The following is a 144179-nucleotide window of genomic DNA, read 5'->3' on the forward strand; positions in this document are numbered from 1 at the left end:
ACTCAATCCCTTGCTTTTGTTGATCAAGAGCAACACACAAATATCCCTCATTTGAATAAAATACTACATGCATTTGAATTATCTAGGTATTACTAATGTAAAACTTTCTTTAAACAATTTGGCCCCCTTCTGGTGGCTAATTTAACACCATTACATGGTTTTTTTCTTTGTCAGACAAATCCATACTTGACAACTCCTTGAAGAGCTTGGATAGGACAGAAGTAGAGACAGCCATTCCCATCTATAAACATTCTAGCCACCTGGAAGGGAGGCATCTGGCCCAGGGCAGAGTAGGACTCTCACCATGGCCTCCTAAAGGCAAGACTGGCTGAAGGCAAGGGAAGCTCTTATACAAACCCTTCCCTGCAAACTAGCAGGGGATGAACAAATACCAACCCCCCACCCCCAGAGCAACACCCGCATGATTCTGTTTACATAACCCACCTGAAACAGACATTGCAAGACTTATGTTGTCTTACCTACTTCTGAGCCACCATTCATTCTTTCTTGCTTCTTCGGTCTATTTTGGAGATACTAGTTAACTCATTGAAGAAGCCAATTAGATTTTTCTATTATTCAGCTTATACTCTTGGGATATCTCTTACAGGAGACTCAGTCACATTTGTATTGCATAAAAAAATGGATGTGTTTTTCTGTTCTTATATCAAAGTTACTCTTATGGACATTATCTTTCCTAGTTAGAGGCACTGATGTGTTTGTCAAAACAGTTTTGGATGCTGAGGTGACACCATGGCACTGCTAGGAAAGTAAACTGGGATGAATTATCCTATCTCTCTAATTCAGGAATGAAGGGAACAGAGCTGAGTTGGTATTAAGACAATAAGCAAGATCAATTACAGCTAAGTCTAGAAAAGAGTTGGAGCTACTTCTGAGCCAGAGATTTTTTTCACCAAACAGTAACTTAAAAGGAAAGTGTCAGAATTGACTTGTTTTAATACCCTCTTTGTCGCTGAACTGTAGAATTCGGTTTTAGTAAACCTAAGAGAAAAATGCAGTGGGGTTCATTTTTTCTTTAATGTTTTCATTAATTAAGTGATGTATTGTAGGCAGATCTCTACCATCTTCAGCTATGGTAATCCTGTCGAGGAAACAGCATTGAGACTATAGCCCTGATTCTGCAAGAATTTAGGCACTTGCTTAACTTTACACGTGGAGTAGTTCCATTGAACCCACGCTCCCAAGATTTAACCCAAAAGTGCACTCCTAAAATACTATTTGTGGAAGCATTTTGTTTCCATTGACTTCAACTGATCTCATGTGTAATGACAATTACAATTCAACTATTTTTACAGGAATTGAATATGTGAATTTCAGCCTTAGCAGTGAATGAGATGGACAATTCAAGTCCTGTGCTGATGGTGGGCTGCATGAGAATTAGCCCTAACCCACCACCAGCCATGAAGGCAGGATACAGAAACTCCATGGATGTGAAGAATCTCTAGGGACTCCATGAGTGCAGAATAGACAACAATTCAGAGAGGGGGAGTTTGGAAGAACGGCTGAAATTCTGTCTTCTCTTGACTGTATTCAAGGAGCTCTTGTGCCAAGGTGCTGCCAGGGCCTCCCCTGAGGTGCTACTAGACCCATCATAATGTTGCGTGTGATTTGGATGTGGTAGCAGGCAGCCTACATCTTTGAACAGACATATCTCTGTTATTGAAATAAATGGATGAAATAGAGAAATTGTGATTTGTAGGGCCATCAATCCAGTACCTTTGACAAAGATTAAATCCATTTACATAGATCAACAAACCTTAGGCCCTAGACACATTCTCTCCTGTTTGAATCTCATTCCTCTCTGATGTGTTGAAATCTGCTTTCTATCACCTAGCCAAAGCACCAATAGTACTTAGAAGCACTGTATAATATGTTCTCTTCACTACTTCTTGAGGCATTCTGTCTGCATCCACCCTGGGCAGAAAGAGTGTCCTAAACCCAAACTCAACCAGTACACCTCTGTAACCATGTTAGTGCTATGCAGACTGCTATTACAGCAATAATTTTAATCAGCACTCCTGTGGAAGGCAGTAAATGAGATGGTTGTCTAAAGTGATTGTCTATGAACTACATGGCTTGCAGGAAATATCTGGCGTAACCCCATACAATATGAGGTCGAAGAAATGTTAAAGACTAATTACTGGTTCTTCAGCATAGGAAGGAAATTTAAACCTATGTGAATGAATCTACTAATCACGAGGAAACATTCACAGTTTAAGGAGCAATGGTATAAGCACAAAGGCCTCTGTGACATCTGAGATAACAGATTTGTTGGAGTAAATCTGAAGCCATTTTACAAAGACATAACCTTGCTGCTGTTGAGCCCATAGAAGTTAAACTAAGAAAAACAGTAGCACATAAGTCACCCAGTGTCTCAGAAGTGACCAAGGAGGGCAGTGATAAACTATTGTTGAAATGTTTGTTCGAACACAGGAGTCCTTTTGTGAAATTGTAACGGAATATCATTTTAAAATTCTGCCTGTTTAAAAACTCTCTTATACTGGTCTCTCTGCTTCTTGTTACAATTGTTTGTTCAGAATTCAAAAGCCACTGGTATGGAACAATACATGCTATATAAATGGACTGTAATATATTTTTTCTAGTCTAAATATATCTCTAGATACTGTAGCAGGGATTTTGACCTTTGGCAAATAATTCAATAGTTAACGATCAATTTTCTGGCTTTGACAAAGTATATAGAAATAATGGGAATACAAACTCTGTGTATACACAGAAGATATGATTTAGGAAATACCCCACCTACAGGGATGCTAAATATCACCTATTTATTTTCATCCTTATATTACACATCTTGGAAACATTGATGGCTAATACTTGATTTAATTCCCAGATTAGATCCATATCCCCAAACTGTAATTTTGCTTCCATAAATTCAGCTGCTTAAGAAAATGAAGGTGGAAAGGCTGGTTGGCTGGTGATGTAATTTCAAGAATGAAATTATACGAATGATGAGAAGGCTCCTGAAAAAAACCTCCAAAAACAAATACAAATAATTTCCCCTCCTATTGACTTCTCTCCTCCTGCTCTGGGGTAGGAACTGGAACAGGCAGGAGCCTATCCATCTTATTTAGGTATTTATTATGAAAGCACTCTCATGTACTAGGTCCTCATCACCATAGTAACCAAGCCCCTCTATGCCTGGGTATGCACTTTTGATACCTGAAGTTTACTGGATTGAGTTAGCTTGTAACCAATCATAGTAATCAAATCACATCAATTATGACTGAACACAAATTTAATTATTTTTCTTCCTTAATACAATATTTTGTTGTTTGTTCAAAGTGAATTGGCTCAGTTTGCACAATACTAGGCCTTTAAAATTGCTCTCATCCTGCAGAGTAAGTGCTGTTACATAACACTTGGTTCCCTAAAAAAGGAACTTGCAGGATACGAGAAATTATGAAGAACTAGGATTTTCTTTCATTCAAAGTCTATAAAATACCATATTACTGTATCCCTCGCTAGTGCAACCACTCTTCCAAGCCATGCCCCAGACCCTGCAAAGAAAAAGATGTGCTTAACTTTAAGCATGCAAGTAATCCCATTGACTTCAATCCGAGTAGCTCACAGTATGTAGATCAAGCACATGCTTAAATTTTGGTAGGATAGGGATTTAAGGAGAAAGATTTTTCAGAGGTACAAATGAAAGTTGGGCACTCAACTTCCATTAAAAGTCCTGAAGAAGATCTCTCTGTAAGTTCCAAAGCTGGTCTCTCTCTCAGCGACAATAAAAAGATATTACCTCACCATCCTTGTCCCATTAAAAGTTAATGGCAGTTGAACACCTTTGTGCCTTTGAGAAAAGCTACATGACAAGACTTTAAACAAAAGCTTTTTTATTTTTTTGCACAAACACAGTTTGTACCTATAATTGAAATCAGAAGTACAAATTCCCAGATTTGCCTCTGCAATTCATAGGTTGGCTGGGTCCCAGCCCTTCTGAAAGTTTATCCTGTAATCTGAAAAATGTTGTACTTAATGAACTGACCACAGAAGGATTTACATTTACTTTCTAAGATGACTCATCGCTTAGGAGGGGGTGTATATATACAGAAGCATTATATACACTTTAAAGTGTGTGTGTGTGTAAGTGAAGAAATGGGTTTAAAAAGATAGGGCATAGAATTTGAGTGCCCTACTCACTTCCAATATCTGGCACTCCTTTCTCTACATCCACTCATGCTACTGTATTATCTGTAAAGGACAGTGAGTTTGCAGACTTCAGCCTCCTTCAGTCAGTTTTAATCATCAACCAACCTAATCTTCCCCTATTGCAGCATAAGTATGGGAAATGTTTTAAGAAGGTTTTCAATGTAGACAGTCTGTGGAAGAGAAATTCAGGCATTTGAACTGCAAAGCAGAAGAAAGGATTTGTTCTTTGTTTCCTGGGATGGTAAATGACCTTCTCATCTGTAATACAGGTGCACATTGCAGCAAGGAAGTGAATTGGCTTATGGGTAAATCTGATGAGGGTAAGGAGAATGGTGTTTCATAAACTCTTTTAAAATCACCCTTTTTTAATCCATTGGAGACTGAACTGGAAAGTGGGAAAGTGTACATTTCTGTCCAAAGATGCCACCATGCACCATGGGAACTGTAGAAAGTTAATGTATAGGGCCTCATGCATATTTTTTTTAAAAAAAAAAGACACAGGGAGATTTTCAAAAGCACCTAAGGGATTAAGGAGCACAAGTCATAGTATGACAGTAATAGAGCTAGTCAAGATGTTCCTTATGGGATAGACTGTGAATAATTTACTCATGGTAGTGAGCAGTTACTCACTCAACCAGTTCCACTGAGCTCAAAGGGACTACTCATGTAATATGAGTAAGGGATTTGCAATCTGACCTTATGAATGTAGATCCTTCTCTTCCTCTCCCCCATTAGTAATAGTATATAAACTGATCCTCATTTTCTTCAGAGATATTCATTATTTGAAATATTGGCCAAATAGCTTGGATGAATGATTTTCAGATTATGGTGGGATACAAGTTCACATTAGTTTGTGAATTGATCCCATAATGTTGGATGTATGTTACTTTAGCGTATATTTGTTTTAAAAAAAAGTAGGGGCAGGTTGGATTAAAATAATGGGGCTTATGCTCCTAAACCATTTAAGAGGCTTTTGAAAACCCAGCCGTTTGTGGAAGAAAAAACTAGAAAGTCTACATTAAAAGAATATATATCCAACATTAAGGGAGCCCTGGGCAATCTGTTCAAAATATATTAATAAGCAAACAGACCTGTCATGTAAGTTCTTTGGGATGGGGATTGTCTCTGTACTGAGGTCAGTATAACGAGGCCCCCACACTATCCAGGCTTTTGGGATTTCCCATAATGTAATTGTTCAGTAAAAACAACAAAGTAATATTACATTAATGTACTCCACAGAACCCCCACTGAACTCTTACAACACCGTTACCCGTAGCAAACTTAATTCACTTTTATTATTTGTTGAAATAGCCATGAGTCAGGATGTGTTTTTATTATGGAACCAAATAAACTAGAACAAGATCTTTATCCAATAAGAAAAGAGGTAGTGACTATACCTCTAAGACAGGCTAGCACTGAAAGCCAATTGTTCTTTGTGTCCTCCAGCATCTGCCAAGTGCCTGACCTCCTAAAGGCATTCCAGGCGGATATTCTTGGAAATGGTAAGAGATAATAGCTCTCCAAGAGATAATAGCTCAACTGGGAAGACATAATAGAGTGGCAGATAATCAGGGTTTAGAAGGATCTCAGTGTCATTTCTGGAAATACATGTTTTACATGGTCGTGCAAACAAATCAAACCAAAACCAAACCAACCAAAATGACAAAGTGAACAGGGGTGAAACTTATTCAATTTGAAAGTTCTATAGCAGGGGTGGCAAACAAACGGTGGCTCTTTTACAGTTAAAGTGTGACGTGCAGAGCCCCCAACGCCCCCCCCCCCCCCCCCCCCCCCATTCTCTGACTTTCAGATTGGGGTGGGAAGTTCAAGGCTTCTACCATGCAGTGGGTGGTGGGGATAGAAGTGTCTGCCAGAAGGGAGGGGGTCTGAGGCTTCAGCCCCATGGGGCACATCTGTCAGAGCTTGGGACTTCAGCCCCATGGTGGGGTGATCGGGCTAGACGCTTCTGCTGAGCCTACGGGCTTCTGCTATGTGGCACAGTGGTGGTGGTGGTTGGGGCTTCTGCCCCAAGGGACACACCTGCCATGCCCCAAGCCCCATCACCACCCCACAAGGCTGATGCGTGGATGCTCCCTGGCTCTCGAACTTCTGAAGGTTGTTGCATGTGGATCCAAGAGTCAGTAAGTTTGGCCACCCCTGCTCTATAATCTGGTTACTAAAAATGCCCAGTCTCCCTTCTCACTCCCAAATAAATCCCCTTTTAGGAACACACACACACTTCGCCAGAATGGTTCGCTTAATAATCTGCATTACATACCTAGGAAAAGAATGATTACTCTCTATCCAATTAAACTGAATACAAAAAGCTATATAGTACAACCAGTGGAGTGTTGTTCAAACAAAATATAAGCTTCCAGATGATTTCACTGATGATCAGTAATCAGACATACCATGTTTCTTACTGTTTTAATTAAAAGTGATTTGGTTAAGTTACTGGTTCAATGTAAATAAATTTAATTTGTTTCATAGGAGTGTCTTGGATGAGATCTTAAAAACCACAGGTCCTGTCATCTCTGTGTGGGTGCTAAAGATCCTGTATCAAAAGGCATAAGCTTAGAGTTTTCAGTAGTGCCTTGTATTTCCCTTCCCCCACTGTGGTCAAATGTGCCATGTGCCTACAAGCTGTTGCTCTCCAGCCTACAGTTGGGAGCATTTCACTGTTGCTGTGTATATAACAGTTTTTCCATCCTGGGCCCTTCAAGATGAAAGGTGCAATTGAATAAAGTATTAAATATGCCCTTTGAGGCTCACAATATATAGTTTTCAAAGAGGGAGTCATGTTCATACATTCTCCAGATTTGCATGAAATGGATCTCAATTATAAATCCCAAATTGCAGGGAGCAGGAAGGAGCCTAGGAGATCTGGATCCTTACTTCTGACTCTACCTCAGACTTCCCGTGTGGACTAGGCAAGTCACTTAACCTAAGATTTTCAATTAATGAAGTGGTGGTAATAATACATGTTTCTTTCAAGGGAGCTGGGAAGCAGAGTTCATTGAGGTTTGTAAAGCTTGTTGAGATCCTTGGATGGGCAGGTTATACAAGTGCAATCCATTTTTACTCTTGTGGGCTAATCAGCAAATAATAATTATTAACAAACTGTATTCTCAGTAATTCCAGTAAGACTTGTGGGTGGAATTAGAGAATTCAACTTTGCTTTTTAAATGGAAATAATGTACAGTGATGAAAGAGTACTAAGGCCCAGATTCTGCTTAGTCATTTTGCACAAGTGGCAGCCAGGCCTATGTTGTCAGGCTACCCAGGTCAGTTCTCCACAGATTAATTTATATTAGCTGAACCCAGCTCCCTCCATTTTGCCAACTCTCATGATTTTATCAAGTACTTGGTATTTTCCTGAAAGCCCCAGGCCCTGGAGTCATATAAGAATCTCGCCTTTCATTTTTAAAAAAGAAGAAATTGCTAGCCCTCATGGGTGTGGAACAGAGTTTGAAAATATGAAACTTTAAAGACCTCCAAACCCATCAGGCAAATACAAATATCCAAAGCATGTGGTTTTAGTGAAGTCTCATGACCTTTTGTGACCCAGCTCATATTTTAACATTTGCGGTTGGCAATGTTGCAGCTTGAATTTTCTTTTTATAACTATTTATTCAGTTCAACTATAAATCCTCTGTAATTTGATTTTTCAACCCCTATAGCGGTCATCTTCAAGCCCTTTCTGCCAGGAAATGGAAGAGCAGCTTTCTCCTAGATATTGACTAATCAGGCAAACAGTGGGTGTCAAAGTGGTCAAGGCCACTTCCTAGGTCACTAAAAGTTTGCTGTCTAATGTAGCCAGCTGAAAAATGTGCCAGAGGGACTGAAGGATCCTGCAGAAAATCAATGGCACCTCCGTTAAAGTGTTGTTTCTTGCAGTGAAGGATTTGTAAAACCTGCAGGGAAGCAACTTTTTCTATCACAGGCAGTTTCTAGTCTTTAGCAACAGAGAACTGTATAGCCCTCATATACATATCTGATATCACCTTCTGTTTTACAAGGCTGGTATTTATTTTCCCCAGATGCTTATACTATCTATAGTGACAAAGTATAACCAGGCTACACATACTGCTGTCCTGAATGAAGTCTCTAGTGTTTCCTTCTTCATAGTGTTGTTCCACAGGACAGAACCTTCTCATTCGGCACAGGCTTCTTGACAGATGAGGCCTCTCTACTTCTTTAGTTGTTCCCTCCCTCTGCTAAGGTAGGTGGTGAATTCATGAAAGACAGCTTTGTCCTGTGATTTGAGCAATGGACTTAGAGCGAGAAACTACCAAATTCTGATCCTAGCTCTATCTAGAATGTGAGCAGCCTCAGACAAGTCTATTAACTTCTGCTAGCTAAACCTGCCCTCAACTGCTCCTGTGTCAATCCAGAGTAACTTCTGTCACTCAACAGAATTAAGGTGAATCTTAGTGTAGCGAAGACTGAGCAGTTGTTTTAGTGAGTTACCCAAGAGGTAACAACATTCAAAGTTTTAAAGCATATTGTACAGGTGCTCCGGCACGTGAGCAATGGGTGCCCTAACATTAATTAAACAAATGAATAAAGTTCAGCAAGAAGTCAAGGGAAAAGTCATTTAACTAATTTACCTAAATTAATGAACAATGTTATCAGTATTAAAAATAAAATCGTTACATATTCTGCAAACTTAGATACAAAACTTCTGGTTTCACAGATGCCCAACTTAAAATTCACAATGTACAGTTTGTGCATGTGGTAAAATTGCTAAGAGGTCTGAACTTCTTGTGAAACCAGAGGAGGCAGACAACATCACTTATTGCATGCTACACCAGCTCTTTCACCCAGCTCTAACAATGAAAAGAAATTCAATGTTAATGGTTTTCCAGGAACAAAGAATTATTAGAAAAATCCAAATCTCTCCCCACCCAAAATAGCTATTCTCCCAAGAAAGTATGACTGTATTTAGACATGATATGCAGTAAATATCATCTAATTTAGCCATTTGACTGGGTTGGGGAGAGATGAGCCATGGCAAATACAACCAATTGGACAATGCTGATAATTATTCAGCATGAGCCAAACTAACCAGATGGGCACTTTGAACTGGTTACAAGGACAGGCTGTCATAGTGTATTCATATAACCACCCTCAAAGCACTACATCCAAAGAAGGGTGCCAACTGATATTGCATTATTATAAGAAAGCCCACTTACAGAGGGATTCATTCTGCCAGCCTTACACATGCTTAGTAGCACTCATTCATAAAGGGTATGAAGAGTCCAGCAGGAGGTAGTGTCCACTAACAAGTACAGCTAATGAGGTGGCATGTACTGGCTCAGCAGGAGGGTGGGTAGGGAAATAACTTGTAGCAGCTTACCTCAAGGCCTGAAAATAACCTCCGGCTCATTGAACCTAATGTATCTTTGACCTAAAAGTACTCAGCCCCCATACACAACAGTATAACCATTCACAACTTCACAGCATTTGTCTCAACAGGAGAAATTTAATCTCCAACCTTTATTTACGTTTCTCCCAATTCCCCAAACAATCAGGCTGCAACTAGAACAGGGAGGTATTGACAGAGGTTGATTTCTATTCCCAAACAATGGAGAGTCTGTCACTCCTCCTCCTTGTTGGTATATCGACATCAGGGTGGAATTACAAGGTCATGCTGATTTGCATCCTCATGGGGGTTACAGAAGCCACAATCATCTGTCATAGCCCTCAGCATTCCATTAGAAGCTTAGTGATCTATTTCCAAATTTCCTAGTATGGCGAACATCTGTAGAGTAATCTCATTGCCCACAACAACAGAGAGACAGACACAGAGAGAGAGACTGCGTGGTACACACCAAAATAAATTAAATTTTTAAGAGACATGAGGAGATATCAAGTTATCGCTTGTGATCTGCTTGATGAGAGGAATTCTGTCATACCCTCACTTTTTGTTTAATTTTCTAAAGACAATCTGAGGATTCTTTATGGTACTCAGCTAGAAGTTGGAAAGTGACACATATTTGAGAATAGGTTGGTAAATTAAGGTACTTTTGAGGTTCACCAATCCCACAGTCATAGGACACAGCTGTGATGGATTAGGAATCTATTTAAACTTGGTTTAAAAAGGAAATAAGAGTGCCTACACAACCCTTGCACCAGTTTAAATCAGCTGAAGTTAAAGCAGTGCAATTTCTGCACTTAGACAAGGCTGTGAGTGATAATGTTCAATGAGAAGTGTGGTGTAATAGATTAAGCACCATGTACAGTCCTGGAAACCAGGCACTCCTGAATTTTAATCCAGCTCTGCTGCCCACTCAGTGTTTGGACGTTGGCAGATCATGCCCTGAACCTCTCTGCCTTCATTTCTTCATCTGTAAAATGGGGCTAGTAATTTAACCTTCATTATAGAGAAGTTTTCAGGATTCATTATTTAATGTTTGGACAGGACTTTGACAATGCATTTCACTAAACATGGTTCTAGTTTATAAACTGCAGAACAGTTTGCCCAGTGAGGTAATTAGCAGAGTAACAACATGTGTAACTACTGGATCCCATTATATAGAGAGCAGTAAAAACGAGAGAGACAAACTGAAGGGAAATGAGAGTCAAAGCTAATGTAGAAAGGTAAGTGATACTATCACCAGCTGATCTTTAAAGAAAAAAATGGACTTACGGACCAATCCTGTAACGGACTCCATGCAGGAGCAGGGCGCTACCACGCGGCTGCAGTTGCAATACTCCACAAGGTTTTCAGCCTGGGCTATGTTAGGCAGGGAGTTTTCAGACGAGGCTACCTGAGGCAGGGAGCTGCCTGGCCTGCTGTTTGGGTGACTGTCATTCTCAGGTGCCCATCTCCTCCCTCAGCCCTTATTTTAGCTTTGCCTGGCTATCCTCTCGACACACTTTAAAAATGCTGGCAGCCTGGAAGAGAAAGAAAGAGACAACGAGAGTAAAAATGGTGGGGGCAGTGTTATGTTCACGGCATGCACAGAAGAATAGAAGAAAAACACGAATAGACTTCCTGGAAGGTTGCAATGTATCATTATTTAGGCTGCTCCCCCTAAGACAGAGCGGCACAGCTCAGCCCACCTTGCTCCAGGCAGTCTCTTTTCAGTCTGCCCTAAGGGATCCAGATCATGCTGCTTCCCTCAGAGTTTGCTAGTCTGCAAACGAGACTGGGAAACCCCTTATAATTTAAAGGTGTAGCAGGTAATTTTAAACACGGTTTTCAATACACCACAGAAAGGAAGGGAATGGAGGCAAACAACACCTGGCAGAGGTGTGAATGCAGCATTCGACCAGCTCCCATACTGAAAGAGGGTCATAAATCTTAAAAGAAGGAAGGAAAAAAATCTGGTTTTACTGAAATCAGACACTTTTAACATATGGAAGAATTTGAGGTCCCCTCCTGAAGGCAAAAGGAATTTTGGGGAAACCAAAGGGAATTTTCCACGCATTGGGAGTACAAGATGTGGCCTATAAACAGTTATGGTCACGTAATAGACCAAGTGAACTGAGATAGAAAGAGAAGGTCAAATATAGCAAAGGAAACTGTTAATAATGATATGATCAAACCGAGATAAGAGATCACGAACAGTCTGTGTATAGAAGAGAAAAATTCCAGTTACTCTAAATGACTACAACTCAAGAAAGGTGCCCTGACGTATAAGAGAGCTATTTACTTCTAAAATGCTTGAGGAGGGGAGCGGGGGAAATCACCGCTGTACAGGAGAAGAGGCAGTTATGATGGAACATGTAGGTACAAAGTGACCTTAGGGAATAAAGATTAGATACTTATAGGGAGAAGGAAGCTGTGTCTATATCAAGGAATGACATGCCCAGTTTAACAATCACAGCATAGACCTACTGACAGGAAATAAGCCACATATGATAAATAAGATAGATGGAAAACTTCCAAGGTTTAGTGATCAAGATAACATTAGCTTTAAAACTTTCCTGAGGGTATTATTTCAAAGAAAGCCATTTAAACATTTTTTTTAAAACTGGAGTTTAAAGGAGTGTGAATTGAAGGAAACTGATTGTACTCAATTATTGTCTACAACACTTGGGAGTGTAAAAGTGGAAAGCATTTAAGTCCTGGTTAAAGAGTATGCACTACACTCAGCCACGTAACATCAGCTGAGTAATTTCAAATAGGCCAAATCATGCAGCCATTCAGGCACAACTCAGGCTGAAATTGCTGGGGTTTGGGTTTAGGATCTTGGGAAGAATATACTAAGCATCACAAACCAGCACAGACAGCAATGATGAAATGAGTGTTTGAGTGAAGAGATTAACAAAATTCATGTATTTGAAGGCATTGACTAGGCCAAGATGAGATAAAATAGCAATGTGCTGAAGAAATGAGTAATGAACATTAAATAATAGAGCATCCTGACTATGGGCTAAATTTGAGTTTGTTTGTTTAAGCTTATACTCACTATTCTTTTTCCTTGCATAAAGACTAATTTACATTAACACCCTCGGGCAGCATTAAGGAGCCTTACATTCACACCTATGTTAAGGCCCCTTTACTGCCAGAGCAGGCAGACGCACTGTCTGATTTTATGCTCAGGGTGGGATTCTGGGAAAATAGTGGTCCATTCACTCAGTGACATCAGCTGCAATTTGCAAGATGATCCTGAAGAAACCGAGCTTGTCATCGTTTGATTCAATTCCAGGATATCATCACCCGTAAAATGGGGTAATACTTCATTTCTCCTAACACTTTGTCCATCTGGTCTACCTATATCTTTATGCTGGAAGGAATTTAGGATTCTAGGTTTGCAAATGAGTTCAATGATCATAATGAAATATGGCAAAATATCAATAGTTCACGTGCTGTGACACTACAAGGATTCACAGTGAATGGTGCCATGATCAGTAAAAGAAAATTCTGCTTCAACTTTTATTTGGAGTTTAATTGTCACCAGAGTAACTTAACTGTTTTCAAAATTTAATTTTCTCTTACTAGTAAAGTACAATGTAAGAATGTGTGGGATCCAGCTGCACAAAGTCTTAGTTACATGAATAATCATTACTCATGTAAGATGGTCCTCAGCTTAATACAGCTATTTGACTCACAGGAATAATCTTTACTCTGGAAAGGTCTGCATGATTTGGTCCCATATCTTCTAATCATGTGCTATGGTGACCACAAAGAAGTAGGATCAGTTTCTACAGTGTCCATTGCCTCTGAAAAGGTGAAATTCACCCTTTTGCAGAGGGCCAGTGCAACACCTATGCACCACTGAACAGACCTTGCATTGGTCGTCTGTACAGGGATGAATTTCACCATAATGGAGCCCAAAAGGGCTCATCAGGCAATAAGTGACTAGCACTGCAAGGAACATAAATGTAATGTTAATCTAGAAGCCTTCAACATGGGCAATGGCACAGTTCATTCAAAGTTACCAGCAATGACTTTAACCTACTCTAGATGGTCCAATCTTTCAAGTGGAGAGAGATAGTTTAGATTACATGCTCATTTATATCTGGGCCTCTCCTGCGAGCAGCTTGTGCCAAATTGAATATGGTGCTTTTGTGTAATGGGATTACAGTCAAAAGAATTAAGGAGGAACTACCTAATTAATTTCCGCTAATTTTATTAAAAGACTGATGACTGTATGTGAACCAGCCTCCCAGAGGTGAAAGTGTACAGCAGTATTTCATTCACAAAGCCAGCCAGCCTTCATAACACATTATAATTAATAGAAATGTTACCAGGGCAGCAGATATGTATTTGCATATCTAAATAGCAAACATGGATATTCCATCCTCTCTTTTAGTGCAGAACTTCAGAGCAAACACTGCTGTCTAGTCAAAATGCTGTGGACCACCCAATCTATGTTGGGGTGAAATAACCTTTATATGTTTGATTGTTTTCATTTGGCTGTAACTGTAGACTAAAAAAATCCCATTTTCCAATATCATTGTGATAGAGCTATTGTAATTTTGTGTCTAACTACACTGAGTAAGGAGGTAACACTTTGTGGTGAGGCTCCATTTATAACTATGACACTTTATAAGAGCTAAGAGACAGTCATGGCATGTAGCATGAGCAAACAGGCTGTATGTGGATTATTACTTGGAGGCGAGGGATGGTCTGAACTTTATTCTCCTAGCTAGAGGCACAGCGCTGAGCATCTGCACATCCCCTTCATGGCTGCTATCAGACTCCAACAGTGCCCAATCTACAGCCACTACATACACGGTTAAGCCCCAGGGATAATATACGTATGTGCAGACCCACTGGCCCTTCCTGCATCCATCAAGCTCTGCCCACAGCCTGCCAGTGCCATGCCCTCAAAAGTCACTTCTGAAGGTCTGCTAATGAGATCTTTGTGATCCTGCTAATGAGATCCTTTGTGATCTTTTGCTGTCCAAAACCTGCCCTGCCCCATGCTGTGAAATTCTAGTGATTCTACTATGGACAGGTCTTACCACAGCCCTTACTGAACCACGTCTACTACGGGTAGTTCAGCACTGGAACAAAGTACATAGCGAGGTTCTGGAATCTCTGTCCTTGGAGGTTTTTAAGAACAGGTTAGACAAACACCTGTCAGGGATGGTCCACTCTAGATAACACTTAGCCCTGCCTCAGTGCAAGGGACTAGACTAAATGACTTATCAAAATCCCTTTCAGTCCTACATTTCTATGATTCTATGTGCTACCCCTACAAACACTGATGCACATGCTTAACTTTAGATGTGGAAGAAGTCAAGGTATACATTGAAGTCTGTTGGACTATTCACAGTGTGGAAGGTTAAGCATGTATGTAAGTGTTTGCAGGACTGGAGCCTCAGGAGTGCTTTTTACAATATTCTGTTTGACCAAATGGCCAGAGTAAACACAAAGTCGAACAACTGTTGGTGGGGCCCATTCTCATTTGCTCTTCCCCAAATCTGGCCTCCCTGCCATTTTCCATCCCTCATTGTGGCACTTTTCCGTCCAGCAGGGAAAGCAGAATTTAAATGAGATTGGTGTCAACGCTAGAAGTCAGATTTTTTTTAAGATGGGATAAAGTTATTATGAAAGGTGCTGTGCAAAATAATAAAGGGAGCCATGTTCAACTACTGAACAAGATCACCTACAGAAACTGATGTACGTGTTAGCATTATTTCTGCATATACCAGTGGTTCTTTTGGCATAAAAATACCCTTTGCAGAAATTCAGCTCAGTGCAATCTTCCCGAAGGTTAGAAAGTAAGCCAGTTCAGAGACATCAGGATTATTAGTTAAAATGCCAACTAAACCATACCACAACACTCATGGAGTTATTTATAATACTTTTAGTTCAGGTCTGCCAAGAGCCTTGATCTGCTATCACAAGTCGTCATCATTCTACTCTTAACAAACCAAGTTCCAAACTTGTAGTGAGCTGTTGGGTTAAGCCTTCTCACAACCAATCTGTAAGTACTGTATAGAAGAACAGCACGAATGGGTCTATAAATGTCATGCCTAAAGCAGATCAGTAAAATTCACTTTGAGAAGAGTAGAGCCTTCCCAGTGCTGTTTATGTACATGCAGATGGTCAGTCCTGTCTCAATTTGCTCAGCTAGATTAGAAACCTAATACCAATGTTTTAAACTGACAAGCCTAAAAAGTGTTTCCTTTTTCTTTTACTCAAGTACAGCATGAGGTTTTACTGGCCAGTGATTCCTGTTGCAGGGTACAGTATCTAAGGACTTGGGTATGCAAGAAGGTTACATTGGTATAAGTGAAGGTTAAAATTTAAATCAATAGAATCAAATTTGGGAAAATCTCGGTGTGAACACTCATATTTCAACATCAGACTGAATTATTTTGGTTTAGCTCAAGTAAATTAGAAGCAAGTTTAACGAAATCAAAATAAGTCATTCTTAAATCAAACTAAGTGCGTCTACGGAGCCTTTTGCACCAGTTTAACTATATTGGCTTAAAAGCCAATTAACGTTATACCAATGCAATTTTCTCATGCAGAACAGCCATAAGAAAAAAGGAATATGGTTGTACAACAAAATGTATTAAAAATACACAGACAAATGCAAACATTCCCACTCATGGCTTTATACATTGAAATATGTACTATAAAATGAGTAAGTTTTTTGTAATTAGTAACTGCTCAGGAACAGTTGACCTCAGAATACCTGCAAGGTAAATAGCTTATCATTTATAACCATAACAATTTTTTTAGTGCATATTCAGTATGCTATATCCTATAGGGTCAACTAAAACTGAGTGAAAATGGAAAACAAAATGTGAAACTTCCCTGGTGTGGCTATGAGTTTTTTCTGAAATCCTTTAGAGATTTTCCATTTTCACACAGTTTTAGTTAACCCTCTAGTATATACTCTTACACTATATGCACTAAGGAAATTCTATGCATTACCCCAGGTGAGGATCTGGCCCTATGTTTTCCTCTTTTAGAAGATACTAGAAAGGCAATTATATAGAATTCAATATAATTTCTAATCATCGTCTCTGCTTCACAGCTTGGAAATATCTTCATCACAGAAGCAGAGGGGGAGAATCTGGCCCTCAAGGAAGGAATGCAGTTTATCAAATAGAACATCTTAATCTCTGAAAAAGAAAAGAAAAGCTCTAAGCAGCTCTATTTGATACAAACATTTAAAAGCTATTTGATGTTAAAACTCATAAAAAATTCTGTGTATATTTTCTAAATGTCCCTATCTGTCACAATCACTGAATGATAAGCATAGGTGTTCTCTCACCTGGAGTCTGACATGCATCTGTCAGCAGAGGCTGGGTAGAGAAGAGGATTGGGATGAATAAATATTACTTAAAATGTATTGCATGATTGATCTCTCTCTCTCTCTCTTCCCCTCCCCTCAGCCCTTCTTACTCCAGATAACTTTGTTGTTATCATCAAAACCTGAACACACTCAGACATGTTTGACTACTATAGATTATACATGTATCATATGGCCATATTAGCATCTGCAGTATATCATAGATCTTATAAACAGACAGAACCTCTTTTTTGTTTATCATAGTCTCTTTGGAGCAGAGAATGTCATATACGATATGCTTGCATTGTGCCTAGCACAATAGGATCTCTACTGTTTGAAGTCTCCATAGACTAGTGCAATATAAACATAGAATAATATACAAATAATGCTCTCAAGTGTAATATAATTCTGTAATATCAGAAGAACTCCAGCAGGTGGCAGCAAAGGGAGACCTGACCCAGGGCCATATCACAAAACTGGGTTCCAGTCCCTTTCCAGTCCCTAGAGAGAACTGGGAGATGGGACAGATGAAGAGTACCAGGTGAGATCAGAGGCATGAGTTAGGGCTAAATTGTGCTTATCTTCCTTACATTGTTGGTGTGCAGTTAGAAGAGAAAGAGTTTCACAAGCTTATGCCTGCAGAAATTAAATTTGTTAGTCTTTAAAGTGCTGCAGGACTCTCGTTTTCACAATATAGATTTTAGGCTCTCTCTTTTTAAAAAAATAATGGGTACCTTAAAAAATAGCAACTAACTTTTTCTGTTGAGAAAGGATTAGGAAAGCGAGGCAACAGGCATTTGCTTAATTGCTGTTTTCTTGCAAATTTCTGCCTTCCATCTGTTTCAGTCTGGCACTATTTGCACCACCTTCTGATTTGCAGTTTCGGAAAAGGTAGTCGCTTGACCTCTGGGATGCATAATGTCAGAATAAATATAGATTTTTTGCTTTAGATAGTAATTAGGAATTGCTAAATTTGCATCAGAATATTGCCTCTTATCAATTAGATTGAATGTTAAACATTCACTTCCCAAAGTTTCACAAAACCGAACTGCATCTACCTTTTACTCTGCATGAATAATAAGGTCACATTTTAAAAGTCAGTTGCACATACTGTGTAGTAACAGATAAAAATGTCTTCATCTGAATTGTGATAAGGTTATAGTGCCGTTCCCTCAATTAAGGGTTTTTAATTTCTCCAAAAACATGTTGTATATAAATTCAAACCAAGGAATTATTACTGTGCCACATCTGTTATTTATAAAACTTACACAGAAGAGCCAGAGAGTGTATTATAGTTTATTGTTGTTTTAAGCCTACTGTCATCTACAAAATGGGATCAGTTATTGTGGTGGCTTTAAGTACTTAATGCGAAAAGCAATTTTTCTTTGTCAAATGCTTTATATGATATGAGGAGATATTAGGCACATAGACAGAGCACTTTCCTTAGCAATTCAGCCACGCATGTGTCTTTCTCCCACTCTCCCCCGCAGACTTATGTTATGAAAAGATTCATATATTGAAACAAGTCATTTTCTCCGCACATGAAGAACAAAAAAGAAGTTGGAGACATAAGAGGTGGTGAGGAAAATAGAACAGCTGTATATAATTTGAATCCCAAAATATATTTAAAAGGCAAGTCCAACATATGTTTCAATTGTTGTGATAGAACATATTGAGCTTATCAAGAAGCAGTGTTTGGATGACAGTTTGTATGTGGCTTGAAGATAAGGGAACAAAGCCATTTTCTAGCATTCTCCAATCCTTCAAGTGGCCAAGTTTAAAATCCCCATAAATAAAGGATGACATTATGATCAGAAATAAGGTATATTTGGTTATTTTTGCTCCTAATTTTATTCAAAGAATTTAGGAAAGCGGTATGCTCAAATACTGTCAGAACTACAGGGTCCAGTGCTTATTACCAGAAGTAGTTAGATTCCCTTCAAGGGGGGACTCCCAGCAGTAACAACTACACTTGATAGTTCCAGAGGGGTAGCCATGTTAGTCTGTATACAGCAAAAACAATGATAGTCCTGTAGCACTTTAAAGACTAACAAATTTAATTTCTGCAGGCATAAGCTTTCATGGGCTGCAACCCACTTTGTCAGATGCAAGAAATAGAAATTAGATAGGAGGTATACATCCAAGGGTAGGGAACAACAATAATAGGGAGGGTAGGAGTTAGCAAAGTCCATTCAGTTAGAGTAGTTGAGGCCTATTCACAACCATTGATTAGAAGGTGAGTATGTGTGAACAGTGACAATTACTTCTTGTAATGAGATAACCATTCCAAGTCCCTATTCAGACCCAGTTGATAGTGTTTGCAAGATTGGATCTTAAATGACTGCTGCTTAAATGCAGCTTAGAACTATACACATTAAAGTTTTAAGTTTAATAAAATGCAAAGTATTCTTACTTTCATGTCTAATGTGTCCATCACCATAATAACAGGGGACTCTTATGTAAATACAGATGATGCTGAGAAGTTTGGAGAGAAAAAACACTTCTTCCCTTCCCTCCCTCCCCCCACCAACTACTAACATTGCCATCTTCCCAACACCAAGCGACACAGAGGGGAAAATTCCAGCATATTAAGTTACAAGACAACTACTATAGGCCTCAGTCAACCAAGACACATACGTGCATAACTTCAAGCACATGAATAGTCCCACTGATGTCACACGCTTAAGTGTTTTACTCCGTTAGGGTCTTACATCCATATCTAAAGACCATTTCAGTCAATGGGAATCTTTCCATTGATGTCAGAAGGCTTTTGATCAGGCCCTTAGTGCATAGTTCTTCACCCATTAAATTGATGGCAAATCTCTCATGGAGTTTAATGAGAGCAGGATTGGGCTCTTAATCCTTGCACTCTTCATATCATCATTAGCAAACCAACATTATTGCTGCATGTGCAGAAGTACACCACCAGAAATCCAGGAATATTAAAAGGTAATGACATCAATTAGTGTTTCTCTGAGAGTTGGCCAAATTCAGATCGAGTGTAAGAAAATGCAACTCAGTTGACGTCAGCAGAATAGTGCTGGGATTGAATTTAAACCATGTACTCTCTTGATTGATTTTAATCACATTTAATAAAACCTAAATTAATATAAAAGTAACAACTGTTCTAATATCCTTAAAAGATAGTTTTCTTTCTACCAATTAAGCTCATTTATGCATTTTAGCACAGGTTCTTCTAAAAAAAATAATATTTTCTCACTGGAAAATAGTGTAATATTTATAAGAATTCAAACAATATTTTACAGAGATAACGATTCATTATTTCTGAATACTCTGGAGGCAATGCAGAGATTTGAAATAAAAAAGCAGAAGAAATATGAACACCAAATATTAATGTGCCTGTTTCATCTACCGTGTAACATTTTAGCTGGCCAGATTCTTTGTCTGAAATTCAGCTAGAATTTGATGATTACAAGTGAAATGGCTATTTTTGATCCACCATGCTTATTATCAGTAATAAAAAGACAGAAATTAATAAGTAGATGCTACTGTTATTATTAGATAGTGCTTAAACAATTCTGCAACTTAAAAACAAACAGGGGCCATCTTTGAAATTTCATATTCCTTCAGCAGAGGTTTTCAGAAAGCTGAGTTTTTCAATTATTCCGCATGATGTGCTGCATTCTGGTTTGGATCACTTATGCCACATTATGATGCATTCTCTGCAGAGTCCCACAAGGACTTTTATGTTTTACAGAATGCTTTTTAATTTATTCTGAAATGGCTTCAGAACTCAGGTCACAAATGTAGCTTTCTGACTGGTTATCACTGATTTCAAACAAATGTCAGTAGTGCCCAGAATGGCTTTTTTCTTATCTTTGTTTTATAAATTCCGTTACATAACAGAAGTGGACATTCTAGACAGTGCATTTCTAAGGGACTATTGCCACGGAAGGGGAAACTAGTTCAGGTAAATTATGAACTGACTGTAAATTTTATCCGGGCCCCTAAACCCAAACAAAATACTTCAGGTTCAGATAAACTTCTCTCCTCCCACCTGCACTTTCTATTCCATTTCTCACTCAGAATAAAAATTTAAAAATTCTGTTTGGGTTGAGAAAAGTCCACTGCTGCTCTGTTCGAGAGCAGAGATTTGAACTGGGATCTCCCACTTTCCAGATGAGTACCCTGACCATTGGGCTAAAGATTATAAAGGTGTGGAGGAGGATGGGAAGGCAAAGGAAGGAGAAAAAATGGCAACACCATATCCACCTCCTCCTTTGTGAATGGCCAGAACTATTTGTGTCAAATTTATAAAGAGGAACAGTTTTGGACCAACCAAAATTGCATTTTTCAGCAAATAAACTATTTTAAAAATTTCACCCAGATCCATTCTCACCTGACACCCCCAATTCAATCAGCATCCCCTCCGCACCATTCACACCCCATGCAATCTCTCACATACCTCATTGTTCCTATTTTATATTCCAGTTAAACCAACACTTGGTTCCTCCTTGTCATTCCAATATCCCACCAATTCAACCAGCCTGGGGCGGGGGGGTACTGGCTGGGCCCTCCTCCTCGGAGCCACCCCCTGCTGTCGCAGGCAGCCAACATCCCCAGCAGCCGTGCCAACCCCAGCTCAGGCCTGCCAGTAGCAGAGGGCTCCCGCTGCAGTACTGGACCCAGGACAGATCTCTGTGGAACCCCACTAAATACATGCTCCCAGCATGACAACAAACCATTGATAGTGTCTCCTGGAGTACAGTCTTTCAACCACGGTGCACCCAGTTTATAGTAATTTTACCTAGACCACACCTCCCTACTATGCTTGAGAATATGCACCTATATGAAACATTTCATGACTGCATACAAAAACTTACCGGGAACACTTAATGAAAGATATGCACAACTATTCATTTATAGCCATCAAAATCAGTATATCCTAAGAAGCAGCTTGGTTCACCAAATGATCATTTGTAACTTATCTACCAAGGTTTGTCTTTGCCCTGGGACTCATTTTTTGAAAAAGGAAAAACCATTTATATAGCTGGTCATATTTTGTCTCTCTCTCTGAATCTCTCAATTCTCTTTCCCCCATAACTCTAACTTAACCGAGAAGGTCTCTAACACGTACAGACATTATTTCAGCTTCAGAACTCTGTTTAATCACACACTACATAACATAGCCCACTTGTGTAAGTTATGCAAAAATTCCAGATACAGGCTCAATATGGCCCTAGATTAGTCTGTTGTGCAGCCTGTTGCCTAAAAAACATGCCACAGTCACTGACTATACTTTGAAAATAAGTCAACTGAATTTGAATGATAGACATTATAATCAGAAGCATGTTTCTGTCAGAGACACTAATCTGAAAATGTACTTAAGTCAGACCATCAGTGACCTAGCCCTCTTTGCATACACCCTGTAAAATGTATCCTCCCTCTGGTGTGTATTCCATTATCCAATGCGTAGAGCACTGATTCTATACTTTTACATTTTCCATTGTCTCTCTTTTATGTCATGATTTAAAACACTGCTGTTAACAAACTGGATTAATAAAGTTTATGCTTCCAGACAGGTAAAATCTTAACAGCATAAAATGTAACAAATTATTATGTTTACTCTGTGGTAAGATATTATGTACTGTACACCCTGATGAGGAATTTGAATTGACAGGTACTAAAATCAATATGGATGGCAACAGCTTGAAAGAAAAGGAAAAATCATCCAGAGATTTAGCTTCAAACCTTTTTGAAGCCACTTGATGACAGTTATAACTCAAAACAATTGTATGAGATGCAGGTACTTGGGGAAAAGCATTTAAATGGCAAAACAAATGGTGCTTCAGCCGACTTCCAAGCTCTCTGGAGAAACTAAGTAAATAATATGCCAACTACACACCCAAGTAAGGCAATAATAGACCAGTTCTCTTAGGATTTGATCTGTAATCATAATGCAGATGTGAAAATTGTCATCACAAACAATCCCTATTAATCTTACTTTAGCCATTCCATCAAATAGGTAGGAGAAACTTAAATATTGCATTATGTATATTAACTATATATGCTAGTATTATGTATGTATTAAAATGTAAATTTAGCATAGAAGGAAACAAAGTTTGTGTTTTGAATGCTGGCCACTAGGATACTACTATACTGTAGAGAGAGATTTTTATGGTCACCAGAGGTGCTCAATTGCAAGTGAAGCAGGCTTAGCACAGTTTATGCTGGTTCCCCTGCTACTGAAGGGGGTGATTTTACCCTCCTTAAAAGGTGCAAAGCATATATGAGAGAGTTGGCAGAGTCATGCTGTCGAGCAGACCATTCAAGAAGTTCCTTTCCTATCCAAAGCATTAGGACCTAGGAGTGCAAACACTCAAGCAGGTAGGGTCTGTGACAGACTGACAGAATGATGCTGTATCCTAGATAAACTTTATGGAATTAAGTTTAACCCAGTTGAATTAGGTTCAATTCCTTTGGGTCCATTGTATTAAAAATGCAATTATTTATGTTATTGTAGGATTTTATGCAACTTTTCTAGGGACTTGACTAACATAACTATTAGGAACTTCAACGGACATTTTGAGGCAATTAGTGTAAAGTGGATTTCCTAGGAAATACCAGGAGGGAAAGGGGAGTGCAAGTGACCCACTTCAAATCCACCCTTTTGAAGCTACGCCCTTGGGAGGAAAACCATTGCCTACTAATTACCTGCTCCTGGAAACTCCAGATCAAAGACCCCTGCAGGGTATAAAAGGTAATCTAAATGTTTTATGACTGTGCAAGTTCTAAGATGAGGCTCTGATGAATTTGTAACCTCAAGGAAGTCCCTTGGGTGAGGATTTGAAGGACCTCTCCTGCAAGAATCCATGGGAGGGTTGGGGTGAATACTGGTAGGCTTATTAGCACACGTGTAGATTCTTTTATTGTTTTCTACTATGTATTCTCTGTAGTGATTGTACCCTAAGAATAAAATAGGCTTGCATAGAAAGTAGTGTATGGTCACTTGTAACTATAGCACTTACACCTGCTAAACTCTCTGAAGAGAAAGCCGGCAAGTGTCTTTGGGGAACCTACCTGTGATGGGAATAACAAAGTTAAAAGCAGGGAACTGTGCAGCCTGGAAGTACCCCAGTCAGAAGGGAGAGATGTGGGTCTCCACCCAGAAGTTCAATGGCTAAGGTGCTAGAAGCCTGTTGCTGGGTGCCTTTGCTGGATCACTAAAGGGAAATACAGGTGCAGTGGCCCTGAACTGTGACAGGCTCTACTCACACAAGTATTTCCACAGACTTCAATGGCACTACTGCCCTAAATAATGGTTTGTAATATCAGTCCTCAGGGTGCTGTTCACAATACAAGTTAGAGCACTTCACCCATGAGGGTGGGGTGGGGGGAAGGAAGAAAGTGAGTGTGGATTATCCCTCTCTCTGCTGATTAGGTGCTGAGCCTTTGCTAAAGATGCGCGACACATTTCAAGGGAAAAGCAAGCTATGTAACTGTGGGCATGTCCACCTAGCAATTAGACACCTGCGGCTGGCCTGTGGCAGCTGATTCACGTTCATGGGGCTGTTAAATTGCAGTACAGATGTTTGGGCTCGGGCTGGAGCCCAGGCTCTAGGATCCAGCAAATTGGGAGGGGCCCAGAGCTCAGGCTGCAGCCCCAGCCCAAGCATCTACACGCCACTAAATAGGCTCTTAGCCTGAGCCCTGCAAGCCCGAGTCAGCTGACATGGGCCAGTCCCGGGTGTCTAATCGCTGGGTAGACAAAATCTGTGTGTCTGCAGGTACATGCCCCAAAGCCCGACATTCCTCACCTAGAAAGGAATGACCCTGGTTTCTCTTCTGCGTTGAGGATGCGTTAGGAATAAGAAAACCTCCTCCTTTAGATTCATCAGGGCAAAGGGACATTTTACATTAATTTTATTGCAAGTTCTAGGTGTATCATTTTCCCTTGGGAATGGTTTTTAAACTGGTAATTGAAAAAGCTCATGGTTGGGGTAGGGTGAAATCAGAATTCCGAAGCTGATTGGAAACGCAGACAATTTGCCCTGCTTTCAAAATATCCGGACAGATTTTACTTAAATTGGTGAGCCAGTGCATCTGTTTATGAACTCAGTGACACTGCAGCATGCTTGGTCCTTTTGAATAGCTGCAGGTTCTTAATATGGATGAAGACATCCTGGCCCCTGCTACCATCAGGAGTAACTTCATTAACTAAATCAGGCCCTGGGCTTTGCACCTCACAAAGCCACTGCTATATGCAGCACAACTTGAGCCCCACTCTCAGTCCTCTCTGCTTAAGCAGCACAGAACAACTAAGAGCTACCCTCATGAGTGCAGCTGGGGAATCTCTTGCTATAAGGCAACCCTTAAGTGGAACAATGCTGGCACAGCCAGCTCTACACCCCCTGCTCTCTAGCAAAGGGGGAAACCCAGGGCACAGGAGGGTGCATGGATGGAGGATGGCTCAGTTTGGTCATCCCTCAGGAGCAGAACAGGCCCTTGTGGGCTGTTCCTGGCTTTGCCCAACACTAGAAAGGCTGTGTTGGTGTCACTGTGCAGGTATAGCTATACCTGCACACCCTCCTAGCATAGGCATAACTAATACCGGCAATAGAGCTTTTTCTGATATAGCTTTTATACCAGTATCCTGAACAAAACAAACTCCCTCAGCAAAAGCCCTTTTGTCAGTATAACTACATCTACACTAGGGCTTGTGTTGGTATAAAAGTGTCATACTCCTCTCTCTCCCCCCAAACACACCTCTAACTGACGTTACTGCATTGGCAAACAGTTTTAAATGCAGAGCCAGCCTTAGAGGAGTCCCCATTGGCAGGCTGGCTCCCTTCTCTTGGGTTACTGCTGAGAAATGGTACAGATTGGAAAGAGACATTCACTGCTGCACAGCTAAGTGTGAATGGCAAAGGGGTTCTGCTGGCATCATCTTAATACCAAGAGCAAAGTGAAAGTGGTCTGTGATGTCATCAACAACCTAATCTAGACAGAGTTTGAATAGTTGGTAGATCACACAAGACATAATAAGACTAGCATTAAAATCATCCAACAAAGACACTGCTGCATTATGGGACCAGCTATTCTATTCTATAACTCCCTGGACTTCACCCAAAGGATAAGCATCAAGGATACACATTTATTTGTAGAGCCACACTGTCCGATGCAGGAATAATAATACAGTGCCCCCGGGGGGGCCTGAGCTCAAAGGTTATGCAGAATGAAAGTTGTGAAAGTATAGAGGGAAAAAATAGAGGCTACTCCTCAAGTTGCTGTGTGCAATCACTTCCCACTTACTTCATAGGCAGTCGAGGGCATCTTCCATTATTGAGTCCCCTATTGTAGACATTGCTCTGTAATTCATGCAGATGTTTGTGATGAAATGCTTAGGTCCCCATCTCATTTGTTCATTCATAGGGTGACAGTATGATTTGTTACCTAAAGTATATTTCATTCTCCAAACATTCCTATCATGGTAATGGGATATGATATTGACTTCCAGGTCACTCATTATTATTCAGAACCTGCTATGATAAAGGTATGCATTTAATTATCCAAAGTGCCTCCGGACATTTAGGAAGTCTCCTGTGTTGTATGCACAAGTCCTAGAGAGCAGAGAAGGTACATTGGGAATATATATGGATGAAAAAAAAAAGAAAAGCAATGTCAGATTAAAGGACATAAACCAAAAATCCACATTTTTTAATTTCCTCTGCTCATCCTCACCCCATAATTTAGGCATATACAGTTTTCATCTTGTAAATCTTAAATCTCCACTGTATTGAATCAATTGTCAGAAATCACATTCGGAAGACATTACCTCTCCCCAAATAGTGCGTGGTATCTGCAGAACGTATTTTTAATTATACAACACTGTGGATTTGTAAGTGGGAAAGTCTTCAATTGCACAATAATGTTGTACAATGTTTAGTAATTGAGTGAGAAGACAATTCATTAGTACACTGTATGTGCAAATCAGACTACAGTAGATTATAATTTTCTTCTTGAATACTAATTCAGAAATGAGCCAAATTTCAGGGGCCTGATTTTCCTCTCAAATCAGATTTACACCACTGCAACTTGATTAACTTCAATGGAGTTGTTGCTGATTACACCAGTTTAACCCAAAGGAGAGTCAGGCCCCAAGAATATTATCCTAAATATGCAGGTTACCATGTGAGAGAGTCTAAGATCAGAAGATATCCTGTATATTTAGAATAAGGGCTCTATTGCTTGTAACAACTGAGACTACTTTGGGTGAAGGGTTGAGAATACAGCACTGCAAGCATCCATGGAGAACTGTTGTTTTAAAAAGTCACACAAAATGGAAGGTTCTTATACAGACAGAAAGTAAGAACCCAGTCCTGCAAAACCTTATTGGCATGAGTAGCCCCTACCCAGTGCAATGGACTGTGGGTGTAGGTAGGGTCTACTCACATGAGTCAGTGTTTGCAGGATTGGGTCTCTTTCCTCAAAGAAGAAACAATTCGTGTTTTCACTGCTACCTGGATTGTCCTGTTCTTCAATACTGCAGTGCCTATGGTGAGTTATATAACATCAGGCACTTATTTCTAGGTCCAATCCTCTAACCTTTGCTCACGTGAGTAGTCCCAGTGAGATCCAGGGGAATATTCCCATTAGAATCCATGATGGGAGTGAGCTGATGCTTTCTTCTGCCTAGGCAAAATGGGTCAAATTAAAGCAATTATGAAGTCCTAGTAATAAAGTGCACTGGCTGCTTGCCTTTAGAAAGCAAGGTTCATATTCTGAGATACATTAAGTGGAAATGCCCCACTGCACAATCTGACACCTCTGACATTCTCTGCTAAAGAAAGGCCCTGAACTAGAATAGCAGGATTCAATTATTACCTTTGATTTAAGAACAGATTATTCCATTTCAGGGAATAGCACTTTTTTGCCACCGAAATATTAAAGCAGGAGCAAAAAGGTGACTGCTAACGTTAAGACTGCAAAACAGCTTCAGAGGCTCTTGGTTTAAAAATAAAATAGACTACTAGCATACAATTCACCTGAGAATCAGGTCTAGAAGTTTCTTGCTCAGAATGGAGCAGATTTGGGTGAGTAAAACTGAGCCTGGGTACAATTCTCCACTGTGTTAGCTGGTATGACTCCATTTTGAAAAGGCTTTAGACATCACAGGGCCAAATAATCATTGGTGTAAATAGGCACAGCTCCACTGAAGTCAACAGAACTGCATCAATTAACAGCAGAGGGCTTGGCCTATTGTTTGGTTTTGTTATGGCCATGATTTCTATAAAATCTTATGTACTACAGCTTTCATTCCCTGAGCTGAAGTTTAAGTTTGTTCCCCATTTCTCCACTGTTTCTCTAATTCAAATTGAAAAGGACTGGCAACACCCCTTTCACCATCACTAGGCCTGTCTGAGGGGCTGAGTTGTGCGCAAAAGCTTCCGTTACTGCAGGCAATGTCCTGTCATTCTACGATAGCTGCCTGCACTTTACTTGACCTTAGCAGTGCTGGTTCTCTCTCCTATTGCTTACAGTTTGGTTTTGATGTTATTTAAACAGTATGTGGAAGCCACCACTCTGAATTGTCTTGCTTTTTATAGGTTAGGTCAGATTCTTGATGCTGTAAAGAAATTAGTTATATTAATACGAGAAAAAATTAAGTAGTTATGTCACCATAGCCCCATAGTGTTCCATTCAGACATCCAGCATAATCAGGAAGATTAGAACTAATTTTTTTTATTATTATTTACCAATCTGCAGGGTTTCAATGCCACACAGAGTTAGCAGAGCTTTCCAAATTAATTATTCAAATCTTTACAGTTCATCCAAGAACACCACAGCTAGAAGAGACGATGAATGTACAAAACATAGCGGTTACTAATGACAAAAGCTACTCTATTTTGTCCCAGGTTTCAATATTTTAGCTGGCTCAGTGGCATCCTGCCAAATCCAGTCCTCAGGATCAGTCAATGTATAAATTTAGATCAATTATAACATTATAGCATTTCATATCTGCTCAACCCCTCCCCTGCATCTGTAATTAGCATTAGAGTCTCTGCCTACCCTCAGGCACTAGGAAATAGTATCAGTAACATCAAGCAAGCATGTCAGAGAAGGAATGTCAAAATTGCCAAGTGGATCAGACAACTAGCCCATTTAGGGCAGTATTCTGTCTCTGAAAGTGGCCATTTCCAGCTGCTTAAAGGAAGATTCAAGAAACCCTGAAATAAGCAGTTATGGGGAAACCTGTCCCTAGAGAAAGTCTTTTTCTAACCTCCCCATATTTAGAGGTTGGCTTATGCCCTCAAGCCAAAGGGGTTTTATCTTTTCCCAAACTCTTGTGTGTTGATCATTTACTATTAAAGCTCTGGATATCTGCGTTAGCTACATAAAAGTCCAATTCCTTTACAAACCCTGCTAAGCCCTTTGCTTTTAGATATATCATGGAGCAAGGAGTTCAGCAGGCTAATTGTGCATTATTGCATGGAAAAAAGTGGCATGCACAAGACACCCACTCCACCTGCAGTCTCCATGAAGTGGTTTATTATTTTTCCCTAACTAAGATGAACACTAGTACTAATGTGGACTTCTACTCGTTTGCCAGCAGGCCCAGGTTTTGGCAGGTTGCTTGTAGCACCTTGATCTTGTGCCGTACTTGAGCCTCTGAGCACCCCTTGATAAGCCAGTCGTCGAGGTAGGGTTGATCCCCCTCAGATTCTGAGGCCAGATGGGATCATGCTGATCATCTTGTCTGACCTTCTGTGTATCATAAGCCGCAGAACTTCCCCAATGTAATTCCTAGGGCAGAGCTTTTAGAAAATCAGCCCATCTTGACTTAAATATTATCAGTGATGGAGAACCCACCATGACCCTTGGTAAATTGTTCCAATGATTACCCTCACCATTAAAAATTTACACCTCATTTCCAGTCTGAATTAGTCTAGTTTCAGCTTCCAGCCATTGGACTGTGTTATACTTTTCTCAGGTAGACTGAAGAACCAATTAGTAAATATTTGCTCCCCATAGATTAATCAAGTCACCCAGAACCTTCTCTTTGTTAAACTACATACATTGAACTTTCTGAGTCTATCACTATAAGGCATATTTTCTAATCCTTTAATCATTCTCATGGCTTTTCTCTGAACCTTCTCCAATTTATCAACATCCTTGAATTCTGGTCACTGGAATCAGATACAATACTCCAGCAGTGGTCCCACCAGATGTAAAATAACTTCTTTACTCCTACTCAGGACTCCCATTAATGCATCCCAGAATCCCATTAGCTTTTTTGGCCACAGTGTCACACCAGAAGCTCTTGTTCAGCTGATTACGCGCAATGACCCCTTAATCTTTTTCAGTCACTGCTTCCCAGAATAGAGTCCTCCATATCCTGTAAGTTTGGCCTACATTCTTTGTTCCTAGCTGTATACATTAGGATTTAACCGTGTTAAAATGCATATTGTTTGCTTGCACCCAGTTTACCAACTGATCCAAACCAATTAATGGCCCAGCAAGCTCCTGAGACAGTTCTTTTAAAAGTTACCTGAGTCTGCTGATTTTAAAGAGGCTAAGTTTAGTAATCTCTGTTTAACACTTTCCAGTTATACTAGTGGAATGGGAAGAGTTATCACCATATGATGAGACTTTATCATCTGTTTTCCCCCACCAAATACAGAAGAGGAATACTTATTGAATGCTTCTGCCTTTTCTGCAGTTGCTAATTTTACAATTTCCATTTAGTAATGAACCAATGCCATTGTCAGGATTCTTTTGGTTTCTAATATATTTTAAAACACTCATTCTTATTGTCCTTAATTCTGCTGGCCATAGATTTCTCCTTGTGTTCTTTGGCTTCCCTCATCAATTCCTAACTTCTGATTTATATTCATTATTATTAACTTCCCCTTTCTTCCATTCGTTTTTATATATATGAACACACACTTTACAGATGCCTTCACTTCCCCTCTAAGCCACATCAGTTTCTTCAACAGTAAAGACTTCTTCCCCAATTGTGGCTTTTGGGGCATCTAGTAAGGTGTTTTTAAAACGATTCCCAATCATCATTCACATTTTTTCTGGTTAAGTTATTCCTTCCAGCTGATCTGGCTCATGAAATGTTTTCAGTGTTGTGAAATTGGCCCTATTAAAGCACTGAGCATATATATTTTTGGTCTGGAATTTATTCTGCTTGCAGATTATAAATGTGATCAAGTCACAATCACTTGTATCTAAGCAAATCATTTATTTTTAGGTCTGTGATCACAGTTTCTCTTTGGAAATTCACAGGAAAAGGTCTAGTAAAGAATACCTCTGTGTTTGCTGCAACACTTTTTGAGTGAGGAAATTGTCATCCATAATGTTTAGAAATTCCAAAGATGCTTTAGTACTGGCCACATGAGATCTCCAACATGTCATAGAATCATAGAATATTAGAGTTGGAAGGGTGAAGTTCATTCTCTTTGTAGCCATTACACATGTGGCAACCTCCATGGTCTAGGGAACGGTAATGGGATGGGGAAGAGGAGAGCGAGCTCACTTGCTCAAAAGGTAGATGACAGTGTCCATCTTCAACAATTCCCAGGAATGGTCCATGCAATGCAGAGCCCAGTTACGCGGTAACAACAGGGCTGTGTCTCTTTATTCTTGCATAAGGGCCCTGGGATGCAGCTCCCATTGATTTAGTTTTTAAAGGATCAATTCCTTAGACAGGGCTAGGATTTGGTTCTCAGTGGCAATAAGAGTTCTAAATAAGGTATCTGGACATCCTATGTAGGCATGCACATTTGACCAATGACTAGGCTAGAGATTGGTGAATAGCTTCTCCCGTTGCCTCCTGCAGTTCGAGATACATGAAAATGGACCTTCAGGCTCAGATTTTCAAGTGTACTATGGAGAATTAGGTACCCACATCCCATAGATTTCAATGAGAATTGGGTGCCTAACTTCCATAGGCTCTGTTGAAAATCCCAGCCTGGAGGTCCGTTCTTTTTTGTATCTCAAACTGCAGGAGGTGACAGCTGAGGCAACCACCAAAAAGTAGTTTCCTAATGGATTATAAATTATAGAAGGAACATTCTTTGCTATGTAATTAATGGAAATTTACCATTTTTAAGCTTCCTGCAGGAAATTTTCCATGTCAAATCAATTTGCAGATGGGACCCAAGAGGCAGAAAAATCACAACTGCTTCAGTACGCTTCTTCATTAGATTGTTGCTGCGGGTTTAATTTTCAGTCACGTTCTTTGATGACTTTGATCTTTGATGACAGTGTTAACTCTATTTGGTCCTCAGTACCACATTGATCTTTAAGCAGTCTTTTGAGATACCCTCACTAATTATTTTGCTGGAAGCTTAATTAAATCTTGTCACACAGGAATAAGCTTCCCCCTCACTCCTCTTTGGAATTGCTGCTAAACATTGTAAGGCATGTAATCAGAGAAAAAGGTGGATGGATAACTATAGCTAGACATACATGCACAGGAGGAAATAAAGCAGAATGCAAAGCACCAGTTTCAATGCAGGCATCTACTAGCCTTCTCAGCATCCATTGTCCAACACACAACAGACTTCATGCCTTTTTGAGGGCAAAAAGGGCTTTTGAAAAATTTGGATTTGTTCTGTTTTCAGTATAAATAGTTCTGTATAAGACATTTCTATTTGAATCAGACATTTATACATAACACTGGCGCTGCTGGAATTTTATGGATTTTTGATAAGTTTGTGTTAAATTTCAAATCTGATGATTACAATGGATGTAAAAATATCTTAATTACATTTTGATATTTACGGACTGAAAATTGCAGGCTACTCTGCTTACATTTATTTTTTATGAAAAAAGGGAAGAAATATTACAAGTGTTTCTTTAGAAATATACAATTCTTTTGTCTGCAGTTTGTGTGTCTTGGGCTGTAAGTAACATATATACTTTTCTAGTCGAGTCCTGGGGGTTTAGAAGGCTAGATCATACCAGAGATCAATTGTTCCTCAACTCCTCCTAGCCATGCATTCTGGGGTGGGTGAAAAGTGTTTTTCATTTTTAGGGATTCCTCCCCTTTTCATTTATTCCTTCTCATCTTCCATCCTCCAATAGCAAAATGAATGAATTGTTCACCACAAGTAACTCACCCAGCTGTAACTGGCAAACTGCTGTCTCAAAGGTGCAAAACTTACATCCAGAGAACATTATGCATGCACACGTCATATGTAAAATTATATACACACATTTTTCATGCTGAATTAACTGATACCTGCTTAGGACTCCAGTTAGCATGCTCCTATATTCAAAGGATAGGCAAAACATTGTCTAGGTCAGACACCTCTTTCGTTGTCATCTAGCATATGCTCTAATATTAATAGTACAAAAAGAGGCATTCATATATAAGTAGCTCAATGTGCAGCGGCAGTCAAAACAGCTAACAGAATGTTAGAAACCATTAGGAAAGGGAAATAATAAGACAGGAAATATCATAATGCCCCTATATAAATCCACGATACGCCCACACCTTGAATTCTGTGTGCAGGTCACCCCATTTAAAAAAGATATATTAGAATTGGAAAAAGTACAGAGAAGGGCAACAAAAGTGATTAGGGATAAGGAGCAGCTTCCATATGAGGAGAGATTAAAAAGAGCGTGACTTTTCAGTTTGGAACAGAGATGACTAAGAGGGAATGAGATAGAGGTCTATAAAATCTTGACTGATGTGAAGAAAGTGAATAGGGAAATGTTATTTACTCCTCATAATACAAAAACTAGCGGTCACCCAATGAAATTAATAGGCAGCAGGTTTAAAAAAAAAAAAAAAAAAAGGATGTACTTTGCACAATGCACAATGAACTTGTAGAACTCGTAGCTAGGGGATGTTGGGAAGGCCAAAACTATAACAAGGTTAAAAAAGAACTAATAAGTTCATCAAGGATTGGTCCATCAATGGCTATTGGCCAGGATGGTCAGGGATGCAACATCATGTGTCCCTAGTCTCTGTTCTCTAGAATCTGGGAGTGGACGACAGGGAATGGATCATTCAACAATTGCCTGTTCTGTTCATTCCCTCTGAAGCATCTGGTATTGGCTGCTGTCACATGACAGGATCCTGGGCTGGATGGACCATTGGTCTGACCCAGTATGGCCGTTCTTATGTCTAACAAGTGTGTAAAAAGCATAATTGAAGCTTAATGACAGGTGAAATGAAGTAGTGAAATATATTCAAGTTCTAATCTGAATTTCAATTCAGTAGAATTTACTCCACACACACTCACAGATGCAATTCCATTGGCTTCAACGGCACTACATAAGGATTTGCAGGATTGGACATTAAATTAGCAAAGGCTCCATTTTACTCAATCCCAAGGATCATATGTGGTGAGTTCAAATGATCAAGGTAGACTTAATACAAGGAAAGTGAATAGGACCTTTGCTAGGGAAGCGCAAGGAGGAAAGGAAGTATCTCCACAGAAGCTGTACCAATGGTGGTGTTTTGTGATGGAGATGAGTTGAATAGAAAAGACCGGCCTTGGTTTGCACTATCTCAAAATAAGCATGGGTGCCAAGGCAATGAGCTATAGGCTCTCATGGGGACTTAGCTCTTCATGTCACAAAACTAACACATCCAATTCAACAGCACACACTAAATACAACTGGTTCAGGAAAAGGACAATTATTTCTGAGACCTTGAAAGAATGACCTTGTTTAGTTGAGCGCAGAACTCCTCATCCAGACAAGTTGGAAACACACTAAATTCAGGTACAGCTGTCAGTAAATAACACAAACTCAGACCCTAATACTTCAGCCTTAAATCAGTGGTTTTCAACTCAACCTTAAGACCCTGGGGGGAGGGGGGAGACTATGTCTCAGCTTTCCAAAGGGGTCAGCACCTCCATTTGAAAATTTTTTAAGGATCTGCAAATGAAAAGAGGTTGAAAACCACTGGTCTAAAATCTTACAGGAGAGACAGCACCAGCACCCATTCTCAATATGGCAGAGTCATGCTTAGTGCAGGATCCTAGGAATAGGGGAAAAATGGCTCTGCATACCTTTTGTGGCTCCCTGGTTGGGGATCCATCCCCTTGTTCAATTTTCCCTTGGCTTCTCAAGTGATCGTTCTGGCATAACAAACACAACTCTTACACAGAGATCTGATTATTGCTGCATTTTATTTGCAAGAGAACAAGCACTACTATTAGCTTCTGTTTAAAAAACATCATTTGCACTCAAGTTCTCCAGTGAAATTTCTTTCCATTTTTAAAAGATCTATTATTGAAATGTGATTCTACTCACTCCCTATGAAAAAAATCCTGTAAAATGTATTAAGAAAATAATCTTTTTATGGGTTATTTTAAAGATAGTCTAATACATTTAATAGGGAATGTATCCCTGGTATAAGATGATTAAAAACCACAATAGAAAGGTTGCAATTCTCCATCAAATTCCACCAAACTCTACTGAATTTTTTTTGGAACCTGATCAGTTTCTTCCATATTAAATGCTACAAGATTTTTCCGCATGTGCAATGAACTTTCACTTTCCTCATCTTTTGTGTACAATCCTGTGTTCTTACAACAGACCCTTTTTAGCATCATGGAAGATCCCAAAGAAACCCAAACTCCTTGCAGTTTGAATGCAACCCAGCAAATTTAAACACATCTTCTTGAATCTCAAATCAGTCACCATGCTCTAAAATAGCATCTGTGCTCATTTTGTCACGTATTTGTCACATTTTGTTCATGGTATAATCATTATTGCATCAAATGAAACTACTGCTATGCTGCAAGCTGTGGTTAAAAAAACTGCAGGGGAGGGATTATCCCTTGCTATAATTTATATACAGTATCTAAAATAATGGGGCCCCAATCTCAGTTGAGGCTACTGTAATACAGATAACTGACTATGCAAGGAGAAACAGTTAACTACATTGAAGGAAAACCAAAAATATTAGCAAAACACCCGTTTTCTCCTTTGTTCAGGGAGAGTAATATTGGGTGGTAGCTCATAAATATAGCACATTTTCAGGTGTGTGTGATCATCAAGTGGATGGTGTCTCTAATAGTGGGGAAACTCAGGTAAGTTGATACTAAATAGTTACTGGTTCAGGGTTTCTCGTGCTCTTGCTAGAGCAATTTCTAGAACAGTGCATGATATAGAAGAATTATTGAAATGAAGCTGGATGTCGGGAAAACTGATAGAAGGCCAGCATGCAAAAACCCCATTGAGCTCATGCATGTGATTAAAATGCATGAAATAAACTAAAAAACAGTTCCTATGGTGGTGCGAGTGCTTCGCTTGAAACCAGACAAGCACTATGATCCTTCTATCTTGCACAAGGTGAGTGCAGAAAACCCTTTTTCAATGGCATATTCTTGATCACTATTACAAATGGAATAAATGCCACCTTCAGTATCTGTCCCTGACTTGTAGAAGAGTATGGAGTATTGTGCAGTGATGCAAATATAATTCTGAGAAAATAGACTTTACTTCCCAGTGACTCCGGTTGAAGAAAAAACTGCACCAGCTCCTCGCAACAGCCTCTCCTGGCTGGCCATCGATCCACAGAGTAATTTCTAATGGGAATCTAATGCAAACCTGAGGAAGAATAATTTCCCAGAGAGCTGGGAACATCATGGGAGCTTTCAGCAGAGAACTTTGAAATCAGCTCAGCACATCAGTTCCCAGCATACACCACTGTAACATTTTTACATGACTAAGTTACAAAGAAACTTGTCACAGTGAAGTGATTTAATCAACCTTGGCATTTCAAGTGCAGAATATTTATGTCTGACACAGTGTAAGCCCATCTCCAAATGCTGTTGCCATCTATTTTATTTCTGTAGGCAGAATACTGACCCTGCCCTGGCCCTAGAACCAGCAGAGGAATGACTCTAGTCCAGGGTGTTCACATCTCTAATTTTAGCAGGTTTTTCCAATCGAGAGTATTTTGAGACTCCCCAAGCAGCCTCACCTTTGCAGAGTGTTTCTGTGTAACTAGGTTATTGGAAATATTGCATAGGCCTTTTAGCAGCATTCCAGGGTTTGTATCTTCACACATTGGCAAACACTAGTGAGTCAACATGGCTAAATGGAAGTGATATTTGCACCTGCCAGTCACACTTCTTGTCAGAACTGAAAGTCACTTTGAAACTGCTGGAGGGTCAACGAGGAAGAATTCAGGCTAATTAGCACACAAGTTATCTGGTCCAATTATGCAACATACAGAACAGCCGCAGAAGAAGAAACAGCACCAATCTCAGCTGCTAGAATGTACAGCAATATTGTTCCTGTACTGCCTTAGGAGCACAATACAGCTGGAAACCCTATGGTTCTAGTCTCTCAAATTAAGATCTGTAAGCTTTTTAAAATAAACCATTGTTATCAGAAGAAAATAAATAAAGTTACCCCCCAAGGAAACAGTTAAATCAAATCTGCTATCTTAACAAAAAATCTGAAAATATCTACCAGAGACACAGATTGATGGCAGATTTTTCAGAGACTGTTGAATGTTTAAGAAAGTCCCCCATTTTGATCAGAGTGGGAGAAAATATAGATCTCTGTAGAAATTTGATTAGAATGGATTTTCTTCCCCAGCTTCAGTTCAGTAAAATATATATACCCATCATAGGATTTATTTTTTGTTTTCTACAACACATGAGCCCAGCTCAGTTTCAGACCTCATTGTTAGACAATGCGAGACATTCAGAACATATTCAGCAACCTGTTAAAGTCAGCAAGAATTAACAGTCACAGAGAGAGTAGAAATTTGTTCCAAGTCAGCTAAATCTGTCTACCTCTCCAAAATTTCAGCATACTAGGGATTTGAGCAAAAAGGGTCCACAAATAGCTCTTCTTTTTCCAGGATATTTGTGAAGAATACAAATTAAGCAAATATCGGAGATATTTTGGTAGCCAGTTTCATCAATAACTAAACTTAAACACATGTAATAGAAACTGTTCAGCCAAGTCTTAGCTCTTTTCTCCAAACATTTTTAAGATTCAAAAGTGGTAGCATCTTCCATCAGCTGCCTATATCCGTGCCTTTATGAATATTCCATTCTTTGGGCTGGGTTCTCTGCTCTGTCCGTTTCTGCAGGGCACAGGCTCACTACTGATCAGCAAGGCCCAGATCTTCCCCATAATCCTTTCAAGCCTTGTGAGTTCAGGGTACACAGCCCTTGGATCATAGGTGCACCCAACAATGCACTGGGGTTTGACAGGCCAAACATTTTGGCATGAAGTGCATTCCTGTAGCAGTGAGAACAGGCAGGGCCACACAAAGAATTAAGAAAGCCTCCATTTACAACTTAAATCTAGATATTCTTAAATGTTAACCTTTTTTCAAGGTGATCCAGCATGGAAACAGATAAAGGTAGATTAGGAAGAACCACTCCATGGGCAGATAGGATAGCACACCCACGTTACTCCAATTGTCACTGACTAGGCAATGAAGTGATAACATCTAACACTTTTAGATAGCACTCTTCAACTGGCAATATCAGAGCACTCTGCAAAGGAGGGGAAATATCAGTGCTACCTTCCTGTCACGGCTCCTGCAGGGCACCAGTTTCAGGGTCCTAAGAAATCATATGACTCCAAGGGCCAGAGTACCTCTGAAAACTTTCTCTACATCAGCATAGGATTTAAAAGCAGAAATCACTGAGGGGATTAAAATGAAATAAACTTCAATATGCAAAACAGCACAGTGGGATGGGGGAGAGTAACAGTCCAAGCTTTAAGAATGTATATATTTTATATAGTCTTAAAGTTCCTCCAAATAACCTGCATGTCTCATTGATCACATTGATCGCAGACTGAGGCCCCAGTTCTGAGCTGCGGTCATCCTGAGTTGGGCACTGTCTAAGAAAGGATGGGCTTTATGCCAACTTTGCACCTCCTCAGTTCAGGAGATGGCAGGAGCTGGACCAGCCCTCAGTGTAAATTAGAACAACCCCGGAGATTGCTTATATTTACATTCTGATTGCAATGGTCCTCAAAGGTTCATCAGCAAAAGCTGGCACAGAGAATGCTCTAGATATGCCCCTTCTATCCCTGGGGCAAGCCCCCAGCACACTCCTGCAGTCAGGCTCTGTGAGGAAGGCTGCCTTAGGGCTAGTTGACCCTCGTATCTCCAGGGAGACTGTCTTATACCTGGGCTATTACCAGAATGAGAGGATCCAGCTGCCTTCTGCCTCCTTTAAACCACTAGTAGAGTGGAAAGAGGCCAGGACGCAGCCTGAAACCAAATCACTGCTCTTCAAATTAAGTAAAATTAAATCTGCATAGAAACTAACCCTCCTGCTCTCATCCTCCAGGGCCCAAAAATCAGAGGGGAGAAAAAACAAACAAAAATTACCTCCCAAGCCAAACCCAGAGCACACTGCCTGGTCCTCAGAAAACACATTCCTGCAGGGACTGCACAGTCCCAAACTAGTGATTGTTATCCTTATTTACATTACAGGGAAACTGAAGCACAGAGAATTTAAGGCCAAAAGAAGAGATTTTTTTAAAAAAATGCCTCCTAAAGGATTAAAGAGCACAAGTTCTCACTGACTTTTATATAGGACTGGTGCACCAAAATCCCTTTAGCACTTTTGAAATACTCTCCGCCAAATTTTCAGGTGTCCACTAATTTTGAGTGCCCAGCTTGAGACACATAGCGCCTGGTTTGCAAAGACTGCACAGCTCCAGCTTAGACGTCTCCCTGCCAGGAAGCACACTTTTTTGGTTTTTGTGTTTGGGAAGAAAAAAAAAAAAGTGTGTGTCAGAAAACTCATCACATTGACTGTCAAGATGCATTGACAGGATAAGAGATTAAAAGAAAAGAGGGGAAATAGAAGCAATTCAAGGGAGTTTGTATTAGTTTTACAATACTTCTAAATAAAGTGACTTCTCAGTTTTAGACTAGGTGTTTTCAGTCTCTCCCCACCTTTATGCTTTTCATCTAATGTTGTATCTATAGCCATCTCTCTGCCCCTTTAGCATTAAGTGCATCTGACAGTCTCCTGATTGTCATATGTAACTAATAAAGAGATGCTAAGATGAAGTGGCAAAGATCAGGGACAATGAAAAAATGAGAGGAGACATTTGGGAGAGGAATTAAAAAGAGGAAGATGAAAAGAGCAGTCAATGGGACTACTCTTCTGCTTAAAACTAAACATGTGCATAAGTACTTTGCTAGATTGGAGTCAGAGAGCTCAGCACTGCACAGGATCAAGCCCTTAAATCATGAGGCAAAGCTCACTGAAGTCAGTGAAAGTCTGTGACATTGATAAGTTTTGGATCAGGCCCTCAAACTACACTCCTCCTCATCACCTATAGGAGGAGTGGAAGCAGCTTCTTCTCCTCCAGCAGGGCTGTGCCATTCCACAACCAGCTATTAGGAGACTAGACAGAGTAAATCAAGTTTGATATAGTGAAGACTTGACCCTCTTAACATCCATATTTTGCTTTGTAGCACCTAATACCCAACACTGTTTGTGGTTTGGGTATTTTAACTATGTCTCAAACTTTGATTTGTCATTAAGCCAATATGTCAAGAGCATTCACATTTTTGTTTGATTGCAAATATGTTTAATCCTTGGTCTATTGGAGCATTAAGAAAGCTCACCAAAGCATATAATTCAGAAAGAAGCAAGTCTGCCTAGCAGAACTGTTAATCTTCAGACAGTCTGTGGAATTCTAGAATTAAAGACAAACACGTTTTTCATATTGGCCAGTTATATTGTTTACACGTCTTCCTGCAGCCTTGTTGAAACAGCAGCTAATGATCCTTCTCTTTTCAGTAATCTACCCCATGATGCTTGAAGTAGTTTTTTATTTGGGGGGGGCGGGTAGTGGGGAAAGAAAAACTGGAATAACCTGAGCATCTTGAAAGAGTGTGATATAACACCAGGGGATGGGAAAAAGAACCAATATACCAGTCACCTACACCAGGGAATAGAACATTTGATTTCTACTTAAAGACTCTGGTAATATAATCCTATAAACACAGCTGACCCTGAAAAAGCACATTTAAGAGCATATTTCAACTATTAATTTCCCTGCTTACTAGCATATAAAGGTATCTTGAATCTAGCTCTGCCTTCCTAGTGAATTCCAGGAGATTAATGACGTGACGATCACAAAAAATACCCAACCCTTTAACAGGTGAACATGAGTATTATTTAGCACTGTACATAGAACTGGAGTTAGAACTCTTCCCTGCCTCAAAGAGTTGAATAAGATACAATAAAAGATGAGAGAGAAGTTTTAGGGATTACTAATTGTAAGTGATAATGAGAGGGAAGAGGCAGCTTTCCCCCAGAGGTGGTTTTTAAGAAAGGTTTTGAAGGCTGGTTGCTGGCCACCTGGAAGGCTAAAGTTCAAGGCCTACAGCTTCCAGGAACTTCTTGGTCCTGGAGGATAAATATATTAGCAGACTGTGAAGTACTTTGAGATGTACTGTATAAGAGAGGTATTAATTATTATTATTATTATTTTTAAAATATTAAATGGATTTGGGTCTCTGGAAAGGAAAAGTCCAAGGAAAATTCTTTCCAGGACCATTATTTTGCAAGGGGAGTTTTGTGGTAGGACATTGTGACCTGTTTGTACGTAGATTCTATGATGATGAACGAATTAGAAATACTTTAAAGAGACAGGTAGGTATTCCAATTTATTTTTTTTCAAACTTCTGACTAACCATAATCACTATTAATTGAGACACTGATTTTACATAAGAAAAATATGGCAGCCTATACAGCCGTGTATATTTCATTCATAACCATGTGGCTAGTTTGGACAATCAGAAATAAGGATTTTGAAAAAATACCTATTTGATAATGATAGAATAGGACAGCAATTGCTTTATCATCATATTCATTGTGTTTCAATTTGAACCTCAAGGTATGCTGAACGGAGAGAAGCTTTATGTGAAATCAATGCACATTGTGTACACACAGCCTGTTTCAAGTATTAATGTGCAGGCTGGTCTGTGTTTTAATGGAAATATCATCTGCTGTAAGTAGCCAGTTGTGATACCACTGAAAGATGTGTTTATATTGGCATGGCTAATAGTGTTATGATATTGCAAGTATTTTTGATGTTCCTGTAAACCTGGAGCTATAATGACCTGTGGAGAACTTCTCATACAAATCAAGTTACAGTGGATTGATAGCATAACACAGAGTTACATTTAAACAATAATTAAAGAACAATATTTGGACATAATGTTTGAGTCCATTCTTTGGAACACGTTTAATTCTCCACTTGGCTCAGCAGAGTTTGGAATGGGAGTAAGGATGATTTTGGGATTATGGCACTGGACTCAGAAGACCTAGGTTCAGTTCTCAACCCTGCCAGAGACTGCCAAGCGACCTTGAGGAAATCACTTCTCATATGTATAGTGTGGGTAACAGCAGTGCTTAATTTGCAATGAAAGAGATGCCAGGGCTCAAGAATTTTTTTTACTTTCATAACTGACATGGAAAGCCTAGAAGTGCCTGGGCAAGCCCTGGCACTAATTAAGCATTGGATAACAGTATTTCCTTCCTTCCTCCTTTTGTCTATAAACCCGTGTGTTCAGACTGTGGGCTCTTGTGGACAGAGCGCCTTGTTGCTGCTGTAATGCAGTCAACAAGAACACAAAACACACATTTCCTGCCTTATTGTGAATGACAGAAGACAGGGAGGATGGGCACAATCAGTAGCTTATTGGCCAAATTGCTGGAACTTAAAGCAACAAATGACAACCTGTCCTGGCAAGAGAAGACAATGGTTATGCTCAAGCTGTCACCCTTAGAACTGGGCAAATAACCAACTTTTCGATGATTCAGTGGCCAGACTGAAACATAAGAGGAAAACATGTTTCAGGATTGAATCAAAACTCTTCAAAGAAAAGAGAAAAAAGGTTTTGGGTCCAATTAAACTTTTTTTGGGGGGGATGGAGGGTTAATATGTTTTTAATTTAATAAAACTGGGAAATTTCAAAACAATGTCTTTCTGAAACAAAATAGTCAAAACATTTTGTTTTGGAAACGCTAAAGAAAACCATTTTGACATTTCCAACTTTTTTTTTTAAACCAAGTCCTAGTCAGTTGACCTGAATCTGCATTTTTCTGGTGAAACAAAACAGAAGTACCACTTCCATGAAAAATTTCCCCCAGCTCTAGTCACCTGCCCAAATCCTGAGGATGTCAGCTGCTCAACACCTAGCCAGCCTGCTTAAGACTTAGGCTCAAATGTACCCAAGCACTTCCAAGGCCAATTCCAGGTCTACTACCCCATGCAGGTTCCTAGATGAGGAAACTCCAAACACCAGAACAAGAGATTAGGCATTCCTGCAGATCCCACCCCCTTTGTTACTGAAGGTGAGTAGATGCCCACTTCACAAAAAGGGCATTATCCCCATCTCTCATTATCTGCAGGGGAGAAGCCCCAACCACATCCCTCCTCGCAATTAATTACAAACCCACAAAAGGGAGCTAAGCCTTATTTCTGGGACAAACCACCATTGGTACTGCTAGTCTTGAATCCAGCTGGCACACACTACCAGAAAGCCCGGTTATCAGCTTTTGAGTTGTGCAAGTGCATCCATCTCTCAGAGCTGAGAAGTGCACACCATCTGGATGAGAGAGAGAGAGTCAAGGTCTTTCATAAGCAGCACCCTCATGCCTCAGCATCTGGCTTCCAGTGAAATGTATGACAACCCTCACTGGCCTGTTCATATCCTTCCGTGGAAGATCTATTGCCACCGATTTGCAAATGTCTCTCCAAGTTTGCTGGAGCAGCAGCTTAGACTTATATTAACATGGTAGGCAACAACAACTGCCTTATTGCAGTCTCACGCGCAGCTGCTAGAGAAACCCAGCAGAGAAACCTTTGATGAGTTGCTACATGTGAGCACACTGAGGGTATGTCTACATTGATGGCGGCACTGTCAGCGTTGCCAGATCGATTCTGCGGGAATCGATTGAGCGGCAGTGGAGACCCACTCAATCGATCCAGAAGTCGGTCCACCACCACAAAATGATTAATGCTGCATCAACAGGAGGGCATTTGCCACCGGCACAGCGTAGTGGAGACGGCGTGCTTATGCAGAAGTTAGGAAATCGACAGGAGATACTACACTGTGTAGCTTGTGTATCTCCCGTTGACTGCTGCTGAATTTCGGCGGCAGTATAGATCAAGCCTATGACATGCTGTGGTCTAGAATCCAGATCACCAGAGATGCCCCTCAGGCACTTCCTGCCACATCTGCGTGTGAAACTAAGAGAACAGATAAAGCTGTGCAGCTGGATATCAACAAGTGAAACATCAAAAAGAAAGGGCATGATGTATGAACCTCCTGGTAACCTCCTAGGGAATAGAGAATAAGGGACAGATCGGGAATACACTTTGCCTGCTAACTGCTCTTTGCTCTCCAGAGAGTTGCTATGATGGCAGATGTAGGAGCCACAATCCAGAATGAGAGAGCCAGGCGTAGAGCAGGTTGAAGTTCTGTTGACCAAACATTTTTCTTAATTAAAAAATGTGGCTTCAATGACAAATATTGCACAGAAAATTTTGTTTTCACTTTGTTTTTCCCCAATAAGATTTCAAAATAAAGAATCTCTCTTCCCCTCCCCCCCCAGCCCGCCCCCACAACATTGCAAAAACCAAACATTTAATCTGAAACAAATAAAAAGTTTCCTCCAAACAATTAAGAAAAACACTTCACTGTTTTCAACAACAACTCTAGGCAGCAACAGTGTTAGCAATGCCAGCTAAAGGCTTACCTCTCAAAAATTAATTCTGAGCAGCCCAGGACACAAACCCAACCCCAGGTGGGTGAGTGTGAGGGGGTTAACTGGACAATTGAAAATCAACTATGTACCCCACAGCTTGATTATCTATGCAAAAATTAACTGCCTTGTCCCATAGCGCCTCACCCAGGAAAGAAAACAAGGAAGGTAATATCTGCATTGAGCTCTTCAGCTAGGTACTGCTCCAGTCACCACTGGAAACACCAGACACTAGTGTACTAACCTATGAATTTTTGGCATCCATCCAATACAACTGAATATATCTAGATACATATACCAGTTGCCATGACATAGGCACAAGTAGAATAGGTTCTTGCTAAGGGATAGGCACTTGTAGACGGTGCATCTACTTGTTCTACAGACCAATGTGAGAAAGGCCCAAAGCTTTTATTAATCATCTTTTCTAGCACTTGAGTGCCTAACCCTAATTCCCTCATGTGAGACATTTTACTTAGGGGAAGTGTAACACACAGGCCACCTTGTCCCACTCACTGCCCAAGGTGGTCAGACTGTGACTGAGCCTTCAATGGAAGCTGAGGGAACTCAACAGCCCTCAGTAGATGCTTGGCACCTTAGGTCCTCATTCAGAGAAACGTGCTTAAACACCATGAACGTCAACTACACTTAAACGTGCTTAAAGTTAAGCATGTTGACATGTGCTGGTTCATCTCCAGCCCACTCAAGGACCCACTGCCACACCAGAGTCTCTTAGCAGACACAGCTCTGTTTCCCAACCACAGGCAAACAAACCCACAATCAGTTCCTCAGCCCCTGGGCTACAGTCCCCAGAGGATTTTCCCCTTTGCCTTTCAGTCCTTCTTGCTTCAGGGACTATGCCAGGATTTTTCTGTGCTCTTTTAATTGAGCACCACCTCCCAGGGCTTTTTCCCTAGAGATCCCTCTTTCCCTATCTGGTTTCCTCTACCTCCTCTTCCAAGGGGCTCTAGCAGTCTCTCCCCAGGGACTACCTTCTGTTCCCCCTTCCTTACTGACAGTCAGGCTCTTTATAGCTCCATGTGCTGCCCCACAGTCCTAATTGCCCCAACCGGGAACACCAGTTCTAGCACAAGGGAGCTGGATTTGCTTCCAGCCATCAGGACACTTGTGTTTAAGTGGTTTGCTGAGTTGGAGCCTTAATGAGCAGATTCAGATATCTGATCATTTACAGTGTTCGATTTCCCCATTCGTTTGGGAAAGCAAAACATATATATTAGTAGCTGGAAAACCATGCTGTTGCACAAGTGCATTTTGTAAAGTTATAGGTGTAAAAAAAGCTGAAAATGGCTGAGAATTTAAAAATTGGAGAGTAACAGATTGTGGATCCCAGTGAGGACTGAACCTGGTGATATTCTACATCAAAAGAGTCCTCAGCCATGCTTGCAGCTGTTTCCATCACTTCACACAGACTCAGCTGACTTTTCTGGCTCCAGAGTGATATCTGGGGTTATTGTGTGGGGTTATTGTGTTATTGATTTGCATGTGGGTTGTATGGTACTGAGAGAGTTGTGTGGATTTGTGTGTGGTGTGTGCTGGGGTGAGGGACTACATGTGTTAGGAGTTATTCGGTGTGCTGGTTGTGGTGTTGTGTGGATAGTTGTGTTGATCTGTGTCTAAGGGGGAGCTGTGCTGGGAGATGTGTGTCAATTTGTGCAGATGGCAGTTGGGCCAAGAAGACTACTATATGTGCAGTCACCTCATACAACAAATGAAACTGTTGTCTGCAAATCAGCTGTAGAGTAAGGGTGGTGACTGGTTGAGATACTTCTGATATCACAATAGTCTCGAATTCTTGGGATGGCACAGATACCTTACTGCGTCTGTACGCCACATGGGGTACAATTTGTAAAGTCAAAATGGCTGAGAACTTAAAAATTGGACAGTAACAGACAATTGAACCCCAGTGACAATTCAACCTGGTGATATTCTGAACAAAAAGAGCTTGTAGGTACTTCCATCACTTCACACTGCCTCAGACATTTTAGGTTTGAGGGACATTCCTGGAATGCACTAATCTATCTATGGAAGTAGGCCCTGTGGAGTGCTGAGAGCTCTGAATCGCTGCTGAAGTCAAGGAGGATCAAGGGAGATCAGCACTTCAACAAAGTCAGGCCGCACATGCACAGCCTACGTGGAGTACAGTATTTCTCTTGTTTTGGACAAACCTCCATGTGATTTAGATTAACAGGGGTCGAACAAAACAGATTCACTGAGCAGAACATAGATTCTCATACTACTGTTTCTCTGTCTAGTTTACTTATTTGGGGGTATGCTTAACCATAATTAAATTATACTGATGCACTGTTTAAACAATTTCTGCATGAATTTGCCCATCAGGGCTGCCTGCAAACTCTCTCTTCTCATTCAAATGAACAATGCAAGAGTTTTCATCAGAGACATTTTATAGCACTCTTTAATGATAAAATAATGATTATTTTATTGTTGTAGTTTCTATTTGAAATGGGATGGCTGTGATTTATGTTGCGGATTTCCTGAAATAGACTCTATTCTAATCTGCTGGTGTTGTAAATAGTTATTTTTCTATTATTTTGGATGTTTTTGGTTATTATACAATGATCAGATAGTTTTATGACCTCAACATCAAATAGGCAAAGCAGCAAAGGAACTAAACAGTAAGGTAGATGGCTAGTCTGAATCAAAAACAACATAATTTTCAAATCTCCTTTTCAGAACAATTTAGCAAATATATATTTGCATCCTGGACAAAGAGAGAGAGACTATGTAGTTTTAAAATGTATGCTACAGTGTGATCAGAAAGGTTGCCCTGAATAATTTGATACCTTGATGTATTTGGGTTACTTATCTTGAAATTTTAGCATTTGGCCAAAAGACAAACAGTATAATTCTAGAATTAAAATACATAGATTTGGTAGCCACCTGGATAAACCATATAGCCAATGTAAATCTGTTAATTTTTGGAAACTGGTAAATTCGACACACTGAGTTTATTCTTGAAAAATTAATCAAATTCTAACAAGTCTACAGAAATATGTATACAAGTTTGTCAGTAATTAATGAAAATGGAGATTATTAATAACTGTGACATTGGGGTCACACATCAAACCCCAAACTTTCACTGAAAATCTGAGGAAAATTATCTTTCAAGTACCATATAGCAGAACCTTCAATTCACCGATAGTAGTTTGCTTCCAATTCATTATATATTAAAAGAACTAGATTACATGTGAGACTTATTTTTTTTCCCCAAACACTGATGTAGATTTTGACATTCTATATAATTCTGCACTATGCTGTATCTTGTTCAGTTATCCCCTACATCTATTCATTACCATTTTAAAGTACTGGAAAAGATGGTTAACCCTAGTGGTTCCCTTCCTCTCTTCTCAGTGCTCCACTATGCATCTTATATCCCCAAGTACCATTTTCTATCCAGAAACAAGAGAGACTATCGAAATACACAACACAGGAAATTGTTTAGGGATAAGGGGATGTAGAAGGATTCTATGAATGAGGTGTGCTTTATCGTAGTTAAAGCTGATGGCATCTTTTTTGGAAGGGATATAAAATCTCAAATGGTGTGGACACGAAATAGGGCTTTCGCTGAAGTCCTTTCAGAATGTCCAGTTCCTTTGGCACTGCTGGATTTTCATTCAGTGCTAAGATTCTTGGGCCAGATTTTTAAAGGTATTTAGGTGTAGATAGGTAGGTACCTACTGGGATTTTCAAAAATGTCAAATGTAATGGGAGTTAGAGGCTTAGTTGCTTTCAAAAATTCCATTAGGTGCCTATCTGCATCTTTAGGCACCTAAATACCTTGAAAACATGGCCCTTGATGCTTGCTCTACACCTGCACAGCAAGTAACAGGGCTCCCTGTGATTTCTTTCTCCCCATGGGGAGTCAGAATATGGTCTTTGCATACTTACAGGGTTGTTGGGGTTTTTTGATACTCATAATACTGCTTTGCATATGCAAACGATCACTTAAGTATTTCAGCATCTCACTGCTCAACTTACTTACACAAATGCTATTTGTATATGCTACTTGAAGGGACTGGGTGCCCCAGAACTTGCATACCTAACGCTGGGCATCCGTCTGGGCATCTAAATTAGCTGTTTATTTAATACCATTTGGAAAAATTGGCCTGCGGTCTTAATTAACAAAAAGAGCTCATCGTTATTTAGTGTCTGTATCTACCCAGGATAGTAATTACAGAATTGTGCATTATAATCCTTCTTCTAGTAATTGTTTAAACTAGAAGCCATACACGTCTGAATGGTGCTGCTTTTACAAAGTCACTGAATCAAGACGCCAAGCCTTAACTTTTTCCTTAACCTTTATTATAGCACCATGACAGTACACCCATCAACACCACTAGAAACAGATTCAATGCTCTCTCCTCTCCCATGCCCAGTCTTGCATTGTTTCAGTTCACATCAAAATAATAATAATAATAATAATCTCTGAAAATGACTTTGCAGTGAACACCACACACTGTAAATAGCAGTTCTCTTTCTCTTACTACTGGTAAAGAGCAGCAATGTGGAAAATTTAAAATTCCCTGCTTTGATCAAACATACAGTAATTCAAAGCAAACAGGATAAAGACAAGTTTAGTCTCAGCCTGTGTAAAACAGTTGCATAAAAATGTGATTCAACAATGTTTCAATGAAGAGCCCCTCGTATTAATTATTATTGTTAAAGTTATTTTTCTCCTGGTATGTTTAGTGTGCACAAGATACTGATCCAGTCTTATCACCATCGCTACCAGGTATAGGCCCAGATCTTTTAAAGATATGTAGGCATTGCTGCACTCATCACTGCAACACCTAATGATTTAGGAGCCTAATCTCATTTTCAAAAGGGGTTTAGGCATTTGGAAGCCTGAAGTCAATGTTACTAGCACTGGGGTTAGTGGGCCAGATCCTGTAGCATGCTATGGGCGTGGGTTTAAGTAACAGGTTTAGGCATGATGGGGCGGGCACAGCTCACCCTCTGCTGCTAAAATCTGAGGTAGAGCTCCCCCTTTTCTCCTTGGCAGGTGTAAACTGTACTTCCCACAGTTCCCATCCTTGGCTGGTGCAGTGAGATCTCCACACAGTTCCCATCCTTTAACCACTGGCTATAATCACTGTGCACTGCCAGAGTAGTACAAAGGCTACGTCTACACTATGAGCTAGGGGTGTGATTCCCTGGCTCGCAATCACATACTCACAGTGGTGTGCACTGAGCTAGGAGGAGTGTAAAACCAGTGTAGCTGTGATAGCAGCAGCAGAGGCTTAGCCATGACAAGTACAAACCTGCCTGGAACCTATGTGCCGCTCTTGCTACCTTTGCTGCTATTTATGTATGTGAGCAGGGTAATAGTGCTCTGAGTTCATAGTACTCAGCACAATGGGCAATAAAGCAGCCCTAAAACAGGCTACGCAGGCACAACACTCTCCCCCTCTCAGCACAGGGGGTGTGTCGTGCAGGAGGAACATGGCTAAACACCTACTGATATTCACTCTCAAGCTACTGGCACAGTTACCTCTTCCTCCCTCCCAGCTCCTGCCACCTTTCCAACATTATATTCAATGTCCTTATGAAAGGCTAGCAGCGGAATTGTCTGCTCCTTCTTGGGCTGGATGGCTTCCTCTTCAAATCCTTGGTGTCCTTGGGGAGGAGGGGAGGGTGCTCCCTGCAGCCATGTCTTTGGGAATCACTCAGTAGGAGACACTAACTGCCGGACCTCTAACTACCTTTCTCCTTCCCTTCCATAAAGTAGAAGAGCACGGGAACTACTCCTTCTGGAAGGACACAGCACTCCATAATCCCCAGGAGATGCCCCATAATCCCGAGTGCAGTGATGGTAGAAATTATACAGTACTAGCTGCTATTGGCCCCAGAGATCCAGCAGATACAATAGGAAAGCAAGTAGTTCATACTGTATATATGAAATGAACTCCACTGGCTTTAGTTATAAAGGGAGTGACACAGAAGTGCTGCTAAGAGGTGGATTGTTAAATCCCACTCCCAGGACGTGGGAAAGCATTACAAAATATTGACCACTGCTATGTTGTGGTGGGCTACCATACACTAATTCCACCAACCACTGTACACTGGTCAGTGGAAGAGTGGAAAAGTCCATTTTCAGTCTGATCTATAGCAGTTGTCCTATCCAGAACATGTGATTATGATGGTTGTAGAGGGAGGACAATTTAAAAGAAGAGAGGTGGGAATCCTAAGGAACCCATCTAGTTTGGCCTTGTAGTTAAGGTAGTAATGCAGAGGAAGGCTAACAAACAAGGTACTGCAAAAGCAGAAATCTAACATGTTTTCTTCTAAAAGGAAGATAAAACACATTGCTTTTTCTAGTGGCCTTTAATTTTATGAACAGCATCTGCAAAGAGCACCTAATAATCATACAGTATGCCAGCAGGGTTTTGCACCTATTTACATATAAATAGTTCTGATGAGAGCTGACTACCAACAATGGTTAATTTAATGTATTGTCCTTTGGCAAATGAATAGTCATTGGTATCCTAGCACTTTTAACCTTGGCAAACCCTTGGGAAATAAAAATTAGATTGAGAGAAAATTACTAGTGGTGGGGAACAGTATAAAAGTGACAGTAGCATATATAAACCTCAGGCAGCAGTGGAATAAAGTGTCATATTATTGTATGTTGTCTTCTAAAGTTCAATATTGCTTTCTTGATTTACACTTTTGTAATTTTTCCTCAGTAATTTTTCTTGCTTTGGGGATTCTTGCACCTAACTTTATTATTCTTAGCTGGGAGGAAGGATTAACCTACTTAGAATGAAAATCTATCAGAATCCATACGAGTAAGATAGCAATGTGCAACAATAGCTAACCAACGTGACAGTTACTGACCATTACTGACTAAACATTACACTGGGAATATTTGCTCACCACTCCCATATTGCTTGCATGGTAATAAAACATGAAGAGTGGGATCTCAGCTTCTGGAGCCTTGTGAGAAAACACTACACCCAGAGGCATGTCTTTCCTTTTGGAACATGTACAGCTGTCTCCTCACTTTCACTTCAAATTCAAAATGCTTGTTAATTTACTATTGACATTGTTGTATCAATGCAGTGAAGTAAAGGTTCAGATAATTTATATAACAAAGATCATGAATCTAATAATAAAGACTGACAATTTTGCAGTTTGCTGGGAGTGCTAATAATTTGACAGGCTTTTTAAAATACAAAGATGTTCAATGTGATTCTTTGTAACAAAAGAGAAAAGAAAACAAGTCACATGAATATTTCCAGTGAGCCAAACATTAGTCACACACTGAACTCAGAGAAAGGTTTGCCATTGGAGAGAGAGGATGGGCTTGTGGGTAAAGAACTGGCCCAGGGACCTGGGTTCAATTCCCATCTTAAATTGAACTTTTTTTCTACTTGCACTGTTGGAAAACTTAAGAGACCTCAGTCATGGATCAGGATCCCATTATGCCAGGCACTGTACAAACACAGAAGAAAGATGTCACAGACTCCTATTTAACCTTGGGCAAGTCATTTAATCTCTGGATCTCAGTTCCCCACTGGTAATAACAATTCCTTTCTCCCACCCTGCGTCTGCCTTGTCCATTTAGATTGTCAGTGTTGTCTATTTCTGTTCATGCAATGCCTAACACAAGAGAGCTCTAATCTGGATGGGGCTTTTAGATGCTATCACACCCCCCCCCCCTCCCTCCGCACAAAGAATAATGATGACTTCAATCAGGTCAAAATCTGGCCCTATACTTCCACAGTCAAGTTGCTGTTGTACTACTGTCAAATAAAAGTTCTGTTCATTGAGAGTGAAAAGGACGCTGGTACAGCAAGGCTTTTGGACCCCGGGTTTCCAATTAAATCTTAAAACCTCGATATAGGGTTTAACAAGGATTAAGTCATGCCTAGGCCTTGAACAGAGGTCATCTTCACACTTAAAATGACAGTTTTCAAAAAGATCGGTTCTGTCCACTAGTGAGTTATTGGAGAGGGGAAGTTTGTCATCTCTCACTTGATATATATTGTTCATTGCCAGAGGCATGTCTTACTGTTCTCATGTGCTAGGTGTTTCCTAAACCATAGTTTCTCAACCTGTGGTACGCGAGAAACAGGCAGGAAAAAAAAGAGTGAAGGGGAGGCGGGAGGCAGCTGCCAACTTCTGGGGAAGCCGGGCAGCAGCCACCCACTTCCCGCCCTGTCACAGCTCCCAGCTGGAAGGCAGGCGGCAGCTGCCACAGTCCTGGGAAGCCGGGTTGCAGCCACCCGATTCCCACCCGGTCCCAGCTGGGAGGCAGGCGACAACCTCCAGCTTTTGGGGAAGACGTGTGGTAGCCCCCAGCTTCCTGCCTGGTCCCAGCTCCCAGCTAGGGGCAAGCGTCAGTCACTAGCTTCTGGAGGACGCATGCAGCAGCCCCCCGCTTTCCGCCAGGTCCCAGCTCCCAGGTGGGAGCCCAGTTGCAGCCTCCTGTGTCTCGTGAGTTGGGTTCGCTGCTGGGTGGCAGCCACCCGCGCCCGGCTCTGAGTCAAGGGACAGCCTCCCGCTCCCCAGCTTGAAGACAGGCAGCAGCTGCCTGCCCACATCCCTGGGTGTCAGCTGGCGTGGAGGCCTCCTCTGCCCTAGCTTGGATTGGGTGGCAGTCACCCACCTCCCAGGCTGCCCAGGTTGCAGCCCCCCTCCTTGCTTCAAAGCCCAGTGCCCAGAAAACTTGTCAGTTTCACTGCTCTATGACAGCCCCAGATTTTACCAGTTACCCTCTTTTCCTATCTCTCTTGCTCACCTTCTTCCTCTCAAATCTATGGCAAAAAATGTGGCATGGTGCTTTATATTCCCCAGCATTGGCATGCCACTCAAAGCCTCCTAGCTCTGGCCAGCATCACTTCTAGCCGAGGTATATACTTGAGTTGTGCACCTCTGGTGTAAAGGTGGTAACCCTACCCACACTAGATCTGTCATATCAAGGCCTTATATACTCAGCCCTTCTTCCAACATATGGCTCACATTCGTCTGTAAATATAAAATCCCATGGAAAATTGAGTGGTGGGGTACTTATTAAAATGTTCAGAAGTTAGGGGGTACTTGCTTCCTAAAAGGTTGAGAAACATTGTCGTAAGCCATTCCCAGCTCCTCTATCCCTTTCCAATATTATGCTTATTGGTCTATTTTCCCCCCCTCAGTATTTAAGTTGGATCAGCCCTCTGCTTTCCACATCATACTATATTTCATTATTAGATTTTGTCTCATCTCCCCCGCTGGGGTCTGTGGAGGAGAGGGTGTCCTGGACAATGCTTTAGTTTTACACATAAATCTTAAGAGTTACCGTGAAGCAACTGTAACTACAGGATATGGCTTGACTGAAAATGCAAGTAGATTTTTTTTTGCAATTGCTCTAAAGTACAATTACATTGTAAATCTACCTGCTGAAGTTGCCTTATTGCAATGACAGATCACCAGGGGGTTTCTGTGCGGCCACGAGGCACCTGGGGAAGGAGGGGCAAGGATCCACCTAGCCCAGCCAGTCAGGACTTGTTTGGAGCAGCCCCCGCAGGGTGAATAACCCCTTCCACACCGCCGGACTGCAGTGCCAAGGTAAGTGACCCCCCTCGTGTCTGCCTTGGGGTCCGCACCCCTCCCTGCCAGCCACTGGCTGTCCGCCAGTGCCTGGGGTTCAGACACCCACTGCCTTCTCTCCCTGCCTTTCCGGCACCCATCCCCCTTTCCTCCCTCCCTGCCAGCCACTCAATTGCCTCCAGGGTCCTTGCATTCACCCACTCATTCCCCCCTCCCTACAACTGTGCAAGTGACCCCCAGCAGCCCCCCCCCCCCCCCAAGCTGCAGTTCTTGCCCCCATAGCAGCCCTCTCCCTGCCTCCTGCCAGGTAGCTCAGGGCAGTTGCTGCGCATGTAGCCAGATTGGCTGCTCTGCAGGGAAGAACAAGCATCTCCCTCCAGCCACCTGGCAGAAGCTGCAGTTCTTCATGCACCCCACTCACCTGAAAGATGAGCGGGGCAAGTGAGGCAGCCTTTTCATTCAAAGAGCTCCTGAACTTTTGCTAATATTCTGATCCACACAATTGGTGCATCAAAACTCAGAACTTATTATTTGGACATGTATATGTGCACATTTATTTGATTTTCCTAATGTTAACTGAGTATATTAGGAAAAATTGTCAATGCGGCCACCAGCAAGAGTTGAGGGCCACACGCTGAGGCCACCAATAAAATTACCAATAAAAACTACTGAACTACAGCTACACAGAAATAACATGTATCAAAAAGGCACGTTGTAAACTGAAGAATTTGGTAATGTAAAGATGTGACATCCCTAAATCCAGCCACATACACAAAGAGTTAGCCCTTTAAGTGGTCCTGTGTAACGCTGTCCTAGTGTTTTTGAAAGATATAAAAAAATAAACCTACTTAAAGTCCAATTCCTCAGCCTAAGTTAACTTTCTTTTGAGCTCCTCCAGCAGTGTGAAAGGGGCTTTAAACTGATTGGCATGAACAGGGACAGAGTTCCCAGCTTGGATGAGTGTGAACTGGCTGAAAATTCCAAACAAGAAGGTGGCAATACTGGTATGAAAGGAGAAACCTCAGGTGGGATGAGTTATTTCCTCTCTTGCTGAGTTTGTCAAGGAAGTCCACAATCTAGTAGATGCTTCCAACTCCTGAATTGTTCCTGGATTTCCAGTTAGTCTTGGTATCTAGAAACTCCTTTTCCATCTGTATCTCATTGATGACATAGCTCTTGCCACAGTAACTCATGCCTTTATCAACTCTTAGACCGGCTTACTGTAACACATGCTCTGCAAAACTGTAACATGGACATTTGTTCTACTGGAGGCTGTAACCATCTGCATCCATGACAGAATCTGCCAGCAGGAATACTCAGCACCTGTTGTGTGGATTATATGCTTATTTTGCATTTATATTCTGGAACATTTCATAGTGGATGCATAGAAAAGGCAAATGCAAGAGAACAAGTCAACCACATAAATGTGTTTATTATCTTTTATATCAGCAGTCATCTCATTGCTTTGGGCCTGAGCATGGCAAGATTTGAAACAGTTCAAGAAAATCAGGGGCCCGCAGAAGACACCCAAGTGGTTTTTGTCACAACTTCCTCAGTAACCTTATCCAAAAAGGGAAGGATATGTATACATACATTCCATGTAAATCTCCAGATAATTTAATCAAACCTCATCTTGCAAGTTAAAAGGGTTGCTTAGTATAAATTATCTGACAGGGCCATGGTTACTATTTACCTCAGATCAATTACAGGTGCAAATTAATAACCAGCACTGTAAATAATGATGGATAACACTATGCAAATTTCCATGTATCAATAAAGTTATATTACTGCAATGCCCATGCTGTCAGATAAAAACACTCAGACATTTATTTTGCCAAGATTGAAACAGTTACCATATGCTGGTGTTTGGGACACTATCAACACTGCTTATTAAATAAGTACATTTCTCAAGGAGAAAGTGAGATGACAGCTCTTGAACAAGGTAAGCAGTGAATACTTTCATTGCCTTCTATGTAACGCTATGTGCATTTCCCAGGAGACAGGAAAAACTAGTTTTAAGAAGATGCCAAAAATGACATTACTTGTCAACTTTCAGGGGCTATAAAAAAATAATTTTTATTGAATATGTGATGCTTTGGGGATAGCACCATCCTTTGTGCTGTCAGATTTTGCACTATTCTAATATACTGGGTATAACCTGAGTATGTCACAGTTTGGGTTAGGCGCGTCTAGTTTTTCTAAAGATACAACTTCTACATGATTGGCTGATAAAAGAACAAAAACAATTATATATAGGTACAGATTTTCTTAACTGACTTTAGTGATTTTAGGTGCCCACTTTGAGACACCTTGAATAGGCTTGATTTTCAGAAAGTGCTGAACACTTATCCAAAAATCAGGTCCCTTCAAGGTGTCTCAAGTTGGGGACCCAAAAATCACTAGTCATTTCTGAAAATGGAGGCCAAGGTGTTTAAATCATACCTCTTAAATAGACCAGACTTGTTACAGTAAGTAACAATGTTTGGTTTGGGTTGTTGATTTGTATGAGAGGGCAATTTGTCCCAGTTACTGTACCATTAAAAATAATTATACTTTTTTTTTCCAAAATATTTGTTATGTTTTGGGATTCTCAGTAGCCTTCCTTTTTAAGAAACTGTTTTTATTCTCCACAGTCGAAGAGTGAGCAACAATGTCAGACTGGGAGGAATTTGGAAGGTTCTAAAGTATTTTTGAGTTCTAAAATTCTAATATTACATGAAACCAAAAATTCTATAACAGTCAGATCGCTATGGAAACATACTTTAACTGTGGCCCCTACAGGGAGGTGGGGGTAAGCTACTTGTGCAGCAACATTGCCCTGAGGGATCTGTGGCGTTCCAGGAGCCAGTTCTTTGGCCTTTACTTCACCTTGCTGAAGTGAAGTAAACCAAGCCCTCCTAACAGACTATCCAAGGGGAAATCTTTGCAATGTTTCCTATTTTCAGTTCCCTGCTGTGGGCTCCCTCATGAAAAGAGGGTTAGACAGATGAAAGCATGGAAACATACCCTGTGCTTACAGTCCATATAGCTAAATGACTTGCCAGGATTGGATCCCTAAATGGCAATCTGACTTTATTTTTAAAGGCATTTCTCTTTCTTTCAAGACCACCACCACCTTACTTCCCTTTCCTTCTGCACTTCTGTAATTTACTGCTTGAATGTATTCATGCACCATCACCCTCTGCTACACAGTGAATAAAATTCAGCCTTGCTATAAATAATTCTACTAGCTTCATTGGGCTTACATCATGATGAATTTGGTCCAAAATGTTGGATTAGATGTTCTCATAAGGCCATGTGATAGTTACCCTCTAGAGGGTTACCTGCAGAGGTTAATAACCCTAATGCTACAACTAACGAGACACTCACAAGGGCAATTTGGATTACACCCAGTCCATCAGTACTTACTGAGCAGTAAGCACACAGGAAACTAACACCCCCTTTCCAGTGCCTGAAGATACTCAAACACATCAGTCCTTGGCTTCAATTCCCCTCTTTATTCTTGAATCCAGCCGCTTTATATCTCTTACTAAGGTGGTGCTCTTCACTCTCTGTGCTGCCAAGGTCCTGGAATAATATCTCCCTGCTTCTACGGTTATGACTGCAGAAATTTTTCAGGACCCAATTTCTGCTTCTAGGGGCTTGTGTATACTGTGATGTTGCTAGATCCAGTATTGCATCTGGGATTTTAGTCTTGGAGTTCAGAAAAACTAGAAGGAAGGAGGAAGTGTAAGTAGATGGATGTCATGGCTGGGTCAGAGGCTCCTGTTGCTGCAGCTATTTCTGGAGCTGCCCGGATTGTTGTTCTAATTTAAAAAAAAAAAAAAAAAAAAAAAAAAAAACCACAGACACACACCAACCTTGTTGGATTTTGCTCTTTTGTTCTCGGCCCCCACTATGCCACAAACTGGGGACGAGGAGGGCTCTCCTGCCCTTGAATCCACCTGCACCCTTTCTTCAAAGCCCAAGTGAGCCTCCAATTGCTTTTAATGCTTGGATTAGAGTGTTTGAGAACTATGTCCTTACTGACAGAGAACTTTCCAAACCAAGAAAACATGCTCCGCTTATTCAATGCCTTGGAGCAGAAGGGCAGTGTATATTTGACACTCTTCCTCGTCAAGATGATAAATATGATTCTGCACTTGTTGCATTCCAGAATGTGGGTGTGTGTAAAGTAAATGAGGTAGCTGAACACTCTAAATTTCATCAGCATGAAAAGAAACTAGAGGAGTCAACAGATCACTATATTCCTGCTTTAAAGGAATGGATTGTCACATGTAATTTTGGCAGCATGGCAGATGAAACGATTTGAGATCAGCTCATGAAGAAAACAGTTGTGTCCCATATCAGAGAACACCTACTACTTGTCATTACAGAAACTCATAACCATTGCTAATCACACCAAGTCAGCTATGGTGGAGGAAAAAGTAACGAGTCCAGGTATAGCAGGTGCAATTCAAGCCATGCAACCCTACAGATGTTGACTACAACAAAGTAGTTTAAACATTACAAGGGCAATGCAAAGGAGAAATCACAAGCCCAGTGACTTCAAAACACACAAGGAAAAGTACGTTACTGCTGTGGATCTACGCAACAACATGCCCTGCAAAGGTATTTCAATACAATCACTTGCAAAAAGACCTGATGTTTTGCTAAGGTATTCCAAAGCAACCAGCATAATCAACAAATATATGCAATTACTGTGCCTGACATTACTGTTTTGAGTGTGGACAGAAGCAGCTTCACATGCCTTGTGGCTACAATAATGTGTAGTACTCATGTTTCTGCTACAGGAGGAGTGAATTCCTAGGCAGTGGAATTGATGTTGGACAATGGCTCTGCAGTTTCTATACTATCGGAATTGATTTACTTGCAATACTTTGGATGCGTGCCACTTACTGAAACAAACTTACGCTTAGTGAACTACTTGATGAACTGCATTCCTGTGCTTAGTTGTTCACCAGTAACTGAATTTTGACGCATATTCGCAGAATTCTATATTATGAATAGGGGTACTCCATCCTAAGCAGAGATTTGTTTGCCACACTAAACATGCAGGTAATCAATGGGGGCATTTCTTCTATCCCACCTGGCACCACTAAAAACAAACTCCAGACTCCATGCTTAACGAGGATGGAAAGGAGCTGCGCATTTGGATTTGTTCCCAAAATTACACTTTGACCTAATGTGACACCCATATGACAGAAGTTGTGCTGTCTACCATTCTCAGTCAGGGAGGCTGTATCACAAGATTTTAACACAGCTGGTATAGAATGATATTATTGAAGAGATTGCATCGTCTGAATGGGTCTCACCAATAACGGTGACAAAGAGGAAGACTGTCATTCATCTTTGTGTGGACAAAAGGTAGTCCAATAGAGTAGTTATGATTGACAGCCATGCACTTCCACACATAGAAGAAATGTTTGCGGAACTCAGCGGCACAGAGATGCTTTCAACTCTTGATCTACAGAATGCATATCACCCACTTATTCTACAGGAGAACAGCAGAGACCCCACAGCATTTATTATGCATGATGGACTATTCTGCTTTAAAATGTGTACCACATAGACTTGCATCATCCCCCTGTGCTTTCCAAAGAATGATATCAGTGATTCTAAAGAACCAGCCTGGAGTCGAAAAGGAAATAGTATCTAGAGGACCTGTATTGGTGGCTGGGAATGGATGCTTAAGTTGAAGCAGTTATAAAAAACATGTGTTACTTGCCAGTTATATGACAAGATGGTGGCAATCCATGCCACCCTTCCTCTTCCAGATACACTGTGGTAAAAAACTTGCCATTAATATGATAGATCCATTTGACAATGCACTGATTGACTGAGCAACTACTTTATTAAATGGCCGATCATAGGTCACCTTTGCTATTGTTATCAAGTTCTTGTTGACAGTCTTTAGCAGGGAAGGGAACCCAAAAGAAATGGTATTGGACAATGGACTGTAATTTACCTCTCTGGAATTTGAAACTTTTCTGGCAGAGAGGAACATTAGTATATAGAAGATCATCCATGTATTAACCTGAGGGTATTGGGGAAATCTGAATGATTCAATATAACGTTGAAAGTGTCTGCAGAACCTATGTTGGAAAGAAAAGCAGGGACTAGCTTCACTACAGATTTCTTACAAATCTACAGGGCTACACCCTACGCCACAAGGTAAAAGGTCACCCTCTGAAGTACTGCATGCCAGAGAGATGCACACTAAATTAAATGTTGCTGGATTACAAAGACCTACATCTGATAAATCAGTACAGCCAGATACAAGACAAAGAGTTCAACATAAAGAGCAAAAATAAGACACATACAGATAACATCCTGAGGCCAAGGAACCAAACTTTGAATGTGGTTTATTTACAGTAACCTGGAACACATGTTCACATTTCCGCTGAAAGTTGTTGCGAAAATAGGACCACACACTTACAAGCTGTCAGATGGTCAATATGGAATGTGATTTAGCTTGTACTTGCTTACCAAGAGTGAAGAAGTGTTTTCCATCTTCTAACTGGACCTGATGATTTTACTTTGCCACTGACACTATAGGATAACCAATAGGACACTGGGCCTGATAGACATGCTGTCAAAGTCACCTACATGGACTAGAAACTTATGTAATTATTAAAGGAAAAGGATTAGTTCTCAGTTATAATTAGAATTCTAACTGCAGTTATACAGCCATTTCTTCTTATTATTTACTAATTACTTATGTGTTTATTAATATAGTAGCAAATTATTGTATTATTATTGTTCTGAGATTGGGTTTGTTCTTAAGATGGAGGAAATGTCATGTTGCTAGAGCCAGTTTAGACAAACTAACAGGAAGCAAGAAGTGTATGTGCATGTTCATGCAAACACCCTATTACATTAATGAGTATTTGAGACGATGGATATAGCTTAACCCTGTCTCATGGAATGCTTGTACCATGGGAGACAGAAAAAGTACATGCCCACCGAGCTCCTTATCCAAAGCCCTTTTAAATCAATCTGAGTCTTTCCCTCAAGAATGGTCAGGCTCAAAATTTTGAATCTCTCAATAGCCTCAAGACTTCAAGAAAATTTGAAACCCATATATACATAGCCTGCTTCAAAATGTACTTGAACAAACTCTCTCGTTGTGTGATTTCTTAAACCTTGTTCCTACCATCTGAAGATATTGTCTTACTTCTAGCACCATTGTTGTCAAAGAAAAGCTGAAGCCCTGAGATGTTCAAAGATTTTTTTTAAACCAAACTATTTGAATTAAAGTATTTTTTTCTGTCGAGGCTATGTTATCAGTGATGCTTTTTCATCCCACTGGAGATTTATGTTAAAAAAAGAAAATCAATAGCTCTAGTGATAGGAAGTGAATTTCATCCTCAGCTTAGAAAATACTTGCAAAAATGGTCTTATTGGGGGACAGGTGTGTGAGGGATGCTTCTCCATCAAATCTGCAGAATTGTTTACAAAAATGAAGTTTTATGTTTCTGTATTTTAGGGGATGATGAACATATTGTAAATATTTCCTATTTCACACCCATGAGTCGCATAGCTGGGTCAAGCTAACTTTTCAGTGTAGACCAGCCCTAAGTGTATGTCCCTTTTAAAAATGGGACTCGGGCTGCTAAGACACTTAAGTGTTTTTAAAATATTTACTTTAAGTGACCAAGGTCACACAGGAAGCCCCTAGCAGAGCATGGAATTGAAGCCAGGTCTCACATTCCAGACTAACACCCTAACCATCGGACCTTGCTTCCTCCTAGTAGCCCAGCCCTTTCTCTTATCCTTCCTCTCCATGTTGGTACAGTGTTAGCACTAGCGTGAATAAAAAAGCTGAACGCATTTTTAAAGCTGGACTCTAAATCTCTGGTTATGCATTTCAGTTACCACCTATTACTTAGTTTGATAATCGGTAAAAAGAATATATATTTAATTAATTGGAGCGCTCTCCATTTCTAAGCTGACATAATAGTAGCTTTTATTATACCAGTTCTGTGAAAGAGAGGAGTTTTGTTACTAATCTGCCCTTAGTACAACCTCTAATCTATGCCGACAGCCCCCAAATACAACATTCGCTATGAATCACATTCTGAAGGGAAAAGGACAATACTTTTCAACAAATGGTAAACACTCATTAAATTCCCCTTCGAAGGTTGTATTCATATGAAAAACTAGATGGCATTGATGTAGGTGTGATACGTTATACATTTCATGCAAACCTATGGTAGCTCTGCCTTAGCTGTAGCAGCTTGAGATAATATTAGTGGTGTGCTTGTAAATTCACTTATTTAGCAAACAGCCATTTGGATTGTTTTGCTCTCTCTTTTGTTTTTGCTTTGTACTTTGTTTAAAGGATGTTGGTTTTAATAGGTCATGCAAACTATTGTCCCAGCCTGCAAAGAGAACCAGGCAGGCAGACCTCTGTGCTTGCATGGAATCCCACTGAAGGCAATGGGCCTCTGGATGGATGTGGAAGGCTGAGGCCTGCATGCTTCTCTATAGAATTAAAGCCTCAAGTAATTAGTCAATCTAATGTATTTAGATCAACTCAATCAGGTTTCAGCTGAAATCCTATCTAAAACATAACTCACACCTAACTATGCATACTATAAATCAATCATGTAAGGTTCAATTTGCTATAGGCCTGATCCAAAGTCCATTGAAATTAGTGGGATCCTTTCCAGTGCCTTCAAAGTGCATTGATTAGACCCGGTGGAAGCCAAGGCCGAAAGGGCTCCAGTGCCATGAGATGAATTTATGGGTTTCTCTACCTCTGGGGAACTCAGCGGAGTCAGCTAGGCCATAAAAGCTACAATAACTCAGCCCTCTGGCCAAGTCATACACTGTCCCCCTTACAGAGTATACAGTCTCTAGTTCTTTCTCATGGCCCTGGTATGGGGCTGTAGCACCAAGACTTCCTTCCCAGAGGAACTGCCTTCTTTAACAGTCCAATAGGGGCCCATCTCAGTTGGTGTCCTTTCAGCAGCCTTCTCTGGGCCCAGTCTTTAGCCAGACCAGTAGGGCCTATCATGATACTCTCACCTGGTCTGGCTAGGTTCTGGGCTCAGTCGCCTGGGCTCAACCAGTCTGCACTGACCTGTCCATGGTTCTGCTGCTCTTCCAGCCAACCAAGCACCTGGTCTTCAGCAACCTTCCCTGGGCTCCATCTTTTTTGCAGTGAACTGTCCATGGTCCTACTGCTCTTTCTGCCAGCCAAGCATCCAGTCCTCCCTCTTTTGAGCTCCAAGCAGCAACTGAGTGCTTGGTCTCTGCTGCTTCCCTTTATATGGCCCTTCTGGCCCCTGATTTGTTGCTCCAGCAGGCCCTCTGATTGGCTGATCCCCTGCAGCCACTCTAGACTGCCTGGAGGACTTCTCCTCTGCTCTTTTCTGGGGCAGGGTGAGGCAGGGCCACAAGGCAACCAGCAGGGAGCCTCCGGACCTAGTTTACCCTATCACAAAGAGAATCTTCTATTGAAACATACAGATCCTCTTCATTCCTGAGCACTTCCTTCATAAATCTTTTTGGTAGATGTTGATCCAAGGTTATGTCAGTTTATGCTAATGTAAACTCTGGTGGAGATCTCTACTGTTCAAAAAGCTGTCACACACCACGTCCATTACAGAAATGGGGCTAGCTCAGTCCAAGCTTAGGTGAAGCTCACAGGTAGGAGTCATACCAGGGCAGCACATCCAAAGCAAAGGTCAATCCAGCTATTACCACAAGGGAGGATGAGAGCACTGCTTGCCCTCCTTTGAGATTAATAATCCTCTATATGGTGCAGGGCCCCTCACTTGTCCATGCTAGACTTTTTAACCTAGAGTTAGTGTTTTCTAGGCAGTTTGTACCTTTCAGACATGTTAGCAGGTTGAGATAAAGACTATAGGGGTTCGTAGGATGTATCTTGACCTGCTAACACATGTTAATACCACAAACTGTCTTGTTTTCAACAGGATTTTACCTTGTGTTAGTTACCACGTGTTAGCTAACATGAGGTAAGAACTCACCTTTCTTCCCTAGTAAAGACAAGGTCAGGGAGGTGTTATTTATACCTCAGTGCACCAACACCAATGAATCTGGTCCCTGAGAAGGCTCAGACCTTCTCAGAATGGGAATGTGTTTTCTTAGTAAATAGCTCTATTGCACATTCTGTCACAACAAAAAAGCTGAACTTAATTGTGACCCTGTTGTTGAAATGACTGACAACAACAGTATAATGTAGGTAGGAAAGAAAGCAAGGGGGAAAGTTGAAAGTAGAAGTCAAGCACACTGGGATCTAAGGAAGGCAGAACAAAAAAGGGTATGCTCATTAATTGCATTTTCATGACAGGAGAATAATGAACTTCTATCGGTTAGATGATGCTCATTAGATGGACAAAGACTTCAGGGTTTAAAAGGATTCTTGAAGGTTTATTATTGTGAGGGATTATCATAATGGCTTCCATCCAGGCTCTCACTCCTGCTTCAGATTCCTTTTTCAGATTTCCATCTTTGCCTTTAAAAGTAAACAACAAGCAGCCCAGGTTTGTTTTTCAGAGCTGAAGGACTCATTAAACCCTCAGCGCAGGGAGAGGGGAGGAAAAGGACATTATGGTTAGACTATGTTTGATTGCAGCAAGAGGCAAAACTATTAGCAGCGTTAATGCAGAGAGATGAGAAGCCTCAGTATGAAGGTATTAAAAGTGCACACAATATCGATCGACAGACTTACCATAATTATGTAACAGAACAAGCTGATTCAGCTGACTGTGCTTTCAGGCAGTCTGGGTGATATATCTCCCCCAACTCACGAAACAGTCTGGCTGTAAGAATATTGACTGACAGCTTCATTTTAATAATTTGCTATGGAGCACTAGAACTATTCTGTACATCACTTTATCTGACACTCAGTCGGGACCGGATCTAAAACTCACTAAAGTCCATGGAAAATTCTCTTGACTTCAGTGGGCTTGGATCAGGCACTAGTTTCCATTTGTGAAAGATTTTCAAAGGGCAGGTAGAGGCTCAGCTCTCATTGGAAATTAATGGGATTTTGGGTGCCTAACTTCCATTTGTACCTGTGAAAATCTTCCCGTATATTACACACAGAAGAACTATATTAAAGGAACATTAAGGTGACAAAGTCAAGCACTCAGAAGTTAGGAAATGCCAGAACCATGGTTGCCTGTGCAATGAGTCCATCTCAGTTCTGTTTCTCCCCTCGCCCTCTCCGGCCCTTTCTCCCAGACCTAATCTCCTCATCTATCTGATTAGCTTCAATCCTCAAACTTCTGATTCCAGTCCCAGCATCCCTTCCCTGCTAGTCTCATCTCTCTGGACTCTCCAGTCCAAATCTTCCCCCCTCCCAGTCCCATTCTTCTTGTCAAGCTGTTCAAATCCCCCCACTCTTTGTCCCCAGTCTCCTTCCCCAGCTGTTCCAAGTCCCACTGCTCCCCAGTTCCTTGTTAGTATTATTTCCCTATTCACCACCACTGATCTGTCTCTCTCTCTCCCCTCAACTTCCAGTTGTCCCCTCCTCCCATGTTCCCCATTCCCACTTGCTCTGAGTCCCAGCCTCCTTTCCAGGCCTTTTCATCTAATCTCATTGTCTCCACATCCTGACTCCTTGTCCCAATCTCTTTGCCCATTCAGCTCCTGATATGGCCCCTACATTTATGCTCTTTGTGAGGTTTGTCTATCCTTTTCCTCACATTCTTCCCCCAACACACTGGTTGCCAGTCACCTGACTTCCCTCACGCTAAACACTCAGTGGGAATGGCATACATGCAGTCCAGTCAAATGTATGAATGCTGAGGAGATGGAGGATACTCAGTGTGCATGTAATCTTTGGAGATTTTAATTGCTAAAATCTAAGTCTCTACTGAGCATGTGCAAACTGAGATTTTTCAATGTTTTATAACTTGGGCAGATTTTCACAGGAACAGCAAAAGGCACATGCGTGCCCCAAGGCATGGGGGCACTAGAGGTTTCAAAGTAAAGGCCACCAGAATTTTTTAACATTGCAAAACTGTATTTTCCCCTCACCTCTTTTTCAGAAACAGCTGAATTGTTTTGGCTGAAATTTAAACAAACAATAAAAATATTAAGCCATGTGGTTAAAGTCATAAGCAATTGAAAACAGGATCTTATATGGAAAGAGTTGCGTGACCTTAATAGGCAATTCTACCAGTCCCACTGATAATGTATGTATTAACCTTCCCTTCTTATGCTGACTTTAGAGCTGCTGCAAACCATTATGTTTCTTTTGAGGTTATCTTCTACAAGGCTTACCTCCTGTTCCCCTTTATTTCATTCTTATGTAACCTTGACTATTAAAGTTACTGATCTAAATATATATATAGGGACAAAGAATGGATCTGTGTTGCTAATGGTGGTATTAAAATGCCATTATCCCTTTGATTTCAAATAGAGGGCTTTTTCTTTGAACCTAGCTAGGGCCTGATCCATAGCCCACTGAACTCATTAGTAGTAGCACCTCAACCTCAATGTCCTTTGGATTAGCCCCTCCAGCAAAGAACATTTTTCAGAGATGGTGGCATCTGATTGATTCTATAATCAGAAGGAAAAGGAGCATTCAGGCACAGCAATGTCACTCCTTCCTCTTAATTTCAACCTTTGCAGTTGCACTTTAATTTCATTCCTCATTTGTTTTCCTTTAAAGATGAAAAGGTTTACTCCCTCGTACTAAAGTTTTACTTGTAGAGATTTAATAGATACTGTGTGTCAAAGGTTCAGTAATGGGACCAGAATAAGCTGGAGTTCTATTAAAAATTGCCCATCTGCGAATGCTAATTCACAAGCTACTACAATTACTTTTTTTGATGAGATGGTATTTGGAAAACAGGCTGAGGAAATAAAAGGTGGGGGTAGAGGATGGAGAGAAAAACAGAGTACAAAGCTTATCAGGTGAACATGTTAATTATGCTTGAAAATTCTTAGCTGCCTAAACTGCTATTGACAATAACAAGCTTCCTAAATTGTCAATGTGTAATTTTTTTAAATGATGATTACGGTTCTAGTTGCTCCTTTTCCTTCATTATCTTTGTTGTTCTTTTGCGTTACATAATTGGAGGAATATCAGGCATTCTTAATTTCTGGACACTGCATTGTCACTTTTTATTGACTGTTTTATGAGCTTATTCCAATGAACACACATTTTGAGGAGCCTGGGACTGTGTGGATTGTTGAACCCCTTGACAGCAACAGTCACTTCTTGTTTCTTAAAAGTGCTGATAAAACAAAAAATATATATAGTGCTGCTCTCACCCAGGACACAATCTGCAAAACACTGGGTGCCAGGAAATGAGATATAGGAGCACCCCTAAGAAATCCCATTACTTGCTGTCTCACAATACTAGTTTTAAAAGGTAAATGGGGGAAAGTAAAAGGACTTGGTAGTTGGGGTGGAGAGTATGTTCACAAAATTTGCTGGAGACACCAAACTGGAAAGGGTTGTAAGCATTTTGGAGGACAGAGTTAGAACTAAAAAAAACCTTGATAAATTGGAGAATTTGTCTGAAATCAACAAAATGAAATTCAATAAAACCAAGTTCAAAATACTACACTTAGGAACAAAAAGTCCAGTGCACCAGTGTAAAATAGGGAATAACTGGCTAGGCACCAGTACTGTAGAAAAGGATCTGGGGGCTATAATGGATCACAATTTGAAAATGAGTCAACAGCATGATGCTGTTGTGAAAAAAAGGAAATATCATTCTGGAACATATTTATAGGAGTGTCCTGTGTAAGAAATGGGAGATAATTGTCTCGCTCTACTTGGCACTGGTGAGGCCTTAGCTGGAGTACTGTGTTCATTTTTGAGTGCCACACTTTAAGAAAGATGTGGACAAACAGGAAAGAATGCAGAGGAGGGCAACAAAAAATGAGAAAGGAACACATGACCTATGAAGAAAGAATTGGGCATGAGTAGTCTTGGGAAGAGAAGGCTAAGTGGGGACCTGATAGCGGTCTTCAAATACGTAAAAGGTTGTTATTTATATATTTATAACAAATAGAACAGCAAGCAATTGCTCTCCATGTTCATTGAGGGCAGGATAAGAAGCCGTCGGCTTAGTTTACAGCAAAGATTTTGGTTGGGTATTAGGGAAAAACCTAATTATAGGGTTAGTTAAGCACTGGAACTGGTTATCTAGGGAGGTTGTGGTATCTCTGTTCTTGGAGGTTCTTAAGAACAGGTTAGAGCAACACCTGACACAGATGGTCTAGGCATGCTTAATCCTGTCACAGCAGAGGGGGATGGACTAGCTGATCTCTTGAGGTCCCTTCCAGCCCTACATTTCTATGATATTATAATTCCATGGCTTAGTGAATGCTCCAAAATGCAATATCACCTCTAAATCTGAGACAATTTAAAAACCTGGAGGCATAGAACTTGAACCTGTTCCCACTAAAATCATTGGAAGTTTTGCTACTAAATTCAGGGAGAGCAGGATTGTGCCCATAATCTACACAGTTTGGCCACATTCAGCCCCAGTATAAGTGAATTTAATTTTTGGAGTGGCAGCCACTAGGGCTAAATTTGTCCCACTCTGCTTTAAATAACACTTTGCATTTATATAGTACTTTTCATCTGAAGCCATTAAAGTGTTTTACAAAGACGCACTCAGACTTAGTCCTTTTATCCTCTGTGCCTCATCTATAAAACAGGGATATCTCTGCAGAAGTGGCCACTGATTATTATGGCCCAATGATGATTGGGGATAACTACTTTGGAACCCTTTGGCCCTGATTTGCAGAAGTGTTGATTATCCACAATTCTATTTGAAGTCAATAGGAGCTGTAGATACTTAGCACCTTTGCAAATTGAGTCAAATTGGGTACCCAAAACCAGACAAAAAGTTCAATGGCCCCACTTCTGAAAAGGTGGATGTGAGGGGATGTCCACAACGAGTCAGGTGCAGCGCTTGGATTCTGGGCTCCCAATCTGGTGCACTGTCCCAAGGACTATGCTTCCTCCTTCTTTTGTTTCTTTTCTTCAAAGAAGAAAAATCTGGCCCCAGCAATTTAAGCAATATAGGGGCAGATTAGTGATACCATTGAGAGAGTATGAGCTTTTTAAATAACTCTATATTATGAGCCCTAGAGGATGGGTCTCATATGGCAGCAGCAGCAATGAAGTTCAAGTAGAGTTTATTGTACTGGGACATTAGGAGAGATGGACCACTGGTCTGATGGTAATTCCACTGGTCCTATCTTATCCCTAGCTACTGTACAGCACTTGGTATTGAAAAGACTGAGAGCACAAAATTGGTACCAAAAGTGTGATTGGTATCCAGAAGCAGCATGGCACAAATTGCTGTGAGTGACCACCTCATATGTCAACTGCAGGTGATTTACTCAAATGCAAGGCAGTGCAGGATGATAACTGAATTTAACTGAACAGACCAGCACACAAGCAGGTGTCCCAGTTCAGCCCCTCAGGCCCCAATCTTGCAAATGCACACGTGCTTAACTTTATGCATGGGGATTCAGTGGAACTACTCACACACAGAAAGCTAAATATCAGCCTTTGCAAGCTCAGGGCCTTACGTTCTATTTTCTCTCTCTTTACAGATGTAAGCTATTAATGTAATGGACTTGACATAAAATTGCAAGATCAGTTAATAGCACTTGAAATGCCAAATTAGAGATTAATGGATTCGTATGATACAGTAGTAGGCAAAATATTGTTATTTATGCATTGCGTTCCTATGGATACTGATGTTATTCTTTTATTTTCCCTTTTGCTTTTTACTTGGGTTGATTTATACTCAGTGTCAATTTCAGTTCAATTATTTGAAAATAATAAAGTATAATAAAGTATAATTAAAAAGCAACCAATCTCCACTGAAGTGCTTATAATATTATTTATTGCTGTGGCTCATTTGCTTCTCTTTGTTTGTTGGTTAAGTGCCAATAACATGTCTGTATTGCACAGAGCCTGCTTGTCTTTATATGGCCTGATTGTCCTTTGACCTATGCCAGGAAGTGACTCCAAATTACCCAAAAAATAGTTTTTTTGTCAGTCTATACTTCCTCTTCTCACATGAAGACTCCAGCAAGTCAGCATATACATAACTGAAGAAAGCACATAGAATCATAGTTCTGCCAGACAAAAAGAAGCAGCTGGGAATCTATAGTCATAGTAAACCAAATTCAGCCATTGCATAACTCCATTGAAGACATTCAGGCAGTGCCAGAATCAAACTCAGCCCTCTCATACCTATGTAAGATTCCCACTGACTTCATTAGAAATTGCCTGCGCAGCTGATTCAGGTTATACTCCCACTGGCTTCTATAGAATGGCAGGATTGGGGCATATGACATTACAAATGCACAAACTCTTACAACTCTACATCCTGTTCCCCAGTGGTTGCGTACACACACACATACACTTTGCTTACAAGAAATTCTCATTTGCCCTTTCAGCCATAAAAAATACAAAGAGAAGAGAACTAATTATGACCCTCTGGCCTCCAGCCATATTAAAAAGAATTGTGTCTCTTTTTTGCAAGTAATTAGTGTTTTAAGTGGGATAGGGGTAAGGGAGCAGGATTAAAAACTTCATCTTGGAATGGTTACCAATACATTTGCTACAGAAATATTTCAATGGTCCAAGAATGCTGAGGAAGTCCACTCGCTTCTGGACATTAGTTCATAGTTCACTAGCACACACACTCTGGCATAGAAATTCACCTAAGACCCTCAAATCTGGAGACTTCTAAGGTTTGGGATGTTCTGGAGCTCAATTTTGCAGTTGGAAGCCATTGCTAGATTTTTTTCCCCGTGATAGTTACAGGCAAGTCAGAAAATAAAATTGCTACTTAGCCTTGAATGAATTCCAATTACTCTGCCACAGCTCTTCACTACAGAAAATGGTTTCCAGGTTTGCAGGCCATCAGATACCCTGGGGCCATATCATGCCATTGATTCGCAAGCAGAACTCCCAGATGAAATCAATGGACTGAATCAACAGCATGATGTGGTCCCGTTTTTTTAATATTCAGGTTACCATCCAGCCATTCAGCATAGCCCCTCCCTAATAAAATTCTCCCTGTTTCAGCCTTGCTTCCCTCACTCACTACCCCACTGCTACGGGAGCTCTGTTAAAATGCAGGAAGTAAGCCACAGATGTAACATGGAGAAATGCTCAAATAGGTCTGTGTGAGAGCAGACCAAAAGGGATAGAAATTATCATTATAATCGTAATTCGCACTGAGAAATATGTTAACTTTCATGTTTGGGATCTCAGTGTTCCTCTTTGTGCTAAATCAACCTGATCACCTCTCCTACATCCTTGTCTATCCTAATTTTATGGGGAGGAGATGTAGAATAGGCAATGGGTCCACATGAGGATTTAGGGAATGCTGGATCTGTATGTGAGGATTGCTAGGGGAATAGTGGATAATTTCCTGTTCAAAAGAAAGAAGGGGAGGAACCAGTAATGTGCCCTGGCCAAGGCTGCAATAGAAGGGGAGACATAATTTTTCCCTAGGGCCTTGAGTTACTCCTACCACCCACAGAGTTCTGTCAGCATGTCCCATGTAGTGCCAAAACAATAAGCACCACACTGCAGGTTTGGCAGCGTTGCCTAGACCATACCAGAGGCTAGACTAACAGTGCTATGGAAACATTCCCGCTCACCCACATAAAAGGAAAGTACATTTCTTCACAGTGCAGTGGATTTTCCTTCACTACTATTCCGGGTTTCGTTAACTGCCCTGTGCACAAACCCTCTGCCATTGAATCTGTTTGGGGGGGGAAAAGGCAAGCCTCCCGGCACCAGATCCAAATCTGACAGCATTACCCGCTTTAGGAAGAGTTGCTGGACCTCAAAGAGCTAATACACATTTGATGGTTTTGTACGATACCCTCTGAAATGGATATTGCTGTGACAATGAATAGAAGTCATTGTACATGTGCACTGAGTGAAACTGAAACCTGTTCTACTGCAGGCTGCTGCTAGGACTTGGCATGAAATATTAAAAAGAAGCCTTCATGCCTGGAGTCTTTACTGGGTCACCTTAGAATTCAGCTACCCTGGAAGCTCAATCCTCTCCTTGGGGTGTAATTAAATAAGGGCAAGATGGTGTGAACCTGCTAATGGCTTCTCATGGGCCAAAAGGAAATCACTGAATTACCCTGGAATGCCTGGTCTGATTAAAAATAGCACTTGCTTGACTGAGGTATTTCATTTGACAGTAAGGCTAACAGCACATAAGCAGTGGATCTGAACAGTACTAACAAAAAACCACCTCAGAATGAGCTTTTGCAAAAGACAACAGCAGTAAGGTTAAAAAAAACCCAAACAAACAAAAAACCACCATAGCACAGAATATAGCTCATGTTCTCTGTAGAAGAATTTGGTCCAGATTATGATTTCACATGTGCTAGTATAACACTGGTGTTGCTCTGCTAAAAATCAAAGGAGTTACAAAAACTTACTCCAGTGCAGCAGATATCAGGAATCTGGCTCCTATAGGTGAAAACTAACACGTGATCCAGCAAGACATCAAAAGTTCAGCTAACCTCTAAGTATTGGGGGACAGGAGGAAACTTTTTCTGGGGGCAGATTATTGCACATCTGGCTACTGGAGGGTTTCTTGCCCCATTTCCTGAAGTGTCTGGTGACCTTTGGAAACAGGATACTGGACTAAATGGACAATGGGTCTGATCCACTCTCAATTCCTATGTTCTAGTTGTCTGTGTGGTGCAAGCAAATGCAGAGCAAAGTTCTGCTGGGAAGACACACACACATACAAAACCCTTTGAAAAATAGGTTGCAGGGTTTCAATAGCCCCTTTTTCAGATGTAATTATCTTCAAAGTAATTATCTCTGGAGGAAGATAACTCTGCTCTTCAATTACATTACGCCAGCGTTATTTTCCCTTTCAGAAGCAGACAAAACAGGACTAAATCTTAATACAAAGTAGCATGTTTAGCAAGTGAAAAAACACTTGTTCGATTACAAAAGAGCAGCTTAATTTTTGCTGAGGGACAGGAATTGAGAAACACTGAGTAATGGGCATAGTTTTTTCATTTGGAGAGCAGAGTGTCTTTGGATACAGTTAGTAGCACTTAAATGGCAAGAATTAATGGTACAGCAGATGCCTTTCCAACCTACATACATTACTGATGGGGAAAATGTGTGGAACTACACATGGAAGTTATTAAGATTTATTTCCACTGCCCGCAACATGATAGCCACTGTTTATATACCCAAGAAGATAGAGCCAAAGTTAGAGAACTATCAGCTCTGAAGCCAGGCAACAGATCCAGGTTGTGGGATAAATACAAAGTTATTCTTTTATAAACAAAAAATGTACTATAGCCAGCCACCCAGCTCCCTAGCCATTATTAGTGGGCAAAGCATTGTGAGTGTCACAATAGAGGTGGATTTTGTGGGTGGATTTGAAAGAGAAAAGGGTAGTCTTTCAGACCAGATGAGGGAGGACATTCCATGCATAAGGGGTAGTATGGCTGATGAAACAAAGAGGGTCATGGGAGAAATGGGCATAGTTGGGGGAGTGGAGGAGATGGAAGCAGGGCTATGAAAGGGACAATAGCAGATGAGTAGGAAGGGATAGGGCGGTGAAAGACCTTGAAGCTCATGACAAGAAACTTGACTTGCTGCAGTAGAAGAGAAGCCAGTGGAAAGAAGCAAAAAATGTGGGGGTGGGAAGGGAACTGTCGTGGCCAGAGTGACTGGTAAGGATGATCACCCTGACAGTGTCCTTTTGTGTGGACTGGAGGTGGGCAACATGGGTGGCCAAGAGACCAAAGAGCAATCAAAATAGGAGACAACCAGGGACTGGATGAAGAGGCTAGTTCTTAAAAAGGTTGAGTAGCAATAGGCAAGTTTGGGGCATATTCTGGATTTACTGGGGAAAGGATAGAAACGAGTCAAAGATGTCCATTATGTGTGTGAGCAATGGGGAGGAGTGCATTAAAACGGAATGATTTTTTAAACATCATTTACCTTTCACAATCAGTGCTGGTATGTTTACTCGATATACCTTCAAGGTGGAGAATTAACAGACAGTTGTCAATTTTACTTTCATTTCCAGGCAGTTTCACTTTCAAGTTCACCTGCACTAGCACAATGCCATGATGTTGGAGGGAGGGAATGTTTGGATTTAAACAAAGAATAGTTAGTTGTCAGTTAAAATGTAAATAATGGAAACATTTAGTGATATTTGGTTAGTAAAACCCTGGTTTTGTGTGGGCTGGTTCTTGATGAAATATTAATATTTTTTTCTCAGTAATCCCATTGTGACATTATTGTAGAGTATCAGTAGAGGAACTCCTAATTTACTGAGTGTGAATGAGAGTAGAATCAGGCCCAGTATTATTTACGATTTATTACTGGTATTCCTGTAGCTTCTAGAGGCTTCAAGTACACTGGGGATTTAGCCGTGGAAGTCACTGTACAGGCACATGATAAGAGAGTCTCTGCACCAGAAAGCTCACTCTTACATAGATGACACAAAGGGTGGGAGGAGAAAGCTGCACGGAGATTTGCCCAAGGTTACACACCCAACTATATCAGTAAGCATTTTCCTATTACTAGTAGAACCCGAATTTTGAGGGGGTTTGTATCCATTTTTGGAGCGGCAGGAGGGGCAATTAAAAAGATGGGCTATTTGCAAAACTAAGGTTCAATCGTGGTTAGATTTTGAACCACTCTAAATCTCCAGAGGTGCAAAGGTAATAACATTGGTATCCAGCCATGAATGATAATAGATCTTCTATAGAGTGTTTGACTTTTGGGGCATGTCACAGGATTCTCTAAAGCATCTTCTTTCAAAATGATCTGATTTTAGGAGCCCTGCTGCTATTTTGCACTTATACTACAGAGCTTGGCATTCAAGGTTCTCCATTTACCTTAAACATTAATTTCACCTTACAGCACACCAGTGAGGTAGGCAGTAACCTAATTTTACAGCTGATGAGCCTGAGGTTCGAGCCGTTATGTGGACATGTCCAAGTTCACTTGGTTCTACTTTCTGCTGCCTTTATTCACCTTAAGTAGAACTTTACTCCTCAAATACTCCTATAGAAATCATTAGGAGCACTTGCAGAATGAGGTACTACTCAATGTGAAAAAGGGTGGCAGAATCTGGACCAGAGTAAATCAGAGGCAACTCTGGGCATAGATCCCAGGGAGTCCTGATTCTCCTCTCCCTTATAACTAATTATACGCTGAGCTTAATGGAACAACTTCTGATCTACACTGAAGTACATGAGAGATGAATCAGAATCAGGCTCCTTCTCTAATCACGCAAGGCCTAATTCTTGCCACATCGCTATTGGTGTAAATCAGGAATAACTCAGTTGAGGACAATGGATTTACACCAACATAAAACAGACACAGCTGGGAGAAAATTTAGGCCTTCCTTTTCCTACCAGTAACTTTTTAAGCTAGAAAGCTCAGACACAAGACCGTATAGATATTGTTGTATCTGAAGTACTTTAATCCCTGTGTGCAAATACACGTATACAGGACAGCTCTCTTTGCTGCTGTATGTTGGTATCATTTATCATCAGTGTCTCTAGCAGAACGACATCCCTCCCTCAGGATCTTTTAATGGTGTGTTAAAGGCTCAAGAAACAGTTTTTCTATCCCAGCAAACTTTGGAAATTTCATTAGACCCCAGGAAATGGCAAAAATATATCAGGCTGAGATGCCACAAGAGGCTGTTTGGGAAACCTGAGCTGCACAAAGCCACGCAGCACCACTCATATGGAAATATCTCAGTGTCATCCCCCTCTACTGAGCCCAATATAACTTACAGAAGCTCGTGGGCCCAGCTGGCTGTCAGGTGGAGAAGGAAGGGATCACCCACCCTACAACCCAGAAAGAAAATGTGTCCTGCAAGATTACTGCAAGTGGCTTACATCTTCAACTTGATGCTGTCTTGGCCTGCAGCTAGCCGGGCAGCTCCCTTGACTACATAATTATTCTGAAGCTGAGCATCTATAATGACCCTCCAAGTGGGAACCCAGCAGAGTTTGAATCTTGGACCTTAAGCACTAAAGCATAGATCACTATTGCATGAACTAAAAGAGCAACTCCATTAAGTGGGCTCCAATAGTCGACTATCTTCTGTGGATGAAGTGCTGGGAGGGCATGACCCACACTTTAAAGCATGTTACACTTGTGGGTGAAATAAAGCACTTCCTCACTTGGTTTTTCAGCAGCAATTCCACAAACAAGCAACTGAATGTGGGAAAAAAAGAGTACACGTTTCTGGGGCTAAAGTTAGTAAGGCTAAAAACTAGCTGACTACATGCTCTGGGTTTGTTTGCCTCCCCTAAAAAGTAATCATTTTAAGACGCCATAGACGCAGATTAAATTTTTCAAAGCCACCTAAAGCAGAGTTTGTCATCTCTGGCTTTTTATCTTTGCCCATCCCTAACATTCATAAGCTCTTTGCCTAGCAAATCAACAAGAATATGATTTGCTTCAATGAAGACAAGTGAAATTCTATATCTTTAACTTTGCTAGTGAAAACTCCTGTTTAAATCTCTTCTATCTCTAAAGTCTATCAGTCTAGTCTCAGGTATGATCATGGCCCTTCTCCACCACGCATCAGCCCCTTCTTCTTTAAGTCTCTTTTGAAACCACTCCTTACTTTGATGATGTGCACACACTGAACTGCTACTTGCCTGTTTGTGACTTCAGTTTATAAACGCTTCAGGTCAGTGATTGTATTTGCTTGCTTAGCATAATGTACCTGCTATAGAGTGTCATATGCAGTTATGTCACAGCTATGCCAATAATACAATCTGAAGCCCTGCTAGTTAGCTTGCTACTTGCTATATGAGAGGTTCAGATGTCTCTTCTTTTGTCAGACACAAGTGGTTTTTTCCCAGGCTGTTAATGGAGGAGTTTGGAAAGAAAGTGAATGTTAATTGCCTGCTCAGAGTCAAATAGACTTCCTCATTTACTTTTAAAATGTTTAACTGCCTGACTTGACATTAATGTGAATTAACCAGCATCCCACCCTACTAACCCGCTGCCATTAATGCCAGTGCAATGTGCACTATAATTATGATATATTATATTACTGGCAGCTCATCTCCATATTATTCACCTTTTTTTCCTCAAATTGGTCGGATGGTAGGATCACACATTCCCTAATTAACACCTTCTTTCTATGGTTACTAATGAGTGTTTTGATGTTACTCCTTCAGGATGCTTCTCATATAATAAATTCTTGTGAGTATAACAGACTCCCACCGTCCACTTTAATTAAGAGACAGATGTCATTGACTCACTTTCATTTAACACTTAATATACACACATTTTCCTCTGGATGTTAGTGGGGTTTGTGGAAGGGGGGGGGAGGGGTGTTTCATTCTTTGACTGTTTCTCCATTATATATGTCACATAAACCAAGCAGGGCCCTGGGGAAACACTTGGTATTTTGGAAAAGGAAATAGGAAGTGATACTAGGACTAGTGCTGTGTGGAAGAAGACCAGCCTTGGACTTTCTGAGAGAAAAGCTGGGCTAAGAAAGTGACTGGTAAATTATAGAGAGAATGGAGACTAAATAGAGAGATCATGGAAAAGAGTAACTGACCCATTTAACAATAATTATCAGTCTCACCTACAATTCTTTCTGCAGATCCACAAGTAGCTAGAGTTGACCAGATGTGCTCATTGGATTATTTTGGGACAAAGGGCCAGATCCATAGCCCATTGGAGTCAATGAAAAGATTCCAACTGATTTTGATGGTCTTTGGATCATGTTCTTGGTACTGACGATATTCCATGTTGGATATGTTCATTCAGAAAAATGCCCTAACAGCACAGAAAAGTTTTATGCAGAATGGATACACAATGTCTGCCAAAGGGAACGTTTCAGCAATTTACTATAGTGGGCTTTTGTAATTGCAAAGCAAAATTTAAACTAACCTTTTGGGATGCTAGAGAGATGGAAATCAATGGTATTTTATTATATTGCTTTAACATTGCAAAGATCTTTCCAACACAAAAAGATTTTGTATAAAGCATAAGTATTATTCCTTATACAGGGCTTGTATCTTCTTCTTATGTATTTGTTTAAAAAGAAATCATTGTGCAACATGTATAAACTTGGCAAGAGCAGATTTATTCTTTTATATGCCACTTAATCACATTTCTCCTGTTAGTACACAACATTTTCATAGGCACAATCTTTTTATTATTTTTTAAGCATATTATGAAAATAAATTTAGTCTTAAATGTTAAAGCTGGATGGTAGGATACAGAGTGTAAATGACACAGGCTCAGTTTATAGTTTGCTTGTTTTTAAAGATAATTTATGCGCAAGAATTTTCAACAAACAAGGAGGTTTTTACATTTTGTTTTATTTCAGGCCAGACCTTCAGCTGGGTCAGTAAATCAGCATCATACCCTGTAAGGCAGTGGTGCTAGGTCAAATTACAGCAGCTGAGGATTTGGCTTTCAGATGGAATTCAACAGCAATCCCTGCACTGCCAGGGCTTGAGTTTTCTTTCTTACATTTCTCCAGGGACACAGTCAGTTTCACTCTTTCCCCTGTCGTAGGATCTTGTTCATATTTGTATTGATTCATGCAGCCAGTTCTCCTCTGCCCTGCACCTTGTGCCATCATTTATACCTTTGTAAGATAAGTGAAAGTGGCATGAAGTGCTACCAGTTGACACTCACTGTGCACAGCATAAATGACGATACATGATTCAGAACAGGCCCATGTTGTGTGTTCATAAGGTCAGGCACCTGAATGTAACCTGCAATCACTTTGACACTTGCAGGGTTTTTTTTCAGAGTTCATCGCATGGGAAAACCAACAAGATGCAAATAAAGGGGTAATCTCTGCCACAGATCCCTGATTATCTGTCAGGTCAGGTTAGAATCAAGAACCTGCTACCACTATGACCATAAGCAGTACAACCTGTAATGGTTAATGCCAAGTGCTGGGTGATGGTTAATTAATCCAGAACCCTCCAGAAGCACTAACAGCTTAGGGCAGATGAGTGCCTCAGGAGGGCAGTGGAACCCCTGATTGAGGAAATGCCAACAAAAGATAGATGAGCAAATTCACTTAGTGTATTTCCCAACAGCATTTACACAGGACAGATTGGGCCTTTCAGCCAAGGCTGGTAACCAGTCTAGGAGTGGAGCCCTGAAGGAAGGCAGATGGAAAGTATCCTCTGCATTGGCACCATACCTGGATCCAAACATATCAACTTCTGTCCTTCCTTTGGCTCAGACCAGTGAAGCTGAGAGGGAGATGCTGACACATGGGCAAAGCAGCGCCTCCATATTAATTGCCCAGGCTATTGTAGCTATATTACATGGAGAGGACACTCCATCCTTGCTGGCAACATGGACATAACATGCAAGATGGCAGTTATGGGTTATAAGCTCTCACTTGATTGGCGTAGAGGATGGCGCTATGGGTCACTTTCATCCACCATCCGCCACAAAGACAGGCAGCCCCCGGACATACAGGAGCTGACCCGCCACGGTCTGTCTACCCCATGAGGTGTGTGAGGCTAGACCAAAAGCTGAAAGGCAGATGGAAATCATACCCCTTGGAAAAAAAATAAAAAACTAAGAACTTTCCGGCTTGGAAGTTGGAATGTTAGGACTATGTGCCTGGGATTGACAGACAAGACAATTTACAATACACAAACAGCACATGGAAGTCAGCTTTGATAGACAGTGAGCTATACAAACCCAATGTCGACATTGCAGCACTTCAGGAAACAAGACATGAAGATGCTGGTTCTGTCCAAGAGGCAATTTAAATCTTCTTTTAGCATGGTAAAAGCAGCGAAGAAAATCATCTGCATGGTGTCAGTTTTGTTTTGAGAAATAAGTGGGTAAAGCTCCTAGAAACATCCATTGGTAAGTCAGAGAGCATGATCTCACTTAAATTTCAGATGATCATCAGATTTGTGAACATCATTAGTGCTTATGCACCATCACTCAAATCTAGCTCCGAGGAGAAGAATACATTTTACGACTCTTTGTATCAAGTCGGCAAAAGAATACCATCAACTGAGCAACTTTTCCTCCTCTGTGACTTCAATGCAACAGTTGCCGCAGATATCTCATGGCTGGATTGCCTAGGACGTTTTGGCATTGGCAAGATGAATGAGAACGGCCAATGATTTCTTGTCAAGCATTTGGTCTCACCATTAGCATTAAGAAAATGGCTGTATTAGGAAAGGGGGTTCCACAATATCTTTTAATCACCTTAAATGCAAACCAGCCAGAAGTAGACCAAAAAGTTCAGCTATTTAGGTTTTACTGTTACTACCAACCTATCACTGGATGAAGAACTAAGTTTTCACAGTGGAAAGGCTGCCACCACCTTTAGTAGACTAACTAAAAGAACATGGAACAACTCAAAGCTTACCATCAAGACCAAAATGCTAGTGTTCCAAGCTTGCATCCTCAGCACTTTCATGTATGGTGGGGAAACATGGACACTTTATGCTCATCAGGAGAAAAGGTTAAACAGTTTCCACTTATGCTGTTTACACCGTATACTCAACCTCAATTGGCAAGATAAATTACCAACACAGAGGTTCTTCAAAGGGCAAATGTACCAAGTGTGACAGCTGTGCTCAAGCAAAGATGACTGTGCTGGCTGGGCCATTTGAGCAGGTTGAAAGATGGACCCATACCTAAGGACATACTATGTGGGGAGCTATCAAAGGGAACAAGAACAACAGGATGTCCCCAGCTTTGCTATAAAAACACATGCATGTGAGATATGAAGGAATTTGGAATTGGTTCTGATTGATGGGAAACCTTGGCAAGTGATCATAACAAGTGGTGCCATCATCTCCATCAGAGCATCAAAGTCCACGACAGGAGCTGGCTCGTACAGCTTGAAGAGACAAGAGCTTGTCGGAAGCAAGCAGCTCCCAACCAAGACACATATATTTGCAATAACTGCCAAAGATTATGCAAATATCAGATTGGACTATTTAGTCATATGAGACATTGCAAACCATCTACATCATAGGATGCAATTTCCATCATCTCTCGCAGATGAAATGATGCTAATAAGATCCCTGATTGTTCCATACAAAGAATGGATTTCACCCTCCCAAGCAGTTTGGGTCCTGGGCAGATACCTCCAGATAATGGGGCTCAGCACATGGCTAGAGCTATTTACCTGAAGTCCCAGTATCTCAACACCAGATTTGGATGCCCATTGATTTCCCCAGCAGCATGGAATCAAACGTTCAAGTTCTCTAGCATTACTGGGCAGCTGTGCCTAATTAAGGCCTCCGAGTAGGGGAAGGTGGGTAGGAAGTCCATGTGAATAGTTTTCCCAATATTATCAGAAGTATAAAGAATAGGGGGAACTAATGATATGGGGAGGGAGGAGCAAGCATTGCTCATCCAGAAAGAACACAATACCCTGTAAGCTGCTCTAATATAATTCATGTTTCTTCATCAAAGCCTGAGTCTTTTATATTCATAAGCTCTTCTCTAATGGATAGGCCCTTTATAATTGTGAAATAGGCACACAGCCATTGTTAGTCTGGTAGTAAATGAAAGGCATTTCAAGATTCAATGTGTTTTCCCCCTCATTGTCTCTGTGCTTAATACATAGTGGTTGTACTCTTGCATGTCAGAGGTTAATGTCTTCGGCAAGATAAATATTGGAGGATAAACACAAGACTTCTAAAGCTGCTACCTCAGAATAATAGTTTACTTTAATGACTACAAGCAAAAGGCTGACACACTGACTTCAGAAACTGACCTACATTTTCAACAAAGGATATGCTAATATCTTGTTTGTTTACTCTTTTTTTATTAGGCTATTTATTTCCCTATGCCAAGTTCTCTCTGTAATTTGTGATTATTAAATCACCACCCTGTTAAAATAACTAGAGGGGAGCTAATAAGGATTTTCTCCACAGGTAGTAGCCATTTTCTGGCAAGCAAAAAATCAGTGCTGAGAGTAGAAAGGCACTATCTCAAAAGGTGTAGTGCATCTAGCAATAATCATGAAAGGGAAACAAGTAGGGGCCAATGAAACAGGCATTTCTAAATGTTGTTTCCAGACAAACACACCTTTTAATGTCTTGTATTTATTATTTGAGACATTTTACCCAGTAAAACACTATTATTGCCATCCTTTTGTATTCCATGAAGCATGCACTTTATTCTAAAATTTTCTTTTTAGTAGGTTATCTATCTAGGTAAATTGTGGCTATATTCTCTCAGCTGAGCAGCCTGAAAATTGATGCTTTATAAACACTTGATCAGATTAGCTTTTCCAAGGAAGAAACACGTGATTAATTATTCCCATTGCAGCTCCACATGCAGTAGTAACAATCATTTAACTACACTTTGTCAATTGAACACACAGGTTTATTCACTATTAATGTAATGCTTGTGAAAGGTGCCATATTGCCATTCCCCAAAAGGAACAGTATAGGCCAGCATTTCTGGCTAAGGTACCTCAACACCTATCCCCAGGGATGGCTGGTAAAAAGAGAAAATGTCTCCATGCACATTTGGTTCTAGTCCTCTCTGCTGAGATAACGAACAAGAATGCCAGTTGGTGCCAACTGGTTTTCAAGGCTGATGATATCTGACTACTAAGAATTGGACTGAAACCACTCACTCATCTCACTTAGGCCATGTGTAATCTTATTTTTCATAATTATTCTCTGTCTCAAGGCCATAGAGCTTGAATTTACAAGTACAAATAGCATTCTGCTTGCATTGAAGTCAATGGGACTGTGTGTATATGAGTAATGTGAGCAGGATTTTACCATGTGTCTACATCATCTTCAACAAGTTACTTTGAACAATACCTTTCAATAAATATTAAGTAATATTAGGAAGTCAGATAAGCTTGTGATCAATGTTTGCAAAACGAAACCAATGGGACTGTTATTTTATTTGCTGTAAATAGCACAATAGCCAGATCTCTTTGAAAGAGACAGTCAAAATCTTTTGTTTTCATCTGATGCAGTGACCTTGGGACCTTCAATCCATTCAAACCATCATAGATGAGATTGAAATAAATGAGTAAGGACCAATGACTTCACCTCTCCTCTTCTTCCCCTCCTCCTGTCCTGTCCTTATCTATTCATGTATGTCTTCTCCGTTTTATGACTGTTACCCCCATGGACCCACGTTAACAATTTCTGGCTAGGTAATATTGTCTGCTTGTGCAGTTTTGACCAGTTGCAAAACTGCATAATTCCATAGGAGTCCTGTGAAGCACGTGGTATTTGGAAACACATACAAGCAGCCAGTCACTTACCTTTTTGTACTTGTCATTGTTTATGAAAAAATTATTCCCCTGCCAAACAACTCTTAATGAGTTAAGCCCCACAGACACCTCTGTGAGGTAGAGAAGGACAAAGTGTTCCCGGAGTTATCAGAAGGTAGAACTGGACACTGTCGATTCTGTTTTGCCTCTTATGAAGCTGATCCACACTGAGGAAAGGGAGGAAGTGCTCTGCCTATACAATGGTTCCTGAAATCATTTCGTTCTAAAGGTTTCACATCTCTGGGGCACTGGATGCAAGACTTGCTACACCAGGTACAGCTCGCACCCCCAATGCAGAACTGCAGGCTTGTAGACAGACACTCAGACATGCATCCTATGGGGCCACCTGCACTGCCAGCATCCCTAGCTGATCCCACACATTGTACTTCCCAACAGCCATCCAAACGACAGACGCCCTACATGTGAGCATACTGTGCTCTCTGCACCTTTACTGCCCACATCCACTCATACTGGAACAGCCATAATGTAGGCACTTATACACATACATCACCTGTCAGAAATATCTGGCACTGATACTAGAGATACTACAGACTGAGATGTCTGGAATCTTTTCCAGTAAAGTAACTAGTCCTGAGTCAATTCCACATCAATGAACCTATCTCATGTCTCTTCCAGTTGGGCTGCATGTCGGAGCTTGTACTTAAGAGACCAAGGTTATCCCTTAACCAGTGTTTGAACTGAAAGGGACTGTCCTTGCCTCTGGTTGCGTTTATGCCTCTTTGGATAGTACCGTACTAAACCATTCCTTCCAGGCATGACTTTTATTCCTGCCTCAAAGATAGTTCTGAAGGGAAGATTTTTTGCCTTTGGACTGTACCAAATGACATACTTTTCTCCGTTTTAAATCCCATGGTGGTGATACATTGACACCCCCCACCACCACAACAAGGACTTTATCCCCTTCCCCCTGGAAGTTATTCACTTCAAGCACTGCCCTTACATTCAATCTTGCCCCTATTGCTGAACCTCTCAGCTGGCCAGCCTGTCCTCTGATTATACATTTGGAGGAAGTGACTCCTGGTGAAAGGAACAAAGCTTTTCTTTCCTAAAGAAAAGCAATTTAGACGGATAGACTATCACATCTGGACTTAAACAGTAAGTAATAGAGGCTATAAACTTAAAAATAAAAGATTCCATGGCTTCAGATGCTCTGGGCAGTGTTAATCCTTTGAATTACACAGGATCCTGGTTAAACTCATTTTTTGCTGCTCAGGAGTCTTCCAGCAGTTTTCATCCTTTGATAATCACTAAATCCTTTCACTGAGATCAAAGTCTTTTGGGATACAGATGCTGAAAAATTTAAAAGTCATGCAATCCAGGAGGACTTTACTGTGAAAACAGGCTTCAGTAATATATTCTTAATTGTCACCATAAATCAACACTGTACAATATTGCAGTCTCATCTGCAACAGAAAGGTTTTGTCGATGAGAATTACTGATTTAGGGGCCTTGTCCATTGCCTTACACACATTTATAATCTTTATAAGACAGGGCACTTTTCTCCAGAGATCCTCAAACACACTAGTTAATTGAGAAAAAATTGTGATAGCTACTCTTTCATAAGACAGCTTCTGGGATCATTTGAGTGGAGCTTCTCAGTAGTACATTTCATCCCCATTACATGAGAGAGAGACACACCCACACATTTCTAAGGTACAGGTGTCATCTGTTCTACTTTTTTATTTTTAACCAAAGGATCTTTATTATATCTTTTTGCCTTCAGAGCAGGACTTCACTTCGGTAACAAACGTGCCTTGCTGGCCAATAAGGGCCCTGATTCAAAGCCCACTGAATTCACCTGGAGCCAACGGTACGATTATTACTAATTTCCCAGTTGTTCTAGAAATATTTAGCATTTCAATATAAATTCGGGTGGGAGAAGGCAAGAACCAACAACACAAAAGCAATCTACTTTTCTAAGACCTTCTAGACCAAGTACTTGCATGGTATTCAAACAATATCCAACATTTCATTCAAACTGCTAATTCTGTTAGAAATTCCCTCATTTGGCTGTTCCTCTGCACTGATACGGCACTATCATATTTTAATATTATCTTTAATTCTCACAATTTTGTGGCCCACAAAAAAAAGTTTGGGAAATTCTTGAGGATCAGTACAAAAGAGCTATCAGATGAAATTCATGCACTGGATGGATGGATGGAGAGAGAGCGTTATACAAAACAGAGGCTATGTCTTCACTGCAAAAATAGGCGTGGTTTTTGCACTGAAGTGGTTAATTCAATGTAATATCCTAGTAGAGACAAGATGCAGGCAGTTTTTACCACAATGCAGCTAGTCACGGTCAACCCATTACCCAACACCTGTGGTTCACCTCAACTAGCTACATAAAGATAAAAACTACCTGTGCCTTGTAACCACTAGGATACTACTGTACTAGGATTTACACTGAGATAGCTCTCTCTATGTTAAAACATTCCCACCGCTACCCCCTTTAAGATATAACCTAGAGGTTGTATCTAGCAGATGTTCGTATAGAACGATTCTTTAGTTCTTATTTACATGGCTTCACATCCCCTCAAATCTCACTTTGAATTTTTTTTTGGAACAAACCCAAAAACTGAAGAAAAAAGCAAAAACTTAAGTCAAAACAGTGTAAAATCACAGGCTTCAAATGGTTTGAGAGGTGCTGGAGCATCATAATTTACATTCAGATCTAGATCCAAAGTTTTCTGAAGTTCAAGGGATGCATACCCATGTGTTTCGTTCTGATACTTTTACAAAACCATAAATAGACCCAGGTTTTTGCTTGAAAAAGGGTCCCCCATTTGCTCAAGAGTTTTGTGAACTGTAGGAAAATTTTCAACCAGTTTAAGCTATGTTTGTAACAAAACACAAAACCAGATGAGCATCATGTGTTTTGGGTTTTATAATGAAACTTTTGCACTGCTCTACTATGGGCAAGAAATGAGTGATTTGGAGGTTGCGCATGCTATATGCAAACAATCCAAGTGCCTGTTTGGAAGGTGACATCAAGGACCTACTTTCCTCAAGTATATCTATTCAGATCCTTTCAGACAACAAAACAGGTATAAAATGTCAGCAAAAAGGAGTGGAATGAAATCTCACTTGATGGAAGCTGCAGAGCCACACAGCACAGATTGGACTGCTAGAATGAGGACGTGTTCAATACTCTGTTTCATAATACAATCACAAGCTGTGATTTCTGTACAGATGGGGTCCTGAGAGACTCAGTGACCCTATCCAAAGTCACACAAACTCTCTGGTGGATCAGGGAATTGACTCTGGATCTCCTGAGTCCCAAGCTATTACTCTAACCATTGGTCCAACATTCCCCACATCCAGTCTATTATGAACACTATGGCCCCTTTGCATCATTTCAGGCTCCAGGCAGCTGGAGACAAGAATGCTGAGCTGATTTGGTTCCTAGCCATCTCCAGCATCAGGGAGCTGGAAAGGTGGCACAAAGCTTCCTTAGTCCTTAACACCTTGTTCCTACATAAATATTATATTTAATATTATAGTCCTCAACGTCCTGGTCCTACACAGAGCACAGCTTTATACATTAAAATTCCATTAAATATAATATAGTATTACATTCCAGCAAAAAAGGGCGGAATGAAATCTCATTCTTTATAATGAAGTTACAGGAATCACAATAATTTGAAAATGAAGATTCTGCAAAAATTGCTGACATTGAGGTTGCAAAAAATTAAAAGATAACTATATCAAATTGCCCTTCTGGACCTAAAATGGGACCAACAGGTTAAGAAGCTGAATCCAATAACATGTTAATTCAAGAAAAAAACTAAAATGGGAAGCTTTAAAAGAGACCTACAAGGAAAAAACAATATTTTGCCTTCTCTTGCTGCATTGTGATGTATAAATAAGGCATGAAAGTTTTTTAATACTTTTTTTGGCTTGTTTTTTCTTTTATATTCGAAATAGAAGGAATCTTATCTTTTATGTCTCTGTCCTTACTGCACAGTGTTGTATGGAGGAGAAATGTATTGCAAAACATGAGGTGCTTCGCTACTACAGTAATGGGGGTCCATATAAATACCTAAGATAGATAGAGAATTATAAAGTGGTAGGGTCAGATTCTCAGCTGGTGTAAATCCATGGAGCTCCATGGACTTGAATTGGCCCATTAAAACGGTCCATTATTAATGGCCCATTAAAAATCTTTTAATTTTTGCAACCTCCATGTCAGCGATTTTTTGCAGAATCTCCATTTTCAACTATAATTGTGATTCCTGTAACTTCATTATAAATTAAAGTGAAAGGGCAATAAACTCCCTTCTTGACAGACACAGGAAGTCTTTCCCTTCTACTTTTGTTCAACTGATGAACATCTGCCCATATGTGAACATGAATTTATCTTTTGTAATAAATTTCATAGTATGAAATTTTGCATTCCTGATTAAGGTCTAATATTTGCTTGGAAATACTGTTCGTGGTAAAATTGCAGAATTCCATTTAAATAATAAAATCCAAATATTCTGAAAAAGAATGTGGAATATAATGGAAGGTAATTATAAAGCTTTTTGATTTACCTACACAAGGGCTCAGTCTTGCTTCCCATAATCATGTAAGTAAATTCTTACTCATCAATAATCCCATTGATTTGATTCAGTGACAGGTTATGGCCTCCTTTGTTAATGGTATCAGTATCAGATCATAGCGTGTTGGTCAAATGAAAGGAATGCCGACCATGTTGTGAATGAGAACTATTTGATTCAATAATATACCTGATCCTGCTCTCAGTTATGGCAAGGGAAATTAGGTAGAGTTCTGTTCCCGTGGAAGTTAATTGGCCAACTGATGATGAATTAATTCCTTTTCCCCCCCAAATATATCCACTTTAAAACTTCACATTCTTGCAGTGGGTGGTGAGAGTTTTTCAAGAACTACCTCATGCGTAACTGCAAATAGATGGAGCAAAACGGATCCACTTACTGTGAGACCATCATACTTTTCAGAAGAAAGCACTGTTTGTGCCTTTAATGCATAGTACATTGATGCAGTAGGGAAAAAATCCCCAAAGAGATGGACATGTCACATAGATGGGATGAAGAGGAAACCAAGGAAAATGTCACCTTTATCTAGTTGTGCAGCCCACATTTTGGGCCAGTGCCTCAGTAGTGTAAATCAGTGATGCTCCATTGCAGTTTGATACCAATTTACAGCAGCCAATGGTCTGGCCCTCTAATTTTTTTCTTAGGTTTAGGCAAGTAGGATTGAGCCCTGGTGTAGGTAAATTGTAAAGCTTTATAATTATCTGCCTTTATACAGTAATGGGAACCATTTTCTAAATATAGGCTAGATTCTAGGCAGCTCCTGTGTGGATACATGAAGGGTGTATTGGGAGGATGGAAGGCAGCACAATCTGGGCCATGACAACAGCTACAGTTTCTGATCCTACAAGATTCTGAGTGTTTAATGGGAGCTCAGCACCCCATGGGTTTAAACCCTTGGCAAGAGCAACCACAGTAAAAATTCAGCGCACAAGATTTGCATGCAGTAGATTCTGAATGTTAATGAGTGGAGTTTGACTCTGTCTCATGAGAGGTCATTGGATTGGGAGTTAGGAAACGTGGGTTCTGTTCCCACCTTGCCACTGAGCTGCAGTGGGACTTTGGGCACATCACATCACCTAACCATGCAGCAGTTTCCCATCCATAAAATGGGAATAATGAAATTTGGAAATTGGTTGGAGATCTGTAGCTAAGGGGAAATAGTAGCATGGATTTTTAAGTAGTATTAGGCACATACATATTTCTAACCAGATACGAATGTCAAGTTTCCTTCTGAAAAAGCTCTTAAATATTTCTTTCAACCTCCCTAAAACAATATTATCCAATGACTTTTGCTGCACACCCACTTCTCTTTCTACTTGATACTCTTTGCTGGTCTAGAGAGCAATCCCTACTTGCACTGACTAATGACTAGTATGGATGCTTATCAGCTCTCAGGCTCACACTCTTAGACCCTGCTCCTACAGAATCCTAAATTCTTTCTGAAAGGTGTTAAGTGCCCCCAACTCTCGTTAAGATAATGACATGAGTAGTCCTGTTGAAGGCTAGATGGGACTAATCTTAGTAAGAGCTACACGCCTAGACCATTATCAGTTGAGAAGGAGTTTGATACCTAGAGATGATGCATATGCTTGCACTACTAGGTCAGCATTAAAGAAACTGAAATCTATGGCTTAACAGCAGCAGTGAATATTGTTGTGAACATTGAATGTGTGGTGGTTTAGTCAGCTATTTTCCAGAATTAATGTATTGCAAATAGCTGTGAGAAGGTGATAAGGAGGGAGTATGCAAACAGAAAGAATAAAGAAGTTGAAAATTGGATGCACTATTGTACAGGCATCTATACACAGAAAGTAATTAGCCTGTAATAAAAATTCAGTTTGAAAACAATTTTACTTTTACAGGAAAAGTCAGTGTATGGGTTTTCAATGACTCGTCCATCTAAAACCAGAACACATTTTATGTCACTTTCAGTTTTCCGGGATGGATGAGGTTTCATCATGTTTCCTCTCATTTTGTTATGTTGGGAAATGAAGCAATATGCAAGTATGCAATGAAGCATACTTTAATGGAGAAAGACTCTGCTACTTCTTGCAGTGTAAAAGCAACTCCTTTTGCAAAGCCCATACAGCTATACAGAAAAAGCCTTTGTAGTGTAGACCAGCCTTTACTAGCAGCACTCATGGCTCTGTAACCACATACCTGTGTGAGCACAACTGAACTTCAGAAGAGGCATCTGGGAAACCTAATAGATGGCAACTGCATTATTTCCAGTAATTGGGATGCTGCTGTCCTATGCCTATTCATACATGTAAGTTCATTTATCCCATACAAAAGGCCACTAGTTACCAGAAGCTGTAATAAGACATAGAAAGCATGGGGGGAGGGGAGTTCATTTACTTCATCTATTCTCCCATTGCAGGAGTTGTCTCCACATGAAAATTAATCTGGAATAAGGTGCAAAGTGAATTTAAAGCAGATTATCTATTCCTGATTTATTCCATGTGTGGATGCTTTTATTTCAGAATAGAAATGACCCCACTTGGAGTTAATCAAGAATAACTCCCCATGTAGACTAGCCCGCAGCCATAATTTGTGAAAAGAATTTTTAATATTAAAAATATGAATGCTAGATTAGTTTTTTGGGTGAATGACAACATCAGTGATTGTGGCTTGTGTTTAGTTAAAGGCTGTGGTCTTCCATAAATAAATAATACAGAGATAGCGATCTGTAGCAATGCCATTGCATCTATTATAGAACAAACTGAATAGAAAATCAGATGTGAGTCACCTTTGCAAGCATGTTTCAAAATTGTCCTTGACAGATTATGAGTAGTTAATGCAGTACCCTGAGATGCATTTCATTTCTGATCAACTACATAGAGAAATATACAAATATGGAGAACCTCCCATTTCACCACCTTCAGAGCACTTCAGTGTATTCTATCACATTTTCCCCCTTTCAGAAAAAAAGAAATTTAAATTCCCAAAACAACATTCCACAAGTTCTGCCCTTGAATAACATTTTAGATGATATTATTTATTCTGCAATACTGCTCAAAACCCCAATCAAGATCCTAGCACTGCTTTGCTGGGAACTTGACAAACCTAGTCCCTTCCCCAAGGAACTTAAATATTCCCTATTCCAGTGTGTTCACTCTTTCCTGCCCATATGATTTAGAAGCCTCAGATCATTATCTACTTATTTTACATGTGCATCAAAGGATCAGTGCTGCACAGCAGAGGTATGAGGTATTATGTACACAGGAGCAGGATGAAAAGCTGTACAGAGAGTGCATGGGAACCCAAAGCAACATTAGTGCTGCAGAGCCATCAAGTTAGACCTATCTAACAACAGGAAAAAAAACCAAAGAGAGTAGGGCGTAACAGTAATACCAGCAGCACTGTGCTTAAATTCATGCCTCCTCAGACACCGGTATCCTGCACATATGCTCCACCTCCTTTTTATTCTGTAATCAGGAGAGCTGGAAAACTAAGGGCTTGCTCAGTACAGAGGGACACCTAGTGCTTAACCTTACTGAAGCCCACACACACGGTCCTGCACTGGAACACAATAAACTCAGTGTACTTTGTGCTCAAGGATTTTACAGGATGAAGACCTAAACACAGATGCTAGAGACACTTACATTGTGTGCATCTTTATACGATGGCTCTCTTGAGGATGTAGGGAAAGGGGTTTATGTGTGGAGGAAAGGGGATTACATTATTTGGAGATGTGGAAATGAGCAGTCAAGGAAGGACTTTAGGAAGCATAACAGTGTGAAAGATATTTACAGCTAGACTGGAGAAAGCATCAGAAGATATACCAGAGACAGGAAACAATCCTACTCTGGTAAGGGATGAGCTATATTATCTGACAGGTCTTTGCTGGATATTCTAGCCTTCATGTTTTGAAATTCTGATATGCCTTCAACACCACAAGACCTTTAAAAAAAGTCCCAATCCCAAATAAGTTAAATCTGACAATAAAAATCTTTTTAAAACAGGAATTTTGGGCACTAACTGACATTGTGCCATCATGTTGCACAGGTAGCATTTCAGCTTCTGTCTGCTAGGTTTCTCTTCATGGCAACAAAAGGAATGAAAAATAGTTCTATTTTTAAATTCAGTGGGATGGATTCTGCCCTCAGGAACACAAATCTAACTCCAAATGAATTTCGCTGAAGGCTTCAATGAGGTTTTAGGAATAAAGTCTGGCTTAATATCTCAGGTGGTCAAAAAGTGAGAAGCATCACATCTGATAAATTGTGATGGTCAGATATGACACTTTTATTGAGTAAATATGCAGTGATGTCTAACAAGAGACTCAAATGGATGGAGTTACAGTCCCTGGGTGAAGGACATGGTTCCCATGTCAGTATAAGCAGAGCAGTTCCTCAAGAAGGGCACTGAAGCGCAAAGAGCCCTGTATTGCTAAAAGTATTAGCAATGTGTAAAAAGCTATATACAGTACTTGTTAGTGGTTTCTACCCTCTCTTAATTCTGCTTTTCACAGCTTTGTATTATGCTACTTTATTTTCTTCACTTCACTAAGTGTTGAAAGCCCTGTTTAAAACACCCTACATTTCTATTTTCACCAAATTACCTCCATTTTGGAATCTACTCTTCAGCCATTCACATAGGCCAGGTTTGGCTGTACTTAAATACAATGCACCCTGATTTTCTTCTTTCCCCCATTACACCCGTGGAACCCTAGGGTTTTGTCCAGCCAGGGCCCAATCCTGTTTTTTATGGCCCTTTTATGCTGCTACAGTGGTGAAAAGAAGCCCTATAACAGGCACAGCTGGTTCCCCAGGAATAATCTTGGCGTGCCTGGTAGGGTGTTCCCTGCTTCTTATAAAGTCAATGGAATTGATCTATGCCACCCCCTCCCTCTTCTCCCTATAGCCCCTGGCAGGGGAGAGCAGACCTAGAGTTGGGGGAACATGTCACAGGCATGACTGGAAAGCATTTTGCTCTGGCTATTGGCTGCCCGTGAAACTTAGGGAGCTGCGAGCAGCTGGAGGAAAACTTAGGACACTCGTGTGGTTGTTCTGACTTACAGCTGGGGCCAGTCAGATCCCTGGCTCCCATGAGAAATCAGTGAGGACAAAGAAAGGGGTTTCCGTCTATCTTTGCATCATCGCCTTCATTCCTGCACCAAGCACAGAAATAGAGCAACTGAGATTTGAGGCTTTGGGGTGCAGGTCATGTTCTGGCCAATTGTCTTTACAATTGGGAACACTGGACACATCACATCGAGTAATATAACTTTGTGTTTCCAGGGCCTAATTCTGACCTCATGAACACAAGTAGAAATGCAGAATAACCACACTGAATGTAGTGCAGTTACAGTACGAGCCAAACATACCAGAGACAGGAGTCTGGTTCTTACAGATTGTTATTCACCTTTATGTGACTGTAGCAAACACTAGACTCTGAGAAAATAATTGATGCGATGCTTGTGCTGTATGTTTAGGAATGGGTAATTGGTTTTATAGCTTTTTATGAAGTCTCATTTATAATGGCAACCAACTGCTTTATCAGCCACCACTTTATCCTGAGTCCTTTCTTGATGCTGCTAACTTTTCCTCTTGACCGCTGACTTGGCCATCTCTCAGAAGACACACTCTTGTTTCAGAAATCCTTCTCCAGTGCCATTTTCCTCAAAATCTAACATTGTCCCTATCTATACAAGAGGAGAAAGCTCTAAGTCTCAGAAACAATAATTCCTCATATATTTTCTCACTTTGGGTTATTATTATTCATTCTGTACCTCTGGAGAATTTCAGCCTTTGAACTTAATCTTTTATAAACTTACATACAACTCTGAAATTCAACTTCCTCTATATATCCAGTAGCCACTACATGCAACATAGTACATATAGCAGGTGCTCTGTGCAAGCTCCCCATATGCATCTCTGCCAGTGTACCTCACTCCTAACTTACAACATGCCTCTTAATTGAGTTTAAATCTCTAAGCAGAGGCAGACAATTGTATCAAGATGTGCGGTGGTCTTTGAGGTGTTCATGAATAGACAATGAATTCAGATTGCAGATCTCGTTTCACTTGTGAGAAACCTAACCTAGATTTTAACTCATGCCTCCAGATCCCTTGTGTTCCACTTACACCTCTCATATGTTCCACCTACTTCATTGCTATTTTTAATATGATACATTCATCTTGTCCAAACAGGTTTATAGAACTATTGAGATATGGGTTCCTTTTCTACAGGAAAATGTTAGGAAAAGCTCCAGCTATTTGTGTGACGGAAGAGGTGCTAGAAACTACAGCAACTAACAGAAACGCATATAAGAGCTCTGCAATGTTTTTATTCCAAGTTTATGCAACTGGGAGATGCAGAGAATGTTTTTGTAGTCACTGTTTCAGGCATTCACTTATCTTCTATCAGATGTGGTGTCCCCATTTCCCATGTTTCTGTTTCACCTACTTCTGACTTTTTAGTATCACTCTCCATGGAAGAATTATCTCCAGGCCTAGTATACTTATTATTTCCAGGTAAAGGGTACCAAATATTGGGTGGTAAAAATTTTGGAGTGGTTTGGATGGAAAATACTTGTTCTCTTATAAATCCAAACCTATATATTAAATATAAGTCATCATGATTATCCTCCTAATATATCTAAGCATTCTTCAGCTTGGTTAGGGGCATTTTAAATTAATTTAATGCTGAATTGACAGTTTGGAGACCCAAGTTCTCTATTTAGGATATTAAAGGCTACATTCCAGGTGGATGATCTCTAGAGTTGAGAAAGAAGTTCAGTCTCCATGCCCAAGTTATTCTGTCCTTCCTCAGGCTGCCTACAATGGTGGTCATTGTGGTTTTATATGACATGGGTTTATGTGCCTTCTAGGAATTGGCCTCAGACTACTCAATCATCCTTCTTCCCACCCTTATTTCCTTAGCTAAGAACTGTAATCATTTCTAATTCTAATCAAGTTGGATCATTTCTCAGCAAAATAATGATCCTTGGAAAGTTAGTGCTTTGTGACATCCAATAACCTGTGATTTCTGATTCATTTACAAGAGTGATCAGACCTTTGTTTATACTTGTTTTCTGGCTGGCAAAACTTTTTAATTTAAATTTGAAAACTAGTAATAATGGGAGAACACCAAACTAACTCCTGACAAACCTCAAAGGAATTTTGTAGTTCAGTTTGGTTTTGATTAGGGGCAGGTGAATTCTTTTTGCCTAATTTTGGTTTTATGGGGTCATAAATTCCACTCCAATGAAAGGTTGTTAGTGTCAAGTTCCACTTTGCCTGTAAAAACAGCAGTATTGGTTGGAGCACTCTTCCTTCTCAAAAAACATCTCTTCAGAATTTCATGTACACCTCCAAGAGCCTGATTGAGCTTCTTCAGTCCCCAAAATCCTGCCTTGCTGCCCCACTTTATACACCTATGTTAGGTCAGAAGAATTAACTCCTTGCTTGCTGGAGACTAGATGGTATCTCTGGATCCTGTCTCAGATATTTTATGTATTTCTAGTGCTCTGTAACCCTTGCATTTTGTCAGACTCGGAGCTCACATTTTTTTTTTAAATTAAAGGTTGCCCATGTGGGCCTCAATCGTTGTTGCTTGAGGCAATCTCTCTTTACAGAAAACAGCAAGTAATTGTGAACAATCAGGTCAATGAAATGTTCCAGTTTGAATTCGTCTTTGTTAATCATGGGAGAACAGAACTGTGCACACAGTATTCCAGATGAGGTCTCACCAGCACCTTGTATAACGGTACTAATACCTCCCTATCTCTACTGGAATAACCTTACCTGATGCATCCTAGGACCACATTAGCTTTTTTCATGGCCACATCACATTGGCAGCTCATAGTCATCGTGTGATCAACCAATATGCCCAGGTCCTTCCTTCCTTCCTTCCTCTGTCACTTCCAATTGATGTATCCCCAGTTTATAGCAAAAAATGTTGTTGTTAGTCCCTAATCCCACTTCCATTTCTTAAGCCTGCTATAGCCATTTGCATGAGTGTGTGGATAGACCCGAGTTTTCCTACCCATTCCCAAAGGAGATAACCTTTTTAAAACTCCAGTCTATATTATGGCTCTGAATTCACGTTAAGTAAATGTCTTATGTTGCCTATGACTGCAGATGAAAACTCAAATGCCATTTTCCTGTTCTTAGGATGAAATTTGCTAGCAGATAAATTCTCACAGATTTTGAAGTCCTTTCATTCATGTGACCACTCAACTCTATGCCTGTCTGATCTCCTTACTTTATGTTTGTTACCTCTCAACCCAAAACATCACCTTTCAGTTACTTCTACCCTACCAAAAATAATTCAATGACCTAACAAACATTTGTAATCTCTCCTGAAAAACACTACTATATCATAGTAGTAAAGGGAAGTAATCTTTGTATTCACACTCATTGTTCCTGTCATTTTAATGACGGGGGTAATTCTGGGAATTACACACCAGAGAGCCTTATTTCATTATCAGTTGTTTGGGCTGAGATGGTTATCAAAGACATAATGATAAAGCAGCTAGGTGAACAGGATACAAACCAGCATCGTTTCTGAAAAAGAAAACTGAATTTCTCCGACCGACTATCATTCTTTGAGCAAGTCAATATGAAGCTGTTAAAAAGCTTTACACAAAATCCTTCACAGCGTTCATTACGGAAACCAAGTCATCATGGTATGAGAGGTCATGTTCCATCGTGGATTAGAAACTAACTAAGTAAGAGACAATAAATAAGGGTTGGAATAAATGGTCAATTTTCAGCAAGGCAAAAGGTTAACAATGGGGAGCCCCAGATTATGTGGTGGCTCTCATGCTGTTTAATACATTCATTGATGATCTGGTTAAGGGGGTGAATGCGGAGGTGTCTACATTTGCAGAGGGCATTAAGTTATTTAGGACTGTCAAAACTAGAGAAAAGACTATGAGGAACTTCAGTGAACAAAGCTAGGTGAATGGTAATAATGATAAAAATGGTAATGCACATTAGAAGGAATAATTTGAATTACTCGTGCACATTTCTAGGTTCTAAATTAACTGACTACCCAACAGAAAGGCATAGATGTCATTGTACACAATGCTGTAAAAACTGCTCTATGTGCAGCAATGGTCAAAACAGCAATCAAGATGGTGCAATGCACAAGGAGCAGGGTAGACAATAATGCTGAAAATATGACAATGACATCACATAAAATCTATGGGGTGCCTATCAGCCCTGGAATATTGTGTTGAGTTATCATCCCATCTCAAAAATGGATCACAGGCATACAAGAGATTCAGAGGGCAAACTTATTCTATATGAAGAGAGAATGAAAAAATAATTCAATGCCCTAACAAACATTTGCAATCGCTCCTGAAAAACACTACTATATCATGCTAAAGGTACACAAAATAATAAACAACACAGGGAAAGTAGAAAGGGTGCTCCTCTTTATCTGTTCTTATAAGAACAAGACGACATCCAATGAAATGAATAGCAACACATTTAAAACTGAAAAAAGGAAACATTGTAATGTATTGAGCTTACTGAATGATATATCAGTAAGTCCAAAAATTTAGCAAAATTCAGAAAGGATTAGACATATAGATGGATAGAGAAAAACTTCCATGGTTCCATTATACAGGATAAAAAAAGAATAGGGGCTTTATTTTCCTGAAAGGAAAACACAGCTTTTGCATACCTCCCTCTTGACAATCAAATCAAACTTGTTAGCTAAATTCATTAATGACATAAGAATCCCTTAATGCCAACTGCACTGAAATGTTTGTTGACTTTTATTGTTTCTGAAGGGGGGAAAAAACACCACTAAGACAGACCACCAAGTAAACAACAGCATTTGTGAACAAGTCTAAATTAAGTACATATTTCCAAATTACGGGCCAAATCTAGACATGATGTAAGAAGCTGCAATACCACAGAAGTCAATGGAGTTCAACCTGCTTGCACCAGCTCAGCACTTGTTTCATTAGGAATTCACAGATAGAAGATGCATATGATTTCAGGATATGTCCTCTGCTCTCACTAAGATTTGGTATATATTTTAGGAATGCTCTAGACAGTGTGATCTTCAGAATAGTCAGGTAATTGGTCTCACAACTGCCAGGTTTTCCACTCCCAACAGCAACTTCCTTCTAATTGCATTGAGGCCCATTTCTCAATTCCAAAGCCCAGAGGCCTGTGATTGTGCAGTAACCTGAAGAAAGCAGATGTCGATTTATCTTGCCTTCACCCCTCTCCCCCTTCTACCTTGTTTAAAAACAGGACGTTATTTCACTAATACTATATGGGTTTCATCCAAATGTTTCTATGTGATTTGAAACACAACCTTCTGTAACTTTTTTAGTTTGAGCCACCAAGCCAGCTAGTTGAGAATCCCGTTGTATGGAATATGCTGCTTTTCTCTGCAATTTGTTCAGAATTGAAACTCAATCGTGTGCTAGAGAACTCCTCTGGGGCTGGAAGCAGGAAAGAGAGCCACTCCACACCCGCTACTCCAGCAGCAAGTCAATAGCTTCTGCATTGTTTGTGCTGTTGCATATAGCAGGAGGAGAAAGAGGACAAAGTAGAGATCCAACCTGCACCGTCCACGCCAGATCTCTGCTGCTCAGAGACTACCAAAAGACTATACTCTGATACCTTCAACACTCCTATCCCACAATAATGTATTAGTTCTACTGCAATAGGGCTCTTTGCATCTAAAGAAGAGGAATTAGTTTTCCCCTAAACATAGAATTACATTTTACCCTCTATAAAAATTGAGCTTGCAATGTAAATGGTTGTCATTCTCTATATTTCTGGTTGGTGCGGGAATTGGGTGGAGGGGCAAAGATAGCTTGAGGTCCCCTGTAAGCAAAAAATATGCAAAGCCAGAATACGATGGTAAAAATTGATAGGGTAGGGCTTTGACTGTCTCCAGTGAAATGTATTCAAGGAATCACTGACTACAAAGCAGCAGAAGAAAAAAGATATGTTTTGCCCTTAAAAAGCACTAAATGATCCTTCTGTTGCAGTGATGGAATATTTATGAACTTGTTGTAACTGCAAGAACATGTATAAATGGAAGTTAGCTGTTTAGATGGAGAGAATTGTTATAAATAGAATTGTTGTTATTAGTAAGGTGAGGCGGGGTTTACACTGCCACTGTAACAAGACAACACCTGACTCCAAAAGGAGCATACAAACAAAATTCTGTATGCATCAATTTAAAATGCAGTTAAAGCAGTGGTGTGGGTGAAGAGGTTTAGAAAAAATTAAAAGCAGCAGCCCTAATATCTAACAACACGAAGCACTGGAAATGAGGCTGGAGTATTCACTGTTGAAGGTTTCCACCATTGTTCCAATGCCTAAGAGGCAGGAGAGAAGTCCCAGACAGATTGTCTCCACAGATTTCCCAGCAACCACCATGGGAGGAGGGCAGTGGGGGGAAAATGCTCTCCATGGTGAGTGACAGCTGCGTGGCAGTTCTAACAGGTTGTTTTCTGAGCTGTCGACTCAAAATCAACATTAGGTGGAACCAGGCCTATCAGAAGAAAATAAGTCCAAGCGTCATATTTGTTTGCACTTATTAAATGAGCAAAGGTGATCTCAAATAGGCAGGTCCCAAGCCCATTGAAATCAACTGAAATGCCTGCTAACATTAATGGCCTTTGGGTGAGGCTATTGTGTGTTTATAGGTCAAAACTCACACCTTCTGCTCCAGCTGGAAGCCATGTGACAGACAGAGCAGATCACAGAGCACTGATGCAGTGTGTTCTCGGCAAGACATTCCACTTAAAGGAGCCATTCCCTTCTGCACTAGCCTCACTTTCTGAGTTGGTTTAAGGCATAGGCCCACGTATAGTGCATTACTGGAGACATGTATGACTAATGTGTGGGTTGGTGAATGCACAATGTGATAGCATACTAACATTTGCAGCTATTTAGTAACTGGTTAATAATAAATCCTCTAAGCTATCCACCAGTATGGTCTATCTGGGCATCTTATAACATTCAGCTGTAGTACATTTCTCCATTTTACTTAAAAGTGATTGGCACTAGAACAAGAATTCTGTATAATTCTGTATACTACACTTCAGAATTAATCAAATAAATGCATGTTAGCATTTAAAAACAAATACATAGAGTTCAATATAAAACAAACTGGAGAAACATTTGAGAAAGACAAAGAGAGGAAGGATGATCTTGTTGCTAAGGCACTAGTCTAGGATAGATGAGATGTGGAATCAGATCCCAGATTCACCTCAGACTTCAGGTGTGACCTTGGGCAAGTCAGTTTTTCCTTGCCTCATTTTCAAGGGACTGTAAAATGGGGCTTATAATAGCTTCTTTCTCCCATCCTCTGTATGTCTTTTCTATTTAGATTATAAATGATTCAGAGCAGAGACCGTTTCCTACTATGCGTTTGTACAACACCTAACACAATGCGGCCCTGCTCTCAGTTGAGAGCTCCAGGTGCCACTTGTATTTAATAAAAAATATTTAATAAACAAAATTGTGATTAAACTGTGTTCAAGTAATCAGAGAGCAATGTGGCTTTTCTATTCATTACCTTTAATATCAAGTAAAGATCACTGTTCTTATTCACCATTCAAGACATTTTATTTATATGTGTTTTTAGACTTATAATTTAATCATATGAAGATTTTTTCTGCCACTTAAGATGATATAATTTTAGATTCAAGTGTAAACAGCTTCAAGATATGTTTATTTCACTGTCAATGAACAGTTTAACTGATGCACTATTTATTTTGATCTGTGTCATGTAATGATGGTAGGTGAAGGGGATGAAAACTGTTTTCACATAAATTATAAATTCCCCATTACAAAGGCAGACAGTGTCTTTAGATTTCAAGGTCCTTGGATCTCTCCAGGCCTATAACCCAGAAATTCTAACTTTGTTTATGCTGTTTCAAGCCTTAGAAAACTAATCTTTCCTGCTTTCTTTTCTTATATAGCCTCCAATAACTCAAACAAAATTGTTTTCTTTTATTTTCTTCTTTATCACTTACTGTACCTGGTTGGTTCCATTGAACTTAGATCCATGACTAGAACATATTATCTAACCTTACAAGGCCAATTTTCTCAAGGTCCTTTTCCTTTTGGAAAGGCAAATACATCCTTAGCCATTCTTCATTTCAAGAGGTTTACATATGGGTATAATACAAAAATAATAATAAAATATGTCTCAACAGATGTGTTGAACAAATAACTCTGAAAGCATTTAATCCCTTCAGTTATAAATCTAACATATAATATTTCTGATTTCATTGGTTTCATCCAAGAAGTCAAGGCTGAAGTTTAATCAGCATGACTAAGGGAAATATATGCTCAAGAATGATGGGGTTAGCAAGGGTTTTTATGCAAATAACAGTGTAACCTCTACCATCAGCTACATTTATGTATGTCAAAGATAAAGGCTCCTGATTATTCTTCATCCACAGAACTTTTATTACCATACATCAGAAGGACTGCCTAGGTCAAACCTGCCCCAGCATGTCATACTGCAGAGGATTATTTTTTCTTACAGTCATAAGAAATCTCATATGATATCTTATATGGCTTGGAGAATTACCTCCTTAAGATATAGCATTTGGGGGAGGGGGGAAGATTTGAGGGGGGGGTGTTTGTTTTGTTTTATGCTTTAGGTAGGATCTGAATTTTTGGTTTAATTTTGTTATTCTCAAAATCAACGTGCACTGCAATTTGCATCATCTTTTGTATTTAAGATTTATCTTGGTGCTCTGAAGATTTCACTTCAAAAAATTCTAAGTCAGACAATGCATCTCTGAAATCTGTTTACATAATTGATTCCATGATCTACTCCTAATTTTAGTTAAAATCAAAGGTCTTGCCTTTGGGTAATTTGATTTAGAGATGTGCTGGAGTGAGGCTATGGGCTTCCTCCAACAAGCAAAAAACCACAAGCTTTCAGTAACTAAGAATTTAACCAGAGTAGTTACTGCAGTATATAACTTCTTTGACATTCAGCAGGCACTCTGGTAGTTGCAGTCATCTAAAGCACTATTTTGATTTCCAGCCTGTAAGAAGGCTCCATCTATTCCACTCAAATGACAACCTGGCTACAGGATTACATGCATTTGTCACCTCTAGGCTGGACTTCTGTAATTCACTCTACTTAAGTATGGACAAGCGCACTTATGGGGAAGCTGTGCAGCAGCCCATCTCCTGAGTAGCATGAACTGAAAAGACTATATTCCACTGGTGCTCTGCTACTTATTCTGCCTCTTTGTTTACTCCGAGTTCTAAGTCAAGGTTTGGTACTGATCTACAAAGCCCTGTATGAGATAGGACCTCTCGAGGGCCTCCTTTCCCTCTGCACCCACCAGAGCAGTTACAAAAACATTTACCATGCTTCCATTAACAGAACCCAAGTATTAACTCAAGGAAGCCAGATGAAGAGCTCTCTCAATAGTTGGCCAAGTCTATGTAATAACTTTCCCTTGCTATCTTCATAACACACTACAAAATTCACTTTTTCCCTGCGACTGGAATTAAGGTACCTGAAAAATTAGCATGTTAATAGCTAACTCAAATGTCAGAAGACAGCCCACCAGTGGTGGTGGTGATGTTTTTTTAGTTGTTAAATCATCCATGTACTGTACCTAGATCCCATTGTACTATGTACTTTAAGAATACCAAGGATGGATGAATCATATGACATAAGGCAATTGCATATGTGCGAACAAAATAAATTGAAAAAAATCAGACAAAAAATGAACAGAAGACAAAAGAAGCTACATAATTTAATTATATGGCTTCTGTTTTCCCCTTAGGATCTGGAGCATCTAAGAAAGAAATAGGCAAGAAAAATGCCCAAAACAAGTCTACAATACAATATTGGTTATCCATACGTTACAAGAGACAGTGACTAATTATGCAAATATCAGCAGTTTTGAGGAGGGAGTATGACGAGCACAATGCTTTTCTGAAGACTTCTCCAGGTGTATGGATATATCATGGGTATACCACACCTGTCTTTGGGAGCTGTCCTGGTGTATATGACGGCAGAATTGTCATCAGTGACCATCTGGCCTCTGAACTACAATGAAATGGCTACAATGGCGGAGCAGGCTAAAATAGGATGTAAAAGGGATAATGAAGGAAACAAACAGAAGCCATGAAAAAAGGAAAGAAAGAGGAGTTGGAGAGGGAGAAAGAACATTAAGAAGTTGAAGGTGGGCAAATTCAAACTAGAAATAAGCCACACACTTTTAACGGTGACACTAACTATTTACCAAGGGTCTGGTGGATTCTCCATCACTGACAGTTTTTAAATCAATATTAGATGTTCTTCTAAAAGTTAGCTTGGGGAAGTTCCATGGTCTGTGTTATACAGCAGGTCAGACTAGATGATCACAATGGTCCTTCTGATCTTGGAATCTATTAATCTAGTTACTACCATTTGCTGTTTGCACTGGTTATGGACAAGCACTGAATAACAGAGAATGCGCTGACTGTTTAAAAATAGAAGCCTCAAGCTATTTTAAAAAAATACAGCAGCAGATGTTACAGCTACACACAGAGCAGGATGTGGCAAAAAAATCCTTAAACTCACCAATAAATCTCTCCACTTTCCCAGCAGTTGGGCAGATTGCTCGGAAGGAAGGAAGGAAATAGCATGCCATTGGAAGAATTTTTAAATTGTCAGACAAGCTAGCAAGAGGCAAAAGTACAGTCACTGTCCCTCCTCTTACCTCATCAGACTCTTTCCTCCCCTCTCTCAAGGCTAAATTCTGCAGCCTTACTCAAGTAAGAAGATCCCTCTCTGACCCCTTTCATTTACAAAGTGTTTCTGCTTGAGTGAGAATTGTGGGATTTAATGCTAAAACAGCAATAAGATCTCTAACCACCTCCTGGCTTTGTGGGAGATGACACCTGACAATATCTTGGCTTTTGCAAAGTGCATCTGTCAAGGCTACTGTACTACACAGCAGATCTGGGTCATATTCAGGAGGAATATATAAATTGCCTGACCAGATAACTTAATTATGAATCCAGAATTGTGCAGTGCTGGCACCTTGGTGGCTTATGTACAAGAAGGTCCAAAGAATTTGAACCTGTCTCTTAAGAGAAGGTACTGAGACTAATTCTGGGAGAACTTGGTGGTCTATTGAGAGGGGATATTTTTAATACAGGTAATTTTATTTAGATTCCTTTCCAAGTATACCTCTTATAAAGATGGCCTGAAAGACAGTCTACAAAGAAATTCATTATCAGAACACCCTATGAAGTGTCTTACTAACCCCACATATCAGATGGGAAAGGTTTGGTGACTTGACCAAGGCCACAGAGAGAACCAGTGGCAGAGCCAGAATCATAAAAGTCCTTAGTTGATGTAAGTACAGAACTAGGAACAGTGTCAAATGCTTTGCCTCTTAGTTGAGGCCAATGGCCACATTGGTTGTTCAGCCGAATAGCTCTTTTCCAGTCTAAAGCTAAATCAGAAGTTTTGCAGTGGGCAACAATGAAATCCTCTCATGTTCCCCTTCCTCTTGCCAAAGCCCTAGATTGATCTGTGGGACTCTATGTCTGAGTATCACAAGCCCCAGAGACCAGCTCTGGAAGACATAGAGGAGTCGTGATTAACAAATCACTTTCTAGAGAAATCACTCAGCTAATCTCTCCTTCCTAGTATGAGAGTCACGTTTCCAAGGCTGTCCCCTCAGCATCAACGGACAGAGACTCATTCATCCTTAATAAAAGATGAGATTAGCCTTGACATTTATAGACTCCCAGACATGAAAGGAGACCTATGGCTGTGGGCTGAAAGGCCAACTCTGGCAGTGACACTGTTTATGAGGATTTCTGGGGGTTGCACAGCTGTAATCACATCCTCCTCCCGCTCCTCCAGTATTTCCACTGTGATGCTACCCCCAACGGTCCTCCCCAAACACAACAAAGGCGATCAGTCTGAAGTCTATCACTGCCAAGCGTGAAAGTGAGGCCAGTGGAATGAAACATCTCCAAATCCTCTGGGACTGTGCTTTCCACGCCATACACAGTACACTGACCAGACAGGCTGCTTGTCTGAGTTTAACTTCTGCATAAAGGTTTGGTTCAGGTCTCACTGCTGTTCTATTGGGAATTCGTAATTTACCTGCCTTCTTCCACAAAAATGGACTCAAGTCAGCACTTGACTGTAGCAGCTGCTGCTATGGAGACCAGACTACTTAGTTCCAAGCTAATTGCTTAAGGTTACTGACAAAGACCCAGAACATTTCATAATGGATTAAAAATGTTCCTAGTTATCTTCTTCTGCCATCACCTTCCCTCTTGTCCTCCCAGACACACATGGGTATGAGGGGTCTCCAAGAGAAAACACAAATAAACATGAAAACCACCACCCAACTCTCTATGGCGTAGAGTACTCTAGATGCCAGGTTTACATCAGCTCACGGCTGCCAGAAGACACAAGTGTCTTGGCATCAGCTAAGGAGGTGGGTGCTTAGCAAAGGTGTTAGCTCTTCATCATGAATTCATAATCCATGTTCAGCCTAAGGGGGACATACAGCTGTAGAAAAGAGAAAGGGCAATGACTATATGTTGTTAGATGATATGTGCAATACAAGAGCCCAGAAAGAATAGAATTAGCAAATTCCCATCTCCACATCAAGACCTTCCAAAGATTCATGCCCTGAAAGTCACCACTCCATAGGAATCCACACCAAGCTTAAAGGTCCCAGTCCAGCAAAGCACTTTGTGCTTGCTTACACAGATGTCAGTGTCACTACTCACACACTTCAAGGCCAAAGCACTGTTCCCGTGAGAAAAGTTACCTTGTAGAAATGGCAGCTTCTTAAACAACTGATCTGCTGAGCTGTTTCTGATCTCACTTACACCAATGTAACTCATGAGCAACTCTGTACGACTCATGTTAAACTGGTGTAAAACAGGTGTAAGTGAGGTCCAAGTCAGCACAAAGTGTCTTCAGAGTCACATCTGCTGACCTTAGTGACAACAATAAGGTTATACTTCTTTTTCCTCCTGTGAAGCTGTACAAATATCAATAGAACAGTTAACTAATGTCCACCTGAGAGTCAAAGTCTTACCTCATTCACATCCACGTAATCCCAAAACAATTAGAAATAACATAGGATGAGTTTGTGGGGCTGACAGCTAGAGGAAAAACCCTCACAATGCTATTTGTTTATAATCACTTTCAGTGAAACTTAAATATTACAGTAACACCCAGCGGTCCTGTTTGGGATCAGGACCCCGTTGTGCCAAGTAAGGTACAAACACAGCAGCAGACTCAGTCCCTTCCTTGAAGACTTTGTAAACTAAGCAATAACCCAGTGCAGGACCATTTTGTGTTAAATAACTTTGCTTTCTGGCTTTTTCACCTTCCATACCAATAGTTTTAAAAATGTTGCCAACACTCACAATTTTACCATGAGTCTTGCAATATTTGATGTTTTTCTTTTGGCTCCAGCTGCTGGACTTGGGTCATTATCTGGGAATCACTACTTTCATTATTTTTAAAAAAGTAAGTTTCTAACTCTTGGGGTGGTGGGAAAAGCTTGAAAATGTGACACTCTCCCAAAGTGGGTTTTTTGTTTTGTTTTTTTAAGTTTTATGATTTATAAGCCAATCTCCTGATTTTTGGGGGGGCTGCTTAAGCTTATTGCTGCTGTTTTGATTATTTATTCATTCATCTATTAGTCATTAATTACTACTAGTTTCATCCTGAGGATTTATATCAAGCACTACTAATGCTAATACTTAGAGCTCGTTTACTGCTTTTCATGTTCAAATCGTTTGACCAATGTTAACTGATGCTCACAACAAAAACCTGCATTGCTTAGGCAAAAAGAGGTACTTTGATCATCTTAGGCTCCCTGTTAAATGTTTCTTTAATGATTCCCACATACTGCTAAGATCTTCGCTATTTTCCTTTCCTCTTACTAATTCAGTCAACTGTCCAGTCATCTCTTTTCTTTGGTTTGATTCATTGTGTGGTGTTACCAGCCATTATATGTAAGGATTCCTGAAACTGCTACTGACATACATGAAGGAGGGCTTTCTTCTCACATTCTTTTTGTGACCCTTGTCACTCACCTCTCCTCATACAGTGACTAAGCCACAGAGCTCATGTTCTGGTCAATCCTGAACTGTTCCCTTCATTATCATTTTACCTACTTATTCACCTTTATTGTTCTTATTGCTCTCCTTGCTCAGAAAACTACCCATTTTCAATTATCTTTTCTCCTATTGATATGCAAGGAAGATGTGCATTAAAAGAGACTGCTAAGGCCAAATTCTGTAATCTATTGAAATAAAGAGAGATACTTTGTATTTACATAGGTGCAACTGAGAACAGAATTTGGCCTTACATTTTTCAGTGATTACAACTGAGCCAAAAGAGGGGGAATAGTTTAAAGCATTTTTTTCAGATTTCCCCCTTGCTTTTTTGTACCTCCAAAAATCATAAATTTTAAAAACTGAAAAAGTTTTAACTAGCTCTAATGTTGTTTTCATGTTATAGACCAGTTATATATTAAGGGCCAAATTCTCCACTTATTTGCACCTGACGTCAAAGTGGTTTCACTATTATAAGGCAAATATATGCTGCCTGTGCATATGAATATACATTGGAAAGGTTTGGCATTTAGGTAATTTCTCCTGACATTAATAAGGCTACATTTTTACAGCATACCCTTTTTAACTTAGTATCCAAACTTTAGCAGCATCTGATTATTTTCAGATTATTTGATGAAACTCTAAAAGGTTTGTGGCATAGCAATTTTTCCCTGTCAATGTTCTCTACTTTTCTAGGAACAAAGTTAAAAAAAAAAATTTTAGATCTACGAGACAAGATTTCTAAAAAAAATGTGGTAGAGCAATTTATAAATGCAAGAGTTAAAGAAACCTTATTCTTTGGCATATGGAGAATAAAAGCTATGTGCTAAATCAAAGACTTAATTTCATATGAGTCTGTACTGTGCAATTTATGTCTGACATTTGTAATTAATGCTTGCCATTCAGCTATATCTTCTCTAGCTAAAACGCTTAGGCCCACACTCCTTCAGAACAGTTTCCTGCAAGATTGATGATATTTCTCCTCTCATAAAATCATGGTTTGTAGCAGCAGCATTGCAAACACCGATTTAGATGGCTGCCTTTTCTTAGCCAACCTGTCCATATTTGCATGCCAGATGTGAGTGCCGGCTAAAAACCTAATGTACCATTCAATAAGCTGATATCAAGTGTAGGACAAATACCCTGAATGCTTTTTAGTGTACAAAACAGGACAAAATGGTGAGCAGAAGATTTTCTAATTTAAACTACAAGAAGCGCACAATATTTGTGAATGAGAATGATCAGTGCTCATGTTGGAAAGGAGGGTGCCGAAAAGGGGAGAGAGTGATATGTAATTATTCCACTCCCTCATTCTCTCTGCTAATTAAAATAAATAAATAAATAAAAATAAAGAGATGGAGTGACAGAAGGGTTGGAAATGAATGAAATGCTGAGACAAAACCATGGAGGAAAGGGGAAGACAGACTGGTGCCTCCCCCATTTCTGATTGAATCACATTTAAAGCCAGATTAAACCATGAGCTTGCAATAAAATAGGATTTTAAAGCAATTACTTGTCAAGGTTCTGACATAAAAATGACGTATGTCCAATACAAGTTGTTCACTCTGCGCACATGTAAATGCAAACACCTCTTGGGGTGCCGTCTACCCACTGTGCTGAAATACAAAAATACACTGGGGCAGTGGGGAGGGCACATGGACCATCCAGAAGAGCACAAGTACTGATCCCTTTTAGCACTCCAGAGATGCAAATCACACCAAAAGCTACCCCATGTCCCAGCATCTAGTCTGCCCAATCCAGTGGTATTGACCCAAGAGGGGAGCACACTATACCATCTTAAGGGACTCTCTGCATAAGGCACAACCCAGCCTAGAGCTCCCACTGGGCTCAGGTAGATGTGCACTGGCCCCAGCATGGACCTGTGTACAAACCAGCGCTAGCCAGTAACAGAGCAGAAAGGTTGTTGCAAATAGATGTAGAGGATGTTCATGTCATAAAACAAGATGCAGGGCTGCAAAATCCTGTGTACAAAATGGGATTGCTGATAGCAACAGGTGGCAGAGGGTTTTTACTCACTGCAGATACATTTTATTGATTGAAAATAGGGAGGCTTTAGCAGCAGGAGTTTCAGAGCAGTACCTTTCAACAAACAAATCAACCCACCAATAGAGTTGGGCCAATAGAGTTGCCAAAGTATCACACTTACACTCTGTTTCTAGAGGTGTAAAGAGGAATGTGTTACTCATGCCCCTCAGCTCCCCAGAGTGCAGGGTATGGTAGACACTAACTCACGCCAATGTTTCCATTAAGGTATCTAGACAACTGTGGGGTATGTTTGTCTAATAACAGTTTTCATGTCCTTCTACCTTAAAGAGGATATTTTCTAAAAGTCATATCTGTCCACATTAGCAGCTGAAGTACTGCAAACTGTATCATTAAACTATATGGATGAGAGTAAACACAGACATGATCATATCTATGATCTAGAGCCCTGATTAGACAGACTTTGAAGACCAGCATATTGCATTAGTAACAGAATTCATCAGAGCCATATTTGAACCTCCTGAACAAAAGGCTAACGGAAGCAGCTGCCATTTGGGGTAATAATATTCATGGGGCAGTCTTTTTACTTCAGCTTTAAGTGGCCCCAGCTTGTCATTCTATGGTTTACAAGCACTGTAGGACCATGGTTTATTTTATATGGACAGTTATATTAAAAAAGGTGACATGGTGAGACACTACAGTGAAGAGTGTGGTGAAAGAAACTAGGGGATAGCTAAGAATACAATATGTAGATTGTAAGCTCTTTGGGGTACAGGCCTTTTTTTTGTTCTTTGTACAGAGCCTAGCACAACAGGGTCCTAGTCTATGAGGTGCTACCATAATATAGTCAATCAATCAATAATAATAATTACATCAAGTCAAATTCCTCTATTCACTATCTAGGCACTCTTGATATATTGCCATACAGTGTCTCATTATGTCCATCTCCATTATGGGAGATATGTAGCTAAATCCAATTATTTATCATCTTCTGTACACTTTTTAAAGGTATCACTCAACATGCCTTTAACAACCTAGGGCTGCCAGCCTCACAAACACAGCAAGTGCTATGTGCATTCACATTATGGGTTAGCAGCAACAGAACTGCCATAAAGGGCAATACCTCAGAACTTCAGTGGGTTCCAATGAGTGCTGCATTAATTTCCAGATGGTGCTTGTAATCATAACTATAGAGAATGAGCGAGTTCTCTGTATTTTTTAATCATCATTTGTACTTCAAAGTGCCTAGGAACCTTAGCAATGGATTAGGATGGCCCCTGTCTCAAAGGTCTTACAATTTAAGTATAAGACAAGAGACAACAGATGGATATAGACAGATGGAGGAGTACATGGGAACAATGAGACAATATTGGCATAGGAAAATTAACCCTAGCCCCATTCCCCTAGCACAGGAATCCTAACCCTACGGTGGGGACCCCTACCGATAGGAACCCTAACCCTAGCCAAAAGTCTCCTACCCACAGGAACCCTAACCTTAGGGCAGGGACAACTACTCATAGGAACCTTAAACCTACCATGGGGACCCCTACACATAGGAACCCTAACCCAAGGTGGAGACCCCTACCCACAAGAACCCTAACCGTAGCGCTAAGTCCCCTAACCACAGCAACCCTAACCCTAGCCCCCAAATCCCTATCCATAGGAACCCTAACCCTAGAGCGGGGATCTCTACACATAGGAACCGTAGCCCCAAGTCCCCTACTCATAGGAACCTGAACCCTAACCCTAGCCCCAAGACCCCTGCCCATAGGAACCCTAACCTTAGCCCCAAGACCCCTACCCATAGGAACCCTAACCCTAGCCCCAAGACCCCTACCCATAGGAACCCAAACCTTAGGGCGGGGACCGCTACCGATAGGAACCGTAACCCAAGGCGGAGACCCCTACCCACAAGAACCCTAAACGTAGCCCTAAGTCCACTAACCACAGGAACCCTAACCCTAGGGCAGAGATCCCTATCCACAGCAACCCTAAGCCTAGCCCCCAAATCCCTACCCATAGGAACCCTATCCCTAGCCTCAAGTCCCATACCATAGGAACCCTACCCCTTGGGCGTGGAACCCTACTCATAGGAATACTAACCCTAGCACCAACTCCCCTACACATAGGAACCCTAACCTTAGGACAGGGACCCCTACCCATAGGAACACTAACTCTAGCCCCAAGTCCCTTAGCAATAGGAGCCCTAACACTAGGATGGGGACTCCTACCCATAGGAACCCTAACCCTAGGGCCAGGACCCCTGCCTATATGAACCCTAACCCTAGGCCCAAAACCCTTACCCATAGAAACCCTAAATCTAGCCCAAAGTCCCCTAACCATAGGAACCCTAATCCTAGGGCGGGGACCCCTACACATAGGAACCCTAACAGTAGTCCCAAGTCCTCTATGCATAAGAACTTTATCCCTAGGGTGGGGACCCTTACCCATAGGAACCCTAACCTTAGCCCCAAGACCCCTACCCATAGGAACCCTAACCCTAGCCCCAAGACCCCTAGCCATAGGAACCCAAACCTTAGGGCGGGGACTGCTACCGCTAGGAACCCTAACCCAAGGTGGAGACCCCTACCCACAAGAACCCTAACCGTAGCTCTAAGTCCCCTAACCACAGGAACCCTAACCCTAGGGCGGAGATCCCTATCCACAGCAACCCTAACCCTAGCCCCCAAATCCCTATCCATAGGAACCCTAATCCTAGAGTGGGGATCTCTACCCATAGGAACCCTAGCCCCAAGTCCCCTACTCATAGGAACCTGAACCCTAACCCTAGCCCCAAGACCCCTACCCATAGGAACCCTAACCTTAGCTCCAAGACCCCTACCCATAGGAACCCTAACCCTAGCCCCAAGACCCCTACCCATAGGAACCCTAACCCTAGCCCCAAGACCCCTACCCATAGGAACCCTAACCCTAGCCCCAAGACCCTTACCCATAGGAACCCAAACCTTAGGGCGGGGACCACTACCGATAGGAACCCTAACCCAAGATGGAGACCCCTACCCACAAGAACCCTAACCATAGCCCCAAGTCCCCTAACTACAGGAACTCTAACCCTAGGGCGGAGATCCCTATCTACAGCAACCCTAACCCTAGCCCCCAAATCCCTATCCATAGGAACCCTAACCCTCGAGCGGGGATCCCTACCCATAGGAACCCTAGCCCTAAGTCCCCTACTCATAGGTACCTGAACCCTAGCTCTAGCCCCAAGACCCCTGCCCATAGGAACCCTAACCTAAGACCCCTACCCATAGGAACCCTAACCTTAGGTCGGAGACCACTACCCATAGGAATCCTAAACCTAGCCCCAAGTCCCCTACCCATAGGATCCCTAACCTTATGGCAGGAACCCCTTCAATATGAAAAACTGTTAGCATTCAGATACCACAAGACATCACAGCAAAGGGGAGTTTTGAGAAAGGATTTGAGGGTGAATAATGAGGTAATTTACAAATGATAGAGTTATTTTAGAGAACATCCTCTTTAAGGTAGAAGGACATTGGGTGATGGGGAGGGGGAGGAAGGGTTGAGCGGATGATCATCAGCTGCCCAGTGGGGAGACATTAATGGAGATGCACTGAGGAAAACACATGAACTGCACCATGGAGGCATCTTTCCCATCCCAGGGATGTAGTTATTGGACTGAATGGAACTTCCAAAAGCTTGTGAGGAAAGATTAAGGGTTATGTAAGGGGAAGTATTGCTTATAGTTTTTTATTGGTTTTACCCTTTGCTCTGCTTGCTATGTGTCCTTGGGCGAATAAACAATGCTGTGTTTTGATGAAGCTGCTTTTGAGTCACTTTAATCAGTTTGCTGGTCACAGTTCCCCAGAGGCAAAGAAGTGCCAAATAGTTGGGCCTATTGTTTAACATGGTTTGTTAACAAGAGGGACTGCAGCCCAGAGCAGAGCCAGCAGTAGGTATAAACAGACTAAGCAATTGCTCAGGGCCCCAAGCAGTTCAAGGGAGCTCCCTATTCCCTTTCCTTTATGTGTGTGGGGGGTGGGGGACAAAATTATTCCTGCTTAGGGCATCCAGCGGGCACTGTCTCTGGCCAGAGAGCCAGTCTGAGAGTGGCAGGACTGTGTGGTTCCACTCAGAGAGGGATGAAGGTAGCAAAACCTGTCCCCAAAGAGGTGCATTTGAGAGGAACTGAAAGGAGTCTAAAATGCAATTTGCTCTGTAACTTGACAATGATCATTCTCAGTTCTGAAATAGGACATGCTCTAAGAAATGTTGATATCAAGAGTAAAAGAATTAATTGGGTCATTTTACTGGAATTTAGCAGTTGTGGTTCATACAGGGCTCTAATTTGCTGCTTTCATTTTAAAATTGCTTATTCTAAAAAATTAATTGCCCCATCTAAGTAAGGGCATTTTAAGGTTCATGGTGATTAGAGTAACAGCACTTACAACTCTCCATTAATACTTGCTTTGCATTAACCTTACTTTCCTGATTTAAGAAGTTACTGCTACCACAGTAAATCAGTCTCTCTTCAGATTTCTCCTTGCAACCTAAGTCTTTTTTGTACAGGACAGAAAACATTCATAAAAATGGCATTCCAACAGCAACTCCAAGAAAGTTAAAGGTTTGGCTTAAAAACACAAAAAGGCACAGAATTCAGATTGAAGTCTATAGTACCAGGATCATTCCTCCCTGTTGTGACTAATTAGAGTATGATCAGAACAGCAGTTGTTCGAAGTTGAAACCTAATTGGACTTTTGGGTGTCCCCACAGCGCTGCACTTTCTCACAGCGATGTACAGTTGAGACCTCATCTCTCAAACAAAAAAACCCCTCAAAACAAAAAACAAAAAAAAACCCCATCCCTACACCCTATATATCTAATAAGCGAAAAGCAAAAAGTGAGAAGATTTAAAACAACCCAAAAACCACCACCACCACCACCACAGCTCTCACTCACCTCTCACTTTCAAAGTGATCCATTTGTTTGTAGCTGCAAAGATGTTTGCAAGCCTCTGTGCCGCAAACCTCTACCCAGCTTTCTCCTCTCTATCTGCTTCCCCCCACATCTACCTTCTCTCCTCCACTGTCATGATGCATCAGGAACTAAAGGGACAAAGAAAAATCTTACAGTTCATTGTAAATGGGTGTTTTGGGAGATAGGGAGGGGAATTAGATTAATTCAAACATATACAGTACAAACTACAGTTTGCAAAGGCAACCATGGTTATTTTAACCACACAACTTCCATTGAAATGAACAGAATATGTATGGATATATCCCCAGATCAGGTTTTAAATTCTTAACCTAGGGATTTTAATAATAGAATGTCAGAAAAGCCTGCTGTAAGGGAATAAGGTGCTTAAACCCTTCTGTTTGGAGTGAAATGGGTTTGTTGTTTGGTGGCTTTTTTTGTTTATGTTTTTTTAAAGAAAAAATGTTTCCTATAGAATTATCTTAAAAGCTAGGGGTTTGTTGTTTAGTAGGGGATCAGAAACTCACTTAGTTGAACTGTACTGTTTACAACATTGTAAGGGGTTCAGCTGGGATTTTCAAAGGGAGTTGGATGCCCAAATCCTATTGAAATTCAATGGGCGTTAAGCTCCTAAATCTTTAGGCTCCTCTTAAAGTCCTGCCCTTAACAGTCAATCTTCCCTCTTTTAGCCTAGTTCCTATACTGCACCTTTACCAGTCTTAGCACTTCTTCTACCCTACTGGGCAGATCCAGTGGGAATCATTGACAATGGCTGGGTGGAAGCTGCTTATCTGGGCATCAGTAGAATAAAATTCCATAACAGCAGCGTATGAATAAGAAAGACAGACTGATAGAGGAGATCATGAAAAAAAGAATAGAATCTCTTTAAAGGGTTAAGGACTCCATAAAGATGTCTGACAAATTAAGTGTTTGCATGACTTATGAATTCCCCTCATTAGCAGGCTACTGATGTAACATAAAAAGCAGTGCTTTTAACTTTACAGGTGTTCAGCTGCTGGCATGCTGATTATTACAAAGAATGAAGAAAGGCAGAATGAATGATTGCCTAATAGGATTCTAAAATGGCCTCCTGCAGTGAAAAGATATTTTAGGTAAGAAATAGAAGCCCTGTAATGTACATGTTTTTCAGTTTTATCATCAAAAAAGTATTATCTGGCTAATGATCCTTGTGAAATTGGATAGGCCCAGAGTTAAGCTAGATTTGGGATGTCTTTAATGTTAAAAGATGACAGCTACCATCTCAAAGAATGAACACTGCTGAGGACAAGCGGTTTAAGTAGCTATGAAAGCTTTTTGGAATTACTTGTGTAGAAAGTTATTACTGATAATCTATTGTTAATATACCAGCAATTAAAAGGTTCCTATGCCAATGGAATGAGCATGGCATGAATTCTGATGGTGATAAATTAGACATATAAATTCCATACCTGTCATTACATATTGAAAATTACATTTGGTGTATTCTGATACTGTTAGTTACTCTTCCATGTATTACATTCCCTTCAATACACCATTATGACACATAGCAATAGTACATTAGGCTGTCACAACAAACAGCCTAATTGCAGAATTATTCATAGAGTAAGCAGGCTGCATTTTCTGCAACCAACATTTCTATTAAAAAAACATAGGTTGGCACTTGAGGTGGTCAGACATAGCATTCATTCTTCCTAAAGAACCCTTTGTTCATTTTACTTTGTGTCTTACTTCTGTTGTGTCTAATTTAAATTGTGTATTCCTCAGAAGGAAAACTGTCTTTCTTGTCTGTACAGTATGCACATCTCTGGTGATTGATACATAACAGAAAAGGGTGAACAAAAGAAGAAATATTCCCATACATTTCAGCCATTTATAAACTGAGTTTTGCCATAGCTATATTCACACCCCTCTCTATTTGCTTTTAGAGTATATTTGAGGGAGCAAAAATGTGCTCATATGACTGTTTGCCAAAAGCAAATTCTAGGTTTGAAGCTGAGATTTATTTAAACAGGAAAGGAACTTCATTTTGAGGAATTTCAGGCAGAACCCTTTTATAAAAGTTTAGGTCAGGCAAACAGGGACAGAAACAACACCATCAGCCACTGCCTGCCTTGGGGTAGAAGGGTATTAGATCCTTTCTAAAGAAGAGAACAGTCCTATCTAATGTAACTGTGGATGCTTTTATTGTCCCATAAAAACATCTAATATTTCCAAATCCAAAGAGACTCTTGGACTCAGTGATATTTTTAAGCAATGAGTTCCATTGCTTTGTTTCATTAACTATAAGTCCTGCATCAGGTAGGCAGGGCTGTAAGAGATGCTGCTCATCTCTTACCTTACTCATCACACCTGGGAGCAACAGCCAGGCTTGTATTCCTGAGCCACTGATCTTGTAACACCATATGACCCTCCCAAAACCTGAAGCTCCTTATCCAGTTCCATTCACCACACTACAAGGTTAATTATGTTGACAAGAACTGGGCTGAGACTGTAAATTTGCTTCACATCAGCCACTGAACAACCAAACAGTAACTTCTGGTCAATACACACCAGGGCATAATTCAGATTAACAATTCTCAGGTGAAAGGATTCATAGCCATGTATCAATTCCCCAAGCCATCTAGTCACCCAGTTTAGTTGCTATTACATTAAAAGCAAACTATCGTTTGGAAAGTGGAAACTGCCATGTGTCACTTCCTAAAGCTCTGCGCCTACTGATAATGATCATTTTTAATATTAAAATAACAGATGAATAAAACAGCCACAATTTGCCTTTCTTTTAAAATGAATTGCAGCTCTGTTGAAAGAGAGATCTGGGTTGAGGCTGAGTGAAGGCTCCAAAGCAAAAGGAGTGCATCAGGGAGAGAGAGTTAAGAAAAACACTGGTGGGTCCTAAGCCCTGCAGTGTACATTGAAAGGAAAGAACTAGAAACAATTACTCCCTCTCATATCCTGAAAGCCAAAGCTGTGCACAGGGAAACAAGCATGGCTTCCACTACACTCAGGAAACAAGAATGGCTTCCTCTATAGTCAGGACAAAATTCTGATTAGCCACTCATCCATTCTTTGAGCCAAAATCTTCCCTTCTTGGCATGGCTGAATGATTTCTCAGAGCCATAGCGTGATGTCAGTGCATAGTCTGTGGCTGTGGTCGTGGCCATGTCAGCTTTGGATGTGATGCTAGCACTATCCATTTATATTTTATCATTGAGCAATAGTGAAGTAGCAGTTCAATATCATCATTAACAAACCATTGATCCAATTATCTGTCTTTCTATTTCATTTCCAATTTACAACCTGATTGCTGCCTCCACGACAGGAATAGATTTTTCGGTGATTTCAAAAACAATTAGGATGCCATTATGACTTAATAAATGTGATCAAACATCTCTCTGAATGATTCTCTTAGATTAATAAAGTTGTTTGATGAATTAAGTCTAAACTCCAGCACAGCGCGGCGTATAATATTTCAAAATCGGGAAGATTTCTTTCCCTCTTTGTGCGGTTTTCAGTTCCATTTAGTATTAAAGGACAAATTTACAGTTATCAGGAACTCTTGAAAACTGAACCATTAACACCACTCCACCCATCTACATTGCTGTGAGAGGGCTCCCCACATCACAAATCTAGGAGTGCAGATAGTAAGTGGGCTACTTCTGGTCCATACTAGTGCAATACTTAGCTATGGAGTACACATGGACCAGAAGTAGCCGTAGTCAACTTGTTGATGTCCAACTGAATGCTGCAATGCAATGCATCACTGAAACCCCCAAATCAATCCCAACACCTTGGCTGCCGGTGCTGTTGCACATTTCTTCCCCATCCATTCTTCGCCGCAATGCTGCAACCCTTTGTGAATTCCAAGGATGGTGGGAAAGGAACGTTTTGCCAGCCAACCAGGATCTTAACATCCCGCACCACTGTCTGAAGTCACGTAAGCCCTTTTGGACCCATGTGTTTAACTTTCAAACAATGCAACTTCAAGCCTGATGAAGCTTGGAAAGCTGACTGGAGTTTACAAGAAGTTACAAATAAACACCCCATAAAAGACTCAACACAGAAGATCCCTGGCTTCAAATCTCCCACAAAGCTTATGGGGAATCCTAAACCACATCTGCACAAACCATAGAAGATGTGGATATTTGCTGCACAAATGGAAAATTAGAGACTCTCCAGTGTGTGACTGTGGTCACCTAGAACAGACCATGGAACATATAACAAGTCAATGCCCGATTCACAAATCCAAAGGAGACATTACAGCATTCCACTCTGCTACTCCATACGCCACTATCTGGCTTAACTATCTGAATGTAAAATTATAGTTGTTGCTCTTCACTTACATCAGCCATACGAAGTAGTAGTAAGTGGGCAAGAAGGAAACAGAGAAGGGGTTAGATGTAGGTGAAGTGTGAGCACAGCCAAAGACTGACATACAAAGCTGAGAGAACATGGGGGGGAAAGGAAACTGTACCATTTTGCCCCAGGAGCAGAGGAGGGATTTGGACTGACTTTGGACATGATTTTTCCTGAAGTTGATCCTGGAATGGCCCAGCTCTGACCTGCCCCTTACTCGGTGCTAAGTCTAACTCAGGTTGACCAAAGCTTTAGAACTTTCTACCTTCGAGAGGTGGAAAGTAAAGTAAATCTTGAAGAGCTGTGCATTAGCATTTCAGGCTGGAATTTTCTGCTGGAAAGAGTAGTCACCAATTTTTCCTATCGTACTTCCATACAATTTGGGTACCCAGTTTCCTTAGCAAATTTCAACCATGGCATTGATCTGAGTCCACTGACAAAACAAACAAACTTGATTAGAATGAAGGTGCCAGAATTTATTCTTTTAATACTTGGAATTACATTAAATACTTGTGAAAAATAACAAAATGAAATACTTCAAACAATATTTAGATTAGATTGAATTTTTAATAGCAAATTATAATAGACCAAAGAAAGTGTTACACCTTCAGACAAGTTCTGGATGTGGGGAGAAGTTGCATTCTTCTTCATTATGAAGCAGAGCTGGAACTGCCAACGTGGCATTATCAGAATATGCGAGACTATGCTGCTATCAAATGACGGCACTGTAATTCATCATTTGTGATATCCTGTCAAATTATGTCACTGCCACCTGAAGTAACAGCTGTGAAGAGTAAAATCCATTTTGGAAAGGAATTTGGAGTTGTAGCCTTTTTTGATGTCAAGTATTTAAGATACAGCTCAAGCCTGCTTACATCATCATCGCTATCTCACTGTGCTCTCAGCAATTCTTACAACTCTATTAGATAGGGAACAGGTAGGTCTGTTTTTCAAAGCTGGTAAAACAGACAGTGAAAAATTCAGGCTCACTTCACCTTTTTCTCCTCTAATGGGTGGAAATTGATCTTGCAAATGCAATCTAGGCAGCCACGTAACCCATTCAGACTGACTATTCATGTTAAGGATCCGAGTATACAGTTAACCTGAGTGGACAGGTATGTTAATACTGAGCACAGGAGCTATTTGGGATCAGGGATGTCTGAGATAAAGTGTATGGGTTCTCCCTGCAACCTCCTTTCCCAATCACTCTGGACACCACCATCCTGCCTGCCACTCAAGCCCACCATCTTCGACTGAGACCTCTGTTTAGGTCTTCATATCTAGGCTCAGAGATCCTTTCTGTATAAGATCTCTAATGCAGGGTCTTACCTATCCATCCACAGAGCTAAAACTCTGTCCAGTTCTCAGTCTCACACCTCAATTGCTGCAACATCCTTCTCTCCGCTCTGGCCCTCACAAATTCTATCTTGTCCCGCTCATGTCCATTCAGAACGTTGCTGCAAAGACCATTTTCTTAGCCCATAGCTTTGACCAACTCACCCTTCTTTCCATCTCTACAGTGGCTCCCCCTTCTCTAGGGCATTGGACAAACTTCACTTTCAAGGCCCTTCACAGTCACTCTCTCTTATTCACTATCAAGCCATCAGTGCTTGCCTCTGATTGGCTGATGATGCCAACCTCCACTGCCTATTTGTTAAAGTTTTCAAATAGGCACTTTCATGCTTTCCTCTCATGCTGCCCCACACATTTGGGAGGCACTTCCCCTAAATATACGCAAAGTTATCTCATTATCCTCCTTCAAATCTCTCCTAAAAACCTTCCTTTGCCAAACTAACCTTTGCCAAAGGTTAGGCTGATGGTGTGCTGAGACCACTGCCTGCCACACTGACCCATATCATTTCATTATTTACTTAGATACAGAAAGACTGTAAGCTCCTTGGGGCAGGGACTGTCTTGTCATTCAGTGTTCATACAGCACCTAGCACAATGGGTCCTGGTCCATGACTAGGGTTCCCCTAGGTACTATGGTAATACAAATAAGTAAAGGCTAAGACTGTGACCCTGATGCCCTCACCTTGGACTGCTTCTTCTTGGCTCAATATTAACTCCATGGGATTTGGGGGAGCCAGGTTCAAAGATGCATACTTGTGCTTTCTAAGACTGAGTCTCTTGTTAGACCCAAACCAGAATTTGATCCCAAATATAGGTTGCAGATAGGAACAAATTATTAAAAATTTGCACTGGTATCACCTGGGATTTTTGCTATCGACACCAACTGATGCAAGATCAGGCCCACAGTACACAGATTTAATCTCTCTTCAGTTATTTCATTTTATTCCTTCACACGAAGGAAGATATTTTTCTCCCCTCAGAATTAAGTTTTCCTGACTTAATTAGAGTTCTTGCCCTAAACTGCAAAGCTTGATGCTTGAAAGTAGCAACAGTTCTCTACATTTACAACATTGGAAAAATCACCACTTTTCACACTGTGTGGTGCTCAGAACTGCTAACACAAAGTAATATGCTAAATAAATTAAAGAAGGCCTGACAACAGAAGTCCCTTTTTCACATTTAGGCTTGATAGAATTTAAAATTTATTTATTGATTGTAATTTTGACAGATACTACAGATGTTTATTTTTAAGTGTTTTTTCTATTTTTATCCATTACAATTTTAGTTGCACAAAATTATGAGTTTTAAGCTTTTTTCTATTTTAATTGGTTTAAATTTTCACAGATGTGGGAAACTACAGAAGGGTCAGACAATAATTATTTAATGATAGCAGATATTGAGATTCAAAAAGTTAAAGCTTTATAACTGTTAAAACACAGATTTTCAACCTCACATCTCAAAATATGCACAGTAAATATCCTTACACCAAACACGAATAAGTTCTCAAGCAGCATTTTCCTTATTTTGCCTATCTGTAAATTTCTATTATTGTGATGGAAATATTCTTTTCAATCGGTTTGTGTGTGTACAGTGAAATGGATATTTACCAACATTTATTGATGATCTAATCCTACCAAGCCTAATCATTTTGCAGTAACAATAGGGATAGTGTGGAGCAAGATTGCATTGTTGGATGCAAGAAAAGCCTCTCCATATCAGATGTGTCTCTCTCTAAAATGGTGCAAACTATACATTCTCACCCAAGATAGTTATTGGTACCGTCAATCCCTACCAACATGCCATCAGATTTACTTCAGCCATATTTGCAGTCTCAGAGAAGAGGACCAGCAATATGCGGTTTCAGATTTCAGGTGGGTTATTGTCCATTCAGTCTAATGGACAGAATTTCTCTTAGCAGCAGAACACCAACTTCAGGGAGTTGAAATTTCAAGCTCACATTGTGAGCATCTCCAGACCACCTGCATCTTGCTATCCCACCCAGAAACCAGTCACTGTGTCCGGCAAGCTAAATTTGGCGGTTCAAGGAGCCAGCATCTTAGTTGCCCTAACTATTGGACTACAGAGTCATTCTCACTCTCTCTCTCTGGCTCAAAGACTAATTACTTATCACCAGTGAAACAGTCATTGGGCCAGAGAAAGAACGAGAATGACTCTATAGTCTAGTGGTTAAGAGTGGGTGCCTGGCGGTCCAGTCCCCCTGCTCCAATCACTCTTTCATTGTTTATTCACAGTGCAACAGCTTCAACAGGAGGAGCCCCACATCAGAATATCCCAGAGATCTCCTGAGACCTCTATTCAAATCTTTTCTCCCCCGCTGGTGGGGGGGAAGGAGGGAACTGAACCTGGGTTTCCCACATCTCAGGCAAGTGCTCTAACCACTGAGCTAAAAGTTACAAGGTGGGCACCTCCTCCAGGATTTTGAATGGGATCGAATCTGGTAGGCATGCTGAGAGCACTTGAGAACTTTTACCCTGAAGATAATTAGCGATTTTAGGTGCCCACAGTGCTTGGTGAGAGTTTTGTGGATCGCAGTGGAGCCAAAACTGGGACTTAGGTGCCTAAAACAGGAACTTAGCTGCTTAAGTCTGGGGTTTACGCACTTAAGCACTTTTGCGGAACCCAACCCAAGTGAGTAATTAGTGTGGTCCTATATCCCTGGCCATGCCTTCTCTTCTTTACTGTGCTCTGCACCATTGATGGAGCCAGAAGGAACCACTGGAGCCTTAGTTATTTCCCCGTCATGTATGTGTTCAAGGCTGACGCTAGCACACAGCCACTAACAGCCACCTGTGAATCGCTGTTATGTAGCATAAGCACCAGCAAGGGTTGTATCACGTTGTAAAATTGATTCACAGAATAACGCAAAGGAAATCACTTCCCAGTGATGTGAATCTTCCCAACTACAGATTTTTGTGACGTTTAAGTGCAAAGCTATTTAGTGGATGAAATATAATTCAGCATTGCTTTTGTCGCATGCATGCCTTCCATCTTTTTCCAAGTAGCCTCTTATTTCTGATCACTGAGGTGAATATCAATTTCACTCTGGCACTGCCTTCCATCTGTTCCACTCATCTGCTGGACTTTTGCTCAGATTATTTCAAAGCATGGGGAATTATCTTCTTTTCCCCTCCGTTCTCACATTCCTTGAGAATTTGCTTCTGATCTACTGCATGGGGGGTTCTGCTGACCATATCTCTTTTACTCCAGTGATGTCAAGATTCAGCTTTGTAAGCAATCCTGGTATTTCTGTCTGCTTATTAAAGCATTCAGATGGTAGAGGTTCATGTGCAGATTCCAGCCAAGTTTCACTAGATTACTGGGGTGTGTCACGAAGAGATTTGTATTGAGGTTCATGTCATGCAAAGTTCTCTTTTTCTTGGGGCTACCAATCACCCCCAGTTCCGACCAAGCATAGCCAGAGGACAATCACTTGGCCTCTCCCGATTCTGTCTCCTGTAAAGATGATTTTGAAGCCATCATAATTTACTGCATATTAAACTACAGCATGAAATCTTGATAATGTTACAATAGGTATGTGTTTTATAATGTAATACAAATAATTCCTGAGCTCTCGTAAGCATTCTTTGTCATAGACCTCAACCCCTTTTGTAAAATGCTTTATCCCCTTTTTACAGAGAGAGAGAAAATGAGGCACAGAATGGTGAAATGATTTGCCTAAAGTTGCACAGCCGGTCAGTGCCAAACCCGGGAATAGAACCCACATCTCCTGAGTCAGCCCAGTCCAGTCCAGTCCCGTCCTCTTCCCACTTCATAGAAATAGGGTTTGAGGGCATTGGTGGCACCACAGTCTCTCCTGTTCTCTGCCTGTGGCACACAGAGTTTGGTCTCCTGAGGACTGGATGCTTTAGTTTAACTATAAAATATTTGGATTGAGTAGAGGGGTGTCTGGGTAAAATGTAATGTCTTGCAATACACAAGAGATCAGACTAGATGATCTAATGGTCACATCTGACCTTAAACTCTGTGAGACTATGAAGCAGCATGAGTAGTACCCAATCTTTCAGATGTTAATATCACAGCAATCTTTAACCATGTTGGAAAAGAGATCTAACGACATTAGGGCCATGTTACCCCAAACACAAACTACCCACACAGAGGAGCCAGGAAACTAGGACTTTGCAACCGTAGACTTTCATTTGAATTCTTCCCTTGGAAGACTTATGCACCCTCACTTCTCTTCTCTCTCAGATAGACAGAAACAGGAGGTGGTAGAATACTTAGATCAGCACAGAGCCTGGAGGATTTGTGGCGGCCATATGCCTCTGCACTTCTCCTGGTGCTTCAGCTCCAATATCTTGACAACACAGCTCCTGCTAGGGAATCCCCCACCAGATACTTCATGTGGAAAGTCAGTAGAGATAAGATCCTATAATATCTGCATACTGGGCTACGCATAGATTAATATGTAGGTAGGTGTGGTAGCTCTTACAAGAGTTGGTGGTACAATATTAAAATGATAAGTCCCAACCAAATATAGAAGATGCAGGGTGACAGAATGGTAGGATTCTCCTGCTGCCGCTGGTGTGGAAACACTACTGAGACCTGCAGGTTAGTGCCTACTGACTCCCAGCACAATATAGAAAAAAAGAAAGCTAGGTTCTGAGACCCAAATCTGTAGAGAATAGGAATTTGGTAGTATTCCTTTAAATAGTTTGGGAGCCCTCTAGTGGGTTTTCCTGACTTCTACTGCAGAAGCCAACAGATAGCCTAACAGAGCAGGAGTGGACTGGATAGTTGTAGCTAGACTTCATATGTTTGTGTGTAATTAGTAACATGATTATTTGGAACTCAACTGTGTCTGTGTGGTTTCCTCGTATTATCAGTGTTGGGTAGAGAGCAAAGACACAGCAGAACCCGAGGGCAGCCAGACTGGAGCTTACATGATATTTGGTTTGAGTTATTTTCAGCCATAAAGCCACCCCAGCTCCTAGAAGGGGTTAACCTTTGACTTTGCACATCACATGTAACCTTTTGTTGGACCAGAGACTCTGTCAAGTTACCGGCAGGAAAATCAGAATGCTGGCTGGTAACACACACACACACCCACACCTATTCCATTCCACCTAGACATTTCATTACTGATGCATAGCGCTGTGGTCAGCTCCCTTCACCTATTCTTAATGGTAGCATGAAAGTGGCCAAAAAAAAAGTTCGGTCAATCAAATCAGAAAGAACTTAAAGTGCCTTTTTAAACAAAGTACAAACATTTTTAGAGGTTCAATAAATTGATTAACTTTTTTTTAACAATACACATTTTTCCTTCTGTTCTCTGCATTTTAGCATTTGAAGCACAGTCAGTTCTCTTGTGTACAGCCCTTGCCTGCTATGTTAGACTAATCAATAAGAAATTATACTTTTACCTTGCTATTTTCCAAGTAATGTAACTGCGACATATTTCTCTCTCATTCATTACATTATTGATTGTGAAACAAAAACAGAGAAAACAAATGGAAATTACTGATCACATTCCTAATGCTGCAATCTAGTCATGGAGAACTGCTCTTTCAATGCTAACTTCATCTGTAGAGAATATTCCTTTTAACAGTGTGTACACTCTAGGTTGCAAAAGCTGTTTTTGTTATCAGTAAAATAAACTAATTATCATAAGATTAATTTCTCTCGAAGAACTTTGCTCAATTAAGAATCAGTCAGCACAGGTGTGCTATCTGATTACCCCACAGGTTGGGCCGACCAGCTGTGACTGTGGTTTCCAACATGTATTCAAGATCTGTCTTATTTTACTGATAAATGACTGATGCCTCATCTTGTGTATCCTCTGAAGTTCATGTTAATATTTCTAAACTGATTGTTTTCCATGGGAAGAACCAGCAACAAAGATAAGGATAGTCTATATATTCAGTTGGATTGTGTAATAAGCACTGCAAGTGAATTGCCTTGTTGTTTACAAGTAGAAGAGTCAAAATCAGAGATTGGTCCTGCTGTCTTTATGCAGTGAACTCACCAAGCTGCTTGCCCAGCAATCCTTGCACAAACAAGAGGGTGAGGAGGTGCAACACAACGACACACATTTTTTTCCTCCCTAAAACATCCATCAAGCTGGGTTTTAAAGTTTTCCTTCCTGTGTAGGGCATCTGGTACATGATGCAATCATCTAACGACTTAAGCATTCATTTTCTGGAGAAGTTTAAATGAATTGGGCCCAGACCATCAGATGGTCCCTAAATCTTGCATGGCTGCACAGGAAAGAGGGGATGTCACAGAGGCTCTCACTCCCCTCAGGCCACCTTGTGCAGCTTGCACAAAAGATAAGGGCTATTGCAGCCCTCTGCTCCAGGGAGCTCAGAGACTACTCCTCCTTTACACTGGGGGGTGCATGTTACCCCACATGGGGGGAGTGGAGAGGAGATGAGGCCCTAGTTTACTCCACACCAGCCCACAGGCAATCTACGCCATGCCAGAAAATGGGGCAGCCTACTCCCCACCATGTAGTGAGAGTTTAAGATGACACTATCCCTGCCCTCAACTACCATAAGCAGTGCAGCTCCACACCATCCCTCTCTCAGGGCTGTGACCAACAGGCAATGCTGGCTCCCTGAATACAGACATAAGTGGCTTCTAAAGAGAATGTTCTCCTAAATTTTCCACAAGTCATCAACAGGTCTTTTGTGTATCTGAAAACATCTGCTCTGGTCACGCAGTTTCAGCCTGACTGGATGTCACTCATCAGAAGCTCGGGGTCCCAGGTTTTCTTGTATCCATGGAAGGATGTACACCTTATATTCTCTTCCTGTTTGAATGAGGCAGTCAAAGTTAATTTGGGTACTTGTTGTTGCATTTTCTCTGTACAAAGGACAGCTACAATTCTGAGCACAGACAGAATCAATCAGTGGCCACACAAGCAATTTCTGTAGGGTTCACTGGGGATGTGGAAGAGCTGTCTCATGCACACTTTGAAGGACTGAATACATTATTGGGACAGAGACAGGGGTATGCATTGTCTGGCTTAAAGCAATGCCAGGCCTAGGGAGCTGCCTGAATAGCGAGTGCTGGATGGGATTCTAAAATTCATCCAACTTGTTCAAAAACATTTTTAGCAGAGGTAAGTGCAGAGAGAAAAAATGTAATGTTTCATTACACGAAGACACTATCCTAGAAAGAGGGAGCCTGCTGAATAGATGGTAACATTCTAAGTGGGAAAACGATCCTGTCTGCGTGTTGACATAATACCATAGAAGGAGGAATGTCACTAGGACTGGGAAATGGGGGTTGAAGGAACAAGAGACTTTAATAAATAATTAAATTCTTGGCACGTTCCCTTAGCAATTAATTTTTTGTTAAATTGGGAGCCTGTCTCATGGAAGAATTTGCCAAACCTGCACATTATCACTTGTATGGCTTTGGCCATATAAAGTATACGAGCAGACTGCATCTCAGAGGGGAAAAAAGAAATTCATGAAAGGTATTAAGTGTCGTTACTATATGGCCTCAAACCTTTCTATAACTATAAATGCTATAAAAAAAATACAGCTATAGTACATTTGCACCCAAATTAAGGTTTATACTCGGCTAACCTCAAATTGAACATCTGAGATACATTCAGTGTTATCAGTGTCTATTCTGCTTGATAAGTGAACCCGGTGGGCAAGATTTTAAAGAGCTCACCTCCTATTTGGACACCAAAACAAATAGTCAGATTTTCAAGACAGCTTGGCATATTGGGTGCTTTTGAAAAAAAATCTGTCTGTCTCTTATTTAGCCCTAATTGGCAGCTCACCTTTTCCAAATCTGTTCCTGATTACAGGAGCTGAGCACTATAAAATCTGACTTAAAAAAAAAGTAAATATATTCCCACAGAGTGAACATTTTTCCGCATAATTCACAAGAAATTAGAGACCCAACTCCTGTTATTAACACAAATTGTGAACTAAGTCCATTACCCAACCATCCATCCATCTACATACCAATGAAAATGTGCCACTGGATGCCATGTAGCTGGAAAAATTATCTTTCATGAATATTAGATGGTTCTAAATTCAAGGAACTAACAGAGTAGCACTGTTTGGAAATCAATACATCTGTCCACTGGCTACATCAAAGATAAGAGCAGGGAAAGAGTTTTGAAATATTGGGTGGGGGGGTGGCCTTTTAAAAGAAATTAACACTTTCAAGGTATGTTCTAGAAAATTCAGTGACGTGGGAGTTCTCCCTGAAAGAATCTGAAGCCTACAAACAAGCCAGAGTTAACGCAGATGAACCATCTGGGGAGGGGTAGCTCACAAGCCAGTGTGCTTCCCCGTGGCTGGGTGTTGTGCAGCAGTCTCTTCAACTCTGGCATCTGACAGGGCCCCTTCCAGACTGCAATGGTTTGTCCCTTCTCACAACTCAGCCCTGTGGCCAGGTTGCTTTTAGTCCTCACCCTTTCTGGATACTGAGGAATCCAAACAAACAAAACATCTAATAACCTCAAGCAAGGTCATCGGCCCCACCCCTCACTCACTTGTCCTTTCCCCCTGGCATGAGGAGCTACCAATTTACTCTAACTGTAAACTCATTTATGGAAAAATGAGTGAAAGTTCATAAAAGGCTTGTCTACACTCATGTTTATGCTGGCAAAACATTTGTCGGTCAGGGGTGTGAAAAACACACCCCGCTGAGCGACATAAATTGTACCGGCATAAGCGCAAGTGTAGACAAGCCCAAAATGTCACAATAATTTACTATTCTAATCTGGAGAGATGTCCTGCCAAAGAGAGTGACCCAAATGACATCACCACTTCCACTGGCTTCGTACATCATCTAGGATGTGAGACTTTGTTGTCCGCCTCCCCACATGTCCTTTTCTTTCCTACCATATTTCTTCTCTTTCCTATCCCTCTCTTTTTTCCTTCTGTCCAATAAGAGTCTGATTTAGCCAGCCAAGGCTATAAATTTTGCAACTGTACTGTAATCCTGTGATCAGAAGGGAAGCTAAAATTAATGTCCTAACCAAGCCCAATACTGGTACAAGTTTGCCAGGTTATGGAGTGGCTGATAAGACCGTATGCAGTGCCTCAGTTTTTCCAGAAGTAAGATTGCAAGAAAAAGTGATTTCAACTAACTTTTTTTCTTTTCCCCGAAAAGGAGTTATTACACTTTGATACCATCTAAAGACTGCCAAATTGGCAGGTGCATGAATAGGATTCTTCTACATTTGCCTGGGGCTGTTTGAACAGCATTCACCTTTACTACTCGGGGGTTCCTTACACATTTAGTGCCTTGGAAGTGCTTCAATAGTCATCTTCTGCCATAGCTTGCCGCTGCCTGAATTGAGCTGACTACTCTGTTACAGTGCAAGGGCTTCAAAGGGGTCTCACCTCATTACTTTGGAGAAGCTTGAACATAAGATTTTCCTTTGTGACTGTGGACATTCTTAAACAGGATTTTTCTTGTTCCCTTATCGATGTGCTTGAACAGGCTTCTTCAGAATTGGTGTGGAAGTGCCTAAATTGGTGTTGACTACAAAAGTGACACAGTAGTTGCAGCTACCATAATATTTTGCCGTAAGATCATTTTGTGCCATTAAGTGACTTGTAGCTGGAGCAAAATATTATGGAAGAAAAATCTCTGGATTGCTCCTGATAATTCCCATATATGTGAAATTACTGTTTGTCACTCACCACTATGTGTTAGTGTGGAAGTGATTTGAATTGGGTTTTCCTTCCTTGCTGTGGAGGGACATGAATACAGATTTCTCTCCATCCCTATTTTATTGCATAGACATCCACCCAGACACACACACAATCAATGCAGAGGCTACAGGAAGCATTTGCCTTTTTGTGTTTCCTATCTTGTGGGAACATGCACTAGAAGATATTCTGAGGCAGGTGATTGGGGTTCAAAATCCCAAACACTCCAGATTGTTGGGCACTATGGCATATACCCAGCTACACGGGAATCACATAGCCCTATGGATGGATTGATTCTCTTCTTCAGATGAACAGTGACAGATTATTAACAACAATTCTTAGCTCTTGTATAGAGATTTTACATGTTCAAAGTACTGCACAAACATTAACCAATTTGCTAGTTAATTACTATAGAACTACTGCCAGTAAGATTATTGGTCACTTCTGGTTTATGCACTCAGGGCCAAATGCCACCCTTTTGCTCCCTCTCCTCCACCTAATCTATCACAAGTATGAAGAGCTCTAGTTGCAGCAGAATTGCCACTTTTCTGCTGTAAAGGGGAAATCACCACGGTCTGCACCACGGAGCTTTTCTGCATAGTGCCTCTGTCACCAGCAGACAAGGGGCAGGTCTGGGGATGAGTTGGTTCCAGGGAGGAGATGGGTAAATTGCCCAAAGGCCTAATCTTCCTGCACAGAGAGCATGCAGCAACCCAGCTGTCACGGGCTATAACACTAGTAATAGGGTCTGCTGGGCAACAGCTCTGAACAAAGACACCAAATTGAGGGGGAGGGAAGGGATTTTCTCCCTGGATCCTAAGAATGGGCACATTTACTCAGAGGGGAAAGGTCAGAATCTGGCCCTAAATGAGACTCAGAGGATTCTCTTAGCACTCAATTTTCATGTTTCAGTCCAAAGGTTTCATTTATCACACACATTTATGTGCCCTACACATGACAGGCCAAATTCTGCACTGACTTGAGGAGAACAAGATTACATAAAGTGCATGGCAGAATCTGGACCAAAGATAATTACAGCATTTTTTTCAACAGTAGTTTTTAAGGCATACATGGGAATGATGTGCTGACCATTCTGGGAAATGCAATGGATCAAAATGAATGAGCCAAGCCAGACTTATGAATGAAATTCACCCCTGTGCATAGGGCCAGCACAACACCTATGCACCATTTAAGTCCTATTTTGATTGCTAAAGTATTCATTACATGAGACTTACATAGTTTATAGGCTTTGTACTGGTCCTCTGTATGGGAGTGAATTCTGAACTGCCAACCCCAAGCAGTCAAAAATCACAAGTTTACAAGTTAGGCTGCAAAAGTCATGAGATTTTTAAAAGCACAATATATCTTCCCTTCTTTTTATTTTTATTTTCAGGCCCATGAGGAATTTTTTGGGCAAAGTACAAAGAGGTTTGCATCTTTCCTGCCCACCATTTCCCCTCCCCCAACCGCAGGTAGAAAATCTCTCTATCTTGCCAATGAGATAATACTCTGAGAACAAAGATGATCTCAGCTTCATTAACACAGTCATCTCACTAGGCAAAAACAAACAAAAAAAAAAACCTGAAGCAAGAAACAGTTACAAAAGCTGCAAGATATTCCAAATCAATAACGTCTCTGTTCATTGAGATATTGATATTGTGCAGTTAATTGAGCTCGTTTCTACTAATATAATTTTATGTTTTTTCTTTGCAACACTTCATTTGAACTGTTGTTTAAAATACTGTAGTATAAAGTATTAGCATAAATAAGATTGAAATCCACGTCAATGATCCCAATCAATTCTGTCACTGCAAATATTATTATAATAACTAATCGTAGTTCATGATAATCAATTGCAGCTAGATTACTGCTGGTTGAAGCCTTTGGAGTGATTCAGATAGGATACAATTTTTATTTGAGCAGATGATTTATGTTTTGCCTGTATACTATGTTCTTTAAAACATTGTGTTCGCATGCAGCAGGTGTTGTTATTTAACAGTAGCAAACCAAATGGGGATTCGCATTGTGCGTGGTCCTGTACAGAACATATAGAAAATTACGTTCCCTGCCCTGAGAAGCTTACAATTTAAAACACAATAGATGGATGAGATAAACAAGGCTAGGGTGGGAGTGCATGTACAGGGTAACAAATTATAATAAAGTGTGTAATTCATAGCCAATCATAGTAAGAGACCTGGTCAGAGAAAGAACTTTCATCCTACAGGAAATTCTGAAAATTAATTTTGAAAATTGTCTTCATCCTAAAATCAGGGGAAAAAAAACAACCTCACGTCAAAATATTTTGCACAACAGAAATTCTGAAATATTTCAATTTGGAAACATCAAAATGACCTTATTAAAACATTTTGTTTCAACAATGTCAAAATATTTCATTTTGATAATGTTTAAACAGAATATGAAATGTATAAAAATACCATTTTAAATTATAAGCTAATCTAACAGTGAAACAAGAAAGTCAAAAAATTGACATGAGAGAGTCAAAACAAAATAAGGAAAACAAACACTCTCTTTTCATTTTGTTTCACTTTGACATTTTTCTGTTGAAAATTTTACTGAAATTCACACATTCCCAGGACTCCCTTTCGATTTGAAACATAGCAGCATTTTCCAATGGAAAACTGCCCTGTCAACTGCACCGTGTGGTACAGAAGTGCTATGAGCCCCATTTTTACAGATGCGGAACTAAGGCACAGAGAGGTTAAGTGACTTGCCCCAAGTCACACAGAAAGTCTGTGGTAGAGCATGGAATTGATCCTTAGTGTTCCAAGGCCTATGCTAGTGCCCTAACCACTGGACAATCCTTCCTCTCTTTCCAGGGTTCACAGTGGGTATGTGCAGGTACCCCAGGGAAGTTCTTTAGCCCTGGATCAACCAGTACAGACCCTCTGCTGTGTGGATATTCATGGACTGGACCTCCACTGAACAGGTGAATTACACTATAGAAAACATGAATGCACTTCTGGCTTCTTTTGAATTCACTGAGATGGAGAATGAGGAAATAAGTGAGAATGTTGCCATCCAATGCCACCCTCCCCAGACATCACCCCCTCAGACAACCCGTCTCTCCTCCCTCCCCCAGTAAGAGTTGAGCTTTACAGCATCTCCCCAAAAGCAAAAAATTGGCCCTATTTTGGAACAAGGAGTGGAGAAGCAAGTCTTAAAGTACAAGGAACCCCCCTCCCCGAGGAAGGCCTTGCCAGCAGCTCCAGCTCTCAGACCAAGATAGCAGCATCTTGAGCACCTCTGCTGATCACAACTACAGTACTATTGCACAAGAAGAGAGATGATGGCTCAAATACTCAAATCCCGGGCTATGTACGGCTTCATACGTCAAAACCAATTCCTTAAATTCCTCCAGGTGACCCACAGCCACCAGTCAAATTAGAAAGTACTAGTGTAATGCATGCGTGACAAGATAACCTGCTTCAACTTCCAAATGAGTTTAATGAATAAATGATGTTTTATATGACGGATGGCATTTCCAAAAGCCTTAATGTTGGCCTAACTTTTACTCCCATTAGAGTCATTGGTAAAACTCCCATGGACTTCAGTAGGAATGGAGTTAGGCTGTCACAGTTCAGGGCAAGTGCACCCCTGTATCTCTCCTCAGTGGTTCACCAAGAGCACCCACTGTCAAGTTTCAAGTTCGCTGTTCTTTCTAAGCAAGCCTGCTTTATTCTTAAGGTTAAAAAAACCCCAAACCATTACACAGAAAACCTATTACAAAGCTCGCCAGGCATCACCTCATCCTAGGGGTTTCTCAGTGGTCAGAACTTCACCAGAACTTCTGCTCAGAATAAGCAAACTCTTACGAGGTGTCAGTAGGCCAGGTCTTCCCAATCCTCTCCTAAGGACCAAGGCTTTCCATGGACAGGTTCCTATCCATTTGCTGGATAGCAAAGAAGGCTCTGAGTCAGCCTAAACTCAGCCTTTTTATCCAAAAGTCTTTTCCTTTGTCTGCTGGTCTCTGGAGAATCCACCTTAAATTAATATATGATCTCTCTTCAGGGGGCTTGAAAGCCTGATAACGGAGGAAGTTCATTAGCATCTCCCCTCCTTACTAGAGGGCATACAATTTCACAATAATGCACACGCGCATGCACATGCACACACACACAGAATTGCCTTTTCTACTACAATGTACCCCAAAGGTGTTAGCCCTAATTCAATAAGGATTAAAATTAATTCAATACAATTTTATCTTAATTCCATAACCTTTGTTCAGGATATTATAGGATATTGTCAGTCTGTCACAAGCTAATATGCAGCGTGTTGGAAAATCCCATCCTATCTGCATTATGTTTTAATGTGAGCAATGCTATAATTAAATCTGAGGAGGCACATTCATTTTAAGTCACTAGTTTACAGCCATTTATAGCTCTCAAAAACAAACAAACAAAGGCTTTGGGATGAAATACGAATTTTATTTTTTAAATGGGATAAAATTCAATTTGACAGATTTGCAGTTAAGAGCCCAAATCTGTTTATCTATGACACATACATCCAAGCCCTCGCTATACTACATGTCGACATTGCACATGACAAAGCAAGGATCTCAAAGCACATTACAAAGGTGTCTCAGTATTACCCTTATTTTAGTGATGGAGAGTTTAATGACAGGCACAAAAAAAGATAATGGATTTACTCAAGGTCGCACAGCAAGTCATTGGCAAGGCTGAGAGACGAACACTGTAAAACCCTCTGTGACTATCAGCTAGCCCATACCGATCCTCTTATTAATATGATATCATTGAGGTAGATGGTATTACCACCATCACGAAGTTACAATGAAAAATGAACCTTTAGGAAGCATTAGAGCAGTTTAAATGGTCATATATCACACAATTAATAAGAGCTTTCCTCATGATACTTTGATGAGGAAGAAGTCTGATTCTGATGAAGATAAATCTGTTTAGCATTAAGCAGGAAAATGGGGAAGGCAATGTTAAGTCGTTTTGTATGCAAATACAGTGGAAGTTTACCAAATCAGCCTTTCAAATGATGTTCAGCGCCCAAGAACAAAAAGTTGCTTCAAGTACTTCTTTCTTACTAACGCTTTGCCCTTCAATTCTAGCTAGATAGAATCTGCAAACATTTCCTACTGAGGATATATCTACACTGCAATTAAACACCCGCGGCTGGCCTACATCAGCTGACTCAGGCTCGCAGGACTTGGGCAGCAGAGCTGTAAAATTGTGGTGTAGACGTTCAGGCTTGGGCTGGAGCCTGGGAACCCACAAGCCCAAGTCAGCTGACATGGGCCAGCCATGGGTGTTCAATTGCAATGGAGGCATACACTTGGAGTCCTGTTTACTATGGGCCAGCTCCTGCAGATGTGTGGGTACATGGAGGGGAGAAATGTGCCCTATGGCCAATCACAATGCAGTTCTTGTGCTTTAGAAAGGGCAGACGTAGTTCCTCCTGCTCACTTGATGCACACTTCACCCAGAGTAGGTAGGGAGGAAGTGGGCCATGCTTCTACTCCTCAGTATTGGATTGCAAAGGAAGCTCAATGTAGTAGAGAGGTGCAGTCCACCGACGTGTATTTCCCCTGTGCCTGGTGAATTCTGGGAGGAACTCTCCCAAAGTTCCCCTAGGAACAGTGCAGTTCCACTCTCCAGTGCAGGCTTGTATACACAGGGTCTGATCCAATGTCTAATCCAATGTCTACTGTCAATGGAAGGATTCTCATTGGCGTTAGTGAACATAGGACTGTGGCCATACTGCTCAGCTCAGCCCTATTGTATAGCCCCTTGAAGCCATTGAGACTATTCACTGAATATGCTCTATGCTCAGAGCTGGCAAGACAGAACCCAGGGCAGTAATCTCCAAGGAAAGCCATCGCTGTTACTGATATCTAGAGCAAGATGGAAACTTTCCACCAAAAAAAAAAAAATGTTGACAAATGATTGCTAAACGTGTTTTCCATTTTCCAGCCAGTTCTAGTGATACCTTAGGTAGGAAAATATGGCTCTTACAGAGTAACACCTACAGGTCTCAGCCCTGCAGACCCCTGGTTAAGAGACATGTGCTTTCCTCATGTTCTCTGCTTTCTTGAGAAGCTTGTGATACTACACGGAACAATGCCTTTAGATGGCAGGGCCAGTGAGCCTGCATGCTATCTTTATGCTGCACATCAGGAATGAATCCTTCCTGTTGGCTAACTCTATATTTTACTCTTTTGGTCATACGTCACTAACTCAAATAAACTCTTGGATTGGACGAGGTTTCTAGGGATAAATGAACCAGACCTTTTCTTTTATTGATGGTTAATGCTCTTATCAGATGAGAACTCAGAATCTTCTGGGCTGACAAGGCAGAACGAGAATGTTTTCAAGACTGAGTGTAATACTAAACAACAACCACCTCACGTGGATCTGTGGATGCTTTTATAATCTCCGTGATCTATTTAACTTTCTTCTGGATAGTGCATATTATCTGTCAAGATTTTCCGTAGTTCTCTAGCTAAATGAAAACCACATTTTTTTTTAAAACAGAATTCCTTATTTTAGGGTTTTATACTGTTGCCCCTTACCACAGTAACTAAGCATCTTCCATATCAAATCAATAGCAGAGTTCCTAAATCTCAGTCTAAACCAAATCCTATCATCAATTATTCCTTTGTAAATCTAGAGTAGCTCTGCTGGAATTAATGGGAAGGAACTGAGGCCCCAGTTTAGTGAAGCACTTATGCACATGCTGAAGTCTAATTGTACTCAAGCATTTTGCTAATTAGCAATGGACTATTGAATCTGAGCTGGCAAGTAGAATTTGGCTCCATATCTGCAAAATAAAATAAATTCATGGAAGGCAATGTGTATATTAGATGTGTTACCTCAGCCTTTCCACAAGTTAATGTGTGTAGTCTGTTCAAAACAGCATTAACCCATAGTTTAGATATTGATGATACTGAAAGATTATACCTCTTGTTGGATTAATGCTATCCAAGGGCCAAATTTTCAGCATGATGCACAAGGAATAATTCCCATTTTTAACACAAATTGAGGATTAAATCCACCTATCCATCCTCAGAACAATGAATTTTTTTCCCTAGCAGGAATGGCCTGGCTGATGGAAAAATTAAATTTTCAGAAATACCTAGATCCAGGACCTTTTAAACACAAGGAATTAATAGAAATAATGTTTGTGAAGTTCAGTTCGGAAAGCACATCTATTCACTGGCTACATCAAAATAAGATAAATGTATCATCTATAAAGTTGTAAAGGGGTTTTCTTGAATGGGCAATCTTTTTTTCATATGAAGACAGACTATACATTCTTTTGGCTTCTGTTAATTTAAAGCCTTCAGTAATTTATGGGAGTACATCGGGCACAGGATTTAGCCCAATCATTAACAAAAGTGCTGTGGCACTCACCCTCTCATACGAAGCTAAAAATCCTTTGGCACCAGCAGATTGCTTTACCACAAGCAGAACGGCACACATCCAGTTAACAAGAAAGAGAACACTCCCAAAGGAAATTCTTTCCATTTATTTTTCAGAAACTAGCCTTAATTTTTTGGAAGATGCTTAACTATGTTGCAAGCAGCCAGCTCTAATAAAGTCATTTTTCTTCTATAAAAGAATGTATTTGAGATGAGATACTGAAGAGAAAAAAAGGCACACGAAAATCCCAAAATAGACAGAACGGAACAGACACATTCAATATGTTCTACTTATAATGCAAGAGGTGAACATCCTGCTCTAACTAGCAGGTGGTGAAAGAGAAGATTGGAACACTTGCAACAAAAGAGGCTTCAGCAGAGCACAAGGAGGCTCCTGGCCTTAGAAAACCTTTTTTTCCTCCAAAGGCAACTCAACTCTCAATGTGTTGACAGACAAACACACACCACACACACACCTTACTTTGATTACTCCTCCTTTATAGTCTACAGATAGCCATGCCACTTTTCTTGTGGCTTAAAAATCACAGCACAGACCCCCAAATGCTCAGAGGGAGGGGAAACTTCAGTACATTTAGTGTGTTTCTACACTGCCATCAAAAATCTGTGGTTGGCCCGGGCCAAGTAACTTCAGCTCACGGGTCTCGGGTTAAGGGGCTGTTTAATTGTGGTATAGATGTTTGGGTTCTGGCTGGAGTGGGCGGGAGGGTCCGACAGCTCAGGGTGCAGCCTGAGCCCAGATGTCAACACCGAAATTAAACAGCCCCTTAGCCCGAGCCCCGCAAACCTGAGTCAGTTGGCACAAGCCAGCCATAGGTTTATAATTGCAGCGTAGACATATCTTTAGTGTTTACAAAACCCTGGCCTGTAACAGCATCTCACGGTGCTGGCTGTTCTCACTACACAGGCTACCAAAATTCCTTTCTTTTTTTTCCCTCTTGGTGGTGGTGTGTACTGGCATAACTCCCAAATGTTCCTCATTTCAAGGGAAGTCACTCCTTTAAGTTCTAAAGTTACTCATTGACATCAGAAATAGAGAACCGTGAAACTGAGTCCAGGTCTACACTACAGACTTATATCGGTACAACTACATAGCTCAGGGGTGTGAAAAACCCACACCCCTGACCAGCGTAGTTTTACCAAGCTAACCCCCTTGTAGACTGCTCTACGTCAACGGCAGAGCTTCTGTCAACTTAGCTACAGCTTGTCGGGAGGTGGATTAACTATACTGATGGAGAAGCATTCCTGTCAACATACGAGCATCTTCACTTAAGCACTAGAGCAGCGCAGCTGCATCAGTGCAGTTTCACCAATGCAGCGTTATAAGTGTAGATCTGTCCTAACGTTATAGAAAGTGTTACTCCCTCTAAAACACGAAATCTCTCGGCATTCTAGGTTTCTTGCATGAATAATTTTGTGTCTATTCTTTTAGATCTGCGACACATATTGTCCTCCACTTTAGGCTGAGAGTTATGATACTCCCAACATCATTACTTTCCCCTTGGGGTCACGCCATGCAAATGTCATACAGACAAAACTCCCATTACCATTAGCAGGAGTGCTCCAGAGGTCCTTTTCTCCCTCTAGTCTAAAAGATATAAGTAACACCCATTAACATCAAAAGTGCCATAGGAACTTTAGTAGGAGTTATTCAAATCCCACAGGAGGATAATATCTCTGGATCAGACATTCCATTTCTAGGATCCACTGACTCCCTGGCCCCAATCTTTCTCCTCCAAAAGACTTTCTTGGGTTTTGACCCTCCTGTCTCCCCTACCGCTTCTGAAATGACTATTTCAAATGCTGAATACATATAGCTATGAATTTTTAAGCATTTGGAAATCTGTCCAACAAAACAGTGACAATTCATCCTAAGTTTGTATTTAATTTTCTCCTGGAAAACTACCCCAGAGAAGACGTGTGTACTTGATACTCCTTCATTTAAAAGTCTTTATTCACAAGCAGCAAAGACTGTTGACTTATTATTAGAAAGCAGAGAGCACAAGGAAACTAAGGAAAACAGTTCAATATTAATGGATTGTTACCACAAAGATGCAAAATAAATAAAAAAGCATAAACGTATCAATATTGTCAAAACTAAAAGGATAGATATTGGTCACTGAAGTTTCCCTCTTCAGTGCAGAAATGAACAGCAGATATCCTTGGACTTTTCATTCTCAGGTCAGCACTCCTGCTGGTGGCAAAATAGCCCATGAATTTTAATTGATTTTTCTAAAAGTCTATTTCTTTAAATTATTGATGGACCCTCCTGCTTTAGCATGTACTCACATCTGTCCTTGATACAGGCTGAGCTGAAAGATAAAGCTGATTATCTTTGCATTTAAAAGCTGCAGCCTGGTTAGGTCATTAAAGCCACTATAGGCACTTTTCACAAGAGTTTGGGTGTGGTCTCCCATCTCTTGTATGAATTCCAAATCCATTAATCATGCTTTGGCTTCATAAACTTTCCACTCTGTTTTAAATGGAAAAGGTCTGCCCCAATACTTTACTAAATGTCCAAAAAAGCCACAATCAAGGAAGAAGGGCATATTAATTTAGAAAATTCTCTGTTGTAAAGGGAAGTGAAGGCAGCTATAATATAATATATGAAAGGGAAAACGGATAGTAATGAATATAAATCAGAAGCTAGAAAATTGATAAGGGAAGCAAAGGGACACAATGAGAAATCTACGAGTAGCAGAATTAAAGACAATAAGAAGGATTTTTTAAAGTATATTGTGAATAAAAATAATCACAATATTGACCCATCACTTGACGAAAATGGTAGAATTATCAACAATTATAGAAAAGGCAGAAGTATTCAATAAATAATTCTGTTCTGAATTGGTGGAGCGGTGGGCAACTGATGATGTACTCATATAATATGGTAACACTAACATCCTCCTGAAGCACTAGTGGAATGGAAAAAACAGCAGTTACTGAAGTTACAGGTCCAGACAACTAGCAACCAGGAGGAGCTCGCTGGACCGTTAATGTTGGTTTTCAATAAAGTCTTGGAACACTGGGGAAGTTTCAGAGGACTGGAAGAAAGCTAATGTTACGTCAATACTTACAAAGAGTAAGCAAATAGGTATAGACCTGCCAGATAAGTATAGGTCTGTCAGCCTGACGTCAATCCCAGGCAAGACAATGAAACAGTTGATACAGGACTTGATTGCATTACCCTCCTTTAATTCTTTATTCATATAAAATCAACAAGTTTATGGAAGATAGATCCTGTCAAACTAACTTGATATGTTTTTTGATGAGATTGCCAGTTTGGCTGATAAAGATAATTGTGTTGGCATAATATCTTGGACTTCTGTAAGGTGTTTGAATTGCTATTGCATGATATTTTAATTAAAACATTAGAACAATACAAAATTAACATGGTATACATTCAATTGATTATAAACTGGCTTACTGATAGGTCTCAAAATGTAAGTGTAGATGAGGATTCATCATGGAGCAGGTGTATTTCCAGCAATGTCCCACAGAGATCAGTTCTTGGCTCTACGCTATTTAACATTTTTATTAATGGCCTGGAATAAAATAAAATCATCACTGGAAAAGTTTACAGATGATGCAAAAATTGGAGGAATGGTAAATAATGAAGAGGACAGGTCACTGGTACAGAGTGATCTTGATTGCTTGGCAAGCTGTGCAGAAGCAAACAATATGAGCTTTAATACAGCTCAATGTAAATAGATATATATCTAGGAACAAAGAATGTAGCCATACTTACAGGATGGGAACGATTCTGAGAAGCAGTGACTCTGAAAAAGACTGAGGAGGAGGGCAGGCCTGGATAATCAGCTGAACACAAGCTCCCAGAGTGACATTGTGACCAAAAGCACTAATGTGATCCTTGAATGGCATGAACTGGGGAATTTCAAAAAGTTATTTTAACTCTGTATTTGGCACTGGTGTAACCTCTGCTGGAACTCTGTGAACTCTGTCCAGTTCTGGTGTCCACAATTCAAGAAAGAAGTTGAAAAACTGGAAAGGGTTCAGAAAGGAACCATGAGAAGAATTAAAGGATTAGAAAATGTGCCTTCTAGTGACTGAGCCCTTTGAGACTAACTATTTAGCTTAACAAAGAGAAAGTTATGGGGTGACTTATTACAGTCGATAAGCACCTACATGGGGAACAAATATTTAATAATGGCTCTTCAGACGAGCTGAGAAAAGTATAACATGATCCAGTGGCTGGAAGTTGAAACGAGATAAAAATTCAGACTGGAAATAACGTGTGCCCTTTTAACAATGAAAATAATTAACAATAATTAACGTGTGCCCTTTTAACAATGAGAACAATTTATCAAGAGTCATGGTGGATTTTCCAGGACTGACCATTTTAAAAATCAAGATCGGATGTTTTTTCTAAAAGCTCTGCTCTAAGAATTATTTGGGGGAAGTTCTGCAGCCTGTGTTACACAGGAGTTCAGCCTAGATGATCACAGTGATCCCGTCTGGTCTCAGAATTTACAAATCTATGAATGAGTTCCATTCATAGGTTGTGTAGGGTTGAAATGAGCTGCTAAATAACTGTCACATTTCACCCCAAACAGAGGACGAACAAGGGAAACTAGCTCTATGTGTATATAGTTTGTAGATCAGCTTGTTATATTTGAGAGCATTTTGAGATCTTTGGTTATCTATCCATCTCAAAATCTTTAACATATGTATTCCCTCACAAAACCGCTAAGATAGGGCAGTGCTATTATCCCTATTTTACAAATGGGGAATGGAGGCACAAAGGAACTGAGAAACTTGCCCAAGGTCACACAGGAAGTCTATAGTGGAGCAGGATATTGAACTCAGGTCTCCCAGGTTCTAGATTAGTACCCTAACCAATGGACTTTCTGTACTCCCCAGGCAGTGCCACTGTATACATATTAAGATACAAATGATTATTAAAAACATAATACATACATTTATAAACACGCATCCATGTATTCAAATACACAATTATAAAAAGATGCACAACCTGGGAAAAGCTTGCTAAACAGGGTAATGGAACTTAAAAAAAATGAAAGAAGGAAAGGAAGAAAAAAAGAAAGAGGCAGACGATTTTGCATTGAGAAAAAAAGATACAAAGCCCACAAACTTAAGTGGAGCTTCATAATAGTCTTCATTAGTGTCGGCTTGGAAATTAGAAGTAGAAAAAAAACAACCTTAATCATTTCTTAATCATTCTGTGGACTTTCTGTCTAAAAGGTCTCCAGCTCAGCCTAACATCCAACAGAGCAATGAGCCTGGGGGCATAGGTTAACATTCACGCAGTGTATAGGACCTGCATAAAAATATTTGCTCAATTTCAGTCCCTCTTCAATTCCAATTTGCTTTGCACCTCCATTGTCCTGGGGCTAGCAGAGATGAGATAGGCTCTTGGAGCAGATTAGAGTAGTCCAAGGGCTGCTCTAAATACATCCCTTTGTTGTTATAGCCCATAAGGAGCCTTGCAGCTGTGGTGAATTCCGAGAGCACAGCACTGCCCCAGCCATGCCTCCTCCATCTCACACTGAAGTGTCCCCAGTCTGCTTTGAATACCCCCTGGAGGGCCGGCCCTAGACCAAATGACACGCCAGGCAAAAAATGTTTTCAGCAGTCCCCTCCCCCCATTTATTAAATTTTTGATTACCTTATTTTGTATTGCATTCAAAGCCCATTTCACGGAATACCTGAAACATTTTACTTCAAACATTCTATCTTCCTTTTTGTCACTAACAAAAACAGCACCCCGAGCCTGGCGCAAGTGCTTGCCTGCCCCTAAATCCAGCTTTGCCTCCGTGCACCAGAGGCTCCTGTGGGTTCTGCAGATGGAAGGGTTCTGCATCTGCTGGAGGCCCTTTACATTGGCAGAATTCACTGGGGGGAAAGAGGCTGTGGGACTCCTTTGTGGGCACTTCAGATCGGGATAGCTGGTACAAAGCCCCCCTAGCACAGGGGTGAAATTCCCCGCAGTGAGCAATGGCACCCATGCAGCAGCTATGCACATTTCACATGGACTGTATTTGTTTTTAACTTGTTCCTCCTTTCCCACGCCACTTTCTTTGTTGCCATATTCTCCTGTTTCTCAGATTGATACTGTAAGCTCTTCAGGGCAGGGACTATCTTTTTGTTCAGTGAATAGACTGCCAGGATTTATTATAGAGGGCGTGAACCCAGTGGGAAAACAGGGAAAGACGCTCATAGTTATTGTACACAGAGTGGTCGATTGGCACTAATGAATCAATACTCCTCCACATCAGACTCATTACTCAGGAATGAAGTGTTATTCTCCCTTCCTTACACACACAGGTCCACCCTGCAGAAAAACCTGAGGCCAGGAGCCGAGCAGAAAATCTGAGGAGGGGTAATGTGCACTACAGGGAGTGATTTCTAAAGGGCACTAACATGTTGTGCATTAATTGGTCTGTATAGACTCTGCTGGCTCACCCAAAAGTTTCCCTAATGCACCTCAGTATAGTACGGTTGCAGTATTCCATTCAAGCACACTAGGGAACTCTTAGCACACGCCAGTAGGGGTTACAGGGATCAATGCACGTGCAACATGGAAGTGAGCTTTAAAAATCACTCCCCTGTAGTGCTCATTATCCCACCATGTCACAAAGCCCTTCAGAGGGATTCTAGGAAGATTAGGTCACTCAACCTCCCATTTTTTCAGTCTTAGGAGGTTCAGATAGCTCTGATAGGCCTTGGAAAAGAACTCATGATGTATGTTGTTTGTCCAGACCTTTGGGCGTGACTAAATGTAAGCTCAGAGCACAGCTGGGGGAAACACTGAACAATAGCTACAAATACTCATTCATATTTTTAAAATTACTTTGACTGTATTCACACTCTCTCTGTGCTGGAAGAATTAGGTAGCGCTTAAGCCTGGGGCTGGCTCCTCTGTCCTGTGCTGAACATTTACCAAGATCTAATATTCCAAGCACTGGGTTTTACACAAAACAGAACGTGAACTCCATAAAGGCTGGGCTGCACCTAAGATCAATTACAGAATTCCTGCCACTGGAAGCTATCACAAGGGATGCCTCAAGCAGCTACAATGTTAACTCACTTCCAGGTTTCCATTTGTGTAAATGAACCCAAAGTCTTGTCACAATGCATTAAAGCCATTTTCTCTGAACATATTGACATTTCAAATGTATTGATTACAGGGACAAACCAGGTTTGGGGAAAAAATAGTTTAACTGATTTTATTACTTGCAGAAAAATAGAACAAACAAGGGCACTTTTGTTTGGAGGATAAAAACAAAATTATTGGTTGAATATGGCTGAATTAAGCACTTAAAGTTCAGCTTCTACAGAGTGCTGACAATGCA

At 40.6% G+C, this 144179-nt stretch overlaps 1 long non-coding RNA gene across 1 annotated transcript; it reads right to left on the minus strand.

Moving 5' to 3' along the window:
• Positions 1-10795: 10795 nt before the first annotated feature.
• LOC137155301 (uncharacterized) lies at positions 10796-63403 on the minus strand. Its single transcript, XR_010920405.1, has 2 exons — positions 63270-63403; positions 10796-11091 (listed from the first exon to the last, which is right to left on the minus strand). It is a non-coding gene; the product is annotated as an uncharacterized lncRNA (long non-coding RNA).
• Between the last annotated feature and the right edge of the window lie 80776 nt (positions 63404-144179).

This window comes from Emydura macquarii, unplaced genomic scaffold (assembly GCF_026122565.2).
Source record: "Emydura macquarii macquarii isolate MOO-44397 ecotype Brisbane River unplaced genomic scaffold, CSIRO-AGI_Emac_v2 contig_1348, whole genome shotgun sequence".
NCBI lineage: Eukaryota > Metazoa > Chordata > Testudines > Chelidae > Emydura > Emydura macquarii.